The sequence below is a fragment of the Toxorhynchites rutilus genome, chromosome 3, assembly GCF_029784135.1.
Source record: "Toxorhynchites rutilus septentrionalis strain SRP chromosome 3, ASM2978413v1, whole genome shotgun sequence".
NCBI lineage: Eukaryota > Metazoa > Arthropoda > Insecta > Diptera > Culicidae > Toxorhynchites > Toxorhynchites rutilus.
In genome coordinates, this window is record NC_073746.1 from 324,322,886 (window position 1) to 324,458,831 (window position 135,946).

General features: G+C 39.7%; 7 protein-coding genes and 1 long non-coding RNA gene across 14 annotated transcripts in view; 3 read left to right on the forward strand and 5 right to left on the reverse strand.

The window, feature by feature from the left end:
* LOC129778774 (zinc finger CCCH domain-containing protein 14) overlaps nt 1-2,298 on the reverse strand; it is a 14,524-nt gene extending 12,226 nt beyond the window's left edge. Inside the window, exons 1-2 of the mRNA XM_055785878.1 lie at nt 2,071-2,298; nt 1-1,993 (exon numbers count right to left, since the gene is read on the reverse strand). The exon at nt 1-1,993 is cut by the window's left edge and continues 702 nt beyond it. Coding sequence (XP_055641853.1) covers nt 1-1,993; nt 2,071-2,109 — 2,032 coding nt within the window. The 5' untranslated portion in view covers nt 2,110-2,298. The remainder of the gene's footprint in view (nt 1,994-2,070) is intronic.
* A 14,005-nt stretch (nt 2,299-16,303) lies between these two features.
* LOC129779815 (uncharacterized) lies at nt 16,304-17,265 on the reverse strand. The gene is made up of 3 exons (XR_008743777.1): nt 17,095-17,265; nt 16,919-17,031; nt 16,304-16,851 (listed from the first exon to the last, which is right to left on the reverse strand). It is a non-coding gene; the product is annotated as an uncharacterized LOC129779815 (long non-coding RNA).
* An 884-nt stretch (nt 17,266-18,149) lies between these two features.
* Nucleotides 18,150-20,677, forward strand: LOC129776962 (uncharacterized). Of its 4 annotated transcripts, none has more exons than XM_055782946.1 (6): nt 18,150-18,381; nt 18,441-18,485; nt 18,539-18,610; nt 18,666-19,632; nt 19,696-19,802; nt 19,861-20,677. In XM_055782946.1, exons 1-6 carry the CDS (start codon nt 18,290-18,292, stop codon nt 20,507-20,509), a joined length of 1,932 nt encoding a protein of 643 aa, XP_055638921.1. In that variant the 5' UTR covers nt 18,150-18,289; the 3' UTR covers nt 20,510-20,677. The 4 variants fall into 4 exon arrangements, with proteins under 4 accessions (XP_055638921.1, XP_055638922.1, XP_055638923.1 ...); XM_055782947.1 differs by having other exon boundaries at nt 18,539-18,607; XM_055782948.1 differs by having other exon boundaries at nt 18,150-18,375.
* Nucleotides 20,678-24,335: 3,658 nt separating this feature from the next.
* LOC129775890 (polymerase delta-interacting protein 2) lies at nt 24,336-26,097 on the forward strand. The gene is made up of 3 exons (XM_055781108.1): nt 24,336-24,595; nt 24,770-25,400; nt 25,466-26,097. Exons 1-3 carry the CDS (start codon nt 24,495-24,497, stop codon nt 25,907-25,909), a joined length of 1,176 nt encoding a protein of 391 aa, XP_055637083.1. The 5' UTR covers nt 24,336-24,494; the 3' UTR covers nt 25,910-26,097.
* Nucleotides 26,089-27,242, reverse strand: LOC129775891 (GPN-loop GTPase 3). The gene is made up of 2 exons (XM_055781109.1): nt 27,031-27,242; nt 26,089-26,966 (listed from the first exon to the last, which is right to left on the reverse strand). The coding sequence occupies exons 1-2, from the start codon at nt 27,073-27,075 to the stop codon at nt 26,118-26,120; spliced, it is 894 nt and encodes a 297-aa protein (XP_055637084.1). The 5' UTR covers nt 27,076-27,242; the 3' UTR covers nt 26,089-26,117.
* A 27,817-nt stretch (nt 27,243-55,059) lies between these two features.
* Nucleotides 55,060-117,157, reverse strand: LOC129775407 (SH3 domain-containing protein 19). Of its 4 annotated transcripts, XM_055780129.1 has the most exons (5): nt 73,343-73,684; nt 71,617-72,886; nt 56,789-57,046; nt 56,511-56,622; nt 55,888-56,021 (listed from the first exon to the last, which is right to left on the reverse strand). In XM_055780129.1, exons 1-4 carry the CDS (start codon nt 73,414-73,416, stop codon nt 56,533-56,535), a joined length of 1,692 nt encoding a protein of 563 aa, XP_055636104.1. In that variant the 5' UTR covers nt 73,417-73,684; the 3' UTR covers nt 55,888-56,021; nt 56,511-56,532. The 4 variants fall into 4 exon arrangements, with proteins under 4 accessions (XP_055636103.1, XP_055636102.1, XP_055636105.1 ...); XM_055780128.1 differs by lacking the exons at nt 56,511-56,622; nt 73,343-73,684 and adding an exon at nt 116,779-117,157 and having other exon boundaries at nt 55,060-56,021; XM_055780127.1 differs by lacking the exon at nt 56,511-56,622 and having other exon boundaries at nt 55,060-56,021; nt 73,343-73,683.
* A 6,918-nt stretch (nt 117,158-124,075) lies between these two features.
* On the forward strand, nt 124,076-132,962 carry LOC129775406 (VPS35 endosomal protein sorting factor-like). Its single transcript, XM_055780126.1, has 8 exons — nt 124,076-124,226; nt 124,282-124,372; nt 124,434-125,248; nt 125,304-125,976; nt 126,036-126,179; nt 126,245-126,414; nt 131,726-132,656; nt 132,722-132,962. Exons 1-8 carry the CDS (start codon nt 124,213-124,215, stop codon nt 132,824-132,826), a joined length of 2,943 nt encoding a protein of 980 aa, XP_055636101.1. The 5' UTR covers nt 124,076-124,212; the 3' UTR covers nt 132,827-132,962.
* On the reverse strand, nt 132,916-133,779 carry LOC129775408 (zinc metalloproteinase nas-14-like). The gene is made up of 2 exons (XM_055780131.1): nt 133,230-133,779; nt 132,916-133,173 (listed from the first exon to the last, which is right to left on the reverse strand). Exons 1-2 carry the CDS (start codon nt 133,717-133,719, stop codon nt 132,953-132,955), a joined length of 711 nt encoding a protein of 236 aa, XP_055636106.1. The 5' UTR covers nt 133,720-133,779; the 3' UTR covers nt 132,916-132,952.
* Nucleotides 133,780-135,946: the final 2,167 nt, after the last annotated feature.

The following is a 135,946-nucleotide window of genomic DNA, read 5'->3' on the forward strand; positions in this document are numbered from 1 at the left end:
CTCCGATTCTATCCTTAATCGACGGTTTAGATTTGGAGGGAGGTGGCGGTGTGTGACTGGGGGAAGAACGAGAAGTGGTCTTCTTATATGCGCCATCCAGCGTAACAACAAACTTGGGGTTCTCTTCGGCATCATTCTTCGGATCACACTCGTCGGTCGCTTCATCATCAGCAGCAGTAGCAGCAGCGACAACGATAGACTGCTGATCGGCATGTTTTGTGGAAGGAACATACACGTAGCCAGTGTCGCTGTCTGTATCTGATCGTCCGGAAATCGATACAGCAACCGGTTCCGGGATGTACTCATCGTTTTCCTCCAGAATTTGTTGCAGCTCATCGTCATCGTCTTCTTCCCGTAAAACATGATTGACGATATCCTCATCATCATCATCCTCGTCAAATTCGTAGCAAACGTCCACTGGGGGAACTCCTTCGGACTTTGTTCCTGGGATTTCAATTAACATCCGCCGATGCCGCGGCGCACTTTCTTCACGATTGCTAATCGTTTTTTTCAAATTTGCTGCTGTTGAGCGCTGTGCTTCTGCCATCGCTTTGAGCAGCAGATTTTTACTGGGTTGCTTATTTTTGGGAATCTGAGGACGCGGTTGAACCTTCACAACACTTGCGACAGGGAGCTCCAGTTCGTCCTCCTCGTTATATTCCGGTTTGGGAGGAAGCACTATAACCCTGGAACCTATTCTGGTGCGCACTTCAGTACCATTGCTGACATTCCCCGACGATCGATCGCGATCTCGTTTGCGTCCCCGCTCGGGACTTCTCGTCCTGTCACGATCCCTCTCCCGGTCTCGCCTGCTACGGGATCGATCTCGACTACTCTCTCTCCGCAGAGATCGTAATGATGGCGAACGCCTTCGCTCCCGTCCACGACTTCGACTTCTGTTGGTTCGTGATCTCGCTTCCCTTGCTTTAGCTTGCTCTTCCATTTCTTTCCTGCGGAAAACTGGTACATACAACTCCCGCTCTTCTCTACGGTGCGCTGACAGACTAATAATATTCGATTTGTTTGCTGAACTTTCCGTCGCCGCTGGCTCGACATCTGTTGCCGGTTTCGGCTCTGGGCGCGTTCCCAAACGCTCCATGATGGATCTCTTCTTCTGAGTCGGAACGACCGGAGGCGGGGGAGTATTACTTCGTTCTTCTACCACCGGTTCGCGATCTTTTTCCGACGCTATAGATGCTTTACGTTTATCTTTCCTCCGAGATTCACCCACAACACCATCTTCAATATTCTCAAGATCATCGTCGTTTGCCTTTATGTTCAAAAAATCTTCATCTTCAGACTCATCTGAACGCATTGACCTTAGCTGCTTTTTTGCTTGTTTGATTCTTTGCTGGATTTCCTCCAGCTCTGACAATTCCTTCTGGTGTTTTTGTAAAGCACTGTGACCTGCTATTTCCGAGATAGTCGGAATATCGAAATCATTACCCATCCGTGGGTGAGAATTATCCTGCAGAGGCGGTGTTCTATCCCGTGTGTCTTTCTTTGGAACACTCACTTCGATATCGAGTGTTCTTTTCGCCTGCTGGATAAACTGATTCGCAAAAACATCCTGGATAGAGCCAACACCCAACTGTGAAGGATGCGGAGGAGTGTGTTGTTCCTCGATAGCTGTTTCCTTCGGGTCCGGACTTTTCTCTTTTTTCTTCGTCTTCTTATCTTTCTTCTTGTCCTTCCGCTCCTTCTGTTCACCGCCTTTGCGCTTCCCACTGGACTCTTTGGATATCTTACCGGCCGTTGTAGGGGCAACTGCTGTGGCCGGGAGTGTCACCTCCTCCAACTTTTGCAATACTTGATGCAGCCAACTCACAAACACCTCTGTTTGGCTACCCAAGAATAGCGTCAGATCGTCGATCATTTGCTGCCGCGAGCGTTTATTTGCAACCATAATCATCACGTAATCCGGCAACTCGTCGTCAATATATCCACTAGCTGAACCAGTTCCCAGTTCAATCAGCTTCGCCTTCACGGCGCTCTACAGATTGAATGGGAACAAGAAAAAACATAAAAGAAACTAATCATCAACAAAACACACATTCAACGGGAACCTACCCTCATCTTTTGACCGATTTCCGATCCGAGCGAATCCATTTCGAAATCCTGGCTAGACTGGCCAACCAACCACGGCTCGAAGCTATCGATTTTCCGTACAAACCCAGAACTACAAACGTGGATACAATTATTAGCTTATTTTGCCTTTCTACGAACTGCTGCTGTAACCATTTATGTGTGAAAAAACTTTTGCTTCTAGTGCCCCATCAGAGCAGTGAAGTACGTCTACGTTTTGACGTTTCGCGTTCGCACACTTTCGTCATCGCTACACGAAAAAAGATGGTCAGAATATCGGCTTTTTTTCGCCTGAACATAAATTTCTTTTTTCATCTCAGGGGCCATCCACATACCACGTGGACAGAAAAAGTACAACTGAATATTCCGCATTAAAAATATGTGTTGTTATCGAAATCCTAGCGATTATTCTGCATTGAATGCTTAGATGATTTTTTGACGTAGGACTACGTCTAACCGGAAGATATAGGGGGTGAAATGAAAATTTAGACACTGAACAAGTAGGAAAAAATGCAAGATTTGGAACGCTTATAACTCGAGCATTTCTCAATAGATCGCAAAGATTTTTGCATCAATTGATAGGAAATATATCTACGCATCTATCATAACGAATAACATTTCATTTTTCTTGAGATAAATAATTGAATAATTGTGAAATATCAAGCATTGTCCAAATGCACTTTGTGCCCATTTTTGATTGGTCCATTTTGTGCTCCTCAAATCGTACCGACCAAAACGGGCAACCAGAGCAGCAGCGAAATACAACAAGGCACGATTGGAAAGGAAAAAGAAAAAAATGAAGAAACATTGGTTGCAGTCTCACGCATGCGTAATTCTCGAGCCAGCCAGTCAGCTTAAAAATCCCCGCTCCGCTGCGGTAACGCTCATTCTTATCCAAACCGTACACCACATCGTTTCGTATCACATCACATCAACAAACCAACACAAGCAGCCATGGTTGGTTATGGCAAAGGAGGAAAAGTGAAGGGAAAGGTAAAATCCCGCTCGAACCGTGTTTGTCTGGAGTTTCCCGCAAGGGTAGTTAGGCCGAGCGTGTTAGTGCAGCAGTGCACCAGTCCACCTAGCCGGCGTTATATAGTTTTGGCCGCCGAAGTGATCGAGTTAGCTGGCAAATCTGCTCGCGACGATAAGAAAACCCGCATTCGGAACAGAACACATTCGGTTCGGTGCACATCAAGAAAACAGGCAGTTGCAGCGAGTGGCGAGTGGCAAACGCAATCGCAAAACGGCAGCTGGTAGCAGAAGAAAAAAGTTTGTTCTTTATACAAACTGCTTTGGTGGCAAATCCAGAACAAGGCGGCATCGAGGGCGTTCGAAATTGTTTTTTTCAAAACCACGATAAAACACGGCGCTTATCAGGGCCATTAAACCTTTAAAAAAAGAGTTTACGAAATACAGTTCAATGCATTCTAAAATAATATCTAAAATAATAATAAAACACAAATTGATTTTTTCATAATTTGTTTGCCAAGATCTGATGAGTATGTGAATTTGGCAGTTGTTCTGAGCTTATTGATAGTTGGGGACTTTCCTGATTATTCAATTTTCACCAATTCTTAAATTGTTTCCAGATTGAAAGTACAGTAATTTACAATTAGTTTGACATTTAGCTAATTGGACAGACATGTAATGCGACATATTTAGTTGGACCTTTTTGTTAACATAGAGTTCGGGGTCCAAATTATGACCCCACATAGAAAGTCGACACTGTACCACTGTCATCGCAAATGTTCAATTACAGGTTAAAATTACCTCCAATCCGACACTGAATGGTGGTAATGCGTCGTGCCATTGAATGTAATTTACTGTACAATATGCCACAAGCTGGATGGGAAGAAATTTTCCAACTGTGAAAGCTGTGGCGAGTGGCAAACGTAATTGCTAAACAGGAAGGTTTAGCCGAAAAATATGGGAATATCGAGTGATAACAAAACAATAAACTCTTTAGATTGAAGATAATTTTGTGATCCTGAAAAGGACCCTTTTTAGCCTGCATGTGAATCCAACGAGCGAACAATTCGTAATGAATGTATTTTTTGCCATCGCTGCCTTTTAACGCTCATTCGTTCGTCTCGTTGGACTCGCCCCTTTGGCTGAGTCTGCCGATTGGTCTCTATCCTGTGAGTGTGTACCGCTAGAGTACAAAACGCGCGGACCCCAAAAAATATCTAATTTTTTTTCAAGCCGTAAATCAGTGTGGTTGTATGGCATCGTTTCACATCACATCGCATCAACGGATTGATGCCGGAGCACCAGTATACCTAATAGCGGTTATAGAATTTCGGCCGCCGGAGTGCTCGAGTTGGCTTGCGAAGCTGCTCACGACAATAAGAAAACCAGCCTACAGAACAGAGCACATTCGGCTCGGTGGCAACAACTAGTTTCAGCGAGTGGCAAACGCAATCGCAAAACGGCAGCAGGTAGAATAAGGAAAAAGTTTGTTTATACAGACTGCTTTGGTGGCAAAACCAGCCACCGTAAAACACGGCGCTTTTCAGGGCCATTAAACCTTTCAAAGAAGAGTTATTAAAAGTTTTTCACAATACCAATGCATTCTAAAGTGACATAATATGACATATCATATAAACTGATTTATTTTGGTTATGCTTGTTCTTGAACTTATTGGTGGTTGGGGTCTTTTAAATTGATCATTCAGTTTTCACAAACCCATGCATGGTTTCCGAATTAAAAGTGGCTTCACATTGTATGCAGGATGGCATTAACGAATTTTCTCGGTAGCAAGAACTGCTTTCTTTGGTTGATAACTGATGTTGAAAATTGACTGACGTTACATCTGCATTGTATAGAAAAATAACTAAGGAGCAACATGATGAGCTATGTATTTCCTGCTGCTCTGTTCTTATTTTGAAGGACTTTAATCCGAAGGTCATCCGTCCCTGTATTTACTGTTGGTTTTTCAGAACGCTTATAGCTCGTTTATTTCTCGACAGATCGTAAAGTTCGTCTCCAAAACCTCAGTTCTTTTTCATTTTTATTTACTTTGTTTGCGGAGACTACAAATCTTACAATTCATTCGTCTCCGAAACCACAGTTTAAGGTACGGTAATGTGCTCAATAGTGAAATATATGATGGTGAATGAGCTGATGACCACCTATGCATTCCCTATCACAGCCATCAGTTTGATTGTACGATATGTTCATACGCCGAAAGATGCTCGGCGTTGAACATTTAATAAGTACAAAGCCTTCAGAAAAAAATCAAGAATCAATTTTGTAAAAAAAAACGCAAAAACACAACACCAAAGGTTCTTTTCAGAACCCCCAACATGTTCATAAAAAGTAAACAGTAAAGTAATCCATTTTTTCAGGTAGATAGGTAGGTATTCACGTAGGAGAAGAAAATGAAACAATATATTTAAAATACATATTTAGCAAAAGCTGTCCCCTTTGTATAGTCCTACGTCACTCCGGTTATGTCCCCGACATTACCCACCCGTCTTTTTTCTTTTTGTTAATATATCATCAGTCCATATATAAAACGCGAGGAAAACATCTTGAAACGGTAGGAAGAAACTTTTTTTTTGAAAAAAAATATTAACAACAGGTCGGTAAAGCTACAGCGCCGAGTACCGAGTTGCTTGTATGGTTCTAGGGCTATACATGGTGACAGACATACAATATTCGAAGTATAACGCTAGTACAGTTGTATGTTGGTTATAAGCATACACAGCTCTCGAGTTTTCAGTGAAAATTTCCATATGAATACAATTTCATTCAATCGGTCCTCTGCACGGGTTGAAAATCTTCGTTGCTTCGGGTTGATTCGTGAACAACTGTATATTTTGTTCGAATTACGTTATTGAAGCTCGATGTTTATTTACTTCACGATTACTGGTGAATTTTTGATATAATCGTGAACATATTCTGTTCACTACGATTTTTTGAGTTGTTTGTTCGCAATGTGGTTCACCGTGAAATGATCGTACTATTCCACCAGCTGTTCATGTTCACGTTCACGGGAACTCTAAACCAGCCTTTAGTAGGATTTTGCTCTCGATTGTGGTCACGAACGTTCACTTGTAACTTCCCAATCTCTCGATTAGTAGAAAGAAGTGATCCCTCAAAAAATTTAAAAAAAATCCTAACAATCTATAATTGTCCAATTGAGTAGTGGCTTTCGCAGCACACCTGCGGCGCAAGTTCAAGCAGTACCCTGGCCAATTATACAAGATATCGGCGATCGAGACACGCCGACCTTACGACGCAAAGTGTGGTTGCTGGTCAGTAATCGACATTCTGCAGAACAGACCGTCCAAGACTTAACCAGAAGTTAGACTGTGAAAATCCAGCGTAACGAGAATTGCAATTTCGTAACTCTCTTGCAAGGGAGAAATTGGCTAGAACCGTCCTGCAATACAGGTCAATCCTAATTCCAAGTTATGGTAAGGTTCAAGTCAACCAAAGTAGCTTGTGGGATGAGAAATAATTTCAACGAAGTAACTTCCTCACGCCGGATGAACACCTATTCCGGATTTAGTGAGGACTCGAACGCTCTAATCGAATGTTTCTGAATACTATATTATTTACAGATTTATTTGTTTTTTAATACTAGTTTATTGAATTGTCAGCGATTTAAATGCCCCAGTGTGAAAGAAGTCACGGTTCCATTCAATAGTTTATTGAATTTATTATCGGATTCGGTATCCCTTGCGAAGCGTGAAAATGTGCCTATGCTATATTTATTACGTGTCAATTTGCTTCCAGTCGCTGGTTGGGTTGAACCGCGACGAAACCTAAATGCTGATCCTAGCACAACTAACCTATTTCCATACTTGTTAGCGCGTGCGTGTAATGAATCAGCTCTTTGTGATCTGATCCCCCGCTCGGTCAGTGGCACGGTAGCTCTACCGCTGGTGAAAAGAACAATTGAACGAACGCTGTAAGCGTGCGAACGAAGCAGTATACTCGGTTGCGCGAAGGAATCAACCATAATGAATTTGGCTTGCACTTTACAGATTTCGAAGAAGAGTGCTGTATGAATTACATCAAGAATAAACTGGATAGACCGCCTTCGTACTAATTCCCTACGGAACGAGTAACGAACGGAAGTGTATCTTTATCAACAAATTGAGCTAACCGCCTTCGCTCTGATTCCCTACGGAACGCGTAACGAACGGACGTCGATCAATCTATCGAAATTATACCCTCAACAAGTTGATTCAACTCCCTTCGCACTAATTCCCTACGGAAAGCGTGACGAACGGGAGTTTGAACAATTTGTCGAAATCCATTAAGCGGGAGGATCAACGAGAACAAGATCTTCACGAACTCCGAGCGCAAATTATACAATTATTGCTTCGAACGTTGGAAGTCTAGATGCTGCTGATCTCTCGTTAGCGGACTCAAGACTGTGATAGATTCAAGGGACAACTCGGGTCTCAATTCTTCTAAAGAGAACTTCTGGCCATTACAACTCACAATTCACAATACTAAAACTATTAACAACATTTAACATTGGATTACATGAACCTTCAATCGATCAACACTTATTCGACGCGTATACACTGTACATGAAAATTATTCCTCCATGGTCCAATCCCGACTGCGATCGCTCCGCTGGAGCACATTTTCACAGTGCGCTGATGCTCCTGTTCTTGTTTCTTCCATGTGCGATGTTTTGCTCTCAATCTCAATCTTCGGGTGTGGTGAAATTAATATCTGGTGTTCGTTGTACTCCTATGTTGTTTTGTCTCCCTTTCGCACATGGTTGGATTGTTGTCCGTTGGTTCCATTTGTTTGTTTGTTTGCCGGGTTTTGTTTATTGGGTTTTGTTGAATTTCCTTGAGATGAAACAATCAATTTCCGAATTTTTAACCACCTTTATTTCAGGTCTTTTCGCAGGTTTCAGGTAAGTATAAAGGTAAGTTAAATTATTCCTACAAATAACAGTTGTATAGGTAAGTAACAGGTATGTAACAGATATTATAACTTATTACAACTTACGTTTAGTTTCTATATAATATTTTTAATTCAACTATTTCTCATAATAACTTTCTTTTCAGGAATCAATTCTATTAATCTGGATGCTATTCTTCAATTTGTATAGATCACTGTTTATATTTTTCTAGCATGTTGGTAGGCCAATGCTCTTGATGGGAGGTGCGTCGACTGTTGCAACACCATGATATTTCTGTCGATGGTGTACCGATTACACAGCCGTAACAGGTTTTGTTTTGTCTGATACTTCTTTGCTTTCTTTGCCGCTCAGACCAGACAGCCCAGCTTATTCGTCAGGATTGTAGCACCGGGTGAAATGATAGTCGCAAACAATTTCTAAACTCTTGAAATGTAGAACAGATTTCATTCACTTTTGAAAGTAGATCTGTATTTTTCAATTGGCGATCTAACGTAAAACGTAAACGATCGGTGAGACATCTGGATTCTGTTTTTGACCTAAGAAAATGATGATAAGGTAACCTAAAATTGAAAAACAAATCACGTATGTTTTACTCCCGGACTTTCAAAGGTAGTTCTCACATGCAAGAAACATGCATTTTTCTGCTTGTTTTTGATTGTGCTCTCGAATTTCCGTCTTTGATTCAACCATTGTCAATATTTATACAATTTTCACTACTGAAAGAGATAAGAAAATAACATGTTATATATAAAAATGCGCAGAATTAAATTTCTTAAAAACTCATCGCAATCAAATAATCTTTTACGATTATAACATTGTAATTTATGGAAAGAACTACAAACCTTCCATAAGCTCACATGGCAAAATTTAAAACCATCATCACTTTCACCGCAGTGCCGCCTAGGTGTAGATTTGTACGTTATACTTATGACAGACATACAGCTGTACTACCGTTGTACTTCGAAAATCTGTCACCATGTACAGCGCTAGAACCATGCAAGCAACTCGGTACAATCGCTGTACCTGTACCGACCTGTTTTACCGCTGTACATGGCTACAGTTGTACTGTGCGCAGCGCCATAGACGGTTAGTGGTGGGTAGCATGAACAAGCAGAAGCAAATCACTTGATAAACGTTCTTTTCATTGACTTTCTCTTAAGTTAATAACTCAGATTGGAAACTTGTTTGTTGTGTTTGATAGTTTAGACACTAAATAAAAACCTTTTTCATTGAAATATGTGATGGAAATTGGAAAAATATCTGATTGTCAGTTTGACATACGGTACAATGTACAACCAAAGTATGTCTGTCATGGTACGATGGTACCTGTACAACGCTTTACTCTTACAACGCAAGTACAGCTGTATGTCTGTCCCTAGTATTAGATCGCCAATAACATTCATTTAACTTGTGCACGTGGAAATTATCTATACCCCCTTCCCTTCCACCGTGGACAAACGAGGACATCTCAACTAATAGCGAATTCGTTTTTAAAATTGAGTCAGTGCCAAACAGACTCTGTAATAAAAAAACGTTTTCAGTTTCACGAATGCGGTGGTTTGTTGGTGTGCGTTATATAGTCTGATTTGTTTATATTTGCGACGACAAATGTACAGTGTCGACGTTTGGAGGCGATATTAGTGCTTGGGAGGTGAATTAGATCAGAAGAGCCAAGTGCAGTGTAAAAATATAAAAGTTTGAATGAAAATTTTTACTTCATATTGTTTGATTACCTAATACATGTACTCCTGACACTCACTTAACCATTTGTCGATGCATTTCCTGTTTGTTCCACAAATAATTGCTATTATAATATAATATCATCATTAGACACAGTTTTCGTTCAATGTTCTGCGGTATCGTAAAAAAAACCCTCTTATTTCATCGCATAAAATAAATATTCGATACGTTAAAGTAAATTTTCATCCATAAATTTGATTTTGAAAGCATGTTTATTCCTCCTGAATATCCATAATAATTTTCGCCTCCCAATGAAAGCACCCGAAGCTTAATGCCGTCTACGCGAATATACTCTTCAAAATCAGAATCCAACAATCCAATCAGACAAAAGCAAAAGCAGCAGGTTTTCCATTTTCATAGTCTTTATTTTTAGATTTTCCAAAACAATACTTTTTTTTAAGTCATAGTTTTGTTTATTTTATGTGTTTTTGCACAATTATTATTTCAGCTTTAAAAACATACTACTCATTAACACTTAAATGAAAATTCAACTCATTTACATCTACTCTACTACCAGAACTATTTACATAGTCAATAAAATTTACAATTGTTTTTATGAACTTGGCCCGTACGGTGTCTTCAATATTTATAAGTGTTGGATGCTACAACTCTTCAAAAGATGGTCTCTGCCAGCCGCCAAGAATTGCAGTTAATTTCCGTTGCATAAATGTCCACGCTGCAGTAACGCGTGGGCACTCGCTGTATTTGTGCCCAATCGCCTCCACCGCTACATTACAGTGCAGACAATTCGCTCCATCTGCACGCTGCATAACATTCATCAGCCTTCGATGCTCAACTTTCTCATTCACGAAGAGGTACATCAGGCTTCGTTCACCCGATGATAGCCGTTTCGATGCTATATTTCTCCACACATGACGCCAATTTGTTGTCGGATATATTCTGGAAATTTCCGTTTTTTCAATATAATACTTACGAATACGACGGGTTTTCTTGGATGGAAGATGGGAGGAGGGGAATTTGTCTAATCATCTGTCTGAGACATGGAGGATCTGCCAATTGAACATTGATTTGGGTACGAGTAACACTGTAAAAAGGCATATAGTCTTCATCTTGGAGGTGCCGGTTGATAAGCAGCGCTTTGCATTTTATCGCTGGCAGCTGTAGTTTCAATCCACCATGATCTTTACTTCGAGTTAATTGCTGAATCGGGACACGCGCCGGTATGCCTCTCCACAAGAATGATCCCATGGTAGATGTAATTTTCGCAATGTGGACATTGTTCGGTGCGAGATTTGATGCCAAGTATCACGTTTTCGGTTAAATGAATGTGTTCAATAGTGTAATTTTTTGTACGAGTGTTAGTGTGCGTAATGAGTGCAGCCAAATATTCCGCGCAATTCTCCCTGCTACCGCATCCCAATTAATCTTTGCCATCAACCGTATTGAGTTGGCGAATACTACCCCCAAAATCTTTATTGTCACTCCAGTTTGAAGCCATGGTACATCCAAACATCTGTCGTTAATCCTTCCTAGAGATGTGTCATCCGCTCATGAGCTGTTCATTCGAATCGCTTCATCATAGTGAGCGGATTCGGATCGGCTCGCAATCAAAACAACGCAGCTCATCTCATTACTGATCAGCTGGAGAGCTGATGAGCTGCTGAGCTTTTGAGCTGCTGAGCTGTTGAACTGATGAGCTGCTGAGCAGTTGAGCTGATGAGCAGCTGAGCTGCATAACTGTAGAGCGCAAACCCAGCAAACATTAAATCGTATAATTTTGCACGTGCCAAGTCTTACAAGAAATCCGAATAAATCAGAATCGCATATAATATCTATCAAAGTATGTATCGTGTATATTTGAAATCGCATAAAATGTAAAAACTCGATTTTATATACCATGATCAAATTAAGTCGCAATTCGGTATAATAAACATCAATTTTATGATGTATATTGTCGTAAAATATATTTATAATATATGCGTATATTACGCTGATGCAGTTTATGCGTCGTATAAGCGTATAATTTTAATCGATTCAGTACTGTAGTAAATCGTGTTGCATGCTGAAGAAAATCATGAAACAGTAATCATATTAGATCCTAATAAAGAACATATTACTTCAGATAGCGAAATAGCTGGTGGATGATAATCCAGACGACCGGAGTTCGAACCCACATCGGAGCAGTTTTCACCAAACATCAATCTGTGTCATTTTAAACATTCATATTCCACTCCCAACTTAAGTCAATCAATCAATTATTATTTCTACGAACATAAATACTCATATATAAAAATGGCGATTCGTGATAAACATTTCTCGAAAATATTTTGCGCCATTGGTTTTTTTTCTATGTCTGTAATCAATCGTATATGAGTATGGTAAAAGTCGTATTTGGTGCTTTGACAATTCATGAATATATTCATATTAGATCGCAATTCAATTCCAACATAATCGCTATTATAGCCGGTCAATGTTGCATATTCATCCAAACAAATTCGGTAAACATTTGCCATGTATGTATATGGCCTCCACTTTTGCATGCATATGCCAGTTAGGCGCATTAAATGCCAACCAAATTGTAGGGCATATGATGTTATATATACGCTTATTATGCGATTTAATGTTTGCTGGGAATGCTGCAGAGAGTGTGAATTTTGAGACGCGAAAGAATTTTTCGTCTCCCGCGCTATATGATATGACGTCAGTTTGTTTTCGTGTGTCCCTCTTCGTTCTTTAGCTTCAGCAGAGATGCCAGATATGAAAAAGGTTTTTGCTTTGAAGATATTCAATCGTTCGTTACATCATTAAATTTTTCTTAAATCGCCAAACAAAATAATAAACATTATGATATGCTTGTAAATGAAATTACTATATTATATTGTTATTTAAACTTATAGGTTTACTCGTAAACTTTAGTCGTAGTCCCTAGTCGTAGTCCGTAGTCGTAGCCGCAGTCGTAGTTTATAATTTTCTAATAAGTCCTAGTACTACACTGGACGCTCTAAATAATTTAATTTAAGATGTAGTTTTAAGATCAATATAATAAGTAGTTTATAATTTTAAAATATTCCATGAGCAATCTCGAAACGTTCCTTCCAATTGTTGTTATGTGTTATTGTTTCTCTTCTCCTTTCCTTCTACGCATCCAGTGACATACCGTCTACCCGTCACTGTAAGCATGTGTTGGCCTGTTGTCCAAAGTATGATGTGATTGGGAGGTGCGTTTAGGCAAGTGTTGCCAACAATGACTGTTGACACACATAAATTTATTTCCGCGTGCTGAATCAAAACAATTCAGAAAACCACCCGGCATAAATGCTGATGATTGGTAATGGTCCTTTTGTTACCTTTATCATCGCGAAGAATTAATTCTCGTTACGCCTATTAGTGGATTTGTTTTTATATACTTGGATGCAAAAAAAAAATATCTCGGTAGTTTTATCAAAAAACGTTGTCTCGGCCAATATTTCTGCAGGCATTTTATTTGGCTACTGCTGGTTCTTCTGTTCTTCTGTGCAGCATATCCTAAGCATCTTCTATGTTGGATTTTAGCATTCAATATTTGTTGTATATTATATTATTAGAAATCATATTAGTTTTAGTTAGTTTGGCTTTCCGTCCATTAAGAAAATGCACACTATAAAATGTCCCACGGTAGTAATGCAATTATGTGGACAACCGAGAAATTCAACTGAGTTCAAGAGCTGTTCCAAATGAGCAGCTCACTTGTATGAGCTGAACGGCTCTGAGCCGCTCACCATAATGAGCTGATTTGTCCATCTCTAATACTTATGACAGACATACAGCTGTACTAGCGTTGTACTTCGAAAATTGTATGTCTGTCACCATGTACAGCGCTAGAACCATGCAAGCAACTCGGTACAATCGCTGTACCTGTACCGACCTATTTTACCGCTGTACATGGCTACAGTTGTACTGTGCGCAGCGCCATAGACGGTTAGTGGTGGGTAGCATGAACAAATCGAATCAAAACACTTGGCAAACATTCTTTTCACTGACTATCTCTTGAGTTAAAAACTCAGAGTGAAAATTTTCTTGTTGTGTTTGATAGTTTAGACGCTAAATAAAAACCTTTTTCATTGAAATATGTGGTGAAAATTGGAAAAATTCTGATTGTCAGTTTGACATACGGTACAATGTACAACCAAAGTATGTCTGTCATGGTACGATAGTACCTGTACAACGCTGTACTCTTACAACGCAAGTACAGCTGTATGTCTGTCATAAGTATAATCCTTCCAACGTCAATCGCTGTCGTTTTATTCTTGTTTAATTTTGCGCCAGCAACCAGTTCAAACCGGCTGAAAAGTTCGTTCATGCTTTACTCGGAACTTGACAGTCCAGTATAGTTGTATTGGTGAACCCGAGTGCCAACCCGTGAAACGTCTCAGTGCGAAACTAACAGCTTTCGGGGCGAATCTAGTGCGACACTAGGTTGAAACTGAGTGAATAAAAGACGGGTGGGTAATGTCGGGGACATAACCGGAGTAACGTAGGACTATACAAAGGGGACAGCTTTTGCTAAATATATATTTTAAATATATTGTTTTATTTTCTTCTCCTACGTGAATACCTACCTATCTACCTGAAAAAATGGATTACTTTACTGTTTACTTTTTATGAACATGTTGGGGGTTCTGAAAAGAACCTTTGGTGTTGTGTTCTTGCGTTTTTTTTACAAAATTGATTCTTGATTTTTTTTCTGAAGGCTTTGTACTTATTAAATGTTCAACGCCGAGCATCTTTCGGCGTATGAACATATCGTACAATCAAACTGATGGCTGTGATAGGGAATGCATAGGTGGTCATCAGCTCATTCACTATCATAAATTTCACTATTGAGCACATTACCGTACCTTAAACTGTGGTTTCGGAGACGAATGAATTGTAAGATTTGTAGTCTCCGCAAACAAAGTAAATAAAAATGAAAAAGAACTGAGGTTTTGGAGACGAACTCTACGATCTGTCGAGAAATAAACGAGCTATAAGCGTTCTGAAAAACCAACAGTAAATACAGGGACGGATGACCTTCGGATTAAAGTCCTTTAAAATAAGAACAGAGCAGCAGGAAATACATAGCTCATCATGTTGCTCCTTAGTTATTTTTCTATACAATGCAGATGTAACGTCAGTCAATTTTCAACATCAGTTATCAGTTAGCTACCCTTGCGGGGAACTCCAGACAAACACGGTTCGAGCGGGATTTTACCTTTCCCTTCACTTTTCCTCCTTTGCCATAACCAACCATGGCTGCTTGTGTTGGTTTGTTGATGTGATGTGATACGATGTGGTGTACGGTTTGGATAAGAATGAGCGTTACCGCAGCGGAGCGGGGATTTTTAAGCTGACTGGCTGGCTCGAGAATTACGCATGCGTGAGACTGCAACCAATGTTTCTTCATTTTTTTCTTTTCCCTTTCCAATCGTGCCTCGTTGTATTTCGCTGCTGCTCTGGTTGCCCGTTTTGGTCGGTACGATTTGAGGAGCACAAAATGGACCAATCAAAAATGGACACAAAGTGCATTTGGACAATGCTTGATATTTCACAATTATTCAATTATTTATCTCAAGAAAAATGAAATGTTATTCGTTATGATAGATGCGTAAATATATTTCCTATCAATTGATGCATAAATCTTTGCGATCTATTGAGAAATGCTCGAGTTATAAGCGTTCCAAATCTTGCATTTTTTCCTACTTGTTCAGTGTCTAGATTTTCATTTCACCCCCTATATCTTCCGGTTAGACGTAGTCCTACGTCAAAAAAACGTTTTGACAGCAGTTAGGGCGATTACACATTATCCGGTTTCTGCCGGACCGGTTTCAAAAAGCGCCGCTGGGTTTGGACGGAAAACCGGACAACAATGTGAAAGAGACCTCGCGCTACACAAAACCGTACATCTCTCACAAACACATATATGCATTTATTTATATGTGGATTTGACAGGTAAACATTGCTTCAAATATTCCGGTTACATGCAGCTGAGTGCAGACGGAAAACCTTAAACCCACAGCTGCTGCGGCAACCACGACCGTTCTCATATGTATGTTCCTTGGAAATCACATAAGGCCGAATGTTGGAGTGTAGCACACCATGAGCATGATCAAAGTGAGACCAGGCCTCACGGACATTACACACATCCTGCATCATAACGGCGTTCTTACCGTACCTATGAATACTTCCGCCCCACTTCAGAATACGTTTAAAAAACTAACTTTAGTCCAGCTGCGGTTTATTCATTCATCTTCTTCTTCTTGAATTGCGTTAACGTTCTCTGTGGCACTTTTGCCGTCTCAACGTATGTATTAACTAGCGTCGTTTATTAATACCTAGTTGAGATTTCTTAAGCCAGATAACACGCCTTAAATGTATTCCGAAGGGCAAGCTCTTGAATACGCGTGAACCACAGTGCAAAGTCGAAGGAAATTTCTTTGACGAAAAATCCCCCGGCCAGAACGGGAATCGAACCCGAACACCCGGCATGATAATGTGAGACGCTAACCACTCGGCCACGGGTGCACGCTAATTATTCATTCATACGCATAATTATTTCGTTTCCAAGCATACACGAATAGTATGATTATATCACACGCTCTGTTGCCACATAATTTTTCAACAGTCTCAGAAACACGGTTAGATAAAAGTGCAATTTGATGAACCAATAATAATAACATTCCGTTACAAGCCAGAGGCACTATTTATTTATATGTATAATGTGTTCACTTCCTGTGATTATTTTGGAATTTACCTACAAGAGAATGTATACACATCCATCCATTCTAGAGTTTTTTTTATTTCATTAATACAGTAAACAAATTACGAATAAAATAACATAATTCGTTCAAACACTATTCCATTGCTGCTTCCGCTGATCCTCGTCGAAGAACGAGCTCAACATATGCCGCAATTCCTCGAGCACGTAATCCTGGGGCAGGGGCAGCTTCTCGAGCCCAATTCGCATCACAGCTATCAATACGCGGATCCGGGGCAAAGAATGACCGAATCAGATAAGCTGGAATTTCGTTCTGACAGAACCGATGCTTTGGCGTCGGGCATTGGAACATTTAGACCACAGAGCACATATCTGACAGTTTTGGCTGGAGTGCCTTGGTCTCGTCGTCAATCGCGTCGCCGGTCAGGTCAAACTGGAATACCCAAAGAATATTAGATGAGAGAATTATTTTTAGTGTGTTCAAATTAACAAAAACTAACCTTCTCATTCAGCTCGATAAAGCCGCTCGAAATCCGCCCCTCCATGAACCGATTGAAGATTTGTTTGACATCCCCGAACTCGTTCAATAATTATTTCAGATAAGGGATGTTGCCTGTGAACAAAAAATAGAAGTCAATTAAATAACTCGATCTTCTTGTCAAAAGACATCACTCACCGTTAATAACACAGTCCGTGGCAATATGCTAAATGATGACATCGTGCACCTGTGACCATTGCTTCTTTTTGAGCAGAAACTTGCATCACAGAATTAGTTCCACAACACTGGTAGTTGTTGAAGAAGTGAAATAAAAATTTCAGCATCCATATCACTTGCAAATTATTAACTGGTTTCAAAATCAACAAACAAACGTCAATAGTGCACACATACTATTACATTAGACGAAAAATTGCCTGAATTGTACTAATACTAACAGACATGACAAACAACTGTCAATTCGCTTTCATGGCATGGAGTTTCGTGCTCCGCTTTTGGGAAATGATAGTGATAATGGATTTTCAGGTGCATTAAACACATGTCTTAAAATAAAAACTATGAATGAAAATTAACTTCTTCTCATGAAATGTGTTCTTTATGTAATAAAGTAATACGTTCTTTTGCAAGTTGGGAAACCTCCTGAACAATAATTGTGTCTGATAATGATTGTATATTACAATGATGAGTTTTAGTTAAAATATCAAGAAAACTACACAAAAATGGTTAAGGAAGAATCAATACCACAGGTTCTGAGCAATCAAATAATATGAAGTAAAAGTTTTCATTAAAAATTTAAACAACTCAAAACTGTCTTGAGGTGTGATAATCTTATAGAGAATGATTTGCTTTCCCAAACCGATGTCTCCACCAGGCGTCGACACTATTCTACGGTCATCGCGTATAATGCTTGTCCGGTCACCGGACATTGCAGTCGCTGTAGACGGCTGCATCACGGCGCCGTGAAAAGGTTGGTCCGATCGAAATTTGCCATTTGGGTTTCAAACCGGTCCGGCAGAAACCGGATAATGTGTAATCGGCCTTAGTGTGGCACTGGGATTGAAACTGAACAAAAACGAATTCGCTATATGTATGAGCACCACAAGATTTTTTTTTTTAAATATTCTGCGTCAGTTTTCTAAGGAAAATAGATATTTCTGTTTTACTGTGTTTTCTGTGTTTATTATCCCGTCACGTTGGTAACGCTGATAAATTTAAAAGCAGAAACGTCATTTAGAGGAATCGTTTTCTCGCGCGATATGCAGATAATAACAGTCGTTTCGCCGTTCAAGTGTTGGCATTTTAAAAAGGAATCATTGTGGGCGGAATTTTAAAATAAAACGAAAATAAGTAACTGAAATTTCTGCTAGGCAGTGCTATGACGGATGTTCCCAAAAGATTCAATGAGCACGATGAGAATGGACTTAACGATACCGAATTGCTTGAAGCTTCGGTTAGCTCAAGGTGCAGGTTTGTTGTGCTCCTTTGTTTCGACTTTTTTTCAACTTATCGCGGATTGATGTTTTCAGGGATAAAGATTCGTCTGAAGAACGTTACACGAGAGCCACTAGAAGGTAAACAGTGGAATCTTATTGGAAAGTAATAATGATTAATTTATCGCCTGCAGCTTTCAGCCCAAAAGAGTATCTGAACTGCCACCTTTGGAATCAGAATCGGATTCAGATGACGATAATAAGTAGTTTGTATATCTGAAATGTAGTTTATTCTTTCTATCATTGGATCTTCAATTTTAGTTTGAATTGTGCAATCTTGAATGACTCTTTCCTGCTAACACCTTCGAAGGGTATCGACGAGATGGGAAGTGAAACAAAGGCAGCAGAACCGATGGCAACTCCATCACAGAAGGGAAACAACACCGAAAGGCCTGCTCGACAAAAATTAGAAGACAAGTTGATTGAAGCGGCGAGTGTTTCTTACAAGCGTGTTCCATTGCTTGATCGCTCTCAACTGGACAAACAGTTTATAATGTCCACACAGATTGCTAGGAAACCACCGCAAACATGGGATTCAGGTGTGCACAGTTGTGGCTCATCCGATTTTTCCAGTTCTGAAAACGCATTGAAACATTTACGCAAGGAAACAGAAATGATGGTCGACAAAGTTGTAAAAGAACAAAAGGTACAGTCTCCTCATAGAGAATGCCAGGAGATAACAGACAAGAACAAACACAATTTTGTGACCCCACGAGAGAAGTTTGTTGTGAACCACTTGCGCGGCACGTCGTCCCGTATGTTAACATCGACAGCTAGTCGTAAGTCACGCAATACTATAGAAAACGAGTTCAAATCACAGAAAATTCTATTTGCTACTCCGGTGGCCACAAGTTTATCGCGGCCACTGATGATGGCTGACGATAGTCTCTCACTGTCGCTTGTTGATACCCCGATAAAATCAAAGGAGAAATCCCTATCCCCTATTGCGGAGCAATTGCAACTCAAAAGAGTTTCTACAGAGAAACTATTTCCACCGTCTGTATCCTGTGATAAAAGATTATCCCCAGAACCTCCGCCCCCAATGCGAGGAGCCCTACAGGACATAAACAAAGGTAAGGACATAGGGGAACATTCGCAAGCAAACCCTCTCCCGATTATCAACATTAACGGCAAGCAATATCAAGTGCTGAAGAAGCTGGGCCAAGGCGCCTCTAGTGCTGTATTTTTAACAAAACAAATGGATACTGGCGTTGAGTGCGCTGTTAAGGTATACGCATGTGATGGGGTTTCCCTAATATTTGGATATCTGTAGACTGTCTCTCGATTACAGTTAGTCAAACTGGAAGGGGACGCATCTGTTATAGAAGGTTATCTAAACGAAACGAAGCTACTGGCGAAGTTGCAAGGAAGCGAGAATGTTGTGGCGCTCTACGACTAGTAAGATTGTAAGAATTGATTTCAAGGATTGCGGAATAATGTCATTTCTTCATTCCAGCTGCCACATTCCAGAAGCCAACCAGTTGTTTTTGGTTATGCAGAAGGGAGACTGCGATTTGCACCGGATACTCATGAGCAGTAAGGAACTTCCGCTGTACTCATTGATGCAAATGTGGTACCAAATGGTGCATTGTGTGCATTATATCCACGAACACGGCGTCATACATCTCGATCTCAAACCGGCTAACTTCTTGATAGTTGGAGGTCGTTTGAAACTGATCGATTTTGGAATCGCGAGTAACATTTCTCTTGACGCGACGAGTATTATGAAGTTTTCCCAGGCGGGAACGTTCAATTTCATCAGCCCAGAGGCACTGATTGATACGTCCACTGATAGTAGTCCAGCGAGCAATCAACCTAAAATAAAGATGTCCAAAAAGTCGGATATCTGGTCGCTGGGTTGCATACTGTATCTGCTGTTGTACAAGAAGACCCCATTTGCGCACATCAAGAACGTCTACAATAAGGTACATGTTATCACAAACCCAAACACCGTAATTGAGTATCCACCGCTACCCAACTACTATCCGCCGATGGTTCTAGAGATGCTCCAGAGGTGTTTGAGGTACGATCCCAAGGCCAGAGCTTCAACGGCAGAATTACTTGAGTACCCATTTCATATGGTGATACCGTTGAATAAGAATTAGAGTGTGATTGAGGGTGTGTATTATTGCGTTCGCGGTCATAGTCTTCTAATCGTGTTGCACATATATTTATCGGCTAATATTAACTACAATGAGTAGACTAGTTGCGCTAGATTTATTTTTATTGCATCTGAAAAATATAGTTATACACTGAGAAGGGGTGCAAACCTATATTCTAAGCCTTTATTTATTTTCGTATTTCTCTGGCTAGATATATTTTTTATGACACATTAATAATTTACATAATGTTTGAATACACATTCCACCGAAACAACTGCAACTGTAAAAATTTGGAAGGCATTTCAACAAATTAGACGCACCTGCGCCAGAAGTGCATGAGAATTTCAAATTTTATTTTGCTTCATAGACTACAATAAAATAAAAAATAACGATAATTTGAGAAAGTTGAAATGTTGTTTTGTTGGAATATATACTTTGAGAGGTTTCATGATTTAACACCGTTTTTTAACTTCGCCTACAAATGAATTAGAAGGAAGATCCAATGTAATAATTGCATCGACTTATTTTCCTGGCGGCGTCTCTGAGGTTCCCACCCAAGAGGTGACGGCGTTCTCTCTCGTGAAACAACATTGACACTCCTAATATAGGTAATAAACCAACGTTTACAAACGCTATCAAACCTAACATGCAGTTCCGTAATTTCTAAGAAAATTCACAACTGGCTCGTTTTGCAAGTGATGTCTTTGTCTGATCATAAACACATTATTTTTGAATGGGATGGTGGCTTGACAGTATACAGAGAATATCGTGATTCAAAAAAAAAATTTAAGGGGTTGTATCTTGGAAACGACCACATATTTTCGACGTGGAACTACGCTTATTTATATTATGCCATCCACTTGTTTGCCACTTCGAATATTATTTTAGCATCGAAATTTTTGTAAAAGATTATGTTCTTCGTTACAAATAAATTTGATGAACATCTTTTGACGTGGGACTACGTCTAACCGGAGTATATGGGGGGTAAAATGAAAACCTAAACACAGAATATGTAGGAAAAAATGAAAGTTTCCAAATGCTTATAACTCGAACATTTCTTACTGGATTGCGATACCCTTCAGAAAACAGGTCATGGGTACCAAATCAGAAAACAGGTCACGTTTTTATAAAATAATAACTATTTTCACTGAGATTGAATAACCGTTAAATGTCAAGCGTTGTTTAAACGCCCTAACTGCCAAGTTTCGATTGGCCCGATTTACGGTATCCCCAACACAGACTTCAAAATCGATGTACCTGTGGAAATCCGCTCTGCAAAGGTACATGCAGGTCGGGGGTATTTTTGTTTCCACTGAACTGTGTTTCCCTAACACATGTTTAGATTCAAAGGTAGATTCAACAGCTGGAATCAACTTCAAAACAAGTAAGCGATACATCAGTCTCTGTCTATAATAATAATTGTCCACTAAAGAGAGTTTCTCCGACAAGAAACGTTCCCGGTGGAACAAAAGACTCGAGCGGCTTCACAAAACACACCGAAAACTGTTCAACAGAGCTAAAATTACTTCGGACTCAATACAGGAGAGCTCTAACTGAATATAGCAAAGAACTTAGACGATCTAAACGAGAATCCTGGGCAAATAGCTGTGAAAGCATTGAAAATACTGCTGTGAAATTGAAACGTTGCAAGATTCAGAAAGACTCCCTTAACTAGGTTCCCTTAACAAGGACGACGGTTCGTTCACAAAATCTTCCTCAGAAGTGTTAGGTTCAGTGATGAGGACTCATGTGACCTAAAAGAGCAAAAGAGGTCACAAACATAGTTGCTGGATTTGTGTAAATCGAATTCATTATCCGAATAACTTCATTAAAACTCGATGTTCATTTACTTTACGTTTACTGGTGAACATTCAATATGAACGTGAACATGAACATGAACATGAACATTCTATTCACCACGATTTTCTGAGTTGTTTGTTCGCAATGGCGTTCTCCGTGGAATAGTTGTGCTATTTCACCGCCTGTTCATGTTCACGTTCACGGGAACTCTAAACCAGCCTTCACCCGTTTCACTCGTTTCAAGCAAGGCGCCTAGAAGTATATCCTAAGGTGGGCCAACTTCCTAAAACCACTCTTCAGCCATCTTGGAAGTCTACTGTGTTTTGTTTGTAAACAAAACACAATACGCTAGGGCCGAAGCTCGCTCGTGATCAGTCTATCTCTTTCACGCTACAAGCAAATAATTCCCCTTCTGCTTTCTTCCGTTCTGTTTTCATATACCGCTCCCCTAACTAACTTAGTGACGAAACGGCCTCACCTAGTACCATAGACCCGTCTTGGTTTCAAGCTCGCCCAGAGCAAGGTGCTTAAATCAATGTATAACAGGTGAAGCAACATAATCACTTCAATAAGAAGGTGATTACGGTTTGTGGAGCGGGGGTTGTTTGTTTTGTTATTGCTAGGATACGCCATTTTTGCATTTTCACATGCGAGAGTAGTGGAAATGAGAATGAAATTCTACAGAATATCCCTTCTTTTTCACATAAATTCGCGAAAGCCGAACATAGTAGGCATCGTTCGAAGCGTCGTAGCAGTTTGTAGAGAGCCGCCCGCAGCGTTCTGATGCTGTTTGTAAACAATACCGACAGCAATTCCAATATGGCTGAAAGTGCATTTCATATGATTGTTTCACCTGGTGTATATAGAGACGCCTTGGCCCAGAGATCTATAATGGTCTTCGAAACCAAGATGCTGAAACGATAGGTGTTTCGTTCTTGACACTTTCATGACAAGACGTGAGACGAGTAGCGAGACGTAACTTTCAAAATTATTTACTTTTTGTTTGGTAGCGTGGTTATGGTTTCATATCAACTCGCTGAGGAAAATAACTGAAGGAAAAAATAAGCAAATATATATTCGTAAAAAATAGTGCACTCTCTCAATCTAATTTATTTCTCAAATATCAGCAGTATTGCCGCGGTGTTTACAAAACAAAAAAAAAACACACAAAATTCAAGGCTCAGGATTTCTCTTGATTAAAACATCCAACGCAACTGGTTACTTTCCTGTAATATATGGCAAATTAGCAACACAAAAGACAACTAATTTGAAAAGTAAACACGAACCTGTTGCAATCATTGTCAACTTCCTTTTGCTCTAGCCTTTATACAAAATCAATGTAACAGCCCTTTCCGGATCTTCTGCATATGGTAATCTCTTTTCCAGTTTATGCACAGCATTCTCCTCCTTGTCACCATCGCCGTGAGCTGATAGTACTCTTTTCCCCGCCGATGGGAGCCAAACAGAAGTACGTCTTACTTGGAAAGAAAGGCATTGATTGCGCTTCTAGAAGCGGAAATATATACTAACAACGTCCTTCTGCACTGTTATGATTCAATCGCTTATTGTAGATATCTGAAAAAATAGAAGCAATTATGAGAAATTGTTATAATAGACATCTAGATAATTACCTAGCAACAGTAAAGCGCGAGCGGCTATTTTGCCAACGAATGCATTTGTCGCCAAAGAATACGATTTGTTTTTTCACGAGCAATGGCCGAACAGCAATTTTGACATTGCGCTCCACTTACAACGCCTTGATCGAAACAAATAAAAATCACTCGTTTCGAAATGCGGATTGCTACCCCAGGTCTGTCCAATTAGCTAGATATCGAATTAGAGGTAACTTACTGTATCAAAAACGAGAATATAAATGAAAAGACTTTAGCAACGCGGCAAAACACCTTCCAAATCGTGCCATATTTGACCGAACAACGTGCCAATATTGGCAGATTTGTTGAAAAAAAAGCCTCTAAACCGGAGTATGCAGATGTTGGTGCGGGATGAAAAACACAGTTTCGTTCATTTTGTCGATTGACAGCAAACAGTCAACCGAGAAACACTGCGCTGCCTTGGTGATAAACACAGCGGAGAAAACTTCGAAGTGTTACACTGGCGACGTTTTGGCATCTGAACACCAAGTCGATCCAGCAAACAGCGCCCTTTCCGGTTTTAGCAGAAGTGTGGAATGGGCTTCTACATAACCCAGGCAGTGGTTCGCCGGTTGCGTCCAGTATGCTTCCAGCTTTCGGTCAGATATTTGTCCGTCTCGTATCAGCGCAAAACTCGGTCAGTGTCGGTTGATTTGCTATAATACCGTATTATTCCCATTTAAGCTTGACAAAGATGTCCCAGTTAGAATCCCGTTTCAAAAACAACGTTCAACTAGACATTCTTCAAGAGAATCCTCACGGTTCAGCGTATCGTCATTATATAATGAACTGCGATTTATTTCGTTTACAGCTTGGCGGAAGTGGGTAAATTGGAACTGCCGAAGGCTCAAGGCAAATACGAAACGGGACAGCTGTTTCTTCATCGTGTGTTTGGTTATCGCGGTGTCATTCTATTCCCCTGGTTGGCACGTGTGTATGACCGTGATTTGCCAACCCAGAGCAAGGATACCCAAAATGAAACGGTTTCCAGCGCGGCTGGGAATACGGCAACGACGCCACAGAACACTAATAAGGAAGTGCAGAAGAGGACACATACCTTCTATCAGGTGCTGATCGATCAACGCGATTGTCCGTATATTCGGGCGCAAACAGAGGCGGTAACGTTTCTGGGAAACCAGGAATCCAGTCGTAGTCTGTATGCTATTCCTGGATTGGATTACGTTGCTCACGAGGACATTCTTCCATACAGTTCTGGAGAACAAAATCCTCTGCAGCACGAGCTATTCGACAAGTTCTTGGCGCATCAACCGGCCAAGGATCCACCTTTCAGTGCACAGGATACCCTGCGAGCCTGGCAGAAAAAGAACCATCCTTGGCTGGAGCTATCCGATGTGCACAAGGAAACTACCGAAGGAATCCGGGTAACCGTCATTCCGTTTTACATGGGTTGTCGTGAAACTCCGGCTGCATCTGTTTATTGGGTGAGTGTCTTATAGCTTCAAGCCCACTAGAGTGAGTAAATAAGTGTAATTTTTGTTATCCACAGTGGCGTTACTCTATCCGTTTGGAAAATTTAGGTGAGCTGAGCGTCCAACTGAGGGAACGCCATTGGCGGATATTTTCTCTGTCAGGAACCCTGGAAACCGTCCGCGGTCGGGGTGTGGTTGGACAGGAACCAGTGCTGAGTCCACGTCTTCCGGCGTTTCAGTACAGCTCTCACGTGAGCCTACAGGCGCCAAGCGGTCACATGTGGGGCACATTCCGCATGGAACGTGAGGATGGACACATGTTCGATTGTCGCATACCGCCCTTTTCCCTTGAGAGTAAGCCCGATGATAGCGGCAATCCTACAGACGACTCCACCACAAATCTAGATGGTTCGAACCCATCGGCAGCTTCACCATCCGATGACGCAACTAGTCCTAGAGAAGGCGGCGGTGAGAGCACCAATACGGGTGAGCCTCGCTCGAACCGCGATAACCAATTTTGACGTTGTCATGAAAAAACATATTTAATGAATATTTATAAACCATTTCCGTTGAAATGAATGCGGTAAAACACTGATAGGACGCTAGACGTTAAGATTTTTGTCAATTGCGAAGGTGGACATAACCACTTGTGACTCTGTTGTAAATACATTTGAGGTCATCAAAATAATAAGACGTAATGTAACGTAAATGTTTTCCTTGATTATTTTTTCAATCCCTGTAGTACTTATCTTCATCATTGTCTTCTTCCGGTTCCGGTGGATCAAAGTCCCTCGTTTTAACGTCAGCATCTTCTCCGTACTGAATAACATTATCAATCATCAACAACAAATCGGCAATATTTTCCTCATCATTGATGTTCAATGGTGTGAATCGCACTAAACTAAAATCCTCAATCAATGTACCAATCGTTTCGGACAGCTTCCTATACTTTCTTCCCCAGGAGGACTCAGTCGTGACTTCACCCAAAAGCGCATGCGAATCAGGTTCGAGATATTTGTCCAGCTGTCCTTTGCTGGTCTTACTCAACAGATCCATTTTGCTGAGAATATTCACGTGTGGCAATTCCATATTGACCATTACGCTAAGTGCAGCCATTGTGCCAGACAAAAATTTAGCTCCATCGATCATAAACTGGGAATCAACTAAAAACACCGAACACAGCCGGAAGTCCCACGATTCCAGTAGTCTTGCCAGCTGCTGTCCTGCTTTCATGTGAGTGTACAGTTCGATTTGGCCCGGCATATCGAATAAAATATAGTCATCGTCTGGTTCCTCGATACAATCACCTCCTTCTTCCTCATCTTCAGAGTCTACACCGTATAGTTGCTTCCTCAACCAATCAGGATTCTCCAACAGGTATTCTATGCAAAATACCAACCCACCGTTCGGACCGAACTTCATCTCTTCATCCTCCATGGCGTCGTCCAGTTGAATAAGATCGCGGATGTCAATGTATGGCTGATATTCGAATGTCTCGGCCGCCGGGTCCAGATTCACTACCTTGACGAGACGGTTATCATCGTAACCGTGCCTCTGCATGGTGGCACAATACGTGGACTGTTTGGTAAAATGTTGATGATTACTACGTAATGGCACTGAACATGTGTAATTTGAAACATACCTTTCCACTCCCGGCAGGGCCCATTACCAGTTGGCCGTAGCGCATTCTGATCCAATGAATTCACTGTTTTTTTATCGAATTTCCACTGGTTGGCTTGATTTGTGCGTAGGGCACCTCCAAAAAAGATTAGCACTAATACACGTTGTTTATTATTAACAGCAAGGCGCATATTTATATACCGAACTCAAAATACCGAGCACAATCTATTATGACAAGCGGCAGTAATGCCAGTTTTGCTTATATTTTCTTAAGATGTTCCCAATACACTGTAACTTTTTTAGTAACTATTTCTGAAGCATCGATCGAATTTATTTTTTGACGTAGGACTACTTCTTACATTAAGGGTGCCTAATCAGAAAACAGGTCACGTTTTTATGAAATAAAGTTATCGTTAATAACTATTTTTGCTGCGAACGGATTTTGACGATTTGCATACCAATCGAATTTTCTAAGATTTGTTTGATATGCTATACATTACAATCCCATAGTCTGTATATGGTTTCAATTGATGAAAATTGGAGGCATTTCCATTTCCCCATACATTTGTTCTGTCCATTTGTGTGCTTTCCCGAACAGAGCTGTCAATAACGGGCAACTTATGCTGCCGCTAGAATAGAAACACGGGTATTGCTCGATTCAAGTTCTACCCACTAACGTTTTCTTCTTACCTTTCTATTTCCAGGTTACATTTTTCCCGCCAAAACTGCGCTTCGTGGTGTTGTATAGTGAGAGTGTGGAAAAGAGTGTTGTAAAAGCCTCTATTAAGGTGAAGGTGGAAGCTAGCCATTGTAGTAGTATAGGTAAACCCTCGTGTGAAAATGGGGTAATAGTGTTTGTGAGAGAAGAGCAAAGCACACGTAAATAGATCAATTCACTTATCAGACTGTGTGGCGCTTCATTGATACGAGTCTTTGAATACATTTGAAAAAAAAAACAAATAACAATTCAATACTAAAGTAAAATGTATGAACGATATGTTCCGATGAACAATTGCAAATATAAATATATATAGAAGGTGCATTTGCATATGATTCTGATTATACGCGAGCGTAACATGAGCAAATTTATAACACATGCGAATTGGGTCACTTTTGGTATTAACAAGTTCTTCCGCATAGTAACTCGATGTTGATAATTCCTTAATATTTTCCTTCGTTGATCGTATTGTTTTCACATATTCACGTTGGAAAGCCTTAACCCTTCTCTTCGTTGGCCGAGGCATTTAGATTGAATTTAATACTTTTCCGTTTACTGTTTTTGAAAATGTGGCAGTATTTCCCTTTTCCATATTCTTTCTCACATCTTCATCCCATTATCCCTATCCATAAATAGTCCTTCTCATTTCACACTAAATGAACTCGAGATCCCAAACCCTCTTTAACCACAGGTCATAAATTGTTTATCACCCACCAAACAATTTATGACCGCAGAAACAACATTCCCACCAAAGAAGTAAACATGATACTTGAACCGTGTGTACAATTCGTCGCACGACGCAAGCGTCAGTGTTTTGTTTCAATGACCCACTTGAGACATGCTTGTGCGTGCAAGGCGGAAACCCAATTGCAAGCACAAGAACATTTCTCCGTCCTTGTTCTATCTCTTTCACTTTCTACTTGTATCATTTCCCTGTGCGATGCTCCGCCCAGTAAATTATGAAAATGTTTGTGTAGAGTTTAAGTTTATTTTGTAAACTAGTATATAAGAACATATTTTGTAAGAGACACGGGCTCATCAGAGGTAGTCATAGTTTGTAGTTGAAGGCAGACCACGGTTCGTGTTGGACCGGGGTCCTGCGCTGTAAATAAATAAACGGTCACATGATGTTGTGTATCATTTTTTTATTGGTTACATGGCGACCGTGACAGGACTCGAACCTGCAATCTTCGGATACAACGGACTTTGCTTATACTCCATACGAATTAATTTTTGGTACAAATGCTAACTTGCCCCAAAATTTGAAATCAGCTACATACATCGAACCAATATATAATACAGACCAATACCACAAAGAATTACAATATAAATTAAATCTTGCATCCAACACAGCTAAGGAAATAATAAACAGAGTTAGAAGTAAAAGAAACGAAGCACAGAACAAGATATCAAACCCCATAGAGGTCAATATTAATGATTTAGTTATGCTTACGAACGAAAACAGAAAAAAGTTGGATAAAATATACGATGGACCGTTTATAGTCAAAAACATAGACCATCCTAATGTAACAATTCAGGATGAGAAATTATTGAAAACACACACTGTACATAAAAATAGACTAATAATGTACAAGCACCACCTCACCTAAGGAGGAAGGGGTCATACATTTAATGTGAAAACATAAGCAATGTAAATATATACTTTATTACACGTAATACATGAACAAGAACATTGTAAATAAAATCACACTTGAAATTATAATTTTTTAATCTACTTTTATGGTTCAGCCAAAATAATAAATAAAATAAATACACAAAATAATTAAAAAGAAAAAAAGTTTCTGTTATTATATTTCACCTATTATACATTAAAATGCAGTACTCAATAAATAGGAAATTTTAATGTCACAAAGCTTAAAACTTATAATTGTAAGGTCAGACGAACTCCCTAGTTAAATACGTACGATTAATTCCATGTCATTACATCAATCTCCAAAAGGGGGAAGGTGTAATATAACTACTAGACCACCCGCGCGATAATAAACAAAATTCTAAATTGTTCAATGCCCCTAAAGGCCCATTTATACGTTGCTAGTAGCTGACTTCACAACGAGCAGCTACTGACCCGGTGAACTCGCTTGACAAATGGTTGACTCGCCTTGTCCGTTCACACAATGTGAGCTGCTGACAAGAAACTAGATACTAAGTACGGGTTTACCAGAGATGCCAGACGATTTTTCAAATGTCCATCAAATAGTCAGAAACAGCAATCAGGTCCGAATTTGACAGATGATTGATCCGAAATCAACTTATTTATTGGCTGTTTTCGGCTTAGGTTTTCAGTTGAATTTATCATTACACAATTTTAAATTTTATCGCGAGACACACGCTGGCCGTGTTTACAAATACTTTGTGCTGAATTTCTTTGAACTGAGGGTACTATCCGAAAAAAGCAGAAAGAAAAAAGGATTCGGGCCAGGAATTGGATGCAAAGAAAAGGAGTAACAAATACAATACTGGAGTAACTCCACGATGATGATCCCCGAGAGTACAGAGCAGTGTTGGAAATAACACCTGAAAAAGTGAAAAAACTGTTGGATTTAATTGCTCCACAAATACAACGCCAATATACACTCATGAGTGAAACTAGAAATGATGTGCCTTTCTTCTGGAATATGGAATATATATCAGATTATTGTCGCTATTTTTTAGAACCTCGAAAGCATCCATAGCTTAATTAATTCCGAAAGTATGTGGTGCTACAAATGGCAGTCTAAAAGATTTTTCAAAATTTGATTTACTTCGCGTTGACAGCAGCTTCGTGTACCAATTTGTGAAATGAAAATGATAGTAGATTCACCGGAGGAATAAATACGTCTCAAAAACTAAAATAATGAATGAAAATATACTTTTTTTCAAATCGAATATGTATTCTGTTTCTTAGAACAATACTTTTTTTTGCAAGTTGTGAGTGAATTTTGAATGAAAATTGTGCCCGATGATGATTTTATATTTAGATTCCCAATAAAACTGTCTCAATAAGAAAACGTGCCCCGCCAGTGTGCCAAACAAAATAACAACGATTCCGTTTAGAAACTATTAGGGTTTTATTTGTTTTTCCAATATTTTTCAAGTCTATAAATATCTTCGCATATTTTCAAATATCTTAAAAATAGAGACATTTGTTTACATTTGGCATCCCTGATTCGAACGCTAAATTCTGTTTTTTGACGTTTTGAGGGATGCGAGTGCGAGTAAATTCAAAAAACTTTGAAGTAGCTCGCACGCCGAATCACACATGACACTAACTGGCATGATGTGTTCACACGGTGTGAGTAGCTGCACTGCAGTAACTGACTAGATCGACTCGTATGCTTACTCGCACCGTCTGAACCCGGCTTAAGGCAATAAATCCCCCACGAAGACGCCGAGCAACGCAAGCATAAGTATTATTCGACTACAAGCCTCTTTACTGGGCCAAGGGTCTGTTTATTATTTATGGTTGCGTAACTCGATGCGAACCAAGCGTGATTGTACATTTGCTTTCTTTCCGCTTGGCCGCTAGCCTCGGCAAGGCCACGAATAGTAAACACATGTGCACGAACCCCGCTGGGTGCCGGTCTTCCTTGTTATTAATTCTGGCATACGGAAGAGATGTTCCGCACATGGTTTTCTTTAGAGTGCGTCTGACCACGCCTAGAAATTATTATATGTAAAATAGCTAGGTACATAGGAAATAAGACAATTGAATAAAACCAAACGTGCGGCACTTGGGCCGCACAGTCGAGAAAGCTACACCAAACGTAGCCGTTATCCATCTAATCCGAAAGACCAAAAGTGACTTACCTACAAAAGCATAGGCAGCCGTGGCAGTGTTCCGAGCTCTGCCATACAATTTTCTTACCCAATGTTAAAGTTGCTAAAACTTACATTATAGACCCATTAAACGTAAAAATAATAATTGTATTGATATCAACACAATTTTATTCTATTGATTTTCATGACATGGGACGCTATGACTCCGGAATAACATTTTATTGAGTGGTTTTTATAGCTGTTTCGATGATGTTGTTTGGCATCAGTGTCGAAAAAATAACGATGCTTCCACCAATACAAACAAAACCATTGCAGAAGATTGAAAAACGAAAATTTAACTTTCAGAGCACTTGCTCGCGTTTTCCGACGTTCTTCACTATACGGTGCGAAAGCAGATGAAAATTTAATATCTTGTGAGTAATCGATTAGAGTTTGGTTGATATTACTTGATGGGAAGTGTGCGAAAACGATCATTTTCTTCACACTGTTTCGCAAAATTATTGATTTTCGGGCGAGAGGTGAGGGAGGGAGATGAAAGAAATGAGCGCCATTGTGGCAGCCATTTGTGGCTAGCTTCCACCTTCACCTTAAGGCTAATTTATATTTGAAATAATAATTCAAGGAATACATATTAGTTAGAAAAGATATAGGAGTGAAAAAGAAAATTTAAAGAAATTACTGGCTAATCCAGGTGAATTGTGTGCTAGTTGGGGCCTCTCCTGAGGTCAAGTGGTTTATTTCCGCTTAATTTAAAGTGTTTCTGTGGTGAGTAATCGGTGATCACAGTTATCACTGATCTTTTAACCGGCAAGCAAACGGTAAGCGACGATTTTTTCCATTCTTCTTCATTGAAAAGAATTATAAATAAATATATTAATAACACGGTGGGTTAATTAGCCCAGCCGTCATCATGGCGGCAAAGAACAGCGGTGGAACTCTACCACCAGATAGAAGTAAAAAAAGAAATTATACTGATACAATGCCATTATGGATGGATCCTTATGGTGAGTTTGGGGCAGCGATCTTCCTTCTACTTAAAGCAGAAGAAGACTGCACCCTTCCTAAGAACCCGTTCATAGTTGGCAAATCTATTGAAGATGCGGTGAAGGGTGAGATTGAAAACGCCCACACCGAAGAAAACCGTACACGGTACGTTTTAAAAGTCAGAAAACCTGAACAAGTTGAAATACTGCTTTCAATGAAAACATTAATTGATGGAACCAACATTAATATCAGTTACCATCCAACAAAAAATTTCTCAAAATGCGTCGTTACATGCTGGGAAGCCATTGAGATGTCTGAAGACGATCCATGAAGAGCCTAAGCGATCAAAATGTGACAAAAATATATCGCATGACGAAAAAAGGAAACGATGGTATCGTTACTCCTCTTCCAACCTTGATTCTAACCATATTGGGTACTGTTCCTCCTCGGTATATAAATTTTGGTCCTCTAAAAGTTCCAACCCGCCCATATGTCCCAGAACCTATGATGTGTTACAAGTGCTGGAACATTGGTCACACCAAGGCTCAATGCCCAAGGAAGGAACCGCTTTGCGGCACTTGTGGCGAAGAGCATAAAATTGTCAGTGAAACCAAATGTAACCAACCTTTGTTTTGTCTAAGATGCAAAGCAGCTGATCACGGTTCTTTCAACAGAAAGTGTCAGCATTATCAGGATGAAACAGAAGTCCAACGGCTTCACTTCCTAAAGGGTCTCTCTTTCGAAGAAGCGCGCAAAATAGCAAAAGGCGGTAACACTACCTATGCTGGAGTAGCGCAACAGAGGCTAACTATAAACAAAACTGAGGGAGAAATTAATAAAATAATCGATATTAAAAATCGCGAAATCGAATATCTTAAAAATCAAATTGCAAATCTGAACAAAAAAATAGATTTGCTTTGCGTAAACTAATCTTTGACAGAAATGGACACGGAAAGTGGACGCGAAAACATTAACACTGAAAATAACACTGAACAACCGACAGAACACACCATATACATTAACAAAAAATGGACAAAGAAACACAAACGACATTTAACAATTGACAACGGACAACAACCAGCTAAAAAAACTCCGACAAGAGAAAACTTTAAAACTCCGCCAAAAACAAAACAAATTAACAAAGAACCACACATAATCGAACCCAACAACACACAAATGGAAACGAATATGGAAATTGACAATTCTTTTAATAAAATGAGGCTACAGTCATCCGCTTCTGGTAGCAGTACATCTGCCCCTCCCAAAACTAAATTTTAAAAATGGCCAATAATATTACAAAAATTAATTTCAATAATTTTACTAATCTAGCCGTCCAATGGAACGTAAGAGGTCTCAGAAGTAGACTTTCTGACTTGCAACTTCTAATTTCAGAAATAAATCCCATTGTTTTATGCATCCAGGAAACAATGACTCCTGGTAATTTTTGCTCTGATTACATTAAAAACTATGTAACTTACTTCAAAGAAGGTCCCACCCCCTCTTCAAATGGGGTAGCAATTGCAATAAAATCTGGGACTCCCTATAAGCTGCTTAAACTTAACACTTCGATGCAAGCAATAGGAATTTTAGTTAAATTCCCAATTGCAGTTACAGTTGTGAGCCTGTACATTCCACATCATGCCGACTTGGCTGCACTAGGTGGTCAACTGGATCATCTTGTGAGCCAGCTTCGCTCACCATTTATAATTACGGGTGATCTCAACGCTCACTCTCATACTTGGGGAAGCACACACCTTGATCGAAGAGAAGAGATAATTGAAGATTTCACTTCTGATCACTCCCTTCAAATTTTGAATAATGGTCAACATACCAGATTACACACTTCTAATGGTCTCACAACCGCCATTGATCTGACTATCGCTTCTAGTCAACTTGTTTCGAAACTGTGTTTTTTTTTCATCGGTTGCGCTTGCGAGTAGAGCGAAGCTCAAAGTGGTGCGCGACCGAGACGCAGAGGATACAATTCATACAGATTCATCACACACGCCACACAGCAGCGGCAAGTATAAGTTTATTTTTCTTTTGTCCTCCTATCATTCCTTCTACCATCTGTGCTCGATTTACACCATTGTTCATCTGTGTGTTTACCAAATCGGCAAACGTTGGCATTAGGGGTGTCTATTTTTTCTTGGTTACATTACCGTTGAAATTTTATTGGAACTTTTTTTCATTTTAGAATTTTATATAAATAAAATAAATTAATATAAATATTATCCGCATAACCTTATAATATTTTTTTTTTACTTATTCATTTTGATAATTATTATATTCTGTTCATATCGAACAGTTGGACGATTTTTTTAATATGGCTGAGGGCGGAAAGGACCCCCCGTTGACGCAATTGAATATTTCTGATACCGAACCTCCTCCTGAAGAGCAGGAGGATGAAGCAGAAATTGAGGTAGAAAATTCTGTTTACGAAGTTGATAGTTCCGAAGATGAGGAAATCGACGAGAAACAGGATTTTCGTCCTAAAGAATACCCTGAAGGCTCCAAAGGCCCATTCATTGTGTACTTTAGACGAAAATCCAAACCTCTCAATGTCATTCGTATCTCGAAGGAACTAACTCAACATTTTTCTGACGTTACCGAAATTACACGGATGGGGCCAGACAAACTACGAGTTGTCGTCTCAAGCAGGACCCAAGCGAACAAAATAACGCGCTGCGACCTCTTTGCGATTGAGTATCGTAAAAAACGTTGCGCAGATTGTGGAGAGAGCCATGATGAGAATCCTTGCGCGAAAGAGCACAAGTGTCTTCATTGCGGCGGGACTCCTCATGATCTTATTCAATGCCCGGTGTACAAACAACGAGGGGAAAAACTCAAGCGTTCCTTAAAGGAACGTTCCAAGCGGACTTTTGCAGAAATGCTTAAGAGTTCCGTGCCAACGACACAGGACAATCCCTACTCCATTCTGCAGAACGACGAGCCTGTTGCTGACGCTCCCAATGCCGGATGTTCCGGTACATCGCAGGGTGCCATCAGGAAAAGAAAAATTACTTCTTTTCCATCACTCCCCAGAAAGAATACCGAAACTTCCCAAGTTGGAATGAAGCCTCGAACCGAACGTGCTGAGAATAGGCCGAAGCAAGTACCTCCCGGTTTACGTGGTCATGCTACCAACCAGGGGTCCTCAGCACTTCCCGGAACAACAACGAACACGTCCGTTCCATTTTCGCGGTCGAAGCAACAGCCACTACCTGGCCTGCTTGCGCTTTCAGACCTTGTGGATAACATTTTAAATGCTTTAAATATAAATGATCCTCTTAAAAGCATAGTATTATGTTTGCTTCCGGTTGTGAGAACATTTTTGAAAGAAAAATGTGGCTTTTTAGCAGCGTTCATTTCCCTCGATGCCTAACTCAGCACAAGAGGTCAAGGATTTGACCACTGTCATACAGTGGAATTGCAGAAGCATCATCCCTAAACTAGACCAATTTAAATTTTTAGTTCACAGTTCTAACTGTGATGTATTTTCTCTCTGTGAAACATGGCTTTGTTCAGCCGACGAGCTGAATTTTCACGATTTCAACATTATTCGCCTCGATCGAAATGACTCGTTTGGTGGCGTACTATTGGGGATCAAAAAACGTCACTCCTTCTATAGAGTCACTATCCCATCGATTACAGGCATTGAAGTTGTCGCTTGCCAGATACAAATCAATGGCAAAGAACTCTGCATTGCTTCGATATATATTCCTCCCAGGACTACGGTAGGCCGCCATCAGTTCTTTGATATCATCGCGGCATTGCCGGAGCCGCGGTTAATCTTAGGTGACTTCAACTCCCATGGAACAGCATGGGGGTCACTCTACGATGACAACCGTGCCACGTTGATTTATGATCTGTGCGACAACTTCAACATGACAGTTTTAAATACTGGGGAAGCAACTAGGATAGCCAACCCTCCTGCACGGGCAAGCATGCTAGACATATCTCTCTGCTCTTCTTCATTATCCCTGGATTGCACATGGAAGGTAATCCAAGATCCCCACGGTAGTGATCACCTACCAATAATTTTATCGATCGCCAATGAATCAAAATCTAGTGAGTCAGTCGATATTGCGTATGACCTCACGAAGAATATTGACTGGAGAAAATTTGCAGAATTAATATCTGAAGCAATCATTTCGATGCATGAACTTTCTCCCCTTGAAGAGTATAATTTTATATCAAGTTTGATTTACGATAGCGCACTTCAAGCTCAAAAGAAACGTGTACCGGCTACCACTTTCCGACGTCGTCCTCCATCACTTTGGTGGGACAAGGAGTGTTCAAAGGTCTACCTTGAAAAATCATCCGCTTTCAAAAAATTCAGGAAAACTGGATTAGTGGAATGGTTTCGAAAGTACCAAGCTCTAGAAGCCAAACTAAAAGGTCTGATTAAAGCAAAAAAGCGTGGATATTGGCGGAAGTTCGTCAATGGTTTGTCAAGGGAGACAGCTATGAGCACTCTTTGGAATACGGCTAGGAGAATGCGTGGCCGGAACCATACAAATGAAAGTGAGGAACACTCTGACCGTTGGATTTTCAAATTTGCAAGGAAGGTTTGTCCCGATTCTGTTCCTGCACAAAGCGTCGTACGCGATATTCCGCTCCAATGCGATTATGAGAATTTTTCGATGGTAGAATTCTCAATTGCCCTCCTCTCATGTAACAATTCAGCTCCGGGGTCGGACAAGATTAAATTCAACTTGTTGAAGAATATTCCCGACTTGGCAAAACAGCGTTTGCTGAACTTGTTCAACAAGTTTCTGGAGCTGAATATTGTCCCGCATGAGAGTGATAGCCATACGAAAACCCAACAAGCCGGCTTGCGGTCACAATTCGTATAGGCCGATTGCAATGTTATCCTGTATTCGCAAATTGTTAGAGAAAATGATTCTACTTCGTTTAGACAAGTGGGTCGAAACGAACAATTTGCTGTCAAATACGCAGTTTGGCTTCCGCCGAGGTAAAGGGACGAACGATTGTCTCGCGCTGCTATCTTCTGAAATCCAAATCGCATTTGCTCGCAAAGAACAAATGGCTTCCGTTTTTCTCGATATCAAAGGGGCATTTGATTCAGTTTCCATGGAAATTCTCTCAGAGAAACTTCATAATCGTGGACTTTCGCCAATTCTGAATAATTTTCTGTACAATTTACTCTCAGAAAAGCACATGTTTTTCAATCATGGCAGCTTGAAATCTTCTCGATACAGTTTTATGGGCCTGCCACAAGGCTCCTGCCTAAGCCCCCTCTTGTACAGTTTTTACGTCAATGATATAGATGATTGTCTAACTAGAGATTGCACGTTGAGACAACTTGCAGACGATGGAGTTATTTCCATCACGGGTACTAATCCCGCCGTTCTGCAAAATTCCTTGCAAGATACCCTGAACAACCTGTTCACGTGGGCTCTCAAGCTGGGTATCGAATTCTCTACGGAGAAAACTGAAATGGTCCTTTTTTCTAGGAAGCACGAACCCGCCCAATTCCAGCTTCACCTATCCGGCAAAGCGATCAGGCACTCGATGTTTTTCAAATACCTTGGAGTATATTTTGACTCTAAATGTACCTGGGGAATACACATTGCGTATTTGAAACAGAAATGCCAGCAAAGAATCAATTTTCTCCAAACAATAACCGGAACATGGTGGGGTGCCCATCCAGGAGACCTCATTCAGTTGTACAAAACAACGATATTGTCAGTGTTAGAATATGGCAGTTTTTGCTTCCGATCAGCTGCCAGGATTCATATACTCAAGCTGGAGAGAATACAATATCGTTGCTTGCGTTTAGCCATGGGGTGTTTGCATTCGACACATACGATGAGTCTCGAAGTTTTGGCAGGAGTACCCCCGCTTACTCTTCGGTTCACAGAATTATCCTACAGATTTCTCATCCGTTGCAAGATCATGAATCCATTGGTGATTGATAACTTCGAAAATCTACTCCAGCTGACTCCTCAGTCAAGTTTTATGTCTTTATACCATGAGTACCTTACCCACGACGTGCACCCTTCACCAGGCATCTCCAACCAAGTTTGCTTCCCATACTTTTGCAATTCCTCTGTCATTTTTGATCTGTCCATGCGACAAAAAATCCATGGAATACCAGATCACCTACGCTCCAATGTTATTCCGTCGATATTTTCGGAAAAATATGGGAAAGTTGGATCTGATAAAATGTTCTTTACTGACGGTTCATACATAAACGGGTCCACTGGCTTCGGCATCTTCAATGAAAATTCCAGTGCCTCTTTCAAACTCAAAGATCCTTGTTCCGTGTATGTCGCAGAAATGGGTGCGATATACTATGCTCTAGGGATCATTGAAACACTGCCCATCGACCATTATTTTATTTTTTCAGACAGTCTCAGCTCAATAGAGGCAATCCGCTCAATGAAAGTTGATAAACGCTCATCTTATTTCCTAACAAGAATAAGACATCTATTGAGTGTTTTGGTCGAAAAATTATTCAAGATTACCTTAGCATGGGTTCCCTCTCATTGCTCGATTCCGGGGAATGAGAAAGCGGACTCGCTAGCTAAGGTGGGCGCTTCAGAAGGCACACTTTTTGAAAGGCAAATTGCCTATAATGAATTTTTTCACATTCCTCGTCAGGACACACTCGTTAGTTGGCAGCGCATGTGGAGTGAAGATGAGTTCGGTCGTTGGTTACACACGATTATCCCTAAGGTCTCGACGAGTGCATGGTTCAAGGGATTGCATGTAGGTCGTGATTTCATTCGCGTGATATCTCGGCTTATGTCCAATCACTACAACCTAAACGCGCATCTCTATCGCATTGGGCTCGCAGCAAACAAACTTCTCCGGAAGTCCCCACTAGACCAAGGTGGAAATTTGAACATGCAGATTGGACTAGTTACCAATTGGATACTGAAAACTGCCTCCTATCCAGACAGGATTGGTCTTCAGAAACCTTTTCTCAAACCATCCTCGAAATTGCATTAAAACACATTCCAAGAACCAGTGGAAACCCTGGAAAGAGGTGCGTCCCTTGGTGGACCCCCGAGGTAAAAACTGCTATTAAATGCAGAAGAAAGGCTTTACGAAAATTGAGGAACACCAACTCAAATAGTCCGCTCAAGCCCATTCTGTTGAAGGAATTCCAGAAGGCACGCAGTGAAGCTAGGTCTGCCATATTTAAAGCCAAACAAGAAAACTGGGCCAAGTTTGTTGAAGACATCAACCCTCAAACGTCATCGAAAGAGTTATGGAGTAAAATCGGAAGGCTAAATGGCAAAAAGAGAAAAAACCAATACAATCTCCTTATTGACGGTCAATATACTATTGACCATAAAACAATAGCAGAAGCATTTGGGGAAAATTTTGCCAAAGCCTCGTCCAACCATAACTACAAAAGTCTTTTCCAAACCAGAAAAGCCGAATGTAAAAAGTAACTCGTTGACTTCAACTCCGATTCTGAGTTTGATTACAACAGGGAATTTTCCATCATCGATCTTGAATGGGCACTTAGTAGAGTTAAAGAAGGCTCTGCAGGACCAGATGAGATTAGCTATCCTATGTTGAGAAACCTGACCTACCTTGGAAAAAAAGTCTTATTGAAACTTTATAATCCAGCGGGAATATTCCCAATTGCTGGAAAGAAGGTTTGATAGTTTCACTTCCGAAACCAGACAAAAACCAACATCTTCTGGACAATTTCCGACCTATAACTCTTTTGAGTTGTGTTGGAAAAGTTCTAGAAAGGATAGTAAATCGACGCTTAAAGACCTTTTTGGAGTCTAATAAGTTGCTCCATCCAAGGCAATACGCTTTTCGTGCAGGAAAATGCACAGAAGATCACCTAGAAGAGTTGGAGGCTACTGTACATGACGTTATTGAGAAAGATCACCACGCAGATGTGGCATCACTTGATCTAAGTAAGGCATTTGATCGAGCATGGAGGTATCCAGTATTGAAGAGTCTCTTCGACTGGGGGCTCTGTGGAAGACTAGGTTTTTACATTAAAAGTTTTCTTGAAAACAGAACTTTCAGAACCATAGTCAACAACACAAAATCTTCATTAAAAGTCCAAGAGAATGGCATTCCCCAAGGCTCGGTTATATCACCCACCTCTTCATCATTATTATGCAATCCCTTTTCGCAAAAATTCCAGAGAATGTAAAAATCCTTGTTTATGCAGATGACATTGTGCTAGTTTCAGTTAGCGTCGCTGCATCAGCAACAAGGAAAAAACTTTAAAAAGCAATTGATTCAGTTCAAAACTGGGCTCAAAATATTGGTTCAAAACTGGGCTCAAAATATTGGTTTGGATCCCCGGAAAAATCAAAACTTCTGCATATATGTAATCCTAAAGCTCACTTCAAAGTTTCCAACCCTAAAATTTTCGAAACCCAAATCCCCTCAGTCAAAACTCTCAAAATACTTGGAGTAACTTTTGATAAGAGACTGAGTTTTATACCATATGCTCAGATGGTCAAAAAAGATGCTCGCAATAGATTGAATCTATTGAAGGCGATTTCTGGTAAGCTAGCTTCTGGACATAGGGAATCTCTTTTACGGATAGTAAACGCTTGGTTAATACCAAAAAACCTCTATGGAGTAAGCATCTTCAGCCGAGGTGGTGAAAAACCACTAAAAACGATCGAACCGGTATATAACAAGGCAATAAAGATAGCCATCGGTGCCTTTGTTACAAGTCCTACCCTCGCTGTTATGGCAGAGAGTGGGCAACTACCATTTGATCGACTCGTTACGAAGATTGTAACAAATAGAGCTATTCGTTACCTTTCAATTCCTGACCGTGATCATGATGTTCCATTAATATCTCGGGCAAAGGACCGATTCAAAGAACACACGAATCAGGATCTCCCCGATATATGTGTACATTTGACGGTCATGGAAAGGAATTGGAATGTAAAACCGCCGAATGTTAACCTTGATTTACTCGAGGAAGTTCGTGCAGGAGATCTCCCATCAAAAGTGAAGGCCTGTTTCAATCACCTCGTAGAAACAAAATTCCAGTTTGAACATCAAGTATACACTGATGGTTCTGTAAGCACTGACGGTGTCGGTTGCGGAATTTTTGAAAACCGTTATACTGGTAGTTTTTCTCTTCCCCACCAATGTTCAATTTTTAGCGCAGAAGCTTTTTCGCTTCTAATCGCTACTCAAGAATGCACACATGATTCACTTCCTACTGTTATATTTTCTGATTCCGCGAGCTGTCTCCGGGCTATTCAAAAAGGCAAAAACCTTCACCCGTGGATTACTCAAATAGAAGAGGCTGCTTCTAATAAAAATATTACCTTCTGTTGGGTTCCCGGTCATACCGGAGTTACTGGGAATATTGCCGCCGACAAATTGGCCGGTAGAGGCAGAGCACAAGAACCCCCTAATATTCCCATTCCTCGCTCTGATGCGAAACGATGGGTAAAACAGCAGATTCGCCAAAGTTGGGACATAGCCTGGAGAAACAGTAGAACAACTTTTCTTCAAAGAATTAAAAACATCACTCTTCCATGGCATGACAGAAATAACAGTAAGGAAAGACGGCTTCTCACCCGTCTTAGAATCGGCCATACAAAGGTCACTCATACATATCTTTTTCAAAGAAACAAAGAAAAACCTCAATGCTCTTGCAACGAGGCCCCCATTTCTGTAAGTCACCTTTTACTGGATTGTCAGCACACAAAAGAAGCTAGAATTAGGAATAATATTGGACAGAACTTAAGGGACATTTTAAGTAATGATAAAACACAAGAAAAAAATCTAATTAAATTTTTAAAAGAAACAGAACTTTATAAAGAAATTTGAGAAACAAACAAAAAAGTAGAAATCAAAAGAATATCGGAGACGAATGAATCGTTAGATTTAAAGTCTCCGTAAACAAAGGAAAAGAAGAAGAAGAATAGAAACAACGAAGGCTAGCGTATAAGCAGTGTTTGCCAAATGATCCATTCACTGAAAAAATCGCTTTCGTTCGTTCAAATATGATCATACACAAATCATTTCCCCCAGCGGCATCCTTTTGTTGTTACGTACTGCAAATCACGACACAAAAGAGAACGAGACAACTCTGCATCGGTTCGCACTTCATGATACACCGACACGCAAGCAGAACCATCATAAACGCTTTCGGTGCAGAAAGTTTATTTCTTCTTTGCCTCTAACATATGCATATCGACCTCTCCATGCATCATGAAACAGCAGGATCGTACGGACTACGCAAAGCGAATGATTCATATTCAGTTAATGTAGCAGATCTTGATTTTTATGTTTCAGAGAGTGCAAACTATATGATTCTTTAGCTGGATAGAGGCTAAGGGAAGGGTAGTCAGATTATATTTTCCATTTATAACGCCGCTATCCCTTGAAATATGTATATTCATATAGACCGCATCGTTTTACTAGCAACACCGCTCTCTTTCCCCATTTGTTGCTCTCCGCAAATGGTGACCGAATGATGACATAATTTTTCTTGTATCATTTATTGCTTTGTACTTGCCTGTGCAGTGGGTTTCGCTATAGTAGAGCGGGACGATATATGCGGTTCAAACTTGTATGCAGGCTTCGAAAATGGTTTGCGATGTTTGATACAGCTCGAATATGCAAACAACAGTCTTCGTTCTTCTCTTGGTATAATCATACAATGTTACACAAGTGATTACTGTCATTCATACAAGTATTTGAATGATCCTCTAATATTTGGTTATATGTTTATGAGAGGTTACTTGCATGACACATTGTGTATCATTCGATTTTGATCGAAATCCAAACACTGCGTATAAGTATTGCATCTCCTCTGAGGAAAATTCTTAGAATCTTTCTGTGCCCGAAATAACGAAGGTAGATTATTCTGCTCGTTTTGTGTTTTATGTTACCCCTCGAGCTGTGAACGCTAGCGAATATTTCACCATTCGTATTTGCTCTCGTGCGCATAGGCTCTGTTCTGATGCAACAAGCTCCTCCGTTTTATTTTTATCGCTGCAACTGTGTGCATCTGTTAGACGCGTGTTTGATGCTTTGATGACGCGTGTTTGATGCTTTGATGACGCGTGTTTGATGCTTTGATGACGCGTGTTTGATGCACGGAAGATGCCTCTCGGCAAATACTCAGTGCAATGCGTGTATTGATATAAAGAAACAAATTGCGACATATGACCATATAGTGTATTGTTCTCGCAAAGGTAAGATAGAATCGTTGCTTCTCGGAAAGATTCTACAAAACCACGCAAGCCATCAAACCTTTTCAGAGTCCTCGGAACTTTTCACTAAAGAGTTATTTATGAGATTTCAACGTATTCGCAAATAATATCCGAAATGATAAACCAACAAATTTAAAAAAAAAAGATTGCATGGTTCTACGTTCTAAGCGGTCGTGTCTCGGATACAACCCCTCAATTTTTTTCTGTACTATAGTGACATTCAACACTTTTTGGCTGGTCCGTCACGTTACTTCCATTTTTGGAAGAATTTCGGGAGTGATAATTGAACTCGTGACCTTTAGCGTGAGAGGTATGGATGTTACCACTACGCCATATCGCCTCCACGATCGATTGAAAAACAGAATAGGGGTGATTATATGATTTTTTTTCAAAACATTCAACCATTTTATACACTTAGAAACATAACTGGTACATATGAACAATTTAGAAATGAATATTAATAAGGCGTTAAGGTACCTGGTTAATGTTTCATCAATTAATACCAGCCATCATTAATGCCATCATAAGGAACCAACCGACATTTTGGCAGATACTGAAATTTTGATATTATTGACTTATAAGCTTCTCTAAACCTAATTTTGGACCCTATTATAGAAATTGAATCGACAATAATTTGGCTCGTTAGCTTTATTTTACTATAAAATGCAATAAAGGGCAAGGATGGAAAACAAGGGAGCATGATGTGATTTACGATTAATCGCAAACTGCACAGATCGTAATCTGTGCAAACTGCGACTAACTATTAATCCTCACCCATCATAACCAAATGATTTTCTCTTGGTAACTCTGAGTTGACCAAAGCATTGCTAGACTGAAACTAGTTCGAATAATTGAGTTACTCTCCTTCCTCGTTTTGCTTTCAACTCCTAACAAGAATTTGCTCCATGGGAATGAGTGTCTCTATGACGTACGATTCTCGCTCTCTCATCCGGGTGTTCAATTTTCCTTTCCGAGCGCGTTTACTTCGATGAAACTGGGTAAAATAAAAAAAATGCGCTACAGCAGATAGGACGACTTTAATGTTTTCATGTTTCACGGAGGATTTCTCAGATGGTGTTTAAATTAATCAAGAGACTACAAACAATAATCCCTCTCAAATCACTAATTTTATGAGTTAATGTAAATGCGTTATTGGCCAAGGCTTTTACGACATCGAACACGTGGTCTTGCGAGATATATTTTTCCGTCTTCCCAAATACAGACCACTTTTTTCGGGGCCGAGTAAACTGGTGTCTAGAAAAGACCTTGATTACCTTGAATTAATAAAAAAACATAAATTAGCGCAAATATGTCAACATGTGTTTTTTTGTTTAAGCACGTAAATATTTGCTCATAATTTTTTTGGATTGTGGCACTCTACATAATTTGTATGCAGATAGACTATCCACAGTTTGTGGGGGAATGGAATACTCATACAACTCAAATGGATAATGATTATCTGCTATCACAAAGCTGAATATTTTTTGACGTTTTGTTTTACTATTGATTCATTCAAAAAAAAAAGCTTTATTTTTAAATGTTTTCTTATCCTGAGACTGGTCACCATATTGCACTGCTACTAAAACCGTAGGCTAACTTCAAGGATATTTTTTATTCATTTTCGGCGAATAATCAATAGAGTGCCGTGTTATGAAACATCAGAATAATAGCAAAAACAATATTACGATCATAAGGTGTTGGACAGGTTATTCCAGACGACATTGGAATATATTCCATCTGATCATCTTTAGAAAGGTTAATGACCTTCAAAGGATAAATTTATCTTGGGCACATTGGATTGATGTTCATGACTTCCAGTCGGACGTTTATTCGCTCTGATAATAATTGTGTGGTCCTCACTAAGCATATATTCCAATGCCGTCAGTTCACTGAAATTATTCGCATACCGTTTGATGATAAGGTAAGATGTTGATAATCATTTGCTGCGATACCTATTGTTCCAACAGTATTCATTCGACAATATGAAGACTGAATACCTGAAATTAACCAGATTCTACCATGCAAATCTGCGGTCAAAGCAGTATGTACACTTGAGAGATGCAACAAGTTTGAAGGGATATAAAAAAACATTAGTCGTTCGACAAATCTACTGCCACATATATCGGAAGTCCACGATACATGAATATCATACGTCCATACTATTTCATTACATTTATTCGCAACGAAGAACGTAACCCCACAGAATTGAATTAATCAAATATGTGATCCGTTTTATCTACAAAATAAAAAAGGGTCTGAAATTCAATCGAATTCGAAAGGTGTTTCGTGAAGTCACTAATTGAATTACTGTTGGAAAAATTATTTGGAGAGAAATGTGAATGTTCAGAATTATTGGAATCTAAAAACGATTTTGGGCGGGATGAGATTCGCCCAAATCTGCTGGTAATAAAATTAATCAATTGCATCCATTACCCGTCTGCTGTTTATCGGGCGGGAGACGACAGCAAAATAAAATCGACACGAGACTGAGTCAGCCACTCACTGCGGACAGTGCAATAGAGAATTAAAAATCCCTCGATGAGTGTCGTAAGATTTCAGTTGATCGTCTCTTGTTACACTTTCCGATCAAGAACTCATCATCCGCTCTATGGAATGGGATTAATCGTTTGTGGCACTCACGATAAAACCTGAGTAGTAGAAGTAATGCTTCGAGAGTGCAAGCAGTTGGGATTCCGCTCTCATATTGCTTTTTTGAGATCTTGGTAGCTCACCGTTCCAAGTATTCTCTCTGTGTACATATGAAGAATAAAAGAGCCTCGTCTGCTGGGGGTGATTTAAAAACATCCGACTAGAGGGATATACTTATTCATTGATCGTTGAATGTGATTTTTTACCATCCCTGATAAAGGGTGTGTCACATCAAATTGCATCACGGAAAAAACGCTGTAGAAATTCGCCCAGTAGACCGATCCTTTTGAAAATTTTAGACAGTAAAATAAAAACTATTAAACAACTTTTGGCATTTTCTTTTTATTCATACTTCGAGCCCAAGCCCGTATGCTCGCACCTTCCTCTTCACCCCGTCCATAAGGTTCTGTACAACGTCATGTTGTAGTTTTTTTTGAACAGAAATCCATTTTCTCTTGAAGTCCGCCTCCGATTTGACAACTTTTGGGCTCTTCCTGAGGGCCTGCTTCATAATCGCCCAATATTTCTCTATTGGGCGAAGCTCCGGCGCGTTGGGCGGGTTCATTTCCTTTGGCACGAAGGTGACTCCGTTGGCTTCGTACCACTCCAACACGTCCTTTGAATAGTGGCACGAAGCGAGATCCGGCCAGAAGATGGTCGGGCCCTCGTGCTGCTTCAATAGTGGTAGTAAGCGCTTCTGTAGGCACTCCTTAAGGTAAACCTGCCCGTTTACCGTGCCGGTCATCACGAAGGGGGCGCTCCGCTTTCCGCAAGAGCAGATCGCTTGCCACACCATGTACTTTTTGGCAAACTTGGATAGTTTCTGCTTGCGAATCTCCTCCGGAACGCTGAATTTGTCCTCTGCGGAGAAGAACAACAGGCCCGGCAGCTGACGAAATTCCGCTTTGACGTAGGTTTCGTCGTCCATTACCAGGCAATGCGGCTTCGTCAGCATTTCGGTGTACAGCTTCCGGGCTCGCGTCTTCCCCACCATGTTTTGCCTTTCGTCGCGGTTAGGAGCCTTCTGAACCTTGTATGTACGCAGGCCCTCCCGTTGCTTGGTCCGCTGGACGAATGAACTTGACAAATTCAGTTTATTGGCGACATCCCGGACCGAACTTCTCGGATCACGTCTAAACTGCTTAACTACGCGCTTGTGATCTTTTTCACTGACGGAGCATCCATTTTTGCCGTTCTTCACCTTCCGGTCGATGGTTAGGTTCTCGAAGTATCGTTTTAGTACTCTGCTGACCGTGGATTGGACGATTCCCAGCATCTTACCGATGTCCCGATGTGACAACTCCGGATTCTCGAAATGAGTGCACAGGATTAATTCACGACGCTCTTTTTCGTTCGACGACATTTTTCCAAATTTACGAAAAATTGACAGTGAAGCATGGCCAACGTGATCTATACACTCTTATCTGATTATAAGCGAAAGCTGAAGATATAATTCCAAAAAAATATATTTCTACAGCGTTTTTTCCGTGATGCAATTTGATGTGACACACCCTTTATGCATTGTGATGAGCAATATGCAGAAGCGTGTGATTGGATGGTAGCCAATCAACCTAAGAATGTGCAGATTGAGAATTAAGCGCCGATTCTTCAACATCATCATCATTAACGTGCCCTCACCTTGCAAGTCCCGATGATGACAAAGACGAATTCTACACGCAGTTGGAACGCGAATACGAACGCTGCCCAAAACATGCTTTCATGATCATCATCGGAGATTTCAATGCCCAGATTGGTAAAGAGGAGGAGTTCAAACCTATAATTGGTATGTACAGCGCACACCAGTTAACAAATGAAAACGGCCTAAGACTCATCGATTTCGCCACCTCTAATAATATGGCCTTACGCAGTACCTTCTTTCAACACAAATTCCTCCACCAATACACCTGGAGGTCACCAAATTAATCAGAATCTCAGGTTGACGTTTCTCGGACATAACTGACGTCAGAACCTATCGAGGTGCTATCATCGATTCGGATCACTACCTAGTGATAGTTAAGATGCACCCAAAACTCTCCGTTGTGAACAACATTCGGTACCGATGCCCGCGACGGTACAGTCTTACGCGGTTGAAACAAGATGATTTCGCCGAAAACTACGCACATTCGCTCGAAGCTGCGCTGCCGGAAGAGGACCAAATTAACGAAGCTGAGGACTGTTGGAGCATGATTAAAAAACAGCCATAAACAGCAGAAATATATCGGAATAAGGATGGGAGTATACGGACGAACGAACGTGATGTGACCGAAAAGTGGAGGCAACACTTCGATGAACACAGGCAGAGGATCTTCAAGAAAGGGGACAAACTAGATTGTGAAAACTTTCGTGCACTCACCGTCTTGAATGCCGCCTACAAAGTGCTTTCTCAAATCATTTTCCGTCGTCTATCGCCACTAACAAACAAATTCGTGGAAGGTTATTAGGCTGGCTTCATCGAAGGTCGGTCTACTACTAATCAAATCTTCACCTTGCGGCAGATCTTCCAGAAATGCCCTGAGTACAGAGTACAGAGCACCATCTATTCATCGACTTTAAAGCCGCATACGATTCAATAACACAAAACGAGCTATGGAGAATCATGGACGAAAACGACTTCCCCGTGAAGCTGACAAGACTGGTTAAGGCTACGATGGATGGAATACATTGCTGTGTGCGATTATCGGGTGGATTCATTCGAGTCCCTCAGGGGGCTTCGACAAGAGTATGGTCTCTCTTGCCTACTGCTCAACATTGCGCTAGAGTGTGTTATGATACGAGCGGCGTTTAACTTGCGTGGTACGATTTTCAATAGATCCAGTCAATTCATCTGCATCTGCATTTGAGACGGTAGTTGAACATTACACCAGACTTAAGCACGAGGCATACATCAACTAATCCTACATCAGAACTACGTTTTTATATAACACTGCGAATAGGCCGTGCGTAAATCGTTCCCTCGAAATTCAAATGCAGCGCTTGTTCGTACGGACACTGTGGAGATAGTTTATAACATATTGGGTATAAACAACTCACGATTTCCAATACTCAGTCTCGCTTCAGCTAGCAAGCAGTTTGTAGTCTCTCCTAATGCTGATGTCACACACAACGGTTTTACTCCATACAAAGTTCAAGAGCAAAATCAATTCAGAGAATTGAAAAAAAGAACCTTTTTTGAAAAAAATCGCTCAGTGATGCGACAGAGAGCTATTTTTGGCAATTTAAAATTCTATGCGCTAAATCGGACTCAGTTGCTGAAACGGTTAAACATCTGTATACTCTAACCTTTGGGTTCCCTTGGATTGGCAGCATCCCAATACCGAAAGTTCTACTTGTTTCCAACCTCACTCCTGTAAAAGCGACCCTCTTCATCACTGGCGAAAAACCCATGTAAAGGGATTGTCTGAAGGATTACTGTGCTTAAGGAGAAAGAGGGATTGTCTGAAGGAAAACTGTGCTTTCTGTGGCAGTCACACGGGTCACTTGTTCCCATTGCTTCAGGTCATGGGGGATCTATTTTGAGCGGAGAATGTAAGAATGTCAACTGAAGCCTCTTTGTTTCGCAATCACGGACCTTTGCTTGTGTTGGAGATAGACCGACAAGAAGAAATTGAGTAAACTGGTTTCGGAGTTTTAATATGTATTAATATGTATACAGGTGTTAAAAGCTTCCTAGAAGCATAGAGAAATATGGTAAGTAATGAGTACAAACATTTACAAATCAGTTATCTTACGTTTAGTACTCGTACTCTTTTCTTTTACTGCTTCTTACTATCCGCACTTGCTATATTTTTGTGAAATTATGTCTTCTGTAAATATTATGTTTTTTACTAGTCTAATATCTTTTCTCGTTTTAGATTTCTACTCTAACCTTCAGCTGCTGTTGTTAACAAGCCGGGAATATATGGAACTCCAATACGAAGTGCGAATACGGTTCTGAACACGTAGGGCCTGATCACGAACATCACTGCCACGTATTTCACTTAATCTTTTTGTGTCTATCATCATTGTCACGGAAAGTTGCGTGTAAAAATGAACTCCTTGAAGTGAAAGTGTTCATTCCCGTTTATAAGAGACATGTTGGTTGCATAATGTCGGGTGTTTGAACGTTGTATAGGTTGTATAATTTCGGACGTTTGAACGTTATGCACGTAAAATTAATACAGCGTATGAGATAATATTCCATTTAATTAATCGTAAGTTTTAGAATGACAAGTTTGCGATTATACATCGATGACTAGTTTGCTGAATCAAATGCTGGCTCATGGATGAGGAGGAATACTTGGTTGCTCGGGAATAATGTAGTTGTGGAACATATAAGAATGTAATTTTAGGCTATAGATAAAACATGACTATTATGTTTAATAATCGAAATCTCGTATACTCTTGTACTTAGTTCTGTCTTACTCGTTTGAATAGTGAGAAATATTTAGAATCATTTTTTATGAACCGTTTCTACAATTTTGATGAATAATAATATCTTCTATATCTCAGAACAATCCCGAATTTATCCACCTCACGATCAGTATAATCTGAGCTACTCTCATATGGGATTCTGGAATTTAATCCTCTTATCCTTCCCATTCTCGTGTAATTTGATACACGAGACATGAGGTTTGATTAAATTATTTAAACAGAAACTTCTCAGCACTTTTTTTTAATATTCTTTCATTCAAAGTATGTCTTCAAAACAATACCGTTGAAAATATCTATAACGTAAAAAGTTATAACTATCGTCCTGATTCTGGTCTGGTCCGCCAATTGTGAATGTTTCAATTACAAAATCTAGCTCTGCAATGTTGGAAAAACTTTACAGTTATCTTTTATATTCAAAAAATCAACAAATCAATATTATACATAATTAATCATAATGATCGTATTTGGGCCAGTGGCCTCCATTGCCGTTTTATGGTATTGCAACTTTTTTTTAGTCTAATCCTAAAAATAGAAACAAAAAAAATCTGTGTTTATTCAGGACAATCGGAAGTAGACCTTCGCCATGTTTCAATGGGCCTACGGGAGCTACATTTTTAATCCTTAATTACATCCCATAGCGCATTTACCGAATCCAAATAAACAAATTTACGTCCTTTGGATACGTCAGAATTTCGTTCTAAAAAAACCCCGGGTAAATTTATGTTTGTTTATCCTTTGTTTCTTAAACAAGACAAGACAATATTCAAAATGTTAGCAAAAAAGCTAAATAAATACGAAATTAAACTCACTTCATTCCACGTGACTAGCTTTCACTATCTAAAACACAAGTGACAAATATACCTGTTTTTCTCCGTGACATGACCGAGTTCATCTAAGTTGTCGCGACGGATGAACTCTTCTGGATTCTACACAAACGGTGACAGCCGTAATAAGGTTGCATACAATTCACTTCATTTTCACCGTGAAGTGACGTTCGTGATCAGGCCCGTATTCTTCGTTGTATTTTTAGGTTATCCTACGAAAATCTTCGTGTAAGGTTTACAAATTTTCATGTATATATTTTTAAATAAATTTAATCCTACCTCAATCTGTCAATGGTTGGGTTAATCGAACACAAATTGTACTTGAACTTGGTAATTTAAATATAAAAAGGAATCGAGGGGTTGTATCCGAGACACGATCGCTTAGGACGTAGGACTACGTAATCTTTTTTTTTTAATTTTTTGGTTTATCATTTCGGATATTATTTGCGAATACGTCGAAATTCCATATATAACTCTTTAGTAAAAAGTTCCGGGGACCCTGAAAAGCTTTAATGGCTTACGTGGTTTTGTAGAATCATTTCGAGAAGCATCGTTTTTTTCTTGTCTTTGCGAGAACAATACACTAATTGGTCATATGTTGCAATTGTTCTTTATATCAATGTGCGCATTGCACTGAGTATTTATCGAGAGACATCTTCCGTTCATCGCCATTCAACAAGCATCAAACACCACGCGTCTAACAGATGCACACAGCTGCAGCGATGAAAACATCGAAACACACTTCATGTGAAATATTCGCTAGCGTTCACAGCTCGAGGAAAACATAAAACACAAAACGAACAGAATAAGCGAGCTTTGTTGTTTCGGGCACAGAAAGATTCTGAGAATTTTCCTCAGAGGAGATGCAAGTTTACTCACTATGCAAGAGTGGAGCTAACTCCGCAAATATTCTCTTTCCGCTATCCACCTTCGTTATTTCTATTCTAGCGGCTGCATGAGTTGCCCGTTATTGACAGCTCGATTCGGGAAAGTACTTTCATTTTTTATCAATTTAAAGTATTTTCATCAATTTGAACCATATACAGACTATGGGATGTAATGTATAGCACATCAAACAAATCTTAGAAAATTTTCGATTCGATTGGTATGCAAATCGTTAAAATCCGTTCGCAGCAAAAATAGTTATTAACGTTAACTTTATTTCATAAAAACGTGACCTGTTTTCTGATTGGGCACCCTTAATGTAAGACGTAGTTCTACGTCAAAATGGAGTTTACCACTTCACATGCTCGCGTGAGCATTTCTCGTGTGTTGGCTGCAAGGTTACCTAAATTGTGAGGTGAGTCGCGCCGACCAAGCTTGTGAAGAAGTAGCGATGTTCACCCGACCAAACTATTACCGTTTTGTCTCAAATTCCGAACACTTCATTTTTAAATGTAAATTTACTGAACTTCAATATTTTCAATAATTGAAGAATAAATACCCTGACATTCTTTGTGATGTAGGCTTCATTTTAACATCATTCACAGGTATCGATACTGTATATAACCTATAATACTAAGCATTTGCAAAAAAGTGACTGTCAAAACCAGCGATATAATGTTTGCTTTAGAAAATCGGAATTTGAATCAAGTTTCGACGCACAAAGTCCAAATTTTTGAGAGTGTTGTATTTTTCCAAAGAAGAATAGCTAATTCACTTTGATTTGATATATCGATCATCTGAATCGGTCTAGTAACTCAAAAGTTTAGTTTTTAACCATGAATATGAGTTTGTAAATTAATTTTATGGTGGCCAAATGGAAGAAAAAGTACCATTTTGAGCAATGAGACACTGTGTAATGGCCAAAAAAGCTTAAGTGTTCGGAATTTGAGACAAAACGGTATGGTGATTACAAATGCGACAAACAAATCGGCATGACACCGGTCCTCGAGCCGAAGTGGTCAAAAAACTGCTTCCTTTTTATGATGAAGAATTCTAATCCATCTAAATCGACTGCAATTTTAGTGGCAGAGATACATCATCTCTTTTAACAACAATACATGTTTGAAAGATTACTAATGGTAGTACAACATGACAGTATTACAATTTTTTTTTCTTCATACTCTGCATCAGTGCCACAAATTATCAAAATCTGTTCACGAAAGAAGACATTAGCTTTGTCGGATGAATTTTCTTCTGTTAAAACTCAACGCCATATCTGTCATAATGAGTATAACACAAGAGTCGAGACGCGTGAACTTTGTCTGGTATATTGAACGAATAGAGCATGAACGAATTTCGGAAAGCCTGCATTCAGGCACTTCCATTACTGTCAATAATTTCAGGTGATTATCACGAAAGTTAAGTTGATCCTCATCGCTTGCAGTGAATTTCTATTGAAAACGTGTTTGATTTCCATATTTAGAAACAAAGAAATCCGAAGAAGGCAGCATTAGCTTTCGTTGAGCGTTGACCGTTTCCATTTCTTTTTCTTTTTTATACTGTATTATAAAGACTTTCAACACCTTTTTGGCTGGCTTGTCACTTCCATTTTTGGAAGAATGTCGGGAGTGAGAATCAAACTCGCGATCTTTACCGTGAAGGGTACGGTCCGTTCCCGTTTCCGTTTCCGCTTTATATGATCTTTTACTATCGCCATTTCGCTCTAACACGATCTTAGTTTCTAACACTTTCTTTATCTAACTCCATTTCACTAACTCCATTTTCGGTCTCCTAGGGCGGTTTTCAATGCACCGGAAGCCACCGGAATACGATATTCGACATCCGCTGTTTAAGCCCTTCCATCCAATACCCTTATCGTAGGGGTTTTATATGATTGCTAGTCATTTATAGCCAGTATCATTAAACCGGAAATCAAAACAAGATTATTTTCGTTTTTCGCTCGTCTGTTATTGTCACCCATTGCCCATATAATTGGGGTGTACGCCATTTCTGGCCAATCGGGAGTAGATTCATAAAATATAGCTAGAGTTATACCATACATTTCATTGCCAATGTCAAGAATTTTGTATAATAAATGGCTATCCTTTACCATTAATCGATTTTACTCTCAATTAGTTGACGTTGAATTTTATGCTTTGATTTTCACTAACACGTAATGATATTTAATTTCGACATTACGAATATCACGGCGAAAATGAATATGCAAATGAAAAATGAACTTTATGGCAAGCTGATGTTGATATTCATTGCACTGGTGTTCATTGATAGTGTTGTTCCATATTTCCATATGCCCTTAGGACCCTCGCAGACTTCAGACTTTTTATCAGCCGATAGTTTGGTCGGGTTGGTCTGCTAGTGTAAAAATCGACCCAACTGTGACCCAAATCTAGTCATTTTATACATCTTAGATTCTATTAGTCACGATAGGTAAGATTTTTGAGAAACACTATTAGGTCATCATCTACACACGAATTCACAAGTGAAGTGTTGCAATATTCAGATGTTAACTACTCCTCACAGAACATGATAGGGCGTTATGTCATCAAACTATATTCCTATCCTGAGCCAAACAATAGAAAATCAAATCTTTTGTACAAATTTATTCCGCATGTTTTAAAAACCTTCAAAAAGTTTACAATTTACAAGTGAAATTTCACTTACGCTTGCAATAAGTTACCATTAAGCATAGATTAGCCGACACAGCGAATTGCGGTCCGGTAATATTGATTTACTTTCAAATTTGTAGACGAAACTAGTTCCACAGTGGTGTGATCAGATCGTTTAGGCTTACAGAGGTTAAAAGATAAAATTTCCACTAAGCTTCCATAGAGTTTGGTCTTGGGAATATCATTAAAGCAATATCTAGCAAATATCGGATATATTATCTCAAATGTAGTGTTATCTCACATGCATAGTTTTCTAATACCATCGCTTTTCGATCACAATTAAAGCCTTCAGAAAGCTCTCCTTAATGTTTGTTACGCGACCATTCGAACAATTTTCTTACACAGCGGTACAACAAAAAATATCCTGATCCAATGAATAGAAGCCTTCACACGCATTTCCACTAACAAATTTCTTGTACAAATATGTAACTACTGTTGTAACAAAATATATACACATAAAGGTCTTACAGGAAAATGCCTATGACTAAAGAAATGTTTTTCTACTAATCATCAATAAATGGCTTGCCTTATAGTTTGCCTCCTTGGTTCTGCACCTTTTTTGTGTGAAATACGACTATCCATAAAGTTCACTTCTATGTTTGATTGTTGTTATCGCCGCGCACATAAAGGCAACTAGAGTTTGCAGAGCCTCCCTAGGAAATACAAATTTCGATCCCGCGCAAATTGTGTAGCATTATCGAAGGGATGCGCTTTCACTCTGCTGCCTGAATACTACCGTTTTTAGTCGCCGGCATTGGAGGTAGGTTTGCTGGGACGTATTGGATGTAGTTGGCCGGAAATTGACCCTGTCGGCCGTGCATCTCACCGTAGAGCCACTCCGGTGTGATTTGGTACAGGACGGTCACATATTCGTTCTCCTGGAAATAAAGATTAAAATTAAAGATGAACCTTTTTTTTTATTAAATCGTTTATTTTTACAGGCTCAGTTACATAAGTTTAAAGGAGCCAAACTCCTATCTGTATAGTTACAAGTATACATAAACATTTTTTATTAATTCTAATGTTAATGAAGTAGAGAACCGATTACTCGCGGCTTGCTCGAGTTTAGAAGGGTGACATTTTGTTTCAGGAAAAGGATGGGATATAAGGATATGTTGACAATGTTCACACTCACATTCGCACTCACATTCATCATACTCAATTCTTAAGCCTATCTTATATCTAACATGTATTTACATTTCACCTTATTCTATTGTTAGTAAGAAGGGATTTGATTTCTCGCGAAGGAAAAGGAAAAGGAGAATATAAGGATATAAGGACAATCACACACGAAGATCGATAGCTTTTAGGAAGACATATATTTGGGACATGTAATCAAGGTCTAACCGAGCCAACACATCTCTCACCGGCACATTGGGCTGCCTTCCTTTAGCCCGAAGAGAGTTTTCTAAATTCGATCTGGCAACAAGATACTCCTCGCACGACCAAACAACGTGTTCGATGTCGTGGTAACCTTGGCTATAAGCACAGATATTGCTATCGGCAAGATTAAAACGAAAGAGTAGCGCATCTAACGAACAGTGATTGGACATGAGTCGAGAGAAGGTGCGAATAAAGTCCCGACTTAAGTCCAGACTTTTGAAAAAGATGAACCTTGTGTGTGCTTTTTTTGTTGAGATCTTACCATTATTGTCAAATCGTCGACAGTTTCGGCGTTGAAGGTGTACATAACGCGTACTTTTGGATGGCTTATGCTCTCAGAGGTGACGGCGGCTTTGCTCTTGTTACTGTTGCTGTCACTAGTATGCAGTGTTCGCTCGTCCTGCAGCGGTACTTTTATCTCAATGAAATTGGTTGGAAACATTCCCTCGCAGCCGCGTCGATCTCGACCATACAGCCACTCCTCGTCCATGCGCCTTACCAAGTAGATTTTGTCGTTAGCCTGAAGGTGAGAGAAAAAGGAAGAACTTAGTAGATTGACGGCTTTAGAATATGATAATTTGGAAAAACGGCTTTTCCAAAAATTTAATGAATGCAATTTGGGATTATTTCGAAATATAAATTTTATATTAAGTACTTTTGTATCTCAAAACATCCTCCTATTTCTTTGTTAAATTGAAAGAGCTTTTCCAATAAAATATACAAAGTTTGACGTACAGCTGGTGCCCGTGGAGCAAATCCAAATGACAAAGCATGAGTATTTTTGATTCGAATGAAAGTTTGTATTCCGTTTGGATTGGAGGAAATATGAGTTTTTCACAGCATTTGGGAATTTTCCGACTCAAGTGTAACTTTTGAAAAGGGCGACACGATTTTAGTAAGAACTTTGTGGAACACATCGATTTTTTGTGAATTTTCTAAACCTCGAATTTTTGTATGTTAACAATCATTTTTAGCCACAAATTATGAATTCTGATGTGGTTTAAAACAAAAAAAACTATTCATCAATCTTTTTCTAAATGCAGCCATTCTCGAGAAATTTGAAAAAATCTTTATAATTTATTGTCTTTTTTATAGTACATAGGCTTTTTTTAATATGTTTAATATTTGAAGACATGTGGGTTAATACAAAACGTAGCGATAATGTTTTTCAACGTAACTCCTAAACATATAGTTTTACCATAATGATGTATTTGGAAAAGTTATAAAAGTTATTGGTTATACGACAAACATATTAAACGAATGGGATGGTGGCTTGACAGTACAGAGAGAATATCGTGATCCAAGAAAAACCAACTGGGAACGATATTCACTTGAACTTGAGTCAGAAACTCTTAACACAAGAATAAGGTCGATTCAACAGCTCGAATTAAACTTCAAAAGAATTAAATGATACGATAGTTTCTGTCTACAACAGTAATTGTCCACTTAAGAGAGTTTCTTCGACAAGAAACGTTCCATGGTGGAACAAAAGGCTCGAGCGGCTACGTAAAACAGCGCGGAAGCTGTTCAACAGAGCTAAAATTAATTCGGATTGGTCTCAATATAGGAGCGCCCTAACCGAATATAACAGAGAACTAAGACGATCTAAACGAAAATCTTGGGTAAATAACTGCGAAAGCATTGAAAGTACCCCAATCGTTGCAAGACTAAGCAAGACTCTTGCAAAAGACCACTCGAACGGGCTAGGTTCCCTCAAAAAGGACGACGGTTCGTTCACAAAATCTCCCTCAGAAGTATTAGACTTACTGATGAAAACTCACTTCCCGGGATCTACATCGGTTCATTCTGATACCAGTCCTAGCTACAACCGCGACATGAAATGCTCTCGAAGGTATTCTCAAAGTGTAAAGGATGTCGCAAAGATAGTTGCTGGAATGGTTTTCACGAGGGCCAGAGTAGAAAGCGCGGTTAGGTACTTTCAACCATACAAATCCGCAGGTGCAGATGGAATTTTTCCAGCCCTGATTCAAAAAGGAGAATCTAAGCTGATTCCATCTCTAATCGAGATTTTTAAGGCTAGTCTGATACTAGAGCACATTCCTTCCACATGGAGACTCGTTAAAGTGGTCTTCATTCCAAAAGCTGGGAAACGTGATAAATCACTCCCAAAATCATTCAGACCAATTAGTTTATCATCAATACTGCTGAAAACTATGGAAAAAGTATTATATGAATACATAAAGTCTGTTTTCATGTCCAAATGCCCTTTATCTAAATACCAGTTTGCCTATCAATCAGGCAAATCCACAGTCACAGCGTTACACACGCTTTTGACTAAAATTGAAAAATCTCTTTCGTCAAAAGAAACTGCATTATGTGCGTTTCTTGATATCGAAGGGGCTTTCGACAATGCTTCTTATGTATCAATGGCACAGGCTATGAGAAGAAGACATTTCGATTACTGCATAGTCGAATGGATCAAAGGCATGCTCACAAATAGACAAATCACCTCGGAGCTGGGTGGGTCGTCGACATCTGTGATTGCAACGAAAGGTTGCCCACAAGGAGGGGTTCTATCACCTCTACTTTGGTCACTGGTGGTTGACGACCTTCTGATTAGTTTGGAGGCGAATGGTTTCGAAACCGTGAGTTTTGCTGATGATTTAGTCATAATGGTATGTGGTAAATTCGACGATGTGATATCGAGCAGGATGCAGATGGCATTAAACCTTACACAATCATGATGTATCAAAGAAGGTCTGAGCATAAATCCCTCAAAAACAACAATCCTTTCACCAAAAAGAAGAAACTGCATCTGCAGACTCTAAATCTTGGGGGAGAGGAAATAAAATTCAGCGTTTCAGTGAAATATCTAGGCGTAATCCTAGATGCTAAACTAAACTGGAACGCACACTTAGATGCAATTATCAGTAAGGCCAACATTGCCCTATGGGCATGTTCTAAAATGATAGGCAGAACATGGGGCCTTAAACCAAAAATGGTTATGTGGGTCTATACAGCAATTGTGCGGCCTAGGATAACCTATGCCTCATTAGTATGGTGGTCAAAGACTAAGGAGAATGTAGCTACAAAAAAGCTAAACAAACTCCAACGACTGGCATGCGTTGCTGTAACAGGAGCAATGCGAAGCACACCCTCAAAGGCATTGGAGGCTATCCTTCACTTGTTACCTTTGGGTCAACATGTTCAGCTGGAGGCTAATAGAAGCGCTCAAAAGCTAATAAGATATAAAAAAATATTAGACGGGGACAAAACTGGTCACTTGAGCATCCTGAATCTCTTACCCGTTGGACCAACCTCAGAGATGAACAGCGATTGGATGGAACCAAGGACCAATTATGACATTCCATACAGAGTGATCGAACTTTCTCGTTCAGTATGGGATGAGGGTAGTCCCGATGTTCGTAATGGTTCAATCCTGTTCTATACCGATGGGTCGAAAATGGGTAACAGAACAGGTGCTGGAGTGTATGGTCCCAGAATAAAAATCTCTGTAGCTATGGGGAACTGGCCAACAGTTTTCCAGGCAGAAGTAGCTGCAATAATAGAATGTATAAATGTCTGCCTTAAAAGAAATTATAGACATGCTAACATTTGCATCTTCTCAGACAGTCAAGCAGCACTTAAAGTCCTCAATGCTTTCAAGTGCTATTCAAAAATTGTCTGGGAATGCATTTGCCTTTTACGACAACTGTGTCAGAGAAGTTCGGTATAGAGGGAAATGAACAAACAGATGAACTCGCAAGACGCGGCTCAAGCTCACCCTTCACTGGTCCAGAACCATTCTGTGGAATTTCTGAATGTGTGTTGAAGTGAGTGAGTGAGTGAGCTGAAGAAATGGGAAGACCGGGAAGTAATGGCCAACTGGATGGCTGTACAACTGAACCAGTCATAAAAATTTATCACACCGAGTATTAAAATTACTCAACAATTGCCGAGTCTTAATAAGAAAGACTTCAGCACATTCACTGGTCTAATAACAGGACATTGTCCGAGTAAATACCATCTCAAAAACATAGGTTTAGTGCAAGATGATATTTGTCGCTTTTGTAATGCCGAAAGCGAAACCTCGGAACATTTGCTCTGCATATGCGGAGCACTAACAAGACGCAGACTTCAACACCTTGATATAGCTATTCTGGAGCCCAAGGAAGTTTGGTCTGTGTCGCCGATCAGGACTATACATTTTATCAAACAGATTATTCCTGATTGGCACCTATCTCGCTATAGCTTTCAGTCTACTTCTTCATCAATAAGCAGTAGATAAGCTTGAAGCGTAGTACAAAAAATGGGGCATACCACAATAGTTCAAACTAATGGACGCAGTGGTTCACACCCAACAAGGAAAAAAAACGAGCCTGTTTACTATAAAAAAGAAAATAGATTAAACATATTTTTCTTAAATAGCTCGAGAATGGCTGCATTGAGAAAGAGATTGATAAAGAGCTTTTTTTTGTTTTCAATCACATCAGAATTCAAAATTTGTGGCTAAAAATGATTGCTAACATACAAAACTTCGAAGTTTCGAAAATTCATAAAAATTCGATGTTCTACAAAGTTCGTCAAAACTAGTTTTACCATCTTGGACTCATTTTTTAAAATTTTTACATAACTTCTATTTTCTATTAAAAAATTAAAAAATTATTAAGAAATATGTATTTCAGATATTGCAAATGAATTTTTTTTTGTAAATAAAAACTAAGTACTATTTTTTTCTCAGTGTATATTTTTTTTTCATATTTTAACATCAATACTCTATAACTCTTTCTAAGACACTATTTCGGTACGACTCATAGTTTTTGAGATATAAATTATCAAAGATTTCTCTTACTAAAATTGATACGCCCTATTCAAAAGTTACAAAAAATTCCCAAATGCTGTGGAAAACTCATATTTCCTCCAACCCAAACGGAATACAAACTTTCGTTCGAATCAAAAATACAAGTTTTTAAAATCTGCATTTTTAGTTCGATTTCATTTGGAATTGCACCGTGGTAAACTCACCAAAATAGAAATATGATTTGGTGAGTTTCATGAAATTTCAATACTTCGTCAAATCGCAACCATTTAAGAAAAACATCATAAAAACTTGCGATTCTACATGAAAATAAAAAAATATATAACGTTTCATCCTATGACTAACCGTTCCCGGAATATAACCATTTTCATAATAAAAATTCTATACGATGTCGGAAGCTTAATGGCAGAGTTGCCAACCTTCCAGTTTTTTCTGGATATTGCCAATTTTTTAAAGCATGTCAACAAAACAACCAAAGACCAAAAATATCTAGCTTTTTCAAATTTCTACAGCTTTATCCAGTTTATTTTTTTGACACTTGATATGTTTTACTTCCTCAAACTATATTCTTTTGTACCCAGACTTGTTTACACTAGAATGGGTTTGCCATAGTATAGCTCTGTGTACGATCTATGCATATAAACACCTGCCTGAGAGTATCGATCAGCTATGTAAGGGTATTTACTTCAGTCTCTGCTACACTGCGTTTCACAACTATAGAAACACTCATTTTTTCTGAGTTTCCAGAGATATGTGAGAAGTCGGTTGAATTGAAGTATATATTGTAGAATATAACAACTATCTTAATTAAAAAGACTGGCTATTTGAACTTTATTGTTGTGTTCAGGCGCGAAACATTAAAAAACGAAAATTCCAGTGTTTCATAACTATAGAAACAGATGGAAAAACTCTCGCTTCTTTACATAATTAACGTCAATTCCACATTCGTAGATCATCTTTAGTTCTCAATCAGTTCAAATAACCCATTCGGGGTGGTTTTGACCAAGCTGCACCATGTTGTAGTGTGCATCCCGTTCTACGCAGAGGATACTGCCCGTTTAAGTTCTTCAAATCACTCATACTGCTTGTAAGCTACATCTACTATTCGTACGATGACTCCTCATAAGTTCTTGATAGGGTTTTGATCTGGTAAACAAGCTGATTAGTCCAGAATCTGAAGCCCCTATTCAATGAACCATGCCTTGACTTTCCGAATGTTATGAATTGATGCCAAATTGCCCAATTATCACGGTGTTTTCGATGCAAAAACAGAAGTAAATGATTCTGGAGTACTTCTTTGCACTGCTGACTGTTCATTCGTATTGATGGTAAGCTAACTAAATCAGGTCTTTTTGAGAAAATTCTCCCCAAACCATAAAAGTCTCATCTCCAAAGTCCAAAAACTAATGTGGAAGCTAATGCCATGGGTTTCACTATCTCAGGAGATGAGAACTAAAGATGACTTACGAATTATTCATGTGAAATTGACGTTAATTTTGTAAAGCAGTGAGGGTTTTTCCATTTGGTTCTATAGTTATGAAACACTGGAATTTTTGTTTTTTGAACGTTTCGCGCCTGAACACAACAATTAAGTTCAAATGGCCAGTCTTTTAAATGAAGATCGTTGTTATATCTTACACTATATACTTCAATTCAACCGACTTCTTACCTGTCACTGGAAACTTAGAAAAAATTAGGGGTTCTATAGTTGTGAAACGCAGTGTATAACTTTGAATTACGAGCTCAAGAAACTTTTTGGTCATTCAGTACAAAATTGATCCTCATGAGTAATTGCATTTCTGGTCGAAGTAAAAGCTAAGAAAATAATCGTCATCGAACACTTTCGACAAAAAATACAAAAAAAAAAAAAGACGGGTGGGTAATGTCGGGGACATAACCGGAGTGACGTAGGACTATACAAAGGGGACAGCTTTTGCTAAATATATATTTTAAATATATTGTTTTATTTTCTTCTCCTGCGTGAGACTTTGGGGGTTCTGAAAAAAACCTTTGGTGTTGTGTTTTTGCGTTTTTTTTACAAACTTGATTCTTGATTTTTTTCTGTAGGCTTTGTACTTATTAAATGTTCAACGCCAGGCATCTTTCGGCGAATGCACATATCGTACAATCAAAATGATGGCTGTGATAGGGAATGCATAGGTGGTCATTAGCTAATTCACTATCATATATTTCACTATTGAGTACATTACCGTACCTTAAACTGTGGTTTCGGAGACGAATGAATTGTAAGATTTGTAGTCTCCGCAAACAAAGTAAATAAAAATAAAAAAGAACTGAGGTTTTGGGAACGAACTCTACGATCTTTCGAGAAATAAACGAGTTATAAGCGTTCTGAAAAACCAACAGTATATATAGGGACGGATGACCTTCGGATTAAAGTCCTTTAAAATAAGAACAGAGCAGCAGGAAATACATAGCTCATCATGTTGCTCCTTAGTTATTTTTCTATACAATGCAGATGTAACGTCAGTCAATTTTCAACATCAGTTATCAACCAAAGGAAGCAGTTCTTGCTACCGAGAAAATTCGTTAATGCCATCCTGCATACAATGTGTTGTAATTTGAAGCCACTTTTAATTCGGAAACCATGCATGGGTTTGTGAAAACTGAATGATCTATTTAAAAGACCCCAACCACCAATAAGTTCAAGAACAAGCATAAACTCCCGTGCTCCCGTGGCCGAGTGGTTAGCGTCAAACCTAACATGCCGGGGGTTCGGGTTCGATTCCCGTTCTGGTCGGGGAAATTTTTCTTCAAAGAAATTTCCTCTGACTTGCACTGTGGTCACGCGTATTCTAGAGCTTGCCACTCAGAATGCATTCAAGGCGTGTTATTTGGCATAGAAATCTCAACTAAGTACTAATGAAAATGACGCAAGTAATGCTACGTTGAGACGGCGGAGTTCCTCTAGGAACGTTAGTGCCATATAAGAAGAAGAAGAAGAAGAAGAGAACAAGCATAAACAAAATAAATCAGTTTATATTATATGTCATATTATGTCACTTTAGAATGTATTGGTATTGTGAAAAACTTTTAATAACTCTTCTTTGAAAGGTTTTATGGCCCTGAAAAGCGCCGTGTTTTACGGTGACTGGTTTTGCCACCAAAGCAGTCTGTATAAACAAACTTTTTCCTTCTTCTACCTGCTGCCGTTTTGCGATTGCGTGTGCCACTCGCTGAAACTAGTTGTTGCCACCTAACCGAATGTGCTCCGTTCTGTAGGCGGGTTTTCTTATTGTCGTGAGCAGCTTTGAAAGCCAACTCGAGCACTCTGACGGCCGAAACTCTATAATCGCTGTTAGGTATACTGGTGCTCCGGCACCAATCCGTTCGGCCTAGTTACCCTTGCGGAGCAATCAGTGAATGCGACCAACAGGGAACTGGAGACCTGCACGGTTCGAGTGAGACTATGACTTTCCCTTAACTTGTCCTCCTTTGTTACGTCCACACGTCCACGTTGCTGCTTGTTTTCTTTATATGATGTGATGCGATGCGATGTTAAACGATGCCGTACAACCACACTGGTTTACGGTTTGAAAGAAAATGAGATATTTTTTTGAGGTCCGCGCGTTTTGTACTCTAGCAGTACACACTCACAGGATAGAGACAAATCGGCAGACTCAGCCAAAGGGGCTAGTCCAACGAGACGAACGAATGAGCGTTAAAAGGCAGCGATGGCAAAAAAAATACATTCATTACGATTTGTTCGTTCGTTGGATTCACATGCAGGCTAAAAAGGGTCCTTTTCAGGATCACAAAATTATCTTCAATCTAAAGAGTTTATTGTTTTGTTATCACTCGATATCCCCATCTTGTTCGGCTACACCTTTCTGTTTAGCGATTGCGTTTGCCATTCGCCACAGCTTTCACAGTTGGAAAATTTCCAGCTTGTGACATATTGTACAGTAAATTACATTCAATGGCACGTCGCATTACCACCACTCAGTGTCGGATTGGAGGTAATTTTAACCTGTAATTGAACATTTGCGATGACAGTGGTACATTGTCGACTTTCAATGTGGGGTCATAATTTGGACCCCGAACTCTATGTTTACAAAAATGTCCAACTAAATATGTCGCATTACATATCCGTCCAATTAGCTAAATGTCGAACTAATTGTAAATTACTGTACTTTCAATCTGGAAACAATTTAAGAATTGGTGAAAATTGAATAATCAGGAAAGTCCCCAACTATCAATAAGCTCAGCCAGAACAACTGCCAAAATCACATACTCATCATATCCTGGCAAACAAATTATGAAAAAACCAATTTGTGTTTTATTATTATTTTGGATATTGTTTTAGAAAGCATTGAACTGTATTTCCTAAACTCTTTTTTGGAAGGTTTAATGGCCCTGAAAAGCGCCTTGTTTTATGAAATGGTTCCAATTTAGAAAACTTAGTACTCGTGGTTTTGAAAAAAACCATTTCGAACGCCCTCGATGCCGCCTTGTTCTGGATTTGCCACCAAAGCAGTTTGTATAAAGAACAAACTTTTTTCTTCTGCTACCTGCTGCCGTTTTGCGATTGTGTTTTCCACTCGCCACTCGCTGCAACCGCCTGTTGTTGTCTTGATGTCCACCGAACCGAATGTGGTCTGTTCTGAATGCGGGTTTTCTTATCGTCGCGAGCAGCTTTGCCAGCCTGCCTGCCCTCCTTTACCATGTCCATACATGGCTGCTTGGGTTGGTTTGTTGATGTGTTGTGATGCGAACCGATGTGGTGTACGGTTTGAATGAGAATGATCGTTACGGTGGTGGTGGTGGTTTTGTATTATAGAGACTTTAAACTTTTTAGTTCATTCGTCTCTAGCCTTGAGAAAGGCCCTTGGAACTCTACTCTAACTCCTGCATTACACCTCCGCCCCCATTGCCTTGAGAAAGGCACTCGATCCCTCGCCGTCCAGCTCGTCCAGCAACGATGTTGTCCAGTCGGTGTCCACACAAAGAATGATCGTTACGGCAGCGGAGCGGGGATTTTTAAGCTGACTGACTGGCTCGAGAATTACGCATGTGTGAGACTGCGCCCAATGTTTGGTTCATTTTTTTTCTTTTTTCTTTCCTATCGTGCTTCATCCTATTTCGCTGCTGCTCTGGTTGCCCGTTTTGGTCGGTACGATTTGAGGAGCACAAAATGGACCAATCAAAAATGGGCACATAGTGCATTTGGACAATGCTTGATATTTCACAATTATTCAATTATTTATCTCAAGAAAAATTAAATGTTATTCGTTATGATAGATGCGTAGATATATTTCCTATCAATTGATGCAAAAATCTTTGCGATCTATTGAGAAATGCTCGAGTTATAAGCGTTCCAAATCTTGCATTTTTTCCTACTTGTTCAGTGCCTAGATTTCCATTTCACCCCCTATATTTTCCGGTTAGACGTAGTCCTACGTCAAAATGATAATGACATACCGGTGGAGACTGACAGATCATCTCAAATCAGGCTGACCAAATAGTTCAGGAATAAAAACGGGAAGATTTTATTGAAGGAATAAAACCGAGTATAAAACAAAATAATCAAACACTCTTAGGACTTCGACGAAGGAATATTTAGATGATGAAGTGACGTTGTGAAGGATATTTTGATTTTTGGATGTTGCATCATTAAATTTGTCACATTCCAGATCGAAGTTCCGTTTGACAATTATCATAACTTTCATGGTTTCAACATTGAGTCGTGATTTTTCCTTTGTCCACATATTGCTAATGGCAGAAAAAAATCCTTTTAACAGATGCGGTACTACCAGGCAGACACAAAATATAGAGCAATTTCACGTCAAAATAGACGATTTTGACGCGACCCTGTACCATTTTTTTTGTGTAGAACTACAACTTTTAGTAAGGGTACCAAATCAAAAAACAGGTCACGCTTTTGTGAAATAAAGTTAACGTTTTTAACTACTTTCGCTACGAATGAATTTTAATGATTTTTTTGTGCTCCCGTGGCCGAGTGGTTAGCGTCATAACTAACATGCCGGGTGTTCGGGTTCGATTCCCGTTCTGGTCGGGGGAATTTTTCGTCAAAGAAATTCCCTCCGACTTGCACTGTGATCACGCGTATTCTAGAGCTTGCCACTCAGAATGCATTCAAGGTGTGTTATTTGGCATAGAATTCTCAACTAAGTACTAATAAAAATGACGCAAGTAATACTACGTTGAGACGGCGAAGTTCCTCTAGGAACGTTAGTGCCATTGAAGAAGAAGAAGAAGACCAATCGAATCGGAAGTATTCTAAGATTTGTTTGATGTATACAGCAAATATTTAACCGTCTATTATCGAATGTGTCACTGACTGTCGCGATAATGTTCGCGATGAATAGTACATTGCTGCAAGGAAACGAATTGCTTGTGTATTGCTCTCGCAAGGGTGAGAAGGGATAATCAATCAATAGTTTTTACCTGTTTCTACAAAGCAATCCATCGGTCCTTATGAAGTCCCTATAACTTGATTTGTGGTATTTGAAAATTTTCGGTTTATTTTAAAGTAATATCCGAAATAATGTAAAGCGAATTGATATTTATAATTGTCGAACACAAGTTTTTGTGAATTCAGGGGACTTATTGGTGACTTTTTCCGATCGATCATTCAATTTCCGTGAATTCGAGCATTGTTTCTGGGTTAAATGTGTCGTCAAAGTGCAGTGTTGCTTTTGAAAACCGGCTCTCGCGTGTGATATATTGAGAATTTCGTCAAGAGAGGTCTAAGTGCTTTCGATGGTGCTTTGCACTCCAAACGTATTTCGTGCTAAACTACAGGGATGCAGAAGAAGAGGCTCGAACTACGGTTGGTAACACTTTTAAATTTTCGAAGCTTTACACAGAACAAGTTATTGTCACATGAAAAATGAAAAACGCAGAGAATGCAGTGCATTGTTTCCGGGTTGGTTTCTCCAAAATGCAGCGTATTTCAAGCCGGATGTAATAAAGGTATTTTTCTGGGATGAGAGCTGTGTTCTTCGGCGAAGACTGAAGACGCTTGTCTTCACCGGCAATAATTTTGTAGTCATACGTTAACAATGTGGTCGAGTTTTGGACACCACCCTTCAACATGTTCAAAATCACAATTTTTATTTTTAGATTACCAATTTTAATTACACTGATTTTTTTCTTCCGATTTGCAACCGGCACGAATTCGTTGTTACACGTTTTTATCTCAAAAAATAATAACTTCTTCAATCATTACCCGCTTATCAAAAAAAATATGTTCATTTAATAGAATTGGAATTTTATTTTCTACTAATGCTACTTTGAACATCTGAACATTTAGGAATGGATTTTAATACATACATTCTATTGTGTTTTTCCTAGACTAGCCTTTCACTATTCAATGTATTCCAACGCAACATCGAAAAAAAAATTCACAGTTTCAATAAATTTAGCATACTATTTTTCACCTGAATTAACTCAAATTTTAGGAACAGTTTGTACCTCGCTAGTCGAAGATACTTCTCCCCTTCTGATAAAATCTAATAAAATGATCAAAAATAAAAACAACTTCAGCAACATTGTTTCTTCCAACAAAACCGATGAATGTCTGAAAGGTCACTATCCGATCTCTGGTAGTAAGCAACCATAGTTTGCGGCAAGGGTTTTTGAACAAATCGCATAGTACAAGACATAATGTTTTCTTTTTATACTCAAAATATGGTACAGATTGATAAAAAGACGGCACCATAAAAAATGGTCGAGAAAACGGTACTGTTAAAAACGGGACGTTTGGTCAGCCTATTTCAAATGAATGTGCCCTGTAATCACATGACTTTTTCTCATCTCCGGAACGATAATTCCATTATTGTTTCCGAAACCCATTCGAAACTCAAAAAAAGGGTGGGTTATATCTATGATATAACCGCAAAGTTGACGTGGGACTAGCTCAGCTTAGCAATCATTTGTTTGTATTGATTGTATTTTTGAAGGAAAAAAAGAACTTCCGAATTCAATCAAATTCAATATATTTGCTTTGTGAGTAAAGAAATACATTCCATGTAAGGTCAATTCATGTATTGTGATAGATTATGTTCTTCGTTACAAGTCCTTTTACGTTTGGTATGATGCCTAGGACAAAATATGCGAACGGAAGAATTATGAAACGAATATTTTATTTTACATTTTCCTCTGAAGTTTGCATCTCTAAAGTGTACGTACTTCTCGAACCGCGAATTTGTTTGATTTGATGAAATTCAGGTACTCAGTGCCAGAAATTCAGTGAGTAGAAGGTATGAAGGCATATCCTTCAATGCAATCTTGAATAACCGAGCCAAAGCGTTGTGTTCGTACCCGTTTTTGTAGTCCGTGTTAGGAATAGAGATGTGCCATCCGCTCATGAGCTGTTCCGAAGAATCGACTCTTTGAAGTGAGTTGACGCGGAACAGCTCGCAAAAAAAATCAAACAGCTCTTCAGCTCACTTTGATGATGATGAAGGAGAGAAAAGAGCTGTAGAATTGAAGAGAGTGTGTGAGTTGTAATATTCAAATGAACTGACCGTCTCTCGCTCTCCGTGTTATGATATCAGTTCAGTTTCATTTGTTCCTTGTCTTTTCAACTGTTATATTCGGGTTGACGGAATTGGGCTTTGTTTTAGGGGGCGCCAAAAATAATAATTGACTTTCAGGCAGAATGAGCACGTTTTTAAAATTCAAATTATGAATGAAAATTGAAATCTGTGTATTAAATTAGTCTAAAACACTTTGTTTGTAGGCGGTGAAAAAATCTCAAAAAATTCTTCTTGAAGACAATTTTATATTATAATGAAAAGTCTCAGTAAAAATATCGGAAATGTATAGACCAAATTGAAAGTCGCCACCAGATGTCGACTCTGACAACTGAGCTGAAGAGCTGTTCATAAAGAACAGCTCTTCTAGATGAGCTGAGCTGATCTGAGCTGTTCATCATGATGAGCTGGATTGCACACCTCTAGTTAGGAAGACACTTTTCGAAGTGCAAAAAAAACATGCGGGTGCAGAAGTATTCCCGGCTTGCATGAATCCACAACTTCAACTTATACCGTGTTCAGGAAACATATTCTAGCATGCACAAATGCAAGCCGAGTACAAAAGTACTCGCAGTTTGCATTTATTTGCAAAACCGATTTCCCCAGACACTTTGGTTCTGCGTCTGTGTTGGGGAAAGTCGGAACAAAAGTGCCCCCGACTTGTTTGAATTTGCAATGCCAATTTCCCCACGCTCCATGGATTTGAAGTCTGTGTTGGGGAAACACATTTCAGTCGGAGCAAAAATACCCCCGACTTACATGTATTTGCAATGCCAATTTCCCCACGCTCCTTGGAATTAAAGTCTGTGTTAGGGAAACACATTTCAGTCGAAACAAAAATACCCCACACTTTCATGAATTTGCAATGCCGATTTCCCCAAGACTGCTTGGTTACGATGGCTGTGTTGGGGAAACCGTACATCGGGCCAATCAAAACGAGGTAGTTTGGGCGCTTAGATAACGCTTAACATTTTACATTTATTCAATTGTTTATCTAATGATAAACACCATTTTATTAATTCCGATAGATGCGTAGAAATATTCCCTATCAATTGATGCAAACATCTTTCCGTCACAGTAAGAAATGTTCGAGTTATAAGCATTTGGAATCTTTCATTTTTTCCTGCATGTTCTGCGTTTAGGTTTTCATTTTACCCCCCATATACTCCGGTTAGACGTAGTCCCACGTCAAAAAGCACGAACAAATTTTGAAAGCTTGATGTAGCAAAAAGTAACAATCCACGCACAAACTTTTGCATCCATTTCAGCCTCCACGTGCTACACATGTTACGGATTAAATGACGTCCAGAACGCATGCACCATGAGTTGTGGGGGACACAGGGAGCAAAATATTTGTTTCGCGCATACAAAATGTGCGGCCGTGTCATTGGAGTAATTTCACTTTGAATACGTTTTATTTGCAATGTAACACATTTTGCGCTCTGTGCTAATCCACAGCAAATTACGTCACCAAGGTACGATAAATACAGAACTCACCGCGCTGTGCGGCGTGGAAGCGAACCAAGCACAACCGGTAAAAACCAAACAGTCTCGCAGTCTCGGAAAAATTCTTACGCCCCCATATAGAGCGAGGAAAAGCGTGCAAAATACTCCCCAACACGACGGCTACGACGCAATTGTATCATGTTTGGGTTTTTCTCACCCGTCCCTATTTGTTTACCCGTGTTTTCCTGCTCGGTGAAGGCACATTTTTATATTTATTTTGAATACATAGATCACGCAGTTCATATTGATCCCAAGCGAAAGCATTTTTTTCCTGTTACTCACCCTAAAACTAAGATCCTCATCAGTTTCGCCGTTGAAGTCATACAACGCAATTCCGTACGCCTCCTCCTGCTGTTGATGATGGTTGCCAATGGTCAGCGCTGCGAGATCGTCAGTGTTCACGCACGGTGGAGGTGGCGGTGGTGGAATGTTTGGCATCGGTAACGATGGCAGCGAGTCCAGCGGTTCATCTGCATCGCCGAAGCTGCTGTTGCCGCTACTACTCTCCGGGAAGTAAATAGTTGGAACTACGAGTGGCGGTTTTGTCGAGGCCCATGATGGTAGTTGTTGTGTCGGTACCGGCACTCGCGTTTTTAGACTGTGCACTGGAGTGGACTTCTGACTGCCACCCGATGCTGCTGTGGACGCTTTAATGATCGTCGGTTTCGCGACGGTTTGTACTTTAGGAACAACGGTTTTGCCGTTGCAGAGCGGATCGACGAACTCGGCTTCGTACAGCTTGCTGTTCACCGCCGGAGCTCGTATCGTAGCGGAGCTCAGTGGTGCGTAGATGCTATGGCTGTTGCCACTAGAGGCACTTGGTTTTGCCCCTACTGGAGGCATTCCGAACGGGTCGGAAAGGTCCCAGAGGTCCTTCATCGCGGACGGTGTACTCGCTTTCGATCGGTGATGATCGCCTTGACTGACGACAAAGTCATCTTCGAACCCGCTTTCTGTCTGTGACACACTGCCGTTGTTTGGGGAGGAATAGTTTGAGTCGGAACTAAAGCTATCCACGCTGATACAGTCGCTGCAAGATTTTTGCGTAAAGGTCGGTGAGCTTGGAGGCGAATCGAAGCTGATCAACTGTTGGTCTGCTCCGTTTGTGGAGCCATGATTGCTATGCTGGGTGACAGAACTAATGGACCCATAATTAGCCCCGTGGTGATTCAGAGGCGGTGGCTGCTTCGGTGGCGGTGGTAATTTCATAGGGATTTGTCCCTTCTGCAGGCTAACGGGTGTTTTGGAGCCGCTGTGGTTCCGCTTTTGGCCGAACAAATTGGACAGAATGTTGATGGACTGTGGCTGGCCGGGTTTTTTCAGTGCCGGGATGACCTTCGGTGGCGGTGGCCTAGGTGGAGGTGTCTTTCTGGGTTTTATGCCGGTTTGATTGACAGTCAGCTGGGTCTGTTGTCTACTGCTGTTAGTTCCAATACTGTGTTGTGGACTGAATGGTGTGTCATTCCAGTTAGTGGCCGGACTGTAACGGTTGGTCTTGTTCGAGATCGTCTGTGGGGGCGGTGGCGCTGGCCTAGACGGGATCGTCATATTTCTGAAAGGACAAGGGAGAAAAAAAATGATTGTATTATCAACTCGAAAAACTTGAGACAAAGGAAGGATGGATAATGGCGCAAAACGATTTTTTTCTGGTGAAGTTGCTGCAATGAGTCATCGTTTCGATATGATTTCTACAAACTGAAACATATCGGTTGAATCGCAGTTCAATCGAGACATATAGATTCGTACCAAATTCAACAACAATTGCAACTTTCAGTTTCAATATTTATACTTTCTCGTTTATTTTGTACGCAGAATGAACAGCTGTGCTTGGGATATCACTTGTTCGGCTAACCACCGTCTCTCTACTAACTGCACCATCAACTTTTTCGTAACTATGAGGCGCGGTCTAAACGCAATACACTTGATAAGAGCACTGGCGTCAGAGACGCCTCCCGGACATTTCAACAGGCGAGCATAATATTTCGCGGTTATTCCCAGCGATACGTACATTTTGATTCTCTTCTTGGGCCGTTGTTGGTGCGGATGTATTCCGTACGCCATAACCGATAAAATATCGCACATTTTGCTTCGGTTTTGTTTTGTTTTGATTTTCTTCCTCAGCGTGATCGACACAATCTAGCGGCGGAAATTTCCTCCTAGCGTGAGGATCGTCGTGTGCCTCGGTAGTTCACTGAATCACAGTTTACTGTGAAACTAAGGTTTCTAACTCGAAATTCAAAATTAGCGGACACGCGTTTGTCACGATGATAGTACGCGAAACTTTGTAGGTGTGGTGTACTCTCTGCTCCGTGATCTTGACCGTTTAGCTTTTCCGTAGACAGTGATATTTACTTGTGAATTTCCCAACATCTTATATAGAGCAGTGTTTTTTTGCTAGTGGAGGCGGCCGTTGTTGATGTCGGCCGCACATATAAATATAAATATCGTTTAGCACCGATTCGAAACAGTACAGTGTGTACCCATTGATTGCTAAAAGCAATACATGATTCTTTTGGATGTAGTTTTTATTCGAAATGACATAACTGAAATTCATATTTTTTTGAAAGAAAATCACAGAATTTGGTCAATGAAAAGCATTTTTTTAATACAAAGTTATTAAATTGTTAAATTAAATTAAAGTAAATTAAATTGTTTCAAATATTCCAACTGCGACTTCCAACACATTTCGGCTGGTTCGTCACTTTTACTTCCATTTTTGGAAGAATGTCGGGAGTGAGAATTGAACTCGTGATCTCTGCGAGGGAGGTATGGATGTTGCGAGCGAACCCCGTTGGGTCGATGAGGCAGGCGAAATGTCGAAACTAGGTGACAGTGACATGACTGACAGTGCGAACCGAATTAAAATAGACAAACAATCAGACATACAAAACACAAGCTAAAGAACACAATAGGCAGACGTGAACAATTAGATTGAAAAGTGAAATTTATAAAACTTACTATTGAACACACGAATTACACAAATTAAAAGTTAGGGGACAGAAATGTGAGTCATAAATTAAAACTACATTGAATTATAAACAAATTAAAATTGATTGAATTAAAAATTTACAGCTTGAAGCTACACACATTAAAAACGTGTTTGCTCTTGAGATTACCCATAATCTCCCGTGGAAATTCCGTGTGTTTCAACAAACTTCAAGATTTCTTCCACTCTTCATCACCCTCTCTGGGATAAACCTACGAATGGCTTCGAAAAATTCCGGAAAACGAGGTGCAAAGCAGGTAAAGGAGTTGGAACCTCAAAATAACCTCCAAACAACACCACGTAACTGTGCTGCATGCTCTGAACCGGACTGGAAGGAGAAACAAGTTGAATGTGATAAATGTGAGCGTTGGTTTCACCTATCCTGCGCTGGTGTCAACGAGTCGATAGAGCAGCGTAGTTTTGCCTGTAAGGACTGCTCAACACACACTCAACAGCTGACGAGTAGTGCATTATCGTACAAATCTACTACTTCCAGTGCCAAAGCAAGATTGGCCGAGCTGGAGCTTAAGCGACTTGAGGAAGAGAAGAAGCTTAATGGAAATTTGCTCAATGAACGACTTCAAAAGGAGAAGGACATCCAACAGAAGGAAAACCAGCAGGAGAGGGAACGTTGTGAGAAGGAATTGAAAGAGAAGGAACGCTTGGAAAAGGAATTTTTGACAAAGTGGTATGAAGTGATGCGAAGTATGGCTGAAGAAGACGACGGTGGAAGTTGCAGAAGTTTTCATACGAACAGGAGCAGCGCAAACAAAGTGAAGCAATGGCTTAATGTTCAGGTTTTACCGACTTCGGAAGTGGTATCAGGGGAAATTCAAAACCCAACTATTATCCCGTCGAATACGAAACCGACCACAGTGTTCCAATCTCCCGTAGGAACGAGCCGTCACAACGCAAGTGATACCGCAAATGACGTCATCGGATCAGCAGAAGCAGATACAAATGCTGCCTATGAGAGCATCGGTGGTAACTCAACGATTCACAAAACCGCTGATTGCGTCATCAACTCCGATTCAGCAGCAATCAGGACAGCCAGCAGCGCAGAGGCAACAGTTCGAGTTTCAACACATCACACAAGCACATCCCCCGTCCCACGCACCCTTTCAGGAGATACCTCATGATGTTAGACCAGGTGAAGTAAGACCGACCGAGGTAGGTTTCCAACCGTTGCATGATGTTGCATGTCAGAATAAACGAAAATCTGCTCAAGAAATACACTGCTCTACACAAAACACTCATTTAATCTATACGCACCCGCCCTCTAATCCCTTGAGAACACATTTTGGTAAGGTAATTGGTCCACCCCAGCACGTTAACGACAGGTATATGGTTCCAAATTATGGTCATGTGCCTACTGCTACTGTTCCTGACTACCAGACCCCCGTTGTCCTCCTGTCTCTCGCGCCTGTAGCTACAGGATCTCAACAACTGTACGGACCTAATGTTCAGCAGTTACAGGCACGCAACGTGGTTCCAAAGGAATTACCTTGGTTCAATGGAGACCCGTCCGACTGGCCCATATTCATATCAAGCTACAATAACACTACTCAAATGTGTGGCTATTCGGACTCCGAAAATCTGATGCGCCTTCAACGGTGCCTTCAAGGCAAAGCTCGGGAAGCTGTGAAAAGTTTCCTCCTCCACCCATCGACACTTCCTCAAGTATTGTCTACGCTATACATGCTATATGGCAGGCCGGAGTTGATTGCCAACACTCTGCTGACTAAAGCAAGATCAACTCCTGCACCAAAAGCGGATAAACTCGACAGTTTGATAGGGTTCGGTCTTGTTGTGCAAAACTTATGTGCTCATTTGCAAGCAGTTGGTCTAGAAAATCATATGAAGAATCCCACGCTTCTCCAAGAACTTGTAGAGAAACTTCCTCCCAACATTCGGCTGGAGTGGGCGTTATACCAAAGCCGTGTTGAAGCACCTGATGTAGCAATTTTTCCAGTTTCATGACGTCACTGGTTTCTGCAGTAAGTCATGTGGTTTCACCTGTAGTGGTCGTGACTGAACCCAATAGCGAGAAGCGTAAGGATAGGGGCTATATCAACAGTCATTCGGTTGTGGGTGATTTTTCCACCTCTGCAGATGAACAATTCAATCCTAAACCGTGTCCTATCTGCAAGAAAGCTGGGCACAAAACGAAGGATTGTTTCGAGTTACGAAAACTAGATGTCGACACCCGTTGGAAATTGGTCCAGTTTATGCCGTCGATGTCTTACGTCTCACGGAAAGCGGCCATGCAAAAGTGATGTGTGCGGAATAGACGGATGTGAGTACCGACACCACAGGCTGCTCCATTCGGTGAAATCGACCTGTGTAATCAAACAAACCAAAAAATCAACGCCCATGGGCACCGCATCCCTTCATTGTGATGAAAATGGTTCCACGTTGTTTCGTTTGATTCCCGTTACACTTCATGGCAAAAATGTTCAAGTGAGCACGTACGCGTTCTTGGATGACGGATCAGAACTCACTCTGGTGGATAAAGACTTGGCGAAGAAACTGAACGCCAATGGCGAGCTGCAACCGTTGTGTATGCAGTGGACGAGTGGTGTGACCCGCGCAGAACCTGATTCACAAATACTACAGCTCCGAATCTCGGGTCGTGGAAAGGCCAAGGAATTCGCCTTGAAGGATGTCCACACAGTATCATCTTTGAAACTTTCAACGCAGACGATGGTATACAGTGAGTTGCAGGAAAGGTTCCAGCATCTCCAAGGTTTAGCGATAGAAGATTATCAACGTGTAACACCGCAGTTATTGATTGGTTTGAACAACACGCGTCTGTGTGCCAGCTTGAAGATTAAAGAAGGAAAATCAGGTGAACCGGTGGCGGCGAAGACCCGATTAGGTTGGATGATATATGGTAGCTTACCAGGAACCATAACGTTCAATAGACAGCGTTACGTTCATGTGTGCACACGTTCTTCGGAAGATGAGCTGCACAACCTGGTACAAAACTTTTTTGATGTGGAAAGCGCAGGTGTCCGTGCTACACCTTTACTTGAATCTTCTGACATTTACCGAGCTCGTACGATACTGGAAGCAACAACCCACAGAACATCTACGGGGCGTTTCGAGACAGGACTTTTGTGGCGCTCCGTTTATATCGAGTTTCCTGACAGTTTACCTATGGCGACACGACGTCTCTTGTGTTTAGAACGGCAGCTGACGGGTAAACCAAAAGTCTATGAAAACATCAGACAACAACTGAAGGACTATCAACTCAAGGGCTATGCCCATATCATCACGGAGGAAGAATTGTGGTCCGCTGATCCTCGTCGAGTTTGGTACCTTCCCCTGGGTTTTGTGGAGAACCCAAAGAAACCAGCGAAAGTCCGTATCGTCTGGGATGCGGCGGCGAAATCGGAGAAGGTGTCTTTCAACAGTATGATCCTCAAAGGACCAGATCTCCTCACATCTCTTCCTGGTGTTCTCAGTCGTTTCCGCCAACGGAAGGTGGCGATTAGTGGTGACATCAAAGAGATGTTTCACCAGGTTTTGATTCGTGGCGCTGATCGAGACTCACAGAGATTTCTCTGGAGAGACGATCCTACGCAACCTGTTGACACTTACGTAATGGACGTGGCGGTATTCGGCTCCGCGTGTTCCCCGTGCAGTTCACAATTCGTCAAGAACTTGAATGCAAAAGAGCACGAGAAGACGTACCCAAGGGCGGCGCAAGCAATCATCCGGAGCCATTATGTCGACGACTGCCTCGACAGCTTTGATACCATCAACGAAGCTATCACCGTTGCCAACGACGTAAAGCTGGTCCATGGAAGAGCCGGATTCGAGATCCGGAATTGGCTTTCGAATAAGACAGAAGTAGTTAACCAAATTGGGAACGGATCGGGAGAATCAGTGATAACATTTACCCTGGATAAGGTTAATGGATGCGAGCGCGTGTTGGGAATATCCTGGATTCCCGACGAAGATGTCTTCAGGTTTTCATTGGTACTACGCGATGAGTTACGGGGCCTACTCGAAGAAAAGATAGTTCCAACGAAACGTCAGATCCTCCGAGTGGTTATGAGCGTGTTCGACCCTCTGGGGTTGATAACGATGCTAGTGATCCACGGGAAAATAATCATCCAAGAAGTCTGGAAAAGTGGTACTGGATGGGACGACGCCATTTCTGCAACCAACTTCGTTCGATGGCAGCGGTGGACGACAGCTTTGTCTCATCTAAAAGAAATAACTATCCCGCGTTGCTACTTCCCGGGATATTGTCCTAATAGTTTGGACACTATGGAACTCCATATCTTTGTGGACGCCAGCGAGGAGGCTTTCGCTTGTGTTGGGTATTTCCGGGTAATTGATCGAGATCAAGTACGGTGTGCCCTAGTTTCGTCGAAGAGTAAAGTTGCTCCAGTAAAAGCTCTATCGATTCCACGACTTGAGCTGCAAGCGGCAGTGATCGGAACGCGTTTAGCGAAATCGATAGCTGAAAATCACGATCTACCGATTCTTCGACGAGTGTTCTGGACGGACTCCACTACCGTCTTATCGTGGATACGCTCGGATCACCGCCGTTACAAGCCTTACGTGGCATTCAGAATAAGTGAAATCCTCAGTGAATCCACCGTTGCTGAATGGAGGTGGGTTCCTTCTGGGAAGAATGTCACGGACGAAGCGACAAAATGGAAGAAGGAGGCAGTATACGACGAAGCTTCACGCTGGTTCACAGCCCCAGAGTTCCTGTACGAGGAAGAAGATCGATGGCCGCAGCAGAGACTACAGGAAATAGAGACTTGCGAGGAACTAAGAATGGTTCATCTCCATCATGCAACTGTGGTTTCGCCATTTATTCAATTTGAACGCTTCTCAAAATTTGAACGATTTATAAGAGCTCTGGCATATGTTTATTTGTTCGGAGACCGCAGTCGGCGAAGAAAAGATTCGAAGGAGTTAACTCGTGAGTATCTACAGCTGGCGGAGGCAAGAATCTATCAAGCGGTGCAGGAAGAATCATATCCCGACGAAGTGGTCACATTAAAGAAGAAGCAAACGCCGGATCGGAATCCAAGGATCGACAAGACCAGTATACTGTACCAGCTGTCACCGTTTTTGGATGAACTGGGATACGAATGGAGAGTCGGATGAACAATGCTTTATGTGTGCCGTACGAAACGAGGTATCCGGTGATTCTGCCGAGATATCATCGTGTGACGTGTCTGATGATCGACTACTATCACCGCAGATATGGACACGGTAGCAACGAATCAGTAGTGAACGAGATCCGCCAAAAATACCGTGTATCTAGACTCCGGGCAGCAGTTCGTCAGATATCCAAGAACTGTGTCTGGTGCCGTGTTTACAATATATATATATATATATATATATATATATATATATATACATATATATATATATAGTATATATATATTATATATATATATATATATATATATATATACAGTATATATATATATATATATATATATATATATATATATATATATATATATATATATATATATATATATATATATATATATATATATATATATATATATATATATATATATATATATATATATATATATATATATATATATATATATATATATATATATATATATATATATATATATATATATATATATATATATATATATATATATATATATATATATATATATATATATATATATATATATATATATATATATATATATATATAATATATATATATATATATATATATATATATATATATATATATATATATATATATATATATATATATATATATATATATATATATATATATATATATATATATATATATATACATATATATATATATATATATATATATATATATATATATATATATATATATATATATATATATATATATATATATATATATATATATATATATATATATATATATATAAATGGATTTCTATCTGCCTGTCTGTCTGTCTGTCTGTCTGATTCTTATGGACTCGGGAACTACTGAACCGATCAACATGAAAATTGGTATGTAGGGGTTTTTGGGGCCGGGGAAGGTTTTTGTGGTAGTTTGATACCCCTTCCCCTCTGCCATACAAATTAAATACAAATTTCTACATTACTCGGGAATTAATCAAGCAAATGAAACGAAATTAGGCATATGGAGGTTTTAGGGTACAATAAAAGATTCTATGGTGGTTAGACTCTCCACCCCACTCCCTAAAGGGGGGGGGCTGTCATACAAATGAAATACGAATTTATGCATTACTCGAGAATTAATCAAGCAAATGGAACCAAATTTGGCATGTGGAAGCTTTAGGATGCAATAAATGTGTTTACGGTGGTTAGATACTCCTCCCCTTCTCTTAGGGGGGACTGCCATGCAAATGAAACACAAATTTCTGCATAACTCGAGAACTAATCAAGCAAATGGAAACAAATTAGGTATATGGAGGTTTTAGGATACAATAAATGTTTCTATGGTGGTTAAATACTCCACCCCCCTCTCTAAGGGGGGCTGACATACAAATGAAACAAGGGGCACACAAAACACAAGCACAGGACACACTTCTGCATAACTCGAGAACTAATCAAGCACAATTTGGGATGTGAGGGTTTTTAGGTAGTGAATGTTTCTATGATGGTATGACACCCCTCCCTCCTCTGGAATGGAGAGGGGGTCCCATAAAAATATTACACATATTTCGACCAAAAATATTCCAACCTAACATGACAATTGAAAATTTTCGGAAAACTGAAGGAAAAGGGGAAAATTCGGAAAATTAAATTCTCATATGTTCTACAATTACATAGTGAAAAGTGCTGTTAGTCCATTTAATGTTTGCGCTAGCGAAATTGATCTTTGTTCGAAACTGAAAATGGATTTTAATGTAATGAAATGCACTCCTATATCATCTTCTATCTATACCAATAAAAAAGTATCGCCGAATGTGTTGATAAGAGCAGAACTCGAGGAAGGAATTGTTCGATTTAGAACTGTCTTTATTCTATCATATTTTCTGTATAAAACATTTATTCCATGTAACGGAGAAACATGTTATTTGCAAGTGGTTGAAAAATCTTGAACGAGAATTGTGTCTGAAAACAATCTGATATTATAATGATGAGTTTTGTTAAAAATACTAGGAATTTTATAGTAAAAGGTAAATTCAACGGGGTCGATTAGAAGATCAATCAATGAACAGTTCTGCGATTGGACCCATAAACTTTCTCATAGTAAGAAAACGTGAATGTTTGAAGGTGATAACAAAAAACAAATTTTGGGCGGGACGAAGTTTTCCGGGTCAGCTAGTACAGTAATAATATACAAAATTTCAGCTCAATCGGACTATATTTACTAGTGTTGCAGAGACGTCAACGTTAGAATTTTTTTTTAAAACCTTGAAATCAACCAAAGGGAGAGAGTACATAAAATCGGGGTTTCCAAGGAAAAATTGTTAATGCTAAATGCCTTAAAATTGCATGGAACGTCGAAATTTATATGTTTTTATAAAAATGACTTTTTGGGACTTTGGGTCGTTTTTCCGTCTCAAAACGTCAATTTTTGACAAAACAAAAATGTTCCAGAATTTTTTTTGGCAAGAAAAATTAAGACAGTAGATTTCGACGTTTGATGCAATTTGAGGACATTTGACATCAACAATTTTTCTTCGAATACCTCGATTTCATGTACCTTTGGGTATGCCAAGCGTTCGAAAAATCGAACTTTTATAATTTTTCATGGCTTTGTAAGCATGGCATATGGTAAGGTTTTAGCATCAAATGATAGCTTAGTCTATTAGCTACCACTTACTATCAATTTCATTCAGTTCTGTATAACTTTATTGGGTAATAAATCCGGTTTGAAGCAACTATGTACGGAAAGTACATAACCTCACATAACCTAACAAAAAAAATCAAAGATATGTTATCTTTTCTACAGTATTACTTTAATAAAAGATCCCATACAGGTCGGTCTCGATTATATAGGGTTGGGGGAAAAAAAATGTCGTAAAAAATGTCTGATCGAAATTTGACGCTTTATTTAACATACTTAAAATGATCCAATTTAAGTCAAATATGCGCCGTTTTGTTCGCAAACTTGTTGCCATTTAGAAGGCAACTTCATTATCCCCCCTTTATAAAACCCCCCTCCATATTTGCAAAAAACTCAGACATCCAGTTTTCGCAAGCCTCTTTTGAGGCCAACTTAGTATCACCAAGAGCGTTTTACATGGACCGGAAGAGATGATAATAACTTGGAGTCAGGTCCGGACTATACGGTGGGTGCAATAGGACATCTCATCCGAGCTCCCGTAGCTTCTGGCGGGTCATCAAAGATGTGTGAGGCCGCGCGTTGTCCTGGTGGAAAACAACACCATTCCTATTGATCATTTCTGGCCGCTTCTGGTCAATCGCCTGTTTCAAACGGTTAAGCTGCTCACAGTAGAGAACCGAGTTGAGGGTCTGGCCATAGTTGAGCAGCTCATAGTGGATGAATCCCTTCCAATACCACCAAACACAGCAAAACCTTCCTGGCTGGCTAGACGATGGTTTGGGCCGGCTCACCGCGCTTCGACCACGACTTTTTTCGCTTTAGGTTGTCGTACGTGATCCACTTTTCATCACCAGTCACCATCTTCTTCAAAAATGGGTCGAGTTCGTTCCGTTTCAGCAGTGCATCGCAGGCGTCGATTCGGTCTAAAAGATTTTTTTGCGTCAACTCGTGTGGCACCCATACATCCAGCTTTTTTTGGAATTCAACCTTCTGCAAATGGTTCCAAACGGTTTTATGGTCTATACCCAGTTCCTGGCAAATCGAGCGAGTGCTCACATGCCGGTCTACTTGGATGATTTCAACGATTTTATCGGTTTCCACGACGATTGGCCTACCAGTACGGGGTGCATCTTCGACAGCCACTACACCAGAACGAAATCGATCAAACCATCGCTGTGCTGCGCGAATCGTTACAGTATCGGGTCCATCGGGTCCGTTGCAGTTTTACCTCGCAGATATGGCAGATTTTACGTAAAATATGGCGAATTTCTTGCTTGGTGGACTCCATCCTTGACGCGCTATAACTTGAGACTGAAAAGGACAATCACAACACTGTCAAAACGACACTTGTAGCACAGATTGTCGTCTTTAAATAGCAGAGAAAAAGCTCAATAACTCTGTCATTGTTGGAATTCGAACATAGGCGTAGAAGGATTGCTATCAACAAATATGATTCTCTATCACCTCCCGAAATAATTACGATTTTTTATATGAGAAATGTAGTTCATGACTTTAAGGGGATGAATCAAACATTAAATTCTTCTTTCATAATCAAAAATCGAAAAATATGTGTATAAAAAACAAATAAAAAAAATTTTTTTGTGACTCGATTATATACAGTGAAAAGAAATCGAAGACTGTATATAATCGAGTCCGCGCTGTATTGTGATGTTGGAAAAACCACTGGATTAAACCTCCTACAGAAACAAAATTGTAGGTTTTGGCAAAGGTTATTGTTTGGCGATTTTCGATTTTTTGTCATTTTCCGGAAACGAAAGAACGGAAAAAAAATCATTTGTGAATTAACACAATCGTCGCTCCGCTTCAGATATGGGTGACACTTTCCTCGTTCAAATTGAATAGGATTTTTGAAAGGAATTTGATAGAATAGACACCAAGTGTAACTGTAGGATATGTATTAAAACAATAAATCATAACCATATTATTTTGATGTTTATACTATACTTTTTATTAGTTTATAGTACGGATGTTTTGTATTACTGTTTTTCGCGAAACGCATATAATATGAATTTGGCATGTGTTATTGTTTTCAATTCATCTTCAAATTATGAAAAATATTGCTAGATCATGTGAAAGCTAAGTTTGATTTTCATTTAATAATTTATCCACAAGTTGGACTCCACAAGAAACTCTGAAACGTCGCTTTGGACGACTAACGTTACTATAGTCCGATTGAGTTGAAATTTCGTATAGCGTTTTTTTTTCGCGGGAATCAACATGTTGCAGAAAGTCCCGTTCGAAAATTCGAATGTTGTTTTTTTCCCATACACTCATTGGCACAATCAGCATAGAATGTCGAAACAGGGATAGTATTAATTTAATAATTTTTTAAAGGTCAGTTTATCAAACCGAACCTCAAAGCTCAATCCAGCGATTGTCGTTGTTTTTCTTTATTACTTTCACTTCACGTGTCCCGCAGATGAGATTACACAACAATTTAATACAAACGAGGAGAAGAACTTCAACAGTTCTCCGAATCTTTCCATAAAATATTCTACCGCTCAGCAAAAAATACGCTTTGTTGGGTGCCGTAGTTTTGAAAACAAGGATGCTTTCGAGCTTTTCGATAAATGATTGCGATAACTGAACATTAGAATGCTAGTTCCAGATTTCTTATTCCGGATTCATATATTTATTAAAAACATACATGATCACATTTTCAAATTTTTGACTCTGAATAATCTTCCGAATTGTAGATTTTATATTCCAAACAATACGACATATCACTGTAGTTGGTGTAGTTGGACAGTCTACAGTCATGTTGTGCCGATTTATACAAATTGAAGATTCTGATTCCCTCCACGAATTCCAGACGCAGATTCGATTTGGAGATTCAATACGCTCGTTTTATATCCAGCTTCCGGATCCAGATTAAAGATAAGAGATTGCTAATTTCTGATCCGAATTTCAAGATTGCATTTCTCGTGTGCAGTGTTACACCTCATCCTGTAGAAACGCCGAATAGCAGATGAACTCAATCGTTTGATTTCGCTCAACCGTATTATCCATATATCCCAAAGATTTCTCATGCTGGAGGCGATCTGGCGTAGTGGTAACGTTCATACCTCTCACGCTAAAGGTCACGAGTTCAATTCTCACTCCCGACATTCTTCCGAAATGGAAGGTAAAAGTGACGAACCAGCCGAAAGTGTTGAAAATTATACAGACAATAAAAAAAAAGATTTTTCATTCTGAATTCATGACTCGAATCACAAAGTTTTAGATCAAACATTTTAGGTACCAATTACAAATTTCGCATATCATGTTGAAATATTTCATTTTCGCTTGAAATAAGCCATATTTGAATCATGAACAAATTTTTTTTAACTGTTTATAATCAAGTTCAAAATTGTATATAATCGAGTCAGTATATTATCGAGTCTGTATGTAACGAATCCGATCTGTACTTATGGCTATAACACAGACAAGCAGAATCTACCAAAATTACGATTTTTTCTCCACTGTACTCATAATAGTCAATATATATTCAGTTCAACGTTGAAATATTTCATTTTCGCTTGAAATAAGCCATATTTGAATCATGAACAAATTTTTTTAACTGTTTATAATCAAGTTCAAAATTGTATATAATCGAGTCAGTATATTATCGAGTCTGTATGTAATGAGTCCGACCTGTACTTATGGCTATAACACAGACAAGCAGACATAGTTTGATTTTGTGTCGAAAAATTCTAGAGGTAAAATAACATCAATAACTTTTAGCAGGCTTGCGATATTGACAAGTTCTGCATTGAAAAATGTTTGTCTTGACAAGCTCTAAAAGTCGCCCGAAGACAGTTTAGATGTTGAGCTTGTAATATACAATTTAGAGGCAAGAAAAACAATTTTTTTCAAGGTCACCCTAGTTCAACTTAGACAAAAAGCACTGAAAACAGATTTGTCAAAGATAGTGATTCTCTGGACAAAAACTGTCTTCGACAAATTCTTGGTGTTAAAATGATCGCTGATCTTCTCATGTTTCACTGTGGTGTGCAATTCAAGACCGGGGAACTGATTGATGTCAGCTTAAACATTGGCTTCATCATCCTTCACCACACAGTCAAATCCCGTAAGCATAGAAAACCTTTCTCTCAACTATTAAGAATAACAAAATATAGTGTGCAACTTTTCTTGGTCAACACTGTATAACAGACCTATCTTATTGTTGTTTACTCGCAAAAACAAGCATACACTTGCGACAAGGGTTCAAATTCCCTCAATTATGGGATGCGCGCGCATCCGTGTTTTTCGCGCAACGGATTTACCGAGGATGTGATCTATTAAATAATTATTCGCACATCGCTATCCTGCCGCTTCGTAATTATTTCGCCTTAACAAGATAAGAAAACCATCTATCAGCAAAGCCTCGTCAAGGTCGCACACCCAAATCCAGAAAACGTGATTGGCACATAGAGGAGGATTAGCGGAATTGGGACGACACAAACTTGTCGCCGTCACCGCCGGCACGTGGCTATTGAGTGTGTGAGTGGTTGTGCGTCGCTTTTACTTTTTGAATTATACAAATCATGAAATGAACCTCTCCGCCTTTATGGGGGCGCAGCGAGCTGTCACGCGATAGGCGGAGAAATTTCGCGGGAGCGTAATAAAACACGGATGATTGCCTTTGACAGCTACCGCGATAGACAGCAAACCAATAACACGAGGAACACGGGGGGATAGTAACAAGCAGGCAAAAGTCTGGAGTCTACTATCATGCAGGTTATTGTAGTGCAGAGGAAATGGAAACAAAAGAAAAACGCTATTACACAATAATGGTAGTTTTGGTATAAACAATCCGCGCCAAATAACGGCGAGAGCGTGCAAAATTGTGTTTTATTGTTTTTATTTTGGAAAAAAAAGATTAGAGAAAACATTTCATGTGTCATAGTCGCATATTATGACACTCAGTATAAAAGATAGTCGACGAAACCAAAGAGTGCTCAATCAAGAGCTTCGTGTTATTCACAGCCACATCTTTAATTTTGTAAACAAGTTTCTTTTTGGTGTGAAGCGACGGTGACGTCCGGGATTTGAATGTGTCGTCGTAGAATTTGAATATTCCGAACTTCCGGATGTATTTATCTTGCCATACAGTACGGAAAAAAACGTACGTTCGTAAACGTTATTGCCAATTGAGCAGCCATTGCTCCAGATTCGTGGAACGAATATTGAGTAGTGTGAGGCTTCGACATCCATCACATTTACGCCGTCGAGACACGAGACCGCAATGCTAATTCCAAACAAACGTGGACGAACAAACCTCTGTCTTCACTCGGTCTCTATTTTCACGTGTATTTTTATTAGAGTAAGTTGAAATTTGGTTCTACTGCGACAATCTAAGAAAGACGCCGTCGGCCAAATTTGTTACGGACTGTTTGGAGTTCACCACTTTCAATGCCACCGAAATGAATGTGAGAATAATTTCGGACGCATCGGCAACTAATTGATTGGATGATTAATTGCTGTGGATGAGAGCCTTGTTTTGAATCTACTACTATTAATTCAATCGGAGTGGAAAATTTAATTAACAATTTCGTAATGGCTTACAAGTTGATTAATGGATGGGATTTAGTCATGCATCTAGTGTATTAGGTCAGTTTTAGATTGCAAATTAAAACGGTAATTAGGGGAGATTCGTGAAAACTGACATTTTATGAAAACGTATGAAAATTAAAGCCTAGCTGAAAGTAATTAAAACGCTATTCGCGCAGATTTAATGAGTCTTTAGTGTTGACCAGCGGCGTAGTGAGGGTACACAGCGCCCCCGACAAACTATGAAAATAGCGCCCCAAAAAATGCCACTTTTTCCGATTTTTTTCCTTACTTTTTACTACCTACATATAAGTGTGTCAAGCAATATTCACTTTGAGCAGTTTATCCGTATTTAGATGACCAGAAATATCATTACCATCATTACCAGCGACCGCCGCAGAGAGCTCCACCCGTTCAGCCGATTGGTCCCGAGCTCAGAAGTTCCCGAATATACAGTCCACCACAAATTGGTCTTTGTTCCCAGCCTGAACACCAGCCTTTGCCTTGCGTGCTTCAACTGAAGCAAAATGATCCACAATTTCATCTAAATCAAGATCTGCTAGCAATTCTTTCTCGATCGAAAAAATTGCCAAGCTAATTAGGCCAAGGGGGAGGGGCGGATGGTTTTGATGTCTTCGTACCTTAATTGGTTGCATGTCCGCTACTAAGCGAACGATCATGAGCTCATAACGCAGGACCCTCAATTGAACATTTCAGTATGTGTTATTCTTCACTTCGCACGACTAGGGGGTCCGAATGATTGTTGTTGATTCATGTTGAATACGAGGACTGATGGCTTCATCGTCCACTGACTATCCTCAGTTGAATATGACATTGCCAAGCCTTAGTTATGAGTATGAACACTCATGGACTACTCATATGAATGAAATTATTGATTCTATGTGCTATTCAATGTGCCTTAAATTGTCATTGTTATGGGATTAACTATCCTATAATCGCGCATACGGTCTGACAGACCGGGTGGCTGGTGGCTGAATTAAATGACTATTAAAACTGAATGAAGTTAAAGAAAAAATATTTTCGGGAGTTTTTTCATTTAATTATATCTTTTTCTTCAAATAAATACTAATAACGCCTAAAAATACGAATTTAATGCCAACTCGTTATAGGACCAAAATTTTTTTTTTTCTTATTTTTTTACAAAATATTATAATCCGAAAACTATGATTCCTACAAAATTCTGGTCAAAGGATGAAATGTAGAAAAATCTATATATATATATATATATATATATATATATATATATATATATATATATATATATATATATATAAAAATGGATTTCTGTCTGTCTGTCTGATTCTTATGGACTCGGAAATTACTGAACCGATCGACATGAAAATTGGTATGTAGGGGTTTTTGGGGCCGGGGAAAGTTTTCATGATAGTTTGAGACCCCTCTCCCTCTCTAAGGCGGGGCTGCCATACAAATGAAACACAAATTTCTGCATTACTCGATAAATAATCAAGAAAATACCAAATTTGGCATGCGAAGGTTTTAGAGGACATAAAACGTTTCTATGGCGAATAGACACTTCTCCCGTCTCTCTGAGGGGATCTCCCATACAAATGAAACACAAATTTCTGCATAACTCGAGAACTAATCAAGCAAACGAAACCAAATTTGGCATGTGGAGGTTTTAGGATGCAATAAATGTTTCGACACTCTTCCCTCCTTTCTTAGGGTGGGCTGCCGTACAAATGAAAAACAAGTTTCTGCATAACTCGAAAACTAATCAAGCAAATGGAGCCAAATTTGGCATGTGAAGATTTTAGGGGGCACGAAACGATTCTATGGTGAATAGACACTCCCCCTCTCTAAGGAGAGAAGAGGGGAAGGGTCTGTTTTTATTCTATCATATTTCCTGTATCAAACATTTTCTCCATGTAACGGAGAAACATGTTATTTGCAAGTGGTTGAAAAATCTTGAACAATAATTTTGTCTGAAAATAATATGATATTATAACGACGACATTTTGGCAGAAGCACTAGGAATTTTATAGTAAATGGTAATTTTCAAGGGTAGATTAGAAAATCAATGTATGAACAGTTCAGCGATTGGACCCATGAAAGTGCGCTTAGTAAAAAAAACGTGAATGTGATAACGAAAAATAAATTTTTGGAGGGAAGAAGTTTGCCGGATCAGCTAGTTTCATATAAAAATACCGAATTTTTTTTTAAAGGAAACTTACACTGAAAAAAAATATTGAAATCCATTTTTCTCAAAAACGGTTTGTTTAATTCTCAAAAAAAATTGTGAATGGCCCTTACAATTTTTAACAAGTCGCCCATACATCGGAAGATGGGCACTTTTACAGGGAAAACACACATGTTCCCACATGTTTTCATAAAAATATTCGCTATTCATAGAAACCCCCTCTCGTTGGGGTTTCCACGCGAGAGACAGAAGACCATTTTTGGTAAGAAAAATCGTAAACCTACCTGTCTTTTCCAAAATTGTTCCAGTCGTTCATTTTTCGGATCGTAGTGAGAAAACTTGTTTATGATGCTAGCAATATTGTTTAAGTAGTAAGTCCGCTGGAGCTCCACTGATGAATCCTAAATCTGACTAACATCAAAATAGTCAAAAGCTTCTAGAATCGTTTCCCTCTATTCTTTATCGGTATCAAACACGGAAAGAACAAGGATACATCAATGCTTCATAAGCTTTAAAACAAGTGTTCCGCATCCCAGACGAAATTTCAAGATGTCTGTCGCAAAATTTTGGCGACTTTTTTTTGAACCTTTGATGAACCGTGTAATAGCTACCCATATTCAAGAGTTTTCCTTCTCCATTTTGAATGTCCATTTGCAACACGCGTAGTATGCCAATTCGCGTTGGTACCACCCATCGGTACAAGAAGAAGGTCATTCAAATATATAATTGCCAGGCCTTCTCTAAAAGTTGATCTCTGATGCTTGAGTACGTCCCATGTACATTGACGTCATGTAACGATTTACCACTTTCTTCGCTTATTCATCCCAAAATCTGACATTCAGATTCATCTGCAGCCTCTTTGGAGTCTTGTTCAGTTAGACCTTCTCAGCTTTCTGGCTATCTTCAAACAATCCTCTCAATAGAACCATGTCCTTTTAGCAGTGCGGAGTGATTTGTGACACATAACTGTTCCAAGACTCCACAGGATCACAGGAATTTCAAGCATGAATTTATTGACAGTTTTCGAAGAAGAACTGCAGATACTTATGCCAAATGACAGTAAAACAGCACGAATGTGAAAGCCGTCTACTTTTGCGCTGTTTAGATGTTTAGATGCTGTCTGAATATCGGTACCTTGCTGGTGGTATCGGTTCTGAAGTAACGGGGTGTCGCTGAACGAATTTCAATGAATATTTTGCAAGTTCAGGACAATACCAAAAGCGCTACTTAGGGGTTTCTGAAAACTCGGAAAATTGGCCATTTTTTGTTGAAAATGAGTTATTTTTCATGAAAAATAGCTGTTTAGAAGCTCAGATAACTTTAGACGCTTTAGATAACTCATTTTTACATGCTTGTTACGCGAGTTAGAAAGTCTCCCCGCGCGAAGGATCGGGTTCGCGAGACTTTGTTAACCGCGTTAACATTTGTTTGACTTTATTCTAAAATTTGATCTTTTATGAACAGAAAATTCTTAATCTAGTTTAAAACTAAAAAGGGAGAGAAAGATCTCTCTATCACATTCAGATTACCGAAAATGCATCGGTTTTCCGCTTGACATGCGGGGGACTTTTCCATCTACTTATATTTCTATCCTTCGCTTGTGATGCTAGGCTATGCGTGTAGTACGGGTCTCAATATAAACAAGTGCATTTTCTTATATTTTAAATGCCCTGGTTAAGTGATGTAGCTTGCTTGCGCTTTCCGTCAAGGTCATAAAATTCTCTTCTCATAAAAAAGCGAAGGAGAGAAAAGACACATGGTTTTCTTTCTTTTCTGGCTTTCTATATCCCTTGAGGAGACTCATGCTTTTGGCTGTAACTTTCCAACGAAATCAAATTTCGCATATATCAAAAAATCCTTTTAGGACAACATTCCTGAGAGCATAAGCTTCCCAAAAATGCAAAAAATCGATATTTTCGACCTTCCAGACCGGGATCCCCCTTAATATTATAAATTGTGACGTACATAGAAATAAGCTTCACAACACTTCAGTGACTTCCCTTTTGGAAGAGGGAGTCCTCGATCGAGCATATTTTTACGAAGAACAGTGAAACACAACCCTATGGGAAAATGCCACATGTTATGCAATGTTGAAATAATTTCGTTCCAAACTCATCCAACGTCCCTAACGCCCCTTCAGTTTCTTCCTCCACCTTAACACCATTTTAAATGCTGACTCCTCACAGACACGAAAAACAAGCTGAAAGGTACGTCGTTTTTGACAAAACGCTAACCAAGCTATATTCAAGCATCGCTAAGTTGCATAGAGATGCGATAGACATACATAATCATTGTGCGTTTATTTAATCGGTAGTTGGCTACTAATTGTGGTAATTTTATTGATAACTAGCTGACCCAGCAAACTTCGCCCCACCCAAATTTTTTTTTTTTGTTATCAATACCTCTAAACATTCAGGTTTTCTTACTTACGACCATGAGTCCAATCTTATAACTGTTCATTGAATCATCTTCTAATTAACCTTTTACAATTTACTTTTAATATGAATTTCCTAGGACTTCTACCAAAACTCGTCATTATAATATCAGATTACTTTCAGACCCAATTCTCGTTCAAGATTTTTCAATCACTTGCAAATAACATGTTTCTTCGTTACATCGAATAAATGTTTGATACAGAAAATATGATAGATATGATGAAGATAGTCCTAAATCGGATAATTCCTCCTTTAAGTTTTGCTCTTATCAACACATTCGACGATCCATTTTCATTTATATAGATAAAAGAAGATATAGGAGTGCGATTTATCACATTGAAATCCATTTTGACTTTCGAACAAAAATCAATTTCGTTGGCGCAAACATTAAATGGACTAATAACGCTTGTCATCATGTAACTATAGAACATATGGGAATTGAATTTTCCGAATTTTACCATTTCCCTGCAGAGTTTTCCGAAAATTTTTAATTTTCAATTTTTTGTTTGGTTGGAATATGTGTAATATTCTTATGGGACCCCCTCTCCATTCCAGAGGAGAGAGGGGTGTCAAACCACCATTGAAACATTTATCGAATAAAATGTATATTATTTCACATTTGTAACATGGATGAGGAATTATCGAACGTATTTTTTGTGATTTCCATGTTATCCCGAATATCCTTATTATATTTTCTATTTTGGTGGAACTCACCGTGAAGAATATAATATGATAATTACATTTCAATACCCCCTAAACCGCGTGCAACACAGCCTTAACGCTACGAAATAAGCAGTAATGACTACCGGGTTCAAACCATTCATCTGAACCCACCGTCATCCAAATACAGGGCAAACACAGTCAACTACGTATGAAACGATCACTACTACTAATACGCCGCCTTGCTTAAAAAAGACGTTTTCGGTTCAATATTTCTGCTGAACAAAACCGATGCAAACGATGGGAAATGCACACCACCATTCTTCAGTGTTTGTTCGTAGTTGTCATCGTTTCCCTTTCTGTTTCTCTTCCTCTTCCTGACGTCATTAAAATTTGAGAGAGGGCACGAGACCGCGAGAGTACACAGCACCAAACACCCCGATAAAAAAACGAACAAATTCATTCATGATTTCTGTGGATGTGCTGGTATTCTTTCGTTGAGGTGTGGTTTTAATTCGAGCGTTCTTATCGATTTTATTAGGAGACGAATGAACTCCCAGAGTTTAAAGTCTCTTTAATCCATCATCATCATCATCGATTTTGTTCATTCGACAACTTGAACCCGGTACATATAGTACACGTTTGTCTGCTTGCGTTTCAAAACCTCCGCTGCATTGGTCGGTCATGAGAATGAAATAGCTGCGTACTTTGGTCTTAATGCTGACAATATTGTGGCCCAGAGCTATGATGGCGCTACTGTAATGTCTGGAGATGAATCTGGTGTGCAAACATTGGTGAAACAACGGTTATTCATTGGATATATTCACTGTCGCGCACGCGTATTGAAATTCTTGCTAATATTTTTGCACATACGGATGTTCTTTATCAAATTTAGACGGATCAAGAATTATTTGCGGTCGAGATCTGACCAGAAACCTTTATTCGGAATTATGATGATGACTGTGGAAAAAGATTTCCTTTATGAGATAATCCAGATACCTTTATTTTATGAGGAAATCATTGATAAGTTTGCGCTCATAGTTGACCGTAGAATACAATTTGAACAAAACTTTTTGATTAGTTGGTTGATAGGGACCGCATAAAAAAGTTTCCTTAAGAAAATAACCCGAATCCTAATGATTCCATTCGTGATCAACATTCGATTTCCTTCTTTCACATTCATGAGCGGCCTACTCACTGGGGCAGATCATAGAATCAACTTTTTGCTCCTGTCAATTTTTATTTTGATTGTATTGTTATTTTTTTTTTTATTTTGATTGTATTGTTAGTAATAAATGATGGTAATTATAATAGTGATAGAGGTATATAGATTTGCTTTCGAACAGATCATTAGTTTACAACTGAACGTGAATTGAATTTCGTTTACTATGACTGAAGGCGAAAAAGCGAGTGATTGAAATAACAATATAGATAGCAAATCTACAAATTTAACCATTTATAGCTATATCAATGTAATCTCTCTTCAGTATAACTATAACATAAATGATGAGCACTACTCCACGCCCAGGACAATACAGCAATGAAACAGTGCCTTCCGTAATAATCTGCGAAACTTCTCTTCCACTTAGACTAGAAGCGCGAGAAGGGTACCTCTACCTGGTATTAATGATAATTAGTATGAGATAATATCATTCCGACAATTATAATTCCACGAAGGCAGCCCACCTTACCCATTAGAGAACATTAATGACGGTTTACTGTACAAGTAAACAAGCTTCCCTCCCTATAGCCATTGTGTTCCTAGACGGCTGTTATGTATCCTATACATCATGACATTCGATATCTACCATTCGCCGCCAGCTCAATATTCATCAAGGATGACGCTTGTCGCTCTCCTCCGTTGGAAGCAGTAGCCAATCGTTCAAACGAATTCCAGCTGTATTTCAGCAAAAATCAACATATTGTTTCTGCTGATAATTATCACTCCGTGGTCACGTGTAACCAATATCACGCTGGACGAAGTTTTCCGTCATCGATTCCGCCCTGGCTAGACGACATGAACACATTTTGTTCTAGTTCAGTATTGGGAGTAAAACGGCGGTTGAAAAAAACGCGCTTCCAGCGTGCGAAGCTTAAGTTTTGCACCTGGACTTGCCACTGCCCTATGCATGCGTCCATTGACCTCGCCAGCCATAGCCCAGCGTTTCATTTGTTACTCTGATTCATACGCTGTCCAGCAAATCCGCCCTAAACAAAGCCGACCGGTCAATTAAAAAATCGTTTCATTAGATCAAGGCAATCATCAGCCAGCAACACAAACGCACTGTTCTGCGCAGCAACGCATCTCGTCGTCGGCGCTGTCATCGCGATGATCTGGGTCAATTGAATTTAGTCCATCGTGACGATCCGTTTGCACTCTCTAACCCTGCCCTCTCTCTGCTGTTAACATTTGTTTGATTTTATGCCCATTATCGCAAATGTGTATATTTTTAGATTAGGTCGGAGCCCCGTACATTGCACACACTACTTCGGTTCGTAGTTTCGATGTGGTCGAATCGATGGCGGGGCGATGTAACCAATGTTTTGGTTCGCCGTGGGAATAGAGTGCGAGGTGCGGGATTAATTTAAGTTCAAGGTTATTCGCTTTCTGAATTTACCGACCCGTGCATCGGAGGCCAATCGTTTGGGGTACTTTGCTATCGTTAAATGAACAATATCGTAGAAACGTCCATTTTGAGCCATGATATTCGCGTTCAGAACGATCGTATCTGTGATATTCATCATATTTGCCAAACTCTATCTTATTCATCTCATATTTCAACAACCGGCGGCGGAGGATATCCTTGGGGTGCCTGAGAATTCAACTGGGGAAACAAATCAACGCGAATTTTTAAACACAGTAGTGCCCCTATCATCCGTGGAACTGGGTGGCAAGAACATCACGGATAATGGAATAAAAGATCTGCAAATTCGCTCGGAAGCTGTACAGCAAGGCTCAAACGAAGTACCAAGAATGCTTACTTCTGAACGACGAAATTAGCGTGAAAATAGACTATGAGTATCTTTTAGGACAAAAAATCTCTAAGGAAACGGCTCCAGGAGATGTCCCAAGCAAGAAATTCATTGACGAATGCGCTGGAAAATTGTCCAACAAGTAGGCAATTGTTCGAGAAGAGTAGCAGAACTATTCGGAATGCAGCAAAAGTGAAGAAATTGAGCAACGGAGTGTCCAAAATATGATGCGGACTATTCAATAGTCAAAAGTGCAGCAAATGACCTTTATTTTCACGAGCTGATTACATGATTTCGGATTCTGAGTAACAATAGATTTATTATGTTCCTAAAACCAATATTATTCCACGCGTTGACTGATTGGCACGAAGTATTAGTTCGAACCAAAAGAAAGCACAACCCTCGAATCGCATAAAAAGTGTATACATACCGCCAGTTCGTATCGTTCATACCTGAAGTGTTGGCTTGTAAAGGTCCGTGCGTTGCTGTCATTCAGATGATACGAATGTGTAACTCACAACGCTTAAACCATCGCGGTTGTTTCGGTTGTGTATGCGAGCTGAGTCTACGATTTTTTTATCTCATAAGTTCATATATTGTACATGTACTTGCACCGCTTGTAAAGGTATGCTCGAAATTATTTATACCAAGGAAACACATGTATGCAATCACGCATGAAGCGCGTAACACGGCTGACGCGATAACTAAGCTCTCGAAGTTGACCATCGAGTGGAGCCAGTCGCAAATCGATGCTGGTTGAGTAATTTACAACATTCGATTCGCATTCGAGCTGGTTTAGCAGTAGAAGGCGGTAATGTCGACTTACAGCTGATTATGTCCGATCTTTCCTCTACACGCAGTTCAAACGAAATAGAGTAAACGCTACCAAAATAATACGCAAACAAACACACACAGGTGAGAACTACTTCTCTCCGAGGTGGCCACAAATAGCTCTGAAGCATTGAGCCAAGCAACGTTACTGATTACCTAGCTACTTTTGCTTTCATCGGTGGAGGTAATTCAATTATAGTTAAGTTTGGAGAAACGGGAGGCATCATAATCCGGGGAACGCTGCGAATCGCGCTGAGCTCAACCCACTTAGACAATCATCATCATCATCATCGCCATTAATATTAGCATCGTTTGATGAGTTTGAGTGAGAGATGTGGGAAAAATATTGTTTTAATTATTGTATGTGGGTTCCATGCGTTCCTAACTTGATGCAAAAATATTTTCTGGAGCTTTTTCACTCAATTATATCTTTTTCTTTGAACAGATACCAATAACGCCTACAAATACACAATAGTAAGAAACGCGCACAGTCCAGAGTACACAAATTACGATGTTTCGCTCGAGAATAGGAATGTTAATCTATATGAGAGAGAAGATACATATTTCATATTTCTATACAAACATCAAGAACTTTTGGTTTTATTCCTCAGCACGAAGGCTACAAAAAAAATTTAAAGTAGAGAAAAAAAAAGTATTTTGCAGTGCATTTGTCGTCTTGTTCCGCCATGGAATCATCTATATATAGGGTTGGGGAAAAAGAAATGTCGTATTTCTGATCGAAATTTGACGCTTTATTTAACATACTTAAAATTTTCCAATTTGAGTCAAATATGCGCCGTTTTGTTCGCAAATTTGTTGCCATTTAGAAGGCAACTTCATTGTCGCCCCTTATAAAATCCCCCTCCTTGTTTACAAAAAAAACTCAGACAGCCAATTTTCGCAAGCCTCTTTTGAGGCCAACTTAGTATCACCAAGAGCGTTTTGCATGGTCCGGAAGAGAAGATAATCACATGGAGCCAGGTCCGGATTGTACGGTGGGTGCAATAGGACATCCCATTCGAGCTTCCGTAGCTTCTGGCGGGTCATTAAAGATGTGTGAGGCCGAGCGTTGTCCTGGTGGAAATCAACACCATTCCTATTGATCATTTCTGGCCGCTTCTGGTCAATCGCCTGCTTCAAACGGTCAAGCTGCTCACAGTAGAGAATCGAGTTAAGGGTCTGGCCATAGTTAAGATCATTCATACAAAATTAAAAATAATGTTTGATTATTGAAATGCCAGATGAAGCATGAAGGAAAAAGTCTAGTCTAGTCTAGTGGCATAGGAATATCGAACGAAGACTAAAAGCATGTTAACTTTGCAAAATCATAACTCAAAAATGAAAAAGAACACATGTCTTATCCTCATCTCTCAAGAAAAAAATATAGCGTCCTTGGGTCCGAAACCATGTAAACTATAAAAAACATATATCAATAACCACGAAAACAAAATCCTTTTTTTTTCGCAAGTGTAATATTTTTTCAAAGAAATCTAACTCATTGGCTTCAATTTGATATATCGATCATCTGAATCGGTCTAGTAGTTCAAAAGTAAGTTTTTAGAAAAAAAAATATATTTCGAACTTTGAAAAATCATAACTTAGAAAAGAAAAAAAAAACACATATCTGATTTCAAGATTTTTTTTTTTTTTTTTTTTATCTTCGCTTATTTTTCGTCGGCCTATTTTCCGCCACTTTAGTGCCAATCACCGACATCAGGGAGGCGACTCCACCTGTTCCTACCTATCAGACTCAACAACTCATGAGCCGGGCCAACTTCTTTTACTTCCGCTCCGAAGGAAGACGTAACCAGAGATTTTTCGCCTCAGAAAATCCCAACGACGCCAGCTGGGATTGAACCCAGGCCGATCGGATTGTGAGGCTGTTACGCTAACCATACAACCACTGGCGCCGTCTGATTTCAAGATATTTTATGTAAAAAAAAATTTACCGTTAATATTTATTTCAGCTATGAATGAATTTTGATGGCCTGCATTCCAATCGAATCGGAAATTCTTGAATTTTTTTCGGTAATTTATACATAACGATTCCTTAACCTATGAATGTTTTAAATTGAGGAAAATTGGATAAATACACATTTTTCTATCGTGTTCTTGTGGCCGAGTATGTATGAGGAACGCACAATATTCAAATATTAGTGCTAATAAGACAGGCGTAAATTGGTCGCTCGAAATGTAATTACAGCATTCGTTCTACGGACATTATATTCATTGAGTATAAACAAGCCATTCGCGATTTCAATACACAGTATTCACAATTTATCAGTCATCTAGCTAGCGACCAAATGGTAGCGAGTCTTACGAATAGCTTTTCTCAAGGCCGAGGGTTTAGTTGAAACTGGTCTTTTTCAAGGCTAGAGGCGAATGAACTGATGAATTTCAAAGCCTCTATAATTCAAAACATCATCATCATAATCATCATCATTAAACTCGTCTCGCTTCAGCTATCAAACAGCAATTTGTCTCAATGCTGATGTCGCACACAATGGTTTCGCTCGATTCTGAAGGCGCGTTCACATTATGCCGAATGATGCCGATCGGCCTGTAACAGGCGGTATATTCGGTTCGTTATGTAATGTGGACGTCCCATCGGATGCACGAAGTCGAAATCACATCCGGTGCACGAAGCCGTCATGAACACACGAAGCACAATGCCGTCAACGCGAATTCACTTCGTTTTGCTTTGGGTCGACTTTCTTTGATTCGGGCTGACTTGTTTCGGGTTGGGTTTGGCATGATTCGAATCAGTTTTCGGCGGTCCGGCAAGCCCGGGCGGCACGTCCACACCAATTCAACTTTACCGGGCAGTCAAGGCCGATTGGCATAATGTGGACGCGTCTTAATGAAGGATGAATGATAAAAGGAGTATGAGTAATGCTGTTTACTAATTGACCCAAAAACTAAGTTTAATATCTCAAAACTGCTTCGAAAGCAAACTATTGGAATCAAAAAAATCTATAAATATGAGTACCTGCTCGAAAGTCCTTCTTGATCGAAATTTTTCGATGCATGGTCGTTGGCTGCCAGCGAAAGTTCTCTAAATATTGTGCTCCCCCTGGTCAATCTCAGTCTCTATTTTGCTACTATATTGTAAATTTGAATCTTCAGAATATGCAAGAAGCAAGCATAGTGTAGAGTGAAATCAAAGCAGAAGAGAAATATTAAATAGGAGGTACGTCATCGGTTTTCATACCGTAGAGATTGTACAAATTGTTGATTTTATACGTTATGCGTTATCGCGCTTGGGCAATTATGGCGATAATCTTCGAACCATTAACAAAACGCTCTATGGTTCCAAACAGCAAGGCAAGCTAAACAACCAAACGCTAGAAAAATCGACTTTTCATCAGAACATCGATCAGTTCTCGATGATACCATAGATCCTATCAATCGGTCGAGATCCTGTGATGAGTCATCCTTTTTCGAGGTTTTAGACGAAGTCAATAATTCAGTAGGACAACAATCTGAAAAACTCGTTGTGGATAACAGGCGAGTGCATATTTTACCGAACCAGCAGTCCAGCACCAAATCTCACGCGACTGCATCTACACCGGCTGCGCTTAACTCGAATAAATCGTCCCTCGCTCGATCTGAACGTAACGGTAATCAAGCCAATTCTGTCATTTTCGGTCATAATATTTTGCACGAAGGTAAAACTCAAAATGGTAACAATGTTGCACGAAGTAATAGTGGTACTTTAAGTGTCGCTAAAGCTGGACCGTCCGACGATATGATCGCTTTCTACATAACTCCGTTTACTCCTGATCAGAAAGAATGTGACGTAAAGCAACACATTCATGAAATTGCAAATGTGGACACTTCGTTGATCAAAGTCACCAAGCTCGTTCCTCGTGGGAAAAGTCTGGATGACCTTTCATTCGTCTCGTTTAAAGTGACAGTCAGTAAAGATTTATCTAATGTGGTCGGCGATCCTTGGTACTGGCCTGAAGGAGTCACTGTCCGTGCTTTTGAATTCAACCAAAAAAACGGCTCTATCTCATCTCGTCTGGGTTCGACATAGCATCAGAAAAGAACACAGGACGCACCATTTCTGGCACTATGGAAGACCCTTATCCGTCTGGCACAGTCGCGCTGCATCACAACCTCAACCACCAGCTTCCAAGTCGTCCTGGCCCTGTGTTCAGTTCTGGAGACGGGGTCTTCCAACTTGCGCTCTCTGGCAAGTACCCTCCTATTACGAGCACCAGATACGCTGAAAAACCTTCATATTACAGCTTTATTACCTCTGGTTCTCCACAACACCATAATGAATCCTCTGCACAACAAACTTCATCTCCAGGACGCTACGAAACCGGCTTCATGGAAGCCCCTAATCCCCCTGCCACAGTCGAGATCCTCCAGCCATCGCTCAGCAGTCGTCCTGGCCCTGTGAGTGGGGTCAGAGAAGGGGTCTTCCACCACGCTGTTCTCGGCAAGTACGACAGTGTTTTTAGTTCTTCAGATTCTCATCTGTTCACTGGTTCTAGCGATGCAACCAATGTATGGTTGCCACCACAACCCGTTGCTGCCCCTGTCGATTGTGTTTGGCTGTACTACCAAAATGTCCGAGGTGTTAGGACTAAAACCGACGATTTGCTTTTGGCGGTTACGGACTGTAACTACGACGTCATCATATTAACGGAGACTGGATTAAACGATTGTATCGATTCTCTGCAAATCTTTGGATCGACATTTAACGTTTTTCGTTGTGACCGTAGTTGTATAAACAGCAATAAAACGAGCTTCGGTGGCGTATTAATAGCGGTTCACCATCGCTATTCTTGTACGCAAATCCACACGCCTCACGGGGAAAGATTGGAACAGGTGTTTGCCGTCATTGTCATCGGAAGTAAACGATTAGCAATCGGTGCTGTGTACATCCCACCTGATCGTAGTCGCGACGTGGAGTTGATAGATGAACATGTGGCCTCTGTTCGTGATCTTTGTGACAATGCTACATGTGTAGATCAGGTGCTGCTTTGTGGTGATTACAACCAACCTCGCCTACAGTGGTTGCAGAGTGCTGGCGGCGAAGTTTTACCAGCAGGAGCTTCGACGGTATCTGCGTCGAGTGCTGCTCTGATCGATGGAATGGACTTTTTGAATTTAAGTCAAGTCAATTGGCACCGCAATCAACTGGATCGAACTCTTGATCTTGTTTTTTGCTCAAATGGCTGTAATGTAATCGTCAATACAGCTGTGGTTGCACTGTTACCCGTGGATACGCATCATCCACCATTGGAAATATCTCTACCAGTACCTCATACGTGCCAGTACAGTGACGGGTATCCTGTTGCCGATGAATTTGGAAAAATCGACTACGATGCACTTGGTTATTACCTCCCCACTCTTGACTGGACATACCTGAATGCCTGTCAAAATGTTAATGAAATGGCCTCTGATTTCTGTTTTACCATTCAACGTTGGTTGCGGGAGAATGTACCCCACAGAAGACGTCCAGTTTCGCCTTCTTGGAGTACGGCTTACTTCGACAGCTGAAACGCGAAAAAAACGCCTGTCAGCGAAAACATCGTGTTCTACAATCGTCTGACAGCAAACTCAGGTTTCAACATGCAAGTAATGCGTATCGTAAGCTGAATTCAACTTTGTACAAGGCCCACGTCTTGAGAATGCAAACCAATCTACGACAAAATCCGAGAAACTTTTGGAAATTCATCAACAGTAAGAGGAAAAACTCAACTCTCCCAAGCAACGTGCTCTATAACGACGTCGAAGCGAATAATCATACTGAATGCTATGAGCTTTTCGCCAAGTTCTTTACATCCGTGTTTGACCATATACCAGCCAGTGAAGCTCAAGTTAAGTTTGCCTCCATAGGTGTTCCTTCGGACGTCATAAGTTTGACGACGTTCGTGGTCACTCCTGCCATGGTGATCTCCGCTGCAAAAAAATTGAAAAGTTCGCTTTCGTCGGGTCCTGACGGCATACCATCGGTATTGTTCTGCCGCTGCGCTGCTGATCTAGCCGAGCCACTTTCTGTCATCTTTACCCGATCACTCAATGATGGAGTATTTCCTGAAATTTGGAAGGAGTCTTTCATGTTTCCTGTCTTCAAAAACGGTGATAAACGAAACGTCAGGAACTATCGTGGAATAACAAGTTTGTCGGCTGCGTCCAAGCTATTTGAGATCATCGTCAGTGAAGTTATTCTTACTCAATCCAAGCGTTACATCTCTACCGATCAGCACGGCTTCATGCCCGCCAGGTCGGTCACCACGAATCTGTTGAACTTCACCAACACCTGCATTACTGCTATGGAGGGCAAGGCTCAAGTCGATGTCATCTATACCGATCTGAAGGCGGCTTTCGATAGGATCGACCACAACATACTATTGGCTAAACTATCACGTCTCGGATCATCTGCAAAACTCGTGTCGTGGATGAGATCATACCTGACGGAAAGAAAACTGCGCGTTAAAATTCATGGCTGCGTTTCCTCGTGCTTCTGCAATTCTTCTGGAGTCCCTCAAGGAAGCAACTTAGGCCCTTTGTTGTTCATATTATTTTTTAATGACATTGCTGCGAAATTAGGGTTGAACTGCAAATTAATTTATGCTGATGATTTGATAATATTCTGATCATGATCCGTTCAGCTGAAGACTGCCAACGCTTGCAACATTTGCTGAATGTGTTTGTTGACTGGTGCCATCTAAACAAACTGATTATCAGCATACCGAAGTGCTCCGTCATGACGTTCCATCGTTCCAAAAGTCCGTTACAGTTTGATTACTGCATCGACGGTGCTTTGCTTGAAAGAGTTGAAAAAGTTACTGACCTCGGAGTAGTGCTGGATCAGAAATTGAACTTCAACGCTCATTACACCTCAATCATTGCTAAGGCAAACCGACAGCTCGGATTTATTTCGAAGATTGCGAAGGATTTCACTGACCCATACTGCTTGAAGTCCAATTCTCGAAACTGCAGCCGTTGTTTGGACTCCAAATGTGATTTTCTGGAATTTGAGGATTGAGCGTGTACAGCGAAGATTCATCCGGTTGGCCTTGCGTCATCTACCTTGGCGCGATCCATTGAATCTTCCTGCTTACCCGGATCGATGCAGACTTTTAAGCCTGGACACTCTTGAGAGAAGACGCAGAATACAACAGGCAATTTTCGTATCAAAGCTGTTCAATGGGGAAGTTGATTCTCCTCGGCTACTTTCATTACTGGACCTTCGTGCTGCTCAACGACCTCTCCGACAGCGATCTTTGCTACAGAACAGATTTCATCGTACTTTATTCGGATACAACGAACCGTTGTCGTCGATGATTCGAACTTTCACATTGGTGGAGGATCTATTTGATTTCGGCGAGACATCCAGCCGCTTTAAAAACAGATTAACTAAGTCGTCGATTGTATAAATAATTGTACTATATTATTATATATTTATTCATTAAGACCACAGATGTCAGATGAATCAGATTTAAATAAATAAATAAATAAATACAGATAGCGGTAGTATGGGACAAGTATAAAATCGCCTGGAACCGCACTGTATGTAGTACAGGAAAGAAATCCGCGATACATACTGAATACGTTACGTGTATTGTTCTGAGTGTGTGTACTGTTCTCGCGAGAACAAGAATGAATCATGAATCAACCATTTTCAGCTGCGAGTAAAAAACAACACAAACCCATCGGTCTTTTTCAGGGTCACTAAAACTTTCGACTAAAGACTAAAAATCTATTTGGTCGGTGTTAAGTCAGACCGAACCATGTGACATTTTTCTGATTTCGAGAAAAACGAGCTTGAAGTTTGGCGCTAAAAGGGGGTTTCATTGAGCATTCCAAACAATTTCCATGTGTTATTTCTGCTATATGTTATATGTGTGATTTTCCAATTCTGATAAGTGTGGTATGTAGCTTACGTAATGCTTAATCAAATGCAATCAATAACTCTAAATTTTTAATTTTGCGACTTGGTCCCTTCTGACTTAAAACCGACCATTTAATATTTATGTTTGCCTGAAGAGAGCTTCTGTGAATTCAGGAGTGTGTTTGGATTTATTGATGTGATGATGTTGTTTTGAATTGTAGGGGGTTGACGCTTTCTCAGTTTATTCGCCTCTAGTCTTGAAAAAGACCAATTTGAAATACCAAACTGAACAGCCCGGTCTTGAAAAATACTAGCTGGAAAGCCTTGCTGCTTGGATGATTTGTGATTTGTGATTTTTTCAATCGATCATTCAACTTTCGTGATTTCATTGTTGAAAGTGACGTAAGGTATTTTCAACGTTGAGAGTTGTGTTCTTCGGAGAAAACTGAAGCTAAAATTTTGTTTCGATGAAATTGCTTTCACCTCCGCAGCTACTTAATAGGTTCGGTTCGGATTTTCTGTTACCGTTCTGCGTCTGCTGAGATGTTACGTTATACGTTGGAGATGTAATTTCGCCAGGATGCTGGATGTTAATGCTTAGAATTAATTTGACAATCTACTCAAATTGCTTCGCGAAACACGCTCCTTACTCAGTGAAAGCATTCATTTGTCGGACCTTGTCATTGCTATCGAATATTTGTATCAAAGAGTTTTATATTAAATTTCCTCAATGTTAGTGCTTTATTTCGACGGATTTCCATTTCGTTCGAAACCGTTATTTCGTTCGAGTTATAATTTCGCATTCCCTATTTCGAAAGTTTTGCCCATTTAATATTCGAAGGCAAGCAGATCGAACGAAATGCAAAAACAACTCGAACGTAACACAGAATGTAATTTTAACAAGTCGTTCGAAATATTTCGTATCGATCGAAATACAGAATAGGGGTGTTTGTTGTTCACTGTAGTGAAAAAATATACTATGGTATCACATAGTATATTTACTAGCAGACACGACAAACTTCGTCCCGCACAAAATGGATTATTATTATCAATACTTTCAAACATTCACGTTTTATTACTACGCGAATGTTCATGGTTCCAATCGCAGAACTGTTCATTGATTGATCTTCTAATCGAGCCTTTACTATTTCCTTTTACTATAAGTTTCCTAGTACTTCTACCAAAGCTCGTCATAATAATATTTGCAGACACAATTCTCATTCAAGATTTTCCATCACTTGCAATAACATGTTCCTCCGTTACATGTTTGATACTGGAAATATAATAAAATGAAGGCATCTCAAATCGGACGATTCATTCGTTGAGCTTTGCGCTTACACATGTTCCACATTCGTTTTTTTTCGTTTTTTTTTATATAGCTATAAGATATAGGAGTGCGTTTTTTCACTTGAATATCCATTTCCACTTTCGAACAAAGATCAATTTCGTTAGTGCTAACATCAAATGGACTAACAACGCTTGTCGCAATGTGATTGTAGAACATATGGGAATTCAATTTTTCGAATTTCCTAATTTTTCTTCATAGTTCTCCGAAAATTTTCAATTGTCATGTTTGTCAATGTTGTCATTGTCATGTTGTCATTGTTGGTTGAAATATGTGTGATATTTTTATGTCATACCTTCATAGGAACATTTATTGTACAGTAAAACCTGTTTTTGTGCGTTTTTTTTTGTGAAATTTTTTTTGTGCGGTATATGAAAAGAAGCATATTTGACGAAGTTATCGTCCATTTAGTTTTTTTCGATGGTTTATATGCATTTCAGTGCGAAGAAAGCATATTTGCGTCTGAATTATCCACTTCTGAAATCATTCCCCTCCTCCCATCAAATGCTCTAAGTTTTTCTAAGTTTTTGCATGACATGATATCTAATAGTATCACGTTTCGGCATGCAACTAAACGCTCAAAACAGCCATGCGCAACCGAAGAGGCAAACTGTCCCATCGCAAAGCAGGGAAACAAAAGGAAATTGTACGTTGAACGGCGTGGATTTGAGTTATCTACCGCACAAAAAAAGTTTTTTTCAAAATGTGTACCGAACACGATTTTTTAAAGCTACTGGTGAAGTTTTGCACCTTTTTTTTCATGCGGTCCCTATCACCCGCATAAAAAAAGATTTGCCTGTACTGTCAAATCCTCACATTCCAATGTTGGTTCCATTTGCTCTATTATTCCTGAATTTATGCAGAAATTTATGTTTTGTTTGTATGGAAACAACCCCACTCCCTTCGCTTCTTTCAGAGGAGGAAAGTGTTTCAATCTATAATAGAAACATTTTTCGAAACCTTCACATGTCAAATTTGGGTCTAATTGTTTTGAGGTGGGAGGAGGAGTGTCGAACCACCATTGAAACTATTCGTGCCGACTAAAATCTCCACATGCCAATTTTGGTTCCGTTCACTTGATTAGTTCTTGAGTTATGCAGAAATTTGGGTTTCATTTGTATTTATATGTAAACCATATAAAACTAATAAAATAATAATAAAACTGGGAGCAGGTCTCCTTCTATGACGTTCGACACTCAAACGAACAAATCGTAATCATTTATCACTGTACATCCGAAAGAGAAAAAAGGATTTCATAGAAATTGTACGTTTAGTGTTAAGTGAACTCATTTTTTCCAATACTTCATAAGTAAAACTTAAAAATAACATAAAAAATAGGATATCAAAAAAAAAAGAGAAATTTCGTCCGTGGAGCTGAGTAATTAAAAAAAAACATATATGAGGCACTTTACTTTGTCTATCAGTATTATGCCATTCCGTCGACCCACACAACTTGCAGTTCTTCTGGCTGTGACATTGCGTTGGCTGCCTCTGATGATTCATTTCCTCGTTCCAAACCACGTTTGTATTTATCCGAAGTGCACGTGAGTTATCGGAAGCGGTCCGTATGTTACGTTTTATTTTAATTGTCATATCTTATTTCACTTTCATCATTCGCGAGCGAATAATTTTAAATGCTCGCACATTTTTGAACGAATTAAAACTTCCACACAGAGACTGGCAAATTCATCCGGAAATGTTCAAAATATAGCGGTACACAGCACGAAGCTAGTCAGCTTCCCAAGTGCTGTAAATAAACTGCTGTTGATATTTTAATCACATGCTTCCAATCACATCGTGTTAAGCGGAAAGCTGGCCGTCTAGTAGATTGGAAGAATGCGAGAATCGCATTTGAGTTACATCCACACAGATAATTTCCAGCAGCACCTCCCGCCAGATGTACAAGAATTGTCAACACAATCCGCAGTAGCAGACCATGCGATGCTGGATGTTGAATCAGGTGTTTTCTCAGTTTCATCCCAAGGATGCTAGACCTCGGAGAAGTTGATTGGTCGCGCATGCAAAACTGGTTAGCACGTGTTATATTTATTCGCTGCAGGGGCACGATAACGGGGAGATAATAGCATACAACTTTCGTGCTATTTTTTTTTCCACTCGTTCTGGAACCAGATTGTTGAGGGGCGTTAAGGCAATTGATTGCTTGAGGGTGTCGGCTTTTCTAATGAGACCATTTTGGCAGGATGGTTTATGTTACACAGAAACTGTTCTATCTCATCTCGAATCTATTAGTAGTTCGCAATTCGAAGGAAACTGCCAAAACTAACATTTTAACATTGATGATTCAATACAAAGAGCGTTCGTTCAAAGTCAGATAGGTATTGACGAGAATGAATGATCAAATTAAAATAATGTTGCACTCCCGGCAAAGTTTAACAACTGCATAACCGACAACCTATTTGGATTGTACGCATGTCGGTTTCGATAATAAAAACATATAGAAGCAACGAAAAAAGCTCTTCAATGTAACTAATGTAATTCAGAAGAGCAACAAACGATGACCGGTTGCATTTTCCCAACACTGCCACTGTTGTCAAGGGTTTGGTGTTTTTATTCAGGCGGTGGTGCGGACAGGTTACGCATGGTTGAACCATTGTTCCGGTGGGTAGACATTACACTACCATCCAAAGTGCGATTCATTCCCTCAAACAACCCACACCAACACGTTTTATTAAGATACGTGAGAAGGGGTATATCTGGGTCTGAATAAACGATTTATAAGTGACAACAAGCGCTTCTGTATCTATCCTTGAGGATAGTAGTTGAGTGCAGAGCTTCAAAATGAATGTTAAAATGAGCATATAACATCCGATCACCAAGTCAATCGATATCAATTAAGGAACAATTTCGAGAGTCGTCGTTTTACACTAAGGATAGAACTCAAAATTGATTAACACCACACCATTAATTACCACTATTAGATGGTTATAGAAGAACCGATCATACAGTTCAAGGTCTAGCGGAATCTATACTGAACATTTACGCACGATTTGCTTTGAACCATTGATTACCAAATTTGTTTTTTTTTTTCGTAATCTTGTATCAGAGTATCGACCCAATGATGAAAAAAGTCCTGATTTTTTTTTGTCGTCATAAACCGCGCAATATTCACGTGTTCTCCGGCTGTTGTTCAAAGATCTCGCTGGCAGGGTTGCCAACTATAATTTGAAAAAATCAGGAAGAATGAAAATAAAAATCAGGATAGCTCATATTGGGTTGTCCGAAAAGTTAATGCCATTTTTGGGAAAACAAAACCAGCATTTTCAATCAAAGCATTACAATTTAATTTTATATCCATGGTTCTGTTTCACAATCTTTCGCCATCTTTAGCACAGCTTACATATTCTATCCTCCTGGAACATGTTTGCTTCCTCGTCAAAAACTGCTGCGAGCCATACATGTGAGAAACAGGTTGCTTGGTAGTGGCTCATAATACAGAATCCATTCCAAATCCCACCAGAAACAGAGTATATCTTTCTTCGGGCGGGGACCGGATATGTAAAATAATTAATAAGCATGGTATAAATCCTCGCATAAGCGGAAATGCTAGTGTTTCGCCTGACTTTTTGATCGTTTATATTTTTTCCGAAAAACCTACTGTCAATTGCAAAGAAATTAATATTCAAACTTTCACTGAATTCATCATCCATGCTTTGGAATAAATCTTGACTCAACAAATGAGGAAAGCATATCAGCAGTGGAAGACTTGTTGAGTTTTTCCTAATTTTTATGATATTTAGTACGGTTATAGATATATCTACCATAGTCCCATCATTAAAGCTTATTCTACTTTGAATAAGACGAACAAATCACATAGAAAATCTTTTTATATTGACTGTGGATTCAAAAATTTTCACTGGAGTTATTTTCGTTATGAAACGTATTCCTATATTAATAACTCTGGGGATACATCTACATACACATTATCCTCAATAAAGCAATGTTGTTCCTTAAACTTAATCTCGTTGTAATTTCATAAATTCGTCAGACAATCTGGTTTAATGAAATTTTCTAGCACTGTTTTGGGAAGCCACGAAACAATTGAGAATAGAGATAAAAAAGATTAAGTTCAAAGTATAACTTAATGTAAGATATAGACAAGTGCGAACCGGAGAACTACCATGACAGAAAACTTTGGCATGGAAACCACTATATTTATTACGAATAATGTAAACAGTACAAAAATCAGGGAAAAACAGGATCATTCCAGAAAAATCAGGATAAATTGAGTGTTCGTCGGGATATCAGGGAGCGTGCTAAAAAGTCTGGGAAATCTTGAAAAATCAGGAAGGGTTGGCATCTCTGCTCGCAGGTATGAGATTTCTCCCTTTTTCAACTATACAGCTCTTATGTGTATGAGATCTGGTGTCATTCCAATAATTCTATTGCGTCCATTGTTTTGAACTATTGTGGAATGCCTCATTTTTTCTTCTATGCTTCAAGCTTATCTACTGCTTAAGCTACATCGAGGTAGGTTCCAATCAGGAATAATCTGTCTGATGCAAGTTATAATCCTGATCGGCGACACAAACCAAACTTCTTTGGGTTCCAGACCAGCCTATTAAGGTGTTGAAGTCTGCGTCTTGTTAGACCTCCGCAGTTACAGAGCAAATGTTCAAAAATGGTATTTGCTCGGACAGTGTTCAGTTATAAGTCCAGTAAATGTGCCGAGGTCTTTCTTATTAAGACTGGGCAAATTTTTGAGTAACTTTCAAACTCGGAGCAACGTCTGTGGAATACGGCGGGTGGGATAGGACCTCCCATTTCAGTGTTTCCAAGTATGTTATGACCGGTTTCGGGACATGCGGCCGAGCTTTGTCGTGCTGCATAATAAGTTCATCGTGTCTTTGCTCGTATTATGGCCGTTTTTCCTTCAGTGCACGGCTCAAACACATCAATTGTCGTCGTAGAGGTCCCCCGTAATGGTTTCATTCGGTATTAGCAGCTCATAGTACACCACACCCAGCTGGTCCCATAGACAGCATAACCTTCTGCCGTGAATATTCCGCGCGGCCGTCGATGTTGATGCATGGACGGGGCATCCATACGTTGCCCGACGTTTAGGATTGTCGTAATGGACCCACATTTCATCGCCAGTAACGATTCGATACAAAAAAAAACCCTTTCTTTTATGTCGTTGGAGCAGTTGTTCGCACGTGAAAAAACGGCGTTCGACGTCTCGTGGCTTCAATTCATACGGCACCCAATGTCCTATCTTCCGGATCATTTCCATTGCTTTTAAACGATCGGATATGGTTTGCTGAGCTACTCCAAGTGTATCTGCAAGTTCTGTTGCATTTGTGACGGATCTTGATCGAGTGAAGCGTCCAATTCTTCATCTTCAAACTTTTTCGGCGGCCAGGAACTTACAAGTCAAAATTACCAATTTTAAACCGTGCAAACCACGTCTGACACCTGCGCTCAGTTGGAGCATGGTCACCATAAAGTTCCACCAAAATGCGATGATTTTTAGCGTTACGTAATTTGTGCATTACGCCTAATACAAATATATGCATGAGACACAAATCTGTTCTTCATATCAAGCTTTACAGATACGTTTTGTTTTGTTTTCATCCATACCAAGAGATACATCTCTAGTGATTTCAAGTAATAATACAGACGAAAAAAGAGAGAAATTTCACACGCGGGAAAATCTGTACCAATCTGTACTTTTTGACGAAAGTCTGTAATCTATACCGTACAGAATCTGTACCAAAAATAACGAAAAAAATCTGTACCTATGTATGGTCCAACTGTGAAAAATGAGAACAATAGGAAGATTCTCACGCCGAAAAAACGACATGTGAATCGATAGAATAGGAATACTCTTACGCCTAAATTTCTACTGTGTAATAGATAAAAATGTGTATTGATAAAGTAGGAAAACGCTGATGTTTCCTTCGTTGATGATGTTTCCTTCGTTGTATCGCTGTTTCATATCCCTCCTATCCGATCCATAAACTTTTACTTAGTTGCGGCAATATATACACAAACTCCTTACAGATACACGGGCCGAGGGTTGTGCAGCCCACTGATCATTCAACAAGAGTCAAAGGTTGTACCACTCATGATAACTCCACACGAGCTGATGATTGTACCGGCTAGTGGCCATTCTACCCAGGATTCCTCAAGTCAAGAGAGACACACCACGATCGATACGAGGTACAGACTATGGGACGTCGCTGATTAATGGTCAATTGCATCCCAATAGGAAGTATCCCATGTCGGCCACACATACAGAGCATTGGATACTGCAGCATCCCAAATAAGATTATATGATGTAATACTAACCTCGCCAACCGCGAGTAATAGATTACATTTTACTAACATATTCATAAGGCAAAAATTATCGAAATATTGAACTCCCGGCCATGGTCGCCATAATAAAATCTATGTTTTTGGTCTCAAAAAATCTTTTTATCCGAGATTTTTCTCAGAAAATCTGTATAGAAATCTGTGTTACCCATTTGCGTTCGTTTGCCATCACAGCAGAAAAGTATACTAATATTATAATTTATGCAACAATGTATCAGTTCACACATTTTCTAAAAGAATTTTAATTTCTTGTGAACTTATTCATGAATCAAAACGGTGCATTTATAAATAATAGACAACGATACTCAATATAAACCAAAGTTGTCATAAATGGTTCAGGAAAGGATTAATGGAAAACTCTATGTATTGCGGCACTGTGTAGATGTAAAGAGCATTGTTCTGTATGTTCAAACAGAAAGATGAAAGGTGAAAGACGTAAAAATAATCATTTTTGTGATACATGCGAAAGGTATCACACGAAGAATTATTGAAAAACAAATTATACATAAACATAAAAACGTTGTTTAGTAGATACTTATCAAAAGTTTACAAAAAATAACGGAATATTTTTCATCTTACATAATCTCACAAAGTTATACATCACTACTTTGTCAAGTAAAAATAATTGCGACCAGTACGACACACATGTCGAAATCCAATACGACCGCAAAGGGTTACATTTATATTTAGAAACATAATTTAAACTTTAGTATCATTGATTGGCATAGTTATTATGAATTTGACGATGTTGATGGCATCCAAGTAAAATTCGCATTCACTGTGCTTTAGTAGGAAAAAGATGAACAGTATTTTTGTAGAGTTAGCCGATGACTAAAACTTCTGCATCTTTTCGTCTTAGATTGAACATGATAAAGCAGTACTACACGATACATATGAATGCAAAAATGACTCTCATTCAGATTGATTCAAATGCTATATGAATTAAATTGGTGGATTGGAAAAAAAATATGATTGAGATCAAGCCATAACTAATATTGGATCGTATTTTGAAAAATCTCCAAATCTGTATGAAAATTGAAAAAATCTGTAATCTGTATCTACAGATTCTTGGTCTCTAAAAGTTGGAAAAATCTGTATAAATACAGGCCCCGTGAGGCTAACGCCATATGAGCCTTAATAAAAATATATATTTTGGAAAAAAAAATAAAATAGGAATACTCTTACGTCAAAAATGGCTACTGTATAATATACAACACAATTATCGTTAGATAAAAGTGTACTCGAATAAATTTGGCTCTGTAACCACTGAATTTCTAAATTAGCCTAATAAAATAGAACAAATGGGATAAAAAAAAAGTCCAATACCTCTGAATGAGATTTTGTGAACGAACCGTAGTCCTTCTAAGAGAACCTAGCCCATTCGAGTGAACTTTTGCAAGAGTCTTACTGAGTCTTGCAACGATTGGGGTAATTTCAATGCTTTCGCACGTATTTACACAGTATTTTAGTTTAGATTGTCCTAGTTCTCTGCTATCTTCGGTTAAGGCGGTACTGTATTGGAACCAATCCGAACTAGTTTCAGCTCTGTTGAACCATTTCCATTCTGTTTTGCGAAGCCGCTCGAGCCATTGGTCCACCAAGGAACGTTTCTTGTCGAAAAAACTCTATTAGACAATTACTGTTATAGACAAAAACTATTGTATCGGCCAAATCTTTTGAAGCTCATTTAAGCTGTTGAATCGACCTCATTCTTATATTAACAAATTTTTATTCAAGTTCTAGTGAATGTCGTACTCAGTTGGTTTTTATTTTGAATCACGATACTCTCTCTGTACTGTTGAGCCGCCATCCCATTTAAAAATAATGTGTTTGTGATCAGACAAAGACGCCTCTTCTGAAACTTGCCAGTTGTGTATTTTCTCAAAAAGTAGAAGGGTCTGAGCCTAGGGCACGGACGGAAGTTGACGTAGGACTGTGATTGTTCATAACAGTCGTTTTTTTAATTGTAATTCTTTTCATTGTTCAGAAATCTGTTTTTGAAACTCCAAATAGTAGCCCTGAAAAGGGCCGTTTGTTATATGTACTCATAACCGTCAAACGGTTTGTAACAAAATAAGCCTCTATCAGGAAGTTCAACTGTCTAACTGAAAATAATTAATGAATATCAGTATGACACATAACAGGGTGGAATGGTAGATGAAGTATATGTGGATCGATAAACAAAAATATATATATCGTCATTGACTACATCGAATATGAAGTTTATGGAGAGAAACAAAACACAAATTGAAAATACTTACGATTTCGTGATATTTAGAGGTAAAATACACATGAAATCATGAAGTTGCTTTATTTTTAATCGATAGCTATGATATTGCGATTTCTTTCCATTGTCTTATTCTTATTATTAGTCTTATTCTAAGGCATCGGAAGCAATAGCTTCTTCGGTGAAACAATGGTCGTTTGCAGACTATCACAATCAAGTCGTCAAGTCGTAATCTATCATAAAAAGGATTGAGTCATTGAATGAACGTGAGTCATGAAGATTATTAGTATTTCATTTCGTTTCATTCTTGTGATGCGATGTAATGCCGATCTCAATAAGTCCTGTCATCCTCCTAGTATTGATATCATTTTTCGATGTACAATTGCCCATGTTGCCGCAGTCCGGAAGACACTCGCTTAAGATGTTCGTCACTGGACTATCTTCAACTGGACTTATCTATAACAGGGCGTACGTTAACTGGACTGCAAGCAGTTATGTATCAATAATAGATGTTATCTTTAATTTAAAGTATTGCTTTTGCTGTTTTGCAGTCCAGCTAGCGAGTAAAATTCGATAATTGTATTGATTTTTCGTCCCAATTAACGAAAGATCACTGTATGGGTAACACTTTCCTCGTTGTTTTGATGAAATCTCGCATGAAATTTTGCATCCAATTACTTCAACATGTTTACATTCGAAAAAGGTATTGCTAATTTCTTCGACAGAACGAATTATTGCACAAAATTAAATTGCTCACTTGTTTAATTTTTTCCGGTATTGATGTCTCAGGTGAAAAAATTGCTGGATAAATTTGCCGTCTAATGGTATATATAATAGCATAGCGTAAGAACGATTCTGCGTAATATGCATTTCAAAACTCTTAATAAACGTTACATTTTTCGTAACGTGACCCCCTATATAGAAATCAAAGACGTAGTCCTACGTCAAAATGACCGGACTACCGGTCACCGGAGTGTTAGGTCCAGGACCTCTTGTCTGTTAGCGTTTGTGAGCGTTGGTTCATTGCCTATATTGCAATGTCAATGTTGTTGGAAGAGAGAAATTCTAAGACATTCACCTCGACTGTTTATGGCAGAATTACCCCACAAAGTGGGATGAGCGTTAGCATCACAGCCGATAATGAAGTCTTTGTTGACTTCTCTGCAGTAATTTACGAACGCCGCAATCTTTTGGGTAGGAACCTTAGGACAATTGCAATTATATTGGATCTTGGGGTTGGTATCTCAACTCTAATCGCGACGATGTCTCGTTTAATGAACTCTGTTATAGGAAAGCATTTAATATTTGCATTTACTATAACAGGAGTTTTTGGGGAGTCATGCTTGTCATCGTAGAATAACTTACAAGAACCTGTTCGAATACCAAGTATTTTTCCTTTGTGGGCCCAAGGCTTTCGAATTAGAGCTGAAGCCATAGCGTCTTTGATAAATCCCCTAGACAGGACACTCGATGATGCTTTAGCGTGATGGCAGAACCTTAATGTTCTGCGATAGTTCTGGTTCATTTGGGAGAGTCGGAATCCCAGCTTTTTCGCAAAACATAATCGAAGTTACTAAAACTCTTGCGGTAGCCGCTGAGTCGGTACCGCTTGGTCTGGGAACTGCCATATTGTCAGGCTTTGCGGATTTCGATGGTTCACCGCGTAGAATCTTCTCTTTACCAGAATACTCCAAACTTATTCTTTTCCAAACACGAAGCACTTGTTAACATCTCCTATTTCCGCTTTCATTTTGATTGTGAAATGTTTCGGCAGCATCATGTGTAGAGCTTCTGGCTGGTTCAAATGCAAACAAGTGTGAACCACGCCGAGAAAGAACAATCGCACATTTGCCAACTAACATCTCTGAACCACCACACTTTGCTGAACTGTCTACTCCATTCTTGGCCATAAGAAAGAGCACTGACGTAGATTGAAAGGTGTGCGTAGTAAGCGAATGGAACAAACCGAAAAAGTCAACAGCCTTGAGACACCCTCGAAAAGGGGCAAGTCAACAAGCTTTGGTTTGAGGGAATAATCCAATAGTAACGGCAGAAGTCCGACATATCTGGGAAACAAAAACAAAAAATCTAGCATTTGGAGATGATTGACCGTCCTAATTACACCCGGCAATCTTCTCCCAACAAATAAACTTTATTACTTCTAACCTTGGACTCATCATCATGAGAAACACTCATGGGCCATTGTTATTTCGTGCGATTCAATTCGTCATCCGCCGTCGTTTATTCTCACACAGATGCAGCGAAAGACGTGAAGAATAAGAATTATCATCCAACTTACCTACTACTCATATGGCAACGAAATGATGGAAATCCAACACATACACTCGCTTCTGTCTCGAAACGGGGCTGCTGTTTCCTGCTTGCTTGCAATCGCCAATCTGCTATCCAATAGATGGGGAATCCGGAAAAAGTGAAAACACTACACCGTGGGACAAACTTGCAGAGAGTAAGTAATCCGAATCCAAAATAACAAAGCGAAAAAAAACACTATCGAATACTGGGCGCAGTAAAGTCCACAAACTGCGGGCACCTATGGCGAAACTTATTTAGATGGACAACGAAACAAACACGCAGAAAATCGTACGAATTTCGATGCAAATTCTCCGACCGTCGCTCCGACGCACCATTTTCCGTGGAACAATAAAACTCAACTGTCAGCCCCGCGGAGCGGAATTAGACGTTGCATGGAGTGCACGAAAGAGACAGACGTATGCGTTCGTGGTTGTCAAATTTGGTGAGGGGTGAGAAAAATGTTGTTTTTGTTTGGGATCAGATGTTTCTGAGGGGTTGAAAAGAAGATGCAATCATCTCGAAATCTAGTAATAGATTATACTTGGAAGCCAATTTAACTCTTCTGCAAAATACTTGTTATATTGTTATTTGAGTACAAATCCCGAGTCCACTAGTTAGACTAGCGAAGCAGCCATCAAATTCTGACAGAAGATTTCCAATTTGCAAGCCTAGCGTTGTTTTTTGGGACTGAAATGTAGGTTTCCTTAAAAAAGTTAAAGTGAATTTTTTTGCTTAAGTATAAATTTTCTGTATCAATAGAATGGCCAGCATAATTTTTCAGTAAGTTCGTCTCCAACACGTTCATTAAACACTATTTATCATTATTGCAAGTGTTCCGATAGCTGGATTGTTCGTTGGAAAAAAAAGTATATTGCTTCAGAAAGAACCTATTTTGAAGGCGATAATATAAATTTAGATGACTAATAAAGCATTTTCTTCAAAAACACATATTCCCGGTATGTAATTGACAGAATGTACTTGGCTAGTCTAAGAGGAGGCAAATCTGCACAACCTCCACGCAGTTTATCCGTTAGCTTTGAGGCATCCCTAGTATAATAAGCATCAGAGCGATCAGAATTCTACGAACTAAAAAAGTTTCGAGTTCCAAATTGTTTCCAAGCTTGTCGAATATACGTAAACATATATTTTAATGCATTTTTCACCTAGTAACAATTCTTGGAGTCAGATTATTCACATTACTTGTCTTGCGTTTGTGTGGATCTTGAGGTGCAATCAATGAAGTACATATAGAGGTGGAGCAGTAGGCGAAGTATATCTGTATTGGCAAGCAAAATATCGTGTCGTAATTATTTGCACTCAATATGAAATTTATATGGAATACAAAACAATGTTGAAAGTACTCACGGTTGCATGATAATTTAAGCCAAAATTCTCATGAAATTATTCAACTGTTGGTTTTTTAACAAATGACAATTGTATCGTGGCTATTTTCGATTATTTATGTGGTTAAAAGGTCCAGAGAGCTGTCGTATGCTTAGTTCTCGAAAGCAGTGACATTTTCGGTGAAATTTTGAATAACTGGCGATTATTCTCTCACATCATACACACCGACACTGAGAGCCTTCGAAACATCCAATTCATAACGTTAAAATTCGTTTGTTTCTATGAACGTGGGGAAGTGAAAATGGCACATGGAAATACCACTATTATCCGTTTTTTTCCGACGTGAGTTCACGAATGTTCACTGCACGCTATCACATTAGCCTTATATTCAGCGGAAACACTAAAAAAATTAACGTTTTTAATTGATAAATTACTTCCTGAAAATAGCATTTTCACATGGATGCGGTGGGCAATCAAAAATAAACACAACGACTGACGTCACTATTTGGGAAATAGATATGGCAGCGCATGCTATGTCGCTCGAAACTCTATCATCTTCATTACCTTTTTTCCAGTACATTGAGGTGCAATAAATTCTACAATGTCTTTTTATGTTAGATCTTGGGTCTCTTGGGTCTCTGACCAACGGGGAGTGTCACCATCAAACAAAACGTGACAAATTACAAGCTTTTCACACAAGGATCAAATCGAGTCGAGAACACATGATATGCAGTCTGCACCAACATTCTTTTCGTACAATTCACGCGCCCTCAGTTGATTTTTGAGAAGACGGCGATAGAAAGCAGCCCACAAAGTAAATGAACTTATAAACCATTCTATCCATCTTATCAGACAAATTCATTCTCAAATCATCTGCTTCTGTCGTCTCAATTTCGGGTAAATCGAATGCGGAATAATTCTCTATCGCTGCTGCTGTCTTATTGTTCAATTCCAATTCGTCTTCTAGCCATTCCTCCTAATCCATTTGTGAAAACTGGGAACGATCATGCTCCTCAACCGCTCCAAAAGAAACTCTATTTTGTAACTCATAAAATTTAAAAACTCAATTGAAAACTTTGTCATTATTCAAAACCAGAACTTCAGTACGAGTATCGCACACATTCAAGACAAGTCCAGTTAGTCGATCAAATTGTTTATTTTAGTTTCCCACTTTGATTTTTGCTTACTTCGCTAGTGTTAGGCCAAGGACATAGTAAATGCGGTGCGGTGCGATGCGATACGGAGCGATGAATTGGAACCCATCACGTGCTGACACACTACTCGCTTGAGATCGCGCGTTTTTTGATGTTTCATTCCACTCCATTCCACATGTTTGTTTGTTTTATTTGTTTAATTCGTAAAATCCAACTGACAATTGGTGTCTCAATGAATAAATACTCAAACTAATCTTTGTTGGCCAGCAGTACGGAATAGATCAAGGAGCCGTTGTCGGAAATTGCTGGCAGAAATATTGAAGTCGAAGAGATGGCAGATTGAACGAAAGGGCTCATGTAATCCATAATTTCTGCTTCGTGGTTCCAACAGCAAAAAATCATGTTGGCGAAGTGCTCTTTTAGGAACATACACATTCAGTTGAGCCAGCAATGGAGGGCAGTCAATTTCTCCTGCAAGTCATTTAGCGGCAAATGTAGCTTGAGCGATCTTGCGTCTGACTGCAAGTGGTTGAATGTTCAGTAGACGGCAACGTTCCTCGTAGGGTGGCAGGTTTTGCGGGGCGCGCCAATCAAGAAATCGAAGGGCGTATCTAATAAACTTCCTCTGTATAGCTTCAATACGGGCGATCCATCTGGCGTGATAGGGACACCATACAACTAAGTTCGATTCCAATATTGACCGAACAAGTGGATAGTACAGGGACCTGCTTAGCACAAAGATATGATAACACATCTTCATTCTGTAAACAGTTGAGTTGTGAGATATTTAATTTAGTAATAAATTGTATTTTTCTAAGAAAACCTTCAACCGAAAATCTGAATTTAAGGTACAGCAAATGAAACATTTTTCTCAGTGGCATTTGGTTACTTTTTTCTCTCAACAACTCAGTTTTTATTTCCGCGCGATGAGTTCGATTGTGAAGATATTTCTAGATAAATCATTTGGTAACCATCACTTGCGTTCACTCGCGGCAAAACACTCCACAAACAGTTTCGCCGCATTGAAATCCGCATCGCATCGCGTTTACTATGTCAGGTCCGGGCGGTTTGCATTTGATTTCCGCATTCGTGAACGAAAGAGCTTTCCCGTAAACGAGCCTGCGCCCGCATTCTAATTCACCCTGAAAACGATAATAATTTTTGATTTTTTTCTTTTACGTTATCGTATGATCCGATCGTTGTCCTATGTTTTTTTTTGTATTTTCAGAAATAAATAATTTTAATAGGTTCGTGGTTCACACCTTAAGAAACGATGAATTTTTCAGCATGGAATCCGTATGTTGTTCACATGATGAGGATAAGCCTTAGGTAATGATAGACAATACTTTGAACAAAATATATTGCATCAAATTCTCTGAAGCGTTAAATTAAAAAAATAATAAAATTGATTTGCACTATCAGTATAATGGAAAGAACGAAGAGCCACAAATATATTACATACTTGGAGGTTGGATGTATATCTGAATGGTTACAATTCTTTAATCAGACGTCTTCAAACTATGCAATGTCAGATAATTTGCTCATTTCTTTGGTCTATTGTATAGCACCTATATTTGTTTATTTTCTATATTTTTCTAACTGTATTTCTAAATGGTGGTAACTTTTGGGGCTGTCCATATACCACGTGGACAGAAAAAGAACGATTTCAGTCGCCCCCTCCCCCTCCGAGGACAAGCGTGGACATTATTTATACCCCTCCCCCTATTGTCCACGTGGACATCTCTTCATTTTTTGCCCAAAAAAAAATTAAAAAAATCGATTGCGCTTAAATTCCATTTTAAATTTGTTCGTATTTTTTATTCTATGGCTTGACATTGATAGAAATGTTAGCTTCATAAATAGTAGCGATTTGTTCTCAATTTGTTCCCCAACATTTCCCGTGAAATTTTTTGTATAGCTGTTTAGATTCTTCTAAATTCCATTAACGTTATTATTACGTTATATTACGTTTTTTATTCTTAATTTTTTGAAACTTTCAGTTATCATCTGCTTTTTTGAAATTCCTAAGCTGGTTCGTCTAATAAATGCCGCGAAATGTGTTTACAATGAACTTAATACGAACATTATTGATTTTACATACAGATACGGATAAACAATTTAAAATTTTTATATCACGGAAAAACACATTGAGTTCTTTTCCCTGATCGTTTGGCGAAGATGTCCGATTACCAAGATCCAGGCCAATGATGGTTAATCACGGAGGAGAAAAAAAAAGAATCTTTGGATCACAATCTCTTATTCGCAATTTTAAAATACAATTTGGCATTTTTTATGAAAAAAAGCAGCGTAGTTGTTTATGAAGGGTTATGTTCAAGGATGATTACAAATGCTCCCGTTGATCTCATAAATTTTCCGGAGGTTCTCGTATTTCAGGCAAACACAAACGATGTGTTAGACCGAATTGCGGATCTCGCAATGAAATAATCTCCTGTTGAAGTTATGTGATATTTTGCAGTGGCCGGTCATTAGTCTGAACGGGATTCGCTGCTCCCACATCGCTTTCACGTCTTCGATCCTGGTTTTGGAGCCTTTGATTTTCCGGATCGCTTCAAGCCGCTTCAACGGACAATTTTTGTGTGATGAATTCGACAAAAGTTTGCTTTAGGCCCATTGAGCTCACCGCAGCTCTGAAGTTGACTCTAATGGTATTTTCCACTTGGTCCTCCATTGGCCCCTAACCAAAGTTTTTTAGCTATCAGAGGGAGGTTGGAGTGTGTCACCTATTGTAAGATTTTTTGTTAGGACAGTCAGGTGCATCTCCTCACCTTTGCTGGTTTAAGCAAAAAAGCTTACAATTTTGGAGATTTTCACCACGTCCACGAAGATGTCAATCGGAGACTCCCTCACTTCAGTACATACTGAGACTGTAGGTATTGATGGTAGCAGGCCAAAGATATACGGCAGTTAATTTTATCTCTGGCAAGGCACGTCAGTTAGAGGTCATTTTTTGCCAACCGTAAACTGATTATTCGGTTATTACTCCGGTGAGATTTGGTAATGGTTTAAAAAATGAATGAAGTTCTTCCTCAGGTTGTCGTCCGCATAGGTGAATACGAACACTAAGATGGAATCGTGAGGTACAACAGTTTCTTCGTGGAGATGCTTGAAACTGATGTACCCAACTTTTACCTCAAGGTCCGGTTTGACGCGAGGATTTTCACAAAGTACCGCAGATTGCAGATTCAGAACTAATGGAATTCAGGTTCGTTTGTATGTCTTCTCCAGATACAGGGCTGCCATCTCCACGTGCTGTGGATTTTTTCTACATTCATAAAACAGAATTCCCAACACCACCAGACTCAAACAACTCAACGACTTCCTCCAAGTGAAGGTTGGCTTTGGGGATAGCTAATAGAATTTCATTTGACTCACTGGAAGACTTTTTTCGATCAACATTGTTATAAATGACTAAACTTTTAACCCCCATCACGATTTGCTTGAAAACTGCGAGTTTTAGTTGCGTTTATAAAGCGAGTCGCAGATGGAGACACGATTCATTCATTTAATTTTTCGGTCAAATCGTGTATAACCATACACTGTAGTGTTTTACGTAACCAAGGTTTACCAGGTTCCAGGTTCACTCATGAATATGAATATTTGTAGTGAATCTGCTATTTAATGTGTCGTGTAATGAGGATTATTCTTGATCTGCGTCTCGATTTGATAATCATCAGTGATGGCACAAGCTTCCCGGCAGTGGCGTCGAGTGGAGCTTTCGCACCCGGGGCGGAAGTGACTGATTGCACTCCCTCCCTCTTCATTATCTGTATATGGTGTACGCCGTATGGTGAAGTATTTGTTAATGTAGGGGTATTTCTGCACCCCTAAAATCGCTCTCAGTTCATGTACGTTATTTTCAGAATACACATTTAGGAAAGTAGTTCAACGATATGAAAATAATATAGATGTTCGACTATCAAAAGATTCAACCCTTTTATTGTTAAATATCGCTTTTTTTGGAAATGCAGAATAGATTTCACGTATCGTTGAATACAGAAGTGATAGTTTTTTGACGTAGAACTGCGTCTTTCAGGAAGGGTGCTGTTGGATACCTACGGACTTATTTATATAAATGAAAACTGCAACAGTTCAATAGTATAACACACGCTTTATTTTACCGTCTCATAAACACGTTCTTTCACGTTGCTCACTTGCTTACTTCTACCAGCAGTTCATTTCTAGCCGCCGTTCATTATCAGCCACCGCCGTTGTATATCGCCGCTATTGAGAGTAGGGTTCCCAGTTCTACAGTGGCTACTTAAAAGGGCCAATGTAGACACTACAGGTGCCAAATCAGAACACAGGTCACGTTTTTATGAAATAAAGTTCGAATCGGAAATTCTCTAAGATTTGTTTTGTATGCTATACATTACAACTCGCTAATCTCTAAACGGTTTAAATTCATGAAAACTGGAAGAACTTCCTTTTTTCTCATATATTTGTTCTGCCGATTTGTGTGCTAACCCTACCCGTATTTTGAATGCTTATAACTCGAACATTTCTTAACAGATCGAAAAGATGTTTGCATCAATTGGGAGGAAATATTTCTACGCGTTTATCACAATTAATATTATTTTTCATGAAATGAACAACCGAATAACTATAAATTTTTAAAGCGTTACCTAAACGCCCCCTAAAAAATATTCAATTTTTGTGATATGTTTTCTTCCTTTACGATATTGTTTCTGATTCTAGTACAATTAATTGTGAGTTGTCAGTTTCCTACACCTCAGAACTTTAAATTTTGTTTTGATAATCAGTTGACAAAATCCACATATTTACGTTTTGAATTCATGATCCGGCACTTGATCATTACATTCATTTCTTATTAGACTTCGTGAAAAACAAATCTGTTGATTATTTTTTCCTTATTGCTGACATAGTGATTGAATGTAGGAAAGATGACTGCTGAATGGTAATAAGTTTGCCCGGTCGATTCAGTTTACATATAATTTTTGTTCATACCGCAGGAGATGCGTTCGTCGCAATCAGGACGAATGCCGCCACTATCTGGACCAATTCCAGGTGTTCGATCACCCCCTTAAACAAACCACAGTCACGGTGAGATAGTTCGATAGCCACTCTTCTATCAATAATAATCACAACCATTTCTGCGCTCCAGGTTTTGGAAAGCAAAGGAACACGCGTGAAGCTAGCAAGCCATATAAATGAAAACTGTGGCGGTGGCCCTCCAGCTATCTCGATGGATCCTCTCAGTCTGGCCCTGGACGGATCAGATCCATTGAGTCAATTCGCCCGCCAGGAATCCAGCCAAGATCCGCTCTCGCAGATGGCTGCCGAATTTGAGGGTGCGTTGAATATATCCTCGAAAGCGTCTCAGAGGAAACGAGAAGTGACTAATCTGCTGGATATGGATCTAGTGGAACCATGGTCTGCGCGGAGGATCGCTATCTTGAGCAAGTACACCACCAATGAAAAGTTATCAATTGTGACGAGTTTTCTTAGCGGAGGAGAGACAATCAAATCTGCCACTACAACTATGTCCGAAAAGGTGAAGTATCGGTTGGAACAGTTGGATGAGTTCGAGGAGGGAACCGTGCGCCAAATGTTGAACCTTTCCCAGCAAGAGTACGTCCTCAAAATCGAACAGTTGAACCACGAGCTGGTTCAAGCTTGGAACACTGATCAACGCGTGAAGGCGCTGAAAATAGCCATACAGTGTTCCAAACTGTTGGCAGACACTTCAGTTATCCAATTTTATCCCTCGAAATTTGTTCTAATCACTGATATTCTGGATATTTTCGGCAAACTAGTGTACGAGCGACTGTTAGTTAAAGGAAAGCATGTACCACCGGGGGGCAAAAAACTTACCGATCTTCAGGAGGATTTCACCCCAGATATGGTACCCGAAACGGCCAAAGAAACGTGCCAAAACTGGTTCTACAAAATTGCATCGATTCGTGAGTTGCTTCCAAGGTATGTTTTGTACTTTTGCAATATGATTTCAATATTCACGGTTCGTTTCCAATAGATTATACGTTGAAATGGCTATCCTGAAGAGTTATCGTTTTCTCTCGTCGAACGAATTCAACACAATCCTGATGCGGTTGAGTCATATGATTCGGGGCGTTGGCGATCCGCTGGTGGCAGCCTATGCGAGATGCTATTTGTGTCGGGTTGGAATGGCCGTTACCACTGACCGAGAGTATATAAGGGAGAATCTACACGACATTCTCCTAGTTTATCATACAATCTTTAACGGTGGCATCCGGGCGGAAATCGCCAAGCATAGAATCACATTGAATGGTTATATTTCCTTGTTCCTACCGGCGATTGATTGGATAATGCAGGGTGTTACAATACTTAGCACCGATTCCCAGCTGGATGACGTATTGAGACGCTGTCGGGAGAAGAAGAATCCGGCACTGCTGATGCAATCTATCATGCATTCATTCAGACCGGATTTTATCGCCTTGCGTGCCGTGCAATTTGTAGATATATTGTCCACAATTTCGGTGGAGGGCTTGTCCCGGGGACAATTGCTGAGACTTTTGGGAGGTATTTTGAGCCAATCGCCTCCACCAATCGAGCAAAGGGCACCGGTTTTGAACGCCGCCTGGAGAACCATTAGCGCAATGGGAAACGTCGAGGAGTACATTCAGTGTGCGGAGATGTGGACCCAGTACACTAGTCAGCATTTTGGGGTAAGACGACATGGGATTCTAATTGTAAAAATGAGTTATGGTGAGAAATATACTTTTAGCTTCGGGAAGTTAATGCGTTGATGGGTGATATTCTGTATCACATGACTCCGAACAGAGCCTACGAGCGTCACTATCACGAATTGCAAGTGATTATCGACAAGATTGCCTCGAATACGCAGGATGTTCACGGGGTGCTCGCATTGGTATGCTTCTGCTTTGTATTGATGGGAAGTTATGTATCGTGATAAATGCATTTGTTGTTTTTCAGGACAATTTCCTCCCAATGTTGGATTTGTTTCAGAAAGAGTCCGTTAAATTGGATGTCTGTAAGAATATACTAACGAACTACCGCGCAACATCCGGCGACCTGTATATCAGTGATCCTGTTGTCACCAATGCACTAATGTATATCAGCAAAGTGTTGAATGACTCTGTCAAGTAAGGCATATTATATATATATATATATATATATATATATATATATATATATATATATATATATATATATATATATATATATATATATATCTTCTATATATATATAAAAATGGAGTGATGTCTGTCTGTCTGTCTGATTCTTATAGACTCGGAATCTACTGAACCGATCGACATGAAAATTGGTATGTAGCGGTTTTTGGGGCCGGGGAAGGTTTTCGTGATATTTTGAGACCCCTCCCCCCTCTCTAAGGGGGGGCTGCCATATAAATGAAACACAAATTTCTGCATTACTCGGAAATTAACCAAGCAAACGAAACCAAAGTTGGCATGTGAAAGTTTTAGGGTGCAATAAATGTTTCTATGATGGTTAGACAGCACTTCCCCCACTCAAAGGGGGGGCTGCCATACAAATGAAACACAAATTTCTGCATTGCTCGAGAATTAATCAAGCAAATGAAACCAAATTTGGCATGTGGAGGTTTTAGGATGCAATAAATGTTTCTATGGTGTTAAGATACTCCTTCCCCCTCTCTTAGAGGGGGCAGCCGTACAAATGAAACACAAATTTTTGCATTACCCGAGAATTAATCAAGCAAATTAAACCAAATTAGGCATATGGAAACTTTAGGGTGCAATGAATGTTTCTATGATGGTTAGATACCCCTCCCCCCTCTCGTAGGGGTGGCTGCCATACAAATAAAACACAAATTTCCTGCATTACTCGAGAATTAATCAAGTAAATGGGCGGGACGAAGTTTGCCGGGTTAGCTAGTATATATATATATATAAGTTATCACCATCCACTTTCCCAAAGGATGATTCATCAACCACATTCACTTTCCCGATTCTGAAAACATAAATAAAACTTCGTATCAACGAATTTCCGAAAACGCTGATCAACCGTTCATATTTCCAAATATCAACATTTTCATCATCCAACTAATGCAACCAATGTAATGCTGACGAATCACACCACCAACGATTACCGTTCAACTTTCCAAACATCAACATCTTGCATCATTCAACAAACGCACCGAGGAATACTTACGAATCATCACCATCCAGCATTATCTGGTGTTTACAAACCATCCGAATGGAATCTTTATCTAGTCCGATACTTAGCTAACGTTCATTCATCATCGTAGCGAGAAGATAACAGCGAATCATCATCTAGCACCAATGCCACGATCAACTCAACCAATGTTTACTAATATTGCACCGAGAAATCTAAGTGTCAACATTTTATCAGCGCTGAATGAGAAGACATCAACAAGGTTTGCTTTCATAAATAGCGGATAGGTATTTAAGGAAAGAATCGATCAGAATAAAGTCAGTCATAATTCAAAATTGAAACAAACATCTATGATTTAGTTTTTAAAAATCCCTTTGGTTCGGTAAAGTAGTTATCTTATATATATATATATATATATATATATATATATATATATATATATATATATATATATATATATATATATATATATATATATATATATATATATATATATATATATATATATATATATATATATATATATATAGGGTGCCAATGAATGTATGGAAAAAATCGACCCTAACATTTCGAAAAGTTACCCTATACAATGTTCACCACCTCGAAAAAACGCCCTATGCCAAATATCAGCTCAATCGGACGTAATCACCAACACCATTAGTGTTGGGAAAACGCAATTTTGTTGTTTTTTTGCCTACAAGCGAAGCCATGCAAATTTGTGCCCCGAATATCAGGTCCCTACAAGTGATCCCCGATAATCGTTCGATTAATCGATTAATCGAATACCTCCTATAGAAATCGATTATTAATCGAACGAATACTGCACAACCAATAATCGAAGAGAACGAATAATTTACGTCGATTAATCGATCAAAACCCAGAAGGAAAAATACGTACGGCCGCTGCAGTTTTATCCTGAAAATCAATCATTATCTTTGATGCTCCCCTAAGTTTGTAAACGATGCTCAATGCCGTCAACGCGGGGAGCGTAACAGATTATAATTGATTTTCAGGCGGAATGAACACTTTTTTGATTCCATATGGCTTTCTAGCAAATGAGATATATTAGTCTAACTAATTATTTCTCTCAGTGTGACGATTAATCGATTAATCGATTATTTGGGGCGATTAATCGTATCGAATAACAAACTGCTGAAAACTTTTCGATCAGCTGATGAACGACTAATTTCAAAAATCGGGGATCACTAGTCCCTACGCACCACATCTTCGTGGACTTTAAAGCCACATATGGTGCAATCGACCGACAACAACTATGGAAAAAAGGCGTTCCTCGAAAGCTGACAAGACTGATGTAGGCAACGATGAACGGTGTGCAATGCAATGTGCAGATCTCAGGAGATCTGTCGGAGTCTTTGGAGACTCGCAGGGTACTCCAACAAGGCGATGGACTGTCCTGTCTGTTCTTCAACGATGCGCTAGAAGTTGTTATGCGGTAAGCGGGCTTCGGCATGCGGGGAACGATTTTCAACAAGTCTATTCATCCGACGACGTGAACATAATCGGAAGAACACATGCGACGGCAGCGGATTTATATACCCAACTGAAATACGAAGCAGAGCTGATTGGGATTTGGATCAATGGGCTCTTTCTTGGTAGTAGTGTTGTGATCGAATACGACGAGCTCGAGGTGGTAGAGAAATTTGTCTACATTATCAACGGATAACAACTGACAACAGCCGTGAAATTTGAAGACGCTTAGTCAACGGAAGTCACGTCTACTATGGGCTCCGCAAATCCTTAAGGTTCAACAAACTCCGATCCTAGAGGTGGGCAAAACGGTTCATTTCCGTGAGCGGCTCAGAGTCGCTCGTTCATCGTTTTGAGCCGAGACTCTTTTGAATCGCGGTTCTTTTTTTGAGCCGAAACTTTTTCGAAAAGCGGCTCTTTTTTGAGCCGAGACTCATTTGAACCACGGCTTATTTTTGAGCCGAGACTCTTTTGAACCGCGACTCTTTTTTGAGCCGAGACATTTTCGAGAAGCGACTTTTTTGGAACGCTGCTATTTTCGGGGCCGAAAATCCTGAACTGTGGCCCTTTTTTGAGCCGATACTCTTCCGAAAAGCCCCTCTTTTTTGAGCCGAGACTCTTTTGAACCGCTGCTCTGTTTGAGCCGGGACTCTTTTGAAAAGCGTTTTTTTTGAGCCGCGGTCCTTTTTTATTTGTAAAGAATCGTGGCTCGTTCTGGCGAACCGGCTCACATGAGCGGCTCGTGAGCGCTCGCCCATCTCTATCCGATCCCGTAGGAGGTGTACCATGTACAAATTCCTAATTCGACCGGTTGTTCTCTATGGCCACGGAGCATGGACAGTGCTCGAAGAGGACTTAAAAGCACTTGGAGTTTTCGAACGCCGAGTGCTCTGAACAATATATGATGGCGTACATAAAAACGGAGTACGGAGAGGAGAATAAACCATGAACTGGCGCAATTCTACGGCGACCTCAGCATTCAGAAAGTCGCCAAGGATGGATGCATCCGATGCGAAAGACATGTTGCAAGATTGCCGGGCAGCAACCTCGTGAAGATAGTGTTCGCATCGAATCCGGTGGAAACAAGAAGAAAGAGTCCAGCGAGTGAGGTGGTTGGACCAGGCGGAGTAGGACTTGGCAAGAATCGGTCCGGCCGGGAGTTGGAAAACTGCGACTATGAACCGGGTTCATTGGCGGAATAATGTTGTGAATAAGGTCCAATCTCTTCATGGGCATGTAGCATCATTGCTACATCCCATGAATAAAATGAATAGAAGAATAAGGAGCTTCAAGTCTTCTCAGACACTGTGGGTGAAAAATCAATGAGTAGAATCAACGAATCAATCACGACCATCAATAGAATTGTTCTCTCATTGGATTTAAGATCAAAAGAAAACTAGATCAACGTTACAGGTTCCGAAAGCAGAAAAAAATATCGAAATGCCTCGAAAGAAGGATGGTCCCACTGAGTCAAGAGTTGTTTGGAGTAATCCCGCCTCACTAGCAATTTGGAAATCATCTAGACACTAAATACACAATGATCGATAAGGCGAACCAGCCCAGGAGGCTGAAAACCTCTCAAATAAAGAATAAAAAAAACAATGATCGATAAGGATTTGGAAAAAAAACATACATACACTGCTGAAGTCTCAGGTCTCAGTCGCAATGTGGAGTGTAAGGCGTTCATTTAAAATTCTTCAATGAACAAGATTTTGCTTGGTTTGCCTTTTGACAACAACGACCAAGGTGAAATACAGTGGCTAGAGAGGGACGCATATGAGTAAGGTGAATCGGAAATTGGGAGTGACAATGAACCGGACTTTGCTGTGATCGATTATATTCCGCAATGGACAAGGTTACCATGAACAAAAGAACTAGATCATTAGATATAAGAAAATGAAATATAAAGGGCAATCCATTAGCGACTTGACAATTTTGTGTATTCGTGTGAACGAACCCTTAAAAACTTCTTAATAATCTTCAAATGTTAAAAAGTTAGCCAAAATCAACATTTTCCATGGTGAAGTACACGAACGAACACGCAACTTAATATTTATTTAAAATTACTACCGAAATCCGGAATCGGCGATTGCAACTTTAAGAGCGCTCTCCATTTTTCGGTCGTAATAATCGTCCCAGTCAGAAGGCTGTGCATACCAAATTTGAGTTTACATTTTCGCTGTGGGATGTTCCCGTACCAACGAAGCAAAGAAAATATCGCAGCCGCAAGTGAATGCATCCGAAATTATCCAAACCAGTTAATTGCACGGCATTCTCAGGAATTGGGCATCTTCCAAACCGCATGGTGAAGTATTGTGGGAAAAGATCTTGGACTACATCCTTGTAAGATAAAATTGAATCAAGAACTGAAGCCACTTGACCACATGAAGTGCCGAAACTTCTCCGATTGGGCCCTGGCGAATCTCGAATATTGAACTAAAACTGAAAACATGTTTCTTTGAAGAATCGTAACTCAAACACGACAAGAATCACCTCTCTGATTTTATTGATATGTTATGTAAAAAAAACTTAGCTTTCAAGAAAAAAATATAAAAAAATAAAACAACATCCAATTTTTTTTGCAAGCATGGCATTTTTCAAAGTAGGCTAGTTGTTTCAATTTGATATGTCGATCATCTGAATCTGTCCAGTAGTTCAAAAGTTAATATTATTTTGCAAGAAGGAACACAACTACTCATTTTCACGAAAATCTGAGAACCACTATATCGGTTTGGCATGGAATGACTTTGTGTAGAATACATTTCTATGACATTTCTTCTGAACTTAATCAGAAATTATCATTCTCCACAGTGCTTTAACCAGCGAGGACGAGCTTCGTCAGATCAGCAGCCTTATCAGTCATTTTGTTCACAAGGTTGACTTTGGGCACGACTTCGAGCAACAGCTTTCATTTTACGTCGAAGCCCGATCAGCTTTTTCCAACCTGGACCCGGTATACTCTACACTGATTCACTGTGTTAACAGGCTGGCAACCAGCACCAGACGCATCGTGAAAGGTCAACACACGAACAAAACCGCCGCATTCGTGAAGGCTTGTGCCGCCTATTGTTTCATTACGATTCCGTCCATCATCGACGTTACCACCCGAATGGAATTGTATCTTCAGTCGGGACAGGTTGCGCTGCTTAACGTGTGCTTACAGCAAGCCGATTCGTGCTTTGAAGCTGCCTTGTGTTTAATACCGGAGATACCCAAAACCTATGAACAGGATGGGAAAATTCAGTCCACCGAACCGTTTCTCAAATCATTCCTCGTGAACTTCCTCTCCACGCTGGTTATCGTTCCGGATAATCCCACCCAAGGCGTGCTGTATCTGCTCCGGTTGTTGCTTGATCAAATCAAGATGTATTCTTTCGAATCCAATTCGAATATGCTTGCCACCATTTACTTGCATGTGTTGGACTTTCTCTCGGTAGCTGCCCAGGAGGTCTATCCCTATCACATTGTGAATGTGATATCGAACGATGAGCTGTACGGTTCGGATCCAAAATTTTTGGCCGAAATCCACAGCCTGGGCTGTGAGGTGTGCGATCAGTTACTGCAAATCCTCAAAGAGCTGCTCGAATCCAACTCCCACCGACAGCAATCACAGCTTGCGCTGGAGTTGTTCCTGAAAATCATCACCGGGGCCGATCTCACCGTGGAGCGCATGTTTACGCTCACGTACAATCTGTGGAATCTTGCAGTCAAGCATCGAAGCTTGCTGGACGCGAAGCAGTTGGTGAGATTTTATTTCCTAAATCTATATTTGTGTTCTTTCCATCATAACAATCACTTTTGTTTCAGCAAAAAATACTCTCATATACCGAACATCTCGCGGAAGTGACTCAACTGGAATCGCAAAAACGTTGTCTTCAACATCTGCTGGAGAAAATGAAGTCGCGTTTATAATTGTAAAGATTTGTAAAAAATGGGTTTTTATTGATTACCAGTGCAACCGTATATTTCATCCACACGATATTCATCAAAATGTAGCATTCCGTATGAAAGAACAATATATAATATTTAATCACAATGTTAACACTCATACATTTGTTTCACTTTCTCGAGATCCCAAAAGCTGGCACCTTTCGTCTGTCCAAATTCGGAGCTCCGGTTCTGTCTGGAAAGCATCGTCACTGTTGAGCCCGGTCTCGCAAACGCGAATGAAGGATAATGCATCAAACTCTCGTAGTCGTAGGGCAATCCAAAAGTATCCATGTACTCATACGATCCTTTGACGAAATTCTGTCGGAAGTCTAACGAGCTATGTTCATCAAAATTAAATCAGCTTTTAAAAATACGGATTACCCACTCGGTTCGATATTGTCCCACAAAATCTCCACATACTCGTCCCGATCGGGTCGTGTGTGCTCGTGGAACAACCCTAACACGTGCAGCAACTCATGCTGCACTGCTCCGGTCACACCCAAGCATGCGTCATCCAGCCTTACGTCGAGGGGTTCGCTTCGATTCGGCCTATATCCAACCCAAGAACCGCAACCGTGCTTCGAGTGATGAAAACGAATGTGTTCCACCTGGTCGACGCTTTTCGGCACAAAACGAACACAGTTAATCCGGTGGAGCACCTCGATCGCGTTTAAAATGGCTGGCTGACATTGCCGTTGACCGCAGCTGGCATCGAACTGGTACGGAACGATTCCATTGGGCCATCTGTATGCTTCCATTTTGAGCGCATTGCGATCGTAGTGCGCTCGAGGGGGCTCGATGAAGTGGGTCTCGTAGTAGGTTGCTTCCGCGGTTTGACTGTAGAACACTACTGCCGAGAGGACAGCGTAAAGCATTTTAATTACCGCCAGGCGATGAATGCCTGGACTACTGGAGCACGCGCCACTTTGGCTGGTGCTATTTGTAGTCTAGTAGATACAGTAATTGACAAGGTAGCTATTATTCCAGATAACACAAACGCGACAGGAGTCCATTGTTCAGCTATGCAGTTTATCGCTAGAAGGCAAAACCAATGCAATTATGGCATCGTTACGATACAAGAATCCATTTACCGTCAATATTTTAACCATAGTTGTTGCGACTCAATCGTAGGTAAAAGAACAGAACGAAAGGCACTTGGACGTCTTCTGCTTGAGCATCCAAAATATTCCGAGAATTGTTAGATGTTTATTTGCTTTTGCATAATCTCGCCACATAAGCACCCGTCGCCAAAATGAAATTCACCAAGTGATGGATATTGAATTCAGACCAATTGTCGAGATTGTCACGCTAATCTCACAAAATAACTCCGATGAAGTTTTTTTTCCCCTGTTGGGTGTGAACCACTGCGTCCATTATTTTGAACTATTGTGGTACACCCAGGTTTTTTTACGCGGGGGATACGTACCTCGTAAAAAAACGCGTAAAAAACCGCGTTAATTGGAAAATCCGCGTAAAAAACAGGAAGTGGGTTATATCTATGGTATAACCGCAAGGGTGACGTAGGACTATCGTTGATTTAGAGATCATTTGTATGAAGTTGAATCTGAAATCATTCTGAATGAATGAATATTTGGAGAACTTCGAAAACGAGAGCGTTACGTTGGAGGCACAAGGTTTTATGCACCCAATATTGGATACGGAAATATCCTACTGATGGGGAAGAATAATCTTCAGAAGCTATCCTGTTGATTGCGATTGATTGAAAAATCACAAAACCTAATGTATTTGGTCACAGTGTTACATGGATAGAAAACATTCAATTAAACTCATTCACATGAATATATTTTGAAAATTCCCAAAGGAACTGGCAGATTATTTTCAGTAACGATTAGATATTTCCACATTTTCCTCGATACTGGAAGCCCACCAGTGGTTAATGCCAACTCGATAACCACCTGTTAATAGCACTTGATTGAAACATATTTGGTCACAGTGTAACATGGATAGAAAACATTCAATTAAACTCTTTCACATGAATATATTTTGAAAATTCCCAAAGGAACTGGCATATTATTTTCAGTAACGATTAGATATTTCCACATTTTCCTCGATACTGGAAGCCCACCAGTGGTTAATGCCAACTCGATAACCACCTGTTAATAGCACTTGATTGAAACATATTTGGTCACAGTGTAACATGGATGGAAAACATTCAATTAAACTCTTTCACATGAATATATTTTGAAAATTCCCAGAGGAACTGGCAGATTATTTTCAGTAACGATTAGATATTTCCACATTTTCCCCGATACTGGAAGCCCACCAGTGGTTAATGCCAACTCGATAACCACCTGTTAATAGCCGCGCGTGTATGTGTGTGTAGCGATGTCTTCCCAGGGAACCGTTTGTGGCATCACTCTCCTCCTGATAGATTCCCTTCTGGCCTAGGGTGCACAAACAGGCTCTTGGTGACACCGTTCATCCGCGCTTTCATGATAAATAAAGAGCTTCACCGCAACAGCGACAACATGCTGCAAACGCTGTTCAATTAGAACTGAGTGGATTTCCGAGCGCCGCTCGCTTATATACCGATTGGTGATTTCAATAGCCTGTTTTGAAAGCAATTTTAAGACTATTGAAACAAGTTTTTGGATCAAAAATTAACAAGTATATAACGCATAGACATTTTATCTTTCGAATGAAGTGTTTATCATACCATTTCGTTCAGTTGTTTAGGAGCTATTAACGCTCAAAATCTCGGTCTCCGGCGTAACGCTTTCGTTTTCGAAAATTTTGATTTTACACCCTGGTATAGAAATGAAAGACGTAGTCCTACGTCAAAAACCATGTCACCTAATGATAGATATCAAATGGGACTATCCTTAGGCTAGGCGCAAATTGAGAAGCGTATAGCGCTCGTAAGCGAACGTGAGACTACCAACACGACTCATACGTGCCACAAACGTAGCGTGGTGGAGCGCATATTGAGTCGCGGTTTGGTGTAAATAACATGCCACTCGCATACAATGACTGATTAACACAGAGTTGCGCGATATATTTATTTACTAACACATTCACCCGACCAGTACAGCCATCCAGTGTCAAACCCACGGCGCTATATGATTGTTCACCAACACAACT

Coding starts and splice junctions, on each gene's coding strand:
- LOC129776962 (XM_055782946.1), top strand. CDS start 18,290: ATGACGGATGTTCCCAAAAGATTCAATGAGCACGATGAGAATGGACTT. Junction 18,486..18,538: donor TACACGAGAGCCACTAGAAG/GTAAACAGTGGA, acceptor TATCGCCTGCAG/CTTTCAGCCCAAAAGAGTAT. Junction 18,611..18,665: donor TCAGATGACGATAATAAGTA/GTTTGTATATCT, acceptor CTTCAATTTTAG/TTTGAATTGTGCAATCTTGA.
- LOC129775890 (XM_055781108.1), top strand. CDS start 24,495: ATGGGCTTCTACATAACCCAGGCAGTGGTTCGCCGGTTGCGTCCAGTA. Junction 24,596..24,769: donor TCGTATCAGCGCAAAACTCG/GTCAGTGTCGGT, acceptor TTTCGTTTACAG/CTTGGCGGAAGTGGGTAAAT. Junction 25,401..25,465: donor CGGCTGCATCTGTTTATTGG/GTGAGTGTCTTA, acceptor TGTTATCCACAG/TGGCGTTACTCTATCCGTTT.
- LOC129775891 (XM_055781109.1), bottom strand. CDS start 27,075: ATGCGCTACGGCCAACTGGTAATGGGCCCTGCCGGGAGTGGAAAG. Junction 26,967..27,030: donor GCCCTGCCGGGAGTGGAAAG/GTATGTTTCAAA, acceptor TTTACCAAACAG/TCCACGTATTGTGCCACCAT.
- LOC129775407 (XM_055780127.1), bottom strand. CDS start 73,416: ATGTGCGATATTTTATCGGTTATGGCGTACGGAATACATCCGCACCAA. Junction 72,887..73,342: donor CCCAAGAAGAGAATCAAAAT/GTACGTATCGCT, acceptor TTGTCCTTTCAG/AAATATGACGATCCCGTCTA. Junction 57,047..71,616: donor ATGAGGATCTTAGTTTTAGG/GTGAGTAACAGG, acceptor TCTCACCTTCAG/GCTAACGACAAAATCTACTT.
- LOC129775406 (XM_055780126.1), top strand. Junction 124,373..124,433: donor TTAAACAAACCACAGTCACG/GTGAGATAGTTC, acceptor TCTGCGCTCCAG/GTTTTGGAAAGCAAAGGAAC. Junction 126,415..131,725: donor GTGTTGAATGACTCTGTCAA/GTAAGGCATATT, acceptor CATTCTCCACAG/TGCTTTAACCAGCGAGGACG.
- LOC129775408 (XM_055780131.1), bottom strand. CDS start 133,719: ATGCTTTACGCTGTCCTCTCGGCAGTAGTGTTCTACAGTCAAACCGCG. Junction 133,174..133,229: donor GTGGGACAATATCGAACCGA/GTGGGTAATCCG, acceptor ATAGCTCGTTAG/ACTTCCGACAGAATTTCGTC.